Source organism: Epinephelus fuscoguttatus, linkage group LG17, assembly GCF_011397635.1.
Source record: "Epinephelus fuscoguttatus linkage group LG17, E.fuscoguttatus.final_Chr_v1".
NCBI classification, from domain to species: Eukaryota; Metazoa; Chordata; class Actinopteri; order Perciformes; family Serranidae; genus Epinephelus; species Epinephelus fuscoguttatus.
Genome location: NC_064768.1, coordinates 29,572,092 through 29,716,270, shown reverse-complemented (window position 1 = coordinate 29,716,270; position 144,179 = coordinate 29,572,092). Strand labels below are relative to the sequence as shown.

The following is a 144,179-nucleotide window of genomic DNA, read 5'->3' as shown; positions in this document are numbered from 1 at the left end:
TACGCCCAATATAACATGTCCTAAGATGTCACTCTTCTATTGAATCTGTTAAATATGCACTTCTGTTACATCATGTCAACAAACCATGTACCTATCAGCTGTGCCCGCGAGATCAGGCTGGTGACATAACCACTTAGAAGACTGGTGAGTACTTGTTTGTACACTGAAACAGAAAACCCACATTTTATTCCTGATATTTACTGGAAATGACAATAAAGCTAACACGAAGGAGGTTGCTCTACGCAATGGTTATTTACCAGAAACTTTCAGCTCCCTGGTGATTAGGGCACAGTATTGGTACTTGATACTTCTAAGGTATCAACGGAAATGACCCAGTAGTATCAAAACATCTTCAGTCAAACAATGATTAATTCTAGGGATCAGAGCATGTGAGCGGAGCGGAGCGGGTGAAAATTTCCGCTCCTCGTTCGCAGACCTGTCACTTTGCGCCACTCGTCCGCTCCGCTTGGTTCTGCGCATTCTTCGCTCCGCTCCATCATAAATTTTATCCCGCTCCACTCGCTCACCACTCCGCTCAAAAAAACTGTGTCGTACTACCCTAACCTATAATCTTCTATTCACAAATAAAACAGGGTCTGCCCATTTTTCCGACAGCCCATTGGTCCGACATCCCATTGTTCTGACCATGTTAAACCCATTGTTCTGAAGTCCCGTTGTTCCGAAATCATCATGATGCCCTGTGGTTAAGGTCTGGTTAGGTTTAGGCACAAAAACCACTTGGTTAGCTTCAGGAAAAGATCATGGTGTGGGTTAAAATGAAAAAGAAAGTGGCCAACACATAAGCCGTGAGCCTGCTTCGCCTCAAGCCTTTCCCAGCTGACCCAGAGCCGGTCGCGGCGCACCATCAAGGCAAAAATACGCCCGCCGGGAGCCATTCAGCACCGCGGAAAGCTCCCCACACAACCCCAACCCCAGAGTTAATAACAGGAGGTTATGGTGTTTCATTCTCTCCTCTCTATGACACTTGTATCTCGACCAGTAGCCTACTTTTGTTGTGTTGATGATCCTGTATGGTACACAAATACAGTAATAATCATATATCGGAACAACGGGACGTCGGACTAATGAGAGGTCGGAACAATGAGAGGTCGGAACAATGAGAGGTCGGAACAATGCTACGGCACCAATAAAACATGAGCTTGGTAGATTCTCTGGGGAAGCCCTCTCCCCGCAGTTAGGGACCGTTCTACACGGTACCGCTGGCAGGGTGGAAATAAGTCAAACTGTAGAGGAGACGGACCAGGTTAAGCACCCGACCTCCAAAGCCCTTTCGCCTCTCCCCGCAGTTAGGGACCGTTCTCCAAGGTACCGCTGCTTCTCTTCTCAGTTTCTTTTCTGAATTACACAGTAAACTCCATAGTTTTGAAAGAAAATAGCGTGGGTGTGCACAGGTGCAAAGATGCATTCTGGGTGGGGCATGAGCGACCGGAACGAAATTGGAGCGAGAGATAAGGCTCTGCTCCACCTTTTAAAAAAATAGCCGCTCCTCGCTCAACACAAAATCCTCCCGCTCCCCACTCTGCTCCCGCTCCGCTCCACTCACATGCTCTGCTAGATGCACCGAAATGAAAATTTGTGGCTGAAGCTGAATAATATTAAATGCTTGGCCGAATACCGAGTACCGAATGCCGTTTTTTAGTTTTTGCAGATGAACCCCCTCCAGATTAGTGTTGTCACGGTACCAAAATTGGGACCCACGGTATGATACCAGTGAAAGTATCATGGTTCTGAGTAGTATCACGATACCACAGCAAAAATCAGGAAGATGTGCCTTTTGTCATCTATAAAAAGATAAATCACTTTTCTATAATACATCAATGATATTTCAATGGAATAAATTACTTATTGACTTATTCATACTTCAAAAACAGCATCAATAAGTGATGAACATAGAGGGGATCAAAATAAAATAAATAAATGAAATAAAAATCAACCAGCCCCCCCCCTCCTCCCCTGACAAGTCCCTTCATAAGTAAAGAACAGTCCCTAAAGTGCGGTGAGGTTTGTGGACACAAAGAGAGAAATGTGAACGGCTCATTTTTCCTCTGATACGCCACATACTGTGTGCCGCCACAGCTCAGCTGTTCAGGTACTTTTGGGCAGTCATGACATTGAGTTATTCACCTGGACCTGGACTTCTCTGTCGCCGGTAAGCCGTTATCATGCGCCGCCGTATTTGACAGGAATAGCCTACGTATTCCTGTCTGTGTCTGTGACCCCCGTTCAACCTACAACCGACGGGATTTTCCTTTCGTTTCTGCTGCTGGTTGAAATCTGTACTCACACAGCGTGCTGAATGATTTATTTTGCCCGCACAAAACTATTTTTAGTTGCAAATGCGGGTGCGTTGACGGACGGAGTAAAATATCGCCACACTGCCGACATTTTAATCCGTCCGTCACCGCACGCTGTTTGATTGCGTTATCAAAACACGCCGCTATTATTCAGCCTTGCTTTTCACTTACTCCACCGAATACTGAATATGTGTTTTTTTGCAATATTCGGCCGAAAATATTCGGTTACCGAATATTCGGTGCATCCCTAATTAATTAATTCATTCATTAATTATCCATGACCACTTATCCTGTTAGGGGTCATGCAGGGGCTGGAGCCTATCCCAGCTGACACTGGGTGAGAGGCAGGGTACACCCTGGACAGGTCACCAGACTATCACAGGGCTGACACATAGAAACAGACAACCATTCACACTCACATTCACACCTACGGACAATTTAGAGTCACCAGTTAACCTGCATGTCTTTGTACTGTGGGAGGAAGCTGGAGTACCTGGAGAGAGAGAACTCTTTCCCTACTGTAGAGCTCACAATCCCACAGCAGCAGCTACCACTCATACAGATTGTGGTGTGGTGAAGTCAAGCACAGTGTAGTTCATGGAATAGGCAGCTCAGTGTGCCAAGGTGCCACCACAGCAATTGAAAGTTTGGCTATACTGTACACCACTCCATTTACATTATGGGTATTGTCTTTAGGTACTCTAATGGTATTGGTATTACTCTAAGGTTACAGGTATTGGAACTGGTATTGTAATTTTAGTAACAACCTCAAGCCCTACTGGTAATCTCTGTCCATCCAGCTGCCACCTTGTTTTGGAGAAGGCATCGTATAGATCAGTGGTTCCCAACTGGTAGGTCGTGGTCCAAAAGTGGGTAGCAAATCCATTCTGAATGGACAGCAAGTGACTCACAATTGTGTCAAGTTTGTAAAAAACACACATTATTTTAAACTGCAGTGAATTTCGGGCACAGAGCTTTCATTCTGAAGTGCGGTTTCCTGCTGTAAAGTGAGTGACTAACGGACAGTTACTCCGCAAACTAACTTGACGACATGGCCAACTGAGAGTATGACGCTGAAAGGATTAAACTGTGGACCTCAAACTAATGACTGCTGTAATTATGCACTTGAGTCTATTCAATAAACAAAGATAATATTTGACTGGAATTTCTCCTGTCTCCTCGTATCGCCCAGGACCCTGACTTATGGGCAAGTGGGGTCAGGTTTGTGCACAGATGCAGAGGAATAGTGGGTGGGGTTGCAGGGAGAGGTGCAAACACTGGAAAGGCTTTACAGAAGATACGGTTTACGTAAGTCAGCATCAAACTATGTCGATACAAACAGTATTCACTCATGCTATATTTCGTTTAAAAATATATCAATACTCCTTAAATGGTTGATAGCCCATCCAGCCTGACTGTGAGTAATTGTTCACACAAGGAACTGCTTTGCCTCATCATCCGGAACAATTCAGTCAACAGCATGCCCACAGCATATACATCGATTAAACGTCAAGGAATCACAGATATTAAACTATTTCCTGCAAAGACTGAAAAGGTTGTCTCTCTTGTCTGAAGCATCCTTCAAATGTTTTTCACAGTTATGGGTGCATGTCTAAGTTTGGGTGCGTGTGCATTACTGTGAACGTTGCCATAAGGCCTGGTCCTTTCCACTAATCATTGCAGCGGGGATCTATTACCTCAAAGCCTGCTGGGAAAAACATTCAGCTCAAGACGCACTGCTCATCTGCCAGCATATTTTACTCCTTCCCTCTAGAGATGTTTCATAAGATGAAAATGAAATATGAGAGTAATCAATATCAAAGTGTTTTTTTTTTTTTTTAGTCTCATGAAGAGTAATTACCATCGGCACATCTAGAGGACAGTATGATTCTTTATTACAGGGGAAACATGCTGTAGTCGTTAATGATTCTATTTACTGTCAAACTTACCTATAAAACGTGTTTTTATGTGTCAATAGTGGAGCAAATAAAAGGATGCTCACATGTGTATTTGATCCAACTTGTTGATGTGAACGCGTGTGTGTTTTTACATTCTCCTAAAGGCTGTGTATTTAAGTATTAAACTGTACATACATGCAGCATCTCTGTGCTCCCGAGTCTTAAAACAAGATTAGCATTTCCTTTCTGCCATCTTCCTCCATTTAAAGCTGTAATCACTTTTTTAAAATTCAGTACTTACAACCACAGTCTTTACCCAGATGTGCAAAATAATTTAAACATTTAAATGCATAGCTTTAGTGCAGAAAAACCCAGTCAGCCTGAAGACAATTTATCTACAACTTAAATAATTAAATGAGAATCATTTCTGAGCTGAAACAATTAGTCTATTAGCTGATTGCTTGAATATTAATCTGCAGCTATTTTTGATAATTAATTAGTCTCTTTTTTCCCCCATCCATCCATCCATCCATCCATCCATCCATCACTTTCGTCATCCATTTTTCAAGCAAAATGCAATGTTCCCTGGTTCCACCTTTCCAGTTCAGAGGACCTGCTTGCTTGGATCTTGCACTCAATTTATGTGATAGTGTACTGTGTATCTTTAGGTTAGAAACTGTCAGTCAGACAAAATAAGCAATTCAAAGACATCACCTTGGACTTGACAAAATTGTGATGGGCTTTAATTTTTCGTAGTTTTTTGCCACCTTGTTTTTTAGCCAAATGACTGATTAATTAATCAAGAAAATAAGCAGCAGATTTTTCAGTAATGAAAAAAAAACATAAACCATTAGTTGCAGCCCTAAATCATTAAAGGGTTAGTTTGACAGTTTGGGAAACACTCTAAGAGTAAGACAAGATGCTCGAGACCACCCTCATGTCTGTACAGTAAATAAAGCAACAGAGAGCAGGTGGTTAGCTTAGCGTGGCAAAAAGACTGGGAACAGTGGGAAACAGCTAGCTCTGTCTGAAGGTAACAAAAGATTGGTTAATAATGAATCATGACCATTAGTTGCAGTTAGGGATGTCAGTTTCATTTAATTTTATTTTAGATATCCTGAAATTCATTTGCAGGTAGTGTTTTAGGGAAAAAAAATTGACGTGAAAATACAACAGACCTTTCCTTTTTGTCAGGCGCTTCATTTTCACAGTGAGCTTTCATGCTGTATTACAAAGCACTATGCATTTAGCAATGGTGAAATGTTTTGTGACGTAAATGTATTTTAAATATTTTATTTCCTGTTGACTTTGCTGACACGCAGCCAGCTAGCTGCCCTGACATGCGGAAACATGATCCTCTAGTCTCCACTGGTTAGCCTCGGCCACTTTGCTCTACACACCACCCAGTTAGAGTGGGAGCTGGTGATAACATAGTGTTACGACAGCTTTATTGTTAGTTTAATGAATGTCTTGTGGGTGTGGTTTGGGCAGGTGGTAGGAAGCAGGGTCAGCACTGACATCACAGTCGGGGGTTGGCGGTATTGACTCATTAGCCACTATTGGCTGCATCTGGAGGCAGAGCTGGAGAGGCCTTTGAGCTGGAGGCAAGACATTCTGAAGACAAAAGAGACTGTGAAAGCGTTAGACAAGCCGCCATGAATTATCCATGTAAATACACACTCGCTCTGAACAACCACGAAGAAGAGCAAGCTGGCCGATTGATCACGACAGAAAGGCACCTGAAGGGTCACACTCACCCAGGGAAGTCCAGGCACATTTCTCACATCTAAAACAACACGTAGGGAGAGGCACTAAGTTATTGGCTTGCTGGCCTTATGATGAGGTTTCACGAGCCAGGTTTAGCATAGCAGCGTAACATTAGTTAACAAAGCTAAAGGGGGTTTGTGGCTTAAAATTGAGCTTATTCAGCGGAGTGACGGGAGGACATAACAGTGCAGTAAACGTAAGAGTTAATTTATTCACCTATAGACCGTCATGTGTAACTGGTCAAAATTATTCTTGGCAGTGGAGCTCTATATATCTAGTTTATAAGCAAGCACACAAAATGTAAAATAAGCTTCTGATAAATAAAAAAAAGCATGAAAATAAAAACCAGTGACTGGAATATCACCACTTCAGATAAAGTGGCTCTTCTACAAGATCTGAACCATTTACCTTCAGTCCGACTTCAATTTAAAAATCATTTGGAACATTTTCGAGGCCACTGCTTAATAATCCAATCCAATTGCAAAATATCACAAAATATATACATAATACACAGAGCTGGAATCTGTGTTTGTGAACCTGTGAAATGCAAGGTCTTTCTTCAGCAGTGCCTCAGTGTTAGCCATGGCCGCTACATTTCTGTCAGTGAAATGCCCCCAGCTTTTTTCCAATAACATTGTCTTGTAAATCTCTAACAATTCATACACTCTCTTTCATTTGGCTGTCTGGCCGTCTGGTGTCTACAGAAGCAATCCCTTTAAAAGCCCGTACCAGAACTATATACAGCCAGTGTGGCCGGGATGATTAAACAGTCTGTCTGTCTGCGCTTGTGTGGTAATGTGTGTGTCCATGTTTCCCTCAAATTCCTCATCCTGACCGATAAAGTGCTTCCACTCCTCCAAGAGGTGACACCAAGTCTTCAAGCAACCCTAGGAGCTCTCAACATAATCAAAAGTGACAGCACAACACCTGCATTATGGATATTTGGTCTTGGTCAGAGATGCAATATGCACACAATATGCATCTACAGAATCGCCCACCTCAATAAAAAAAAGTAAGGATGGGGAAAAAAGAAAAACTCCAGGCGCATTCGGAAACATTTTGATACACGTTTTTACACAGCGTCAGCAGTATTCAAGCTCCCTCTAATCAAAATGTGTCAAACTTAACTTTTCTCCATGCTCTGCTGCCGAACAAGAAGCCTGCAGTTGTATTCTTCCTCCTGGAAAATAGCACCAAAAAAAAAAAAAATCCTGTGACATTTTCTCCTGCTTGCCATCAAGCTTTTCTCATCCTAAAAATAATGTCTCGGTGTAGAGAATTCACCTGCGGTAAAGCACATTTTCCCCCATCTCTACCACCAAGACAAAAAAATAAATAAAAAATAGGGAAACAGAATTCAATATGGTTGCTTGTGCCAGCATCAGATCAGAGCAGGTAGGTAATACCAGCAATACATCATCATTATAGAATCCCTGGGTAAAAAAAAAAGTTAGAATAATGAAATTTCTTTTTTGCACTTTTGCACTGGAGCACCTCATTATAAATCACACCTAACTCATCACAGGATCACTCATTTCTCTCCCTACTCTAATTCTCTGTGTCTCTCTGGAGAGTGAAGAAAGAGTAATATATATGAAATCCAATAGATGCCAAAGGTGTTGTTCTGACAGTGTGAGAGAGCGGGAGAGAACAGGGGGGGAGAGAAAAAACTCCTGACATGGGATGATAAATATATGGCAGAGGTGGAAATGGTTTCCACCTGATTTGATATGGAACACTCTGCCTGTCCCTCTTAATCTCACAGACTTGGTAACATATTCATTGGCACTGTCAGACACACTGCTTTATGGGCTAAAGGTGGGGAGTGTTGCCACATGCTCTTATCTGTGCAGACCCATGTGCAACTTCTGGCATTTCCATACAGCACACACAGAGCGCACTATAGGATGTTCATACAAGGCCTTTCAGGTCACAGAGGCGTAAGTGTATCATTTGTATATTCAAACAATACCGATGCTCTCAAAGGAGACTCAGACACACATTAAAGCTGGAGCGTGGCACTTCTGCCTCCCCCCTCTGGCAGTGAGAGTTATTACACAAAAACTGTTGACACGTACTTGTGACAAATGTCCGCAGGTGAGCTTGCAACATATTCCCCGCCACCAGGAGTGCTCTAATCTAATACTTGACTGACATGGGACGGTTGTTGCTGCGATTAAGTGAGATTTATAGTTGTGTGCAGACCCTACGCACGTCGCCTACGCCATTGTGAGCATTTATACTTGTGTGGTGGTGTGTCTGTGTCACTCTGCAGTTACACCTCCGAAACACTAGTCAGCAGTGGAGGTTTCTGTGAAGTGCTGTAAAGTTTAGTTGATTCAAAACACACATTAAACACACATTTAACATGGCTTAATAGAGACAATTTCAAACACAAGTACACAAATCAGCTTCACTATAACTCGCAGCATTCACAGACAAACACTTGTCTTTATCTGGACACATTTTCCCCACAAATACAACATGCTAATGTTATTAGCACAAGCCTATGGCATTTTACATTGTATAAATTAGCCTAGCAGCTAGCAGAGATTTCCTCTTCTCATATAAAACCAGGGACAACAGCAACATGTAACAAAGGTAACATTACATAATTTGGGTCCATAACAACTCACAATGTTAACCGACAAAACAACTGTCATTTTAAGCATGTTTTCTAAACAAATACAAAATGCTAACATTATTAGCACAAGCCTATGGCATTTTACATTGTATAAATTAGCTTAGCGACGAGCAGAGATTTCTCATATGAAACCTGGATAAATCCCTAAGTATAAATCCCTGAGTAATAAATCACACACTAAACTTAAAATGCTATTTTTGTGGAGGCTTTAGTGACTTCACAATTTATTATTTCTTATCTGTGAAATTAAAGTAAATAAAAGCTTCGTTTCCACTGAGGGAAATGGTGTCAGCTTACAGAAATAGACAGGAGGTCTGCGTCGCCGCTACGTGTAGTTACATATCTGGGGAGGTGCACGTTGCTACAGTGTAGGCTAATCATTGACGTAGAGCCTACGCTGCAGATGTACAGTATAAATTCCCTATAAAAGCTGCCTCATGTGCTCTCTCCCTTCCTGCAGCAGACATCCAACGGGCATCATTGCTTTTGTCACTTGTCACGTTCACTGGGCTAGTTTGTGACAGGGATTTCTAATAGCTTCCTCGGTAACTGGGGAAAGGGAGGGGTGTATCCTGTGGTCTCTGCAATGCTAAATCTTGAGTGAGCTTTGGTTTTCCATCCTTTCTGTTTAATTTAACAACCCTAACTTACATTTTGATCAAAGAATATTGAGGCCAACATGGCATTCTAATATTTAGAAGCTGTTTCTGGTGATCTAAAGGGAGATATGTGAGAAAACTCGCCCTGATCTGACTAGAATCATGTTTTAGGTTGTCTTACATGATACCACGACCTTTGCACTACCTTAAAAAAAGTTTAAAGTAGTACAGGTAAAGAGCTTTAAATTAGGCAAGCCTGGGCCTATAGTAACTGCCAAAATGCAAGACCAAACATGCAGGCTCAGAGTATCACGATCATACCATTACTATATGACATATTAGTATGAGATATGTTTATTATTTTCACCTGGTTAGGGTTAGAGCAGAGCAGACATATGTGGGATCTGACTTGGGGGACATGGACATGTTTTGTTGGACACTCCCTGCAGTGTTTACACAAGCCCTCTTGATGGCTACCTGCCACTCTTTCCTTCGCAATTACAGTAAACTGCAAAAGGAAATATCTTTCCTTGGTGGCGAAAGGATTAATCAGCATTGTCTTTTGGGAAGAGCTTGGATGTAACAGTTTTTATAAAAGTCCCAGACTCCAGTGTTAAGGTTGTTTAAAGTTAACATTATCACTGAATTGACCAAGTGTTGAGGCTAATCTCACTGCAAGCATAAACAGATTCTCATCAGACAATCTCTCTCTGGTTTTATCTGTCTTCTCTGTCTCCACTGGTCTGTATTTTTCGGACACGCACACATACACAAATTCCCTGCCTCTGCATGGAAAGCTGGGCAAGCTGCTGCTGGTGATATAGAGAGGCTGCAGAGGCCCCAGCTGACCTGGGCTCTGCTGCGCTATGAATCTTTTATCACATCACCTCTGCAACCGTTGCTCTCCACTCTGCCCTCCCCAATCCTCCCCCTCTCTGCTTCCTTTTCATCATCATGCTGCAAAAATAACCACATAACACGGTGCAACATTAGAGAGCACTTTAACATTCATAAATCATTACAGTATTAATGATGAGACATTAGTGTTATTTCCATAAACAACTGACGCCATTGCCAAGAAGACTGTCATCCTCTACCAGCCATTTCAGCTCCTGGAGTAACAGTCACGTTGCCAAGATCTGCACAAAATAAATAAAAAAATATAGCCTGCATCACAACGTTCTTTTAATAGTTTCCTTTCAGATTTTATAGTGTCCTATGGCATTTAAAGTCACCTGAGACTGTCAGGGTAGATCTGTTTGAGAGGGAGTACACAAAAATCTAAGCATGAAAAAGGAATTTTTTCTAGTCAACCAGTAGTCGTCATTTAGGGCCATTAGTCAACTAGTCACCCGCATGTTTCCGATATTAATTTAATTATTAAATAATATATTTTGGGCGGGGCAACACAATGGTTTGAGTTGAAGGTGTGAGAAAGAATGAAGATGAGTTTACATATCACCTTGGGTTCGTCCTTCACCTTCTCAAAATGATCCCACACTTTGGATTTCCTGCCCGACATGTTATTAACTAGCCTGTGGAATAACCGCAGGTACCAGCCCTGGAAATTAACCTGACTCCTGTCTGACTGCTGAGCGTGGCCACTTCCTGTGTCTGTCCTTTCAAATTAAATTCCTACATGGTCCAGTCATATAGGTTTTGATTTATTTTGACAAGGCACAGCTCCAAATAGAGTTTTCTGCAACTAAGCAACTAGTGCTGCACGATTTGATAGTCATAGTTATTATTATGGACAGACAGTGTGTAAATGACCATCAACAGACTGAGCACAGTCAAACACGCTGCTCACACAGCAGCACAGCACGTCACTGTACCTACAGCGGCGCGAGCCTGTGTTGCGTTCAGGCGTCGTCACGTAAATGACAAATTCCAGCACACCATAGCACAACACAGCAGCATGTCAAGCGGGCTGAAACCGAGCAAAATTGCTCAGTTTTTCATTTGTTATTATTTAGTTTGTGATGGAGTCCGTGATTTCCCCGTGACACTTACAGATGTTTGCGTAACTGTGCTTGGATGTTGTTTTATGAGGCTCTGGTGGCTTTCAGTTGTCTCTTTGTCTTTAACGTTACACGGCTCGGCTTTCTCTTGCATGCATTCCTCCTACTTTTCCCTGTGCTGTCTCAAGTGCTGATATAGATTGGTCGTGTTGCCGCGGGACGTGGCGACTTTAACTTTTACACAACACGTCTTACTGTTCAACGTCGCTGTACCTGAATCCAAAGTATCGCCATTTAATAGACGTTGCGTTTTTTTTCCCCATCAACTCAGCCTGTTTTGGTCGTGTTCATGCACTTCTTCAACATCTATGTTGGTCACTGCTGAACGCCGGGGTGGCCCGACCGTACGTACTGCCCACACCAGGATAGCTTGTGGGCATAATGTCACCAAACTCCACACACTACAGGAGAGGTAGTCACGTTGACAGGCAGACACGTTAACATTTATTTACATTAAATCGCAAATCGGAGCCTTTAATGCGGTTATGTAATCGCACAGCCTGACATCGCGATTGTGATTAGATTAATCGTGCAGCACTATAAGCAACTAATGAAATCTTGTCGACTAATGATCTTCCTGGTCGACTAACGTTTGGTTGACTATAGGGGCAGCCCTAGTATCAATATTGGAATTTCTTTATTCCCTAATATCAAAAAACGTCATTGTCCCCTACTGTCAGGCTCTACTCTTTATATTGCCCTCAGTGATTCCAATAATAGAACAAATGTGTAGCGTCCAGAGCCTGTACACTACTTATGCTACGGATTCCACAAAGCAAGTCAAAGCCCCTCACTCACTGTGTAATCCAGTGTTGTGCACTGCGTACCTGTCAGAGTAGCAGAGAGACTCATTTTAATAACAGTAACCAAAATTGCCATCTCCAAACCAAATCTGATCTGTAAACAGCATCACTGTTTGCACTGTTGTACAATTTGATTTTCCAGCATCCGGTCTGTATTTGTTGCCATGAGAAACGACACACTATCTGAAAAATAGGGGCATGTTCTGTAACATTTTCAATATATTTTAGTTCCCACAGCCTGAAGCTGCAGCATTTTCTGTCCCCCTACTTATTCTGTACATCTTTACCTCAAAACAAACCCTGAGCTCAATATGAATTCCTGTAGAGCCTATAAATGTAATATGATTTCTTTATTGAAATATTTGTGCACTGGTTGTGTTATAGAAAACCCTAATGATGGTTAATGACATTTTCATGAGCGCGGACTTCAATAAAACATGCCTATTTAAAACTAAAAACTATTAATGAATGGCTTGAAGGTATGGTACGTCATTTCAGAAGATGAAATACAAATATGCCTTAATGATTTCATTTTTCTTCACATGGCCTTTTCCTGCAGCAGTTTATTGCTCAGGTGTGGATCTATGTTGAATGTCAAGCAGGTACATTTTACAGGACAATACAGACGGTATTTTTACCTCTTGTGTTCATTTTTAGGTGGAGGAGATGAATTTTTAAAAAAAGTAGCCGTGACCTCATAGAGATATGTTGTCGGATCAATACCACACAGCATTTCAGTGAAACAAAGCTTGAAGAAAACAACCAAGGAAAATGTATGCAGCTCCTGTGACAGGTGACGCAACTGTGTGTCATGGACATTTGATACTGCTTCAAAATGATGTCTCAAAAAATAGGAATATGTTGCATTTATTTGGCGCTGTCCTTTCTTTGTTCAGGGCCAAAGGTAGATCAAAAGAGGAATTGGCCGGAAGAGATGAGACACACATAAGGAATTTTCCTCCATGTGCATTGGTAAATTCTCTGTAAAAGTTTAAGAGGGCTCAGAATCCCCCGCTTGTTTTGTTTTTCACCCTGTTGGCACAGCTGGAGGAAAAGAGAAGGAAGATGAGGGACTGAAAGAGACAGAGTTAGAGAAAATGACAAGCAGGATAAAGAGTCACCCCAAACCCACGCACAACTGTGTAAACACTCCAGCAACACCAACACTTCTCACAAGCTGTATTCAAATTCAAATGCCTCTCTTCTTAACCTCCAGTCATTCTTGACACCGCTGTCACTCCATCCTCCGGCAGTCCGGAGAGAAGGTGTTGTTCAATTATCCCTCTCTTTACAGGACGAGTGCGGTGACCTTGGCCACCCGGGCTTAACTTTAAATGAATAACAGAGGGGGCTTTTATGTGAAATGTGAAACAGTGCGGCACATGACAGGCAATTACTCTTGGTGATGTCACTCTGTCAAGGGGTCACTCCCGCCGCCATTGTTGGTATGCGCTACTCCTCCCGCTCGCCTGACTTTTGATAGACATTTCTTTAGAGTTTAGGCCAAGCGTTGCTGGCAGTTTGTGGCTGCGCCTGGACAGAAACTCAATATGGGCCAGTGCTTGTATGAATGAACTTGGAGAAAGAGATGGAGGGAGGAGGAAAGAACGCAACGGAGGGCAAGTGAGACAACAGCTTTGGAAGTGACACAGAGGGAGAGACACATTTTAAAAATGAGAAATAATCTTTGTTCTGGGGTTGTAGTGAAATTTCACCATGGTTTATTCATGCAACCAATCTCTTTTAATTTCTATTTACATGCATAACATATTATTCCACATTTAGCCCCGTCCAAGTCCTCCGAGACATCTCAAGCTGCATGATGAAATTTTGAGTGACAGTGGAACACCACAGCTGATTTCAAAAGCGCTGCATCATTTAGGGAGAGAAAGAAAGCCCTGCTGTTTTATAAATACAAACACAAGCAGGCGTCTTGTGAACGTGCGCAGCGGCATCCTTTTTTGAATTTTTGTGAACGTAACTGCATCCCATTTCCCTATTGGGCGTCGGATTGCTGCTCATCTCTTCCATAAAGAGCAGAGAGAGTTTGCAAAAAAACGGGAGGAGGCTCTTTTCCCTTGGGCCCCAATTAAAACTTCCTTTGGCAAACTGGCAGCTTTATCCCTTGCTTTCTCAATGTTTTTTGCCACATCTCTTAACAAACTGCAGGAAAGAAGCAGTGAAAGCAGGCTATTAGAAACTAAGAGCCAAGTGAGGGAGGAAGGAGGGGACCAGATAGGCTAGAAGACGGAAAGAGCAAGAAAGCTATTAGTCACGCATTAGTCAGAAATTATGGAATAATTTCAAATGTTAAAACTCCATATCTGGTATTCAGAGTCATTATTATACGGTTTGCTTGAACTTTAGGGAATGAGTGGACTGCTTATGTAGAAGAAGAACGACAACCAGTGAATGGAGGAGTTTAGAATGCCAAGAAACCAAGAAGCGGCAGTGAGAGGTCTTTCAATTTGAGCCATGATGGAGTGTTATTATGAGTGTACAGCGGCTGTGTGAAGTGATTTCCAGCTCAACATACACACTGACATCTTGTCATATTCCAAACACTGTAAAGATTCATATCCAGTTGAGAGCTTACTCCTGATTCTGACGGATAGTACATGCCCATACGCTTGCATTCACAGCATGACGCTCCAGCTCAGGCGGGAACTGAAGTTTTAGCTGATCGATTTAGCGTGGGTATACGCAGCGCCGGTCTCTATTCACAGCGATGCTGCTTGCACATCTCACAGAGTTACACTTCAAGTACAGTGAACTTAAAAATCCCTACATGCTTCTGCTGCTTTGATGAGAGGCAGTAAGCTGTTCGATGATTAGTTATGCTTGTGGGGTTGGGATGGCTGGCTAGATGGCTGTGCTTTCTTTTCGCTATCTCCGTAAGCCAACAGCTCAGCTTGTTGTCCCTCAGAATACAAAGTTTCCATCTGGACCAGACCATCAGATTCAATTACTGAGCACAAAGCCCACAGCAGCACAAAACCCGTAGCATTCAATAACAGATGGAAATAAATAATATGCTTTATTAAAAAAAAGAAAGAAAAGGGAGCTCCAAGATAGCGGAATTGGCCCATGAGGTATTTTGATTAGAAAATATCCACTGATTGCTTTCTGTCTATCTTTCTATCCTATTCTGCTTTTGTGTAATTTCACCAGTCTAAAGACCTGAAAGAATAGAGACAGGCTCTTACTCACTGATGGAGCCAAAAATAATTTTGTCCCTGTGCACTTGTTTCAATTGGACGTAACTTTAATCAAGGAAATCACAAATTGCGTTGAAAAGGCTGAAAAAGTTGTCACCAGACATATTTAGGGCCGTTCGGTATCTGTGGGTTTCACTGCGAGAAGTCAAGCTTTTTGTAAGTTTGTAAAACATTGGAAAATCTTTTAATAAAATTTATGTATGCAAAATTTATTCCGCTGAAACCTGAGAGACGACTGACGATGGCTAACTTTCTACACGACCGCACCAATATCAAAGCAAAAACTAAATTTTGTGTAGTTCAGGAATCAAGCCTTTGCGTCCATCCATCCATTTTCATTCGCTTATCCGGGGCCGGGTACCGAGGGCAGCGGGCCAAGCAAAGCACCCCAGACGTCCTACTCCCCAGCAATGCTTTCCAGCTCCTCCTGGGGGACCCGAAGCGTTGCCAGGCCAGATGAGATATGTAATCCCTCCAGTGTGTTCTGGGTCTGCCCCGGGGCCTCCTACCAGTGGGACGTGCCCCAAACACCTCCAGCGGGAGGCGCCCAGGAGGCATCCTGATCAGATGCCCGAACCACCTCAACTGACCCCTTTCAACACAAAGGAGCAGCGGCTCTACTCCGAGCTCCCTCTGGATGTCCAAGCTTCTTACCCTATCCCTAAGGCTGCGCCAAGCCACCCAACGAATGAAACTCATTTTGACCGCTTGTATCCGCGATCTCGAAGGTTGGGACGTAGAAGTAAATCGAAAACTTCCCCTTCCGGCTCCAAACTGCCAATCTATCTCACGCTTCATTATACCCTTACTCGTGAACAAGTCCCCAAGATACTTGAACTCCCCCGCTCGAGGCAGTGACTCTCCCCTGCCTCCAAGCATCGATTTTATCACACATTTGGAAACACATTCATCAGTCAACACACTGCAAAACGTAACTGGTCAAGGATGGAGTGAATGGATATCAGTAGGTAATGTTGGCCTATGTGAAAATCAATCACTGATTACTCTCACAATCTTAGTATTGGCACCAGGAAATTAAACACAGAAGTCCTCACTTCACACTGAATGAACAACTACAGTCAAAATACAAATTCAGAGCTAACTTTGGCACGTAAAACTCCAAATGCTCCACTGTAGCTCTCCATCGCATGTAAACTCTCCATCAGTTTGAGACTGACATATTAACGACGTTGATTCACAGCTATTTCACCCAAGCACAGATAAGAGAGCCACCATTGCTCCACATAAATGAAATCACACCATATCTCACACTGGTACATGACGCATTATGAAATATAGAGCCAGCCATGCAAGATGGGTATGTACTGTGTTGTTGGTGAAATGTGTGTATGTGTGTGTGATTGTGTGCGTGTTGCAGGGAATGTGACAGCCGGGATCAGATAGCAGTGAATGCATCCCAGACTGGATTTAGAGTCAGCCTGATATAAGGGCGGAAGGGGGAAGATTGTCTACGATATTTATTGACTGCAGCGCTCATGGAAGCAGAAGTGGTGTTGGAAGCAGCAAAGGGAACTTTTATGCTTTGTGTTTCTGCGATTCCAAACTTGTATTAGATTGGACTCCTTTCACACAGCTTGATTTAACACAGATAACCCTCGTGTGATGCCCTCCAACACAATACCCTCTGCAGAACTGAATTCTGTTGCAAAACATGTAATCATATCCCAAGCTTGAATCGAACATGCTCCTCAAAAGCTTGTCCCTTAAGGCCACTGATTTGCAACTTGTCAGCAGATAATTACCATTGTCAGAGCCCCACTCTATCAAGTTCACGTCCACACTATGCCAACCCCTTGTGAGTGTCCTGCAAAGGGTATCTCAGGACGTAAGGCTTCTGAATCCTGTCACTTAAGATTAATCCATGCCACTACAGCTTCACTAGTGATGGGGCAGGAGGATAGACTGCATGCCTCAGGGAGAAAGATGGGTAAAGAGAATGGGAAATTAAGTCTTTGCAGCCAGAGTTAGGAACGCTATAAAGGTAGGTAAGCACAAAAAGCACACTGATTATACTGTTGCCTTTCTGCATGACTGAGTGCACTGCGTGCAGACTATGCAAAACCCTCCATGTGCGCTTGCCTAGGGTGACGACACAGTTTGTCACCAGGAGTTTATGTTCTAACAAGTCTTTGTCTGTAGTCAGATTGAGGCAAAGGCCTCGAATGGACAAGCAGCCTGGAAAGAAAGCCTGATTAGCTACAAGAGGCCAAGCCCTCGGCAGACCTTTCCCAAGACCTTTTCCTGTCTTCCTCCTCTCACTACTGGAGACAGCTGAAGAGAAAGCCTTAGGTGCCTGGCCCTGAATGTAGAATAGTCGTCTAACAGTAAACACTGTGGCACTACTGAGCTTCATTTAGCAAAGACAGCACATCACATTCCTCCATATATATGTATGCAAACAAACAGACCCAAAGGCATGAATCTCCTGATTTGCCCTCCCTCTTTAGTTTATTTCTACGCCCTGCCTTCTGTTTGCTTGGAAGATTGCCTCCAAGTCTTACGATGGCCTGTACACATTACCATCAAGGTGGTGCTCCACAAACACATTTGAGGAAGCATGCGCTGAATAGCTTAGAGCATTTGCATGAAGACAAGTTCATCAGTTCATCAACCTCTTGTCACCCTCTGATTTCCTCCCCTGCCACTCCTATTACCTCCACCAACAGGAAACCTGTTATACATCTTGACAGTGGTGGGTATTTGCCTGTGTGCCGGCACAGTAAATGGATGGAATACTAAATAGGTTTATAGGTTGTTTCTATATGGGCTCGAGCAGGGTTGAATTATACATGTATTTGGAGATCACTGTGAGTAAATGCGTGAAGAGGGAGAGAGGGAGAGAAAAACAAAGCAGCAAAGGTCGAAGGTCCGCTATGTAAAATCATCTGTCAATTACACTGGCCTCATATTCACCCACTCCTCTCCCTGTCTCTGATGCCCTCTGTCAACTGCATTTGTTGAATTTGGATGTATTATTGTTTGTTCCCCTCCCTCCACCTCACTCGCTCAGTCCCCTTGATTGCAATCGGAGTTCCAGCCTTCCGGCATTAAGTATGCAAGCCCTGCTGCATGGGGTGCATTCGCTATCAGCAATCAGCAAATGCCACCGTCTCTTGCCTTTTTTTACTACAGACATGATGAAAAAAAAAACCTAACACACGCAAACAGGCAGAAAACTGCACACTGATATGGGCCAAAACAGAAAGCAATGAATGTGGACAAAAGAGGACACTGTGGCATGCAATTACACCCACACACACCTGTCACTGTGGAACTCAGGTGTTTAAAATCAAGAACCCCCCAGTTACCTCATTATCTCAACACACAGCCCTGAATCTGTTTCTCAGCAACGTGGGAGTCTCATCTTTACACTTGACTTTTACATGACCTTTATAAATCTTACATTTTCTACTGCTAATACTACAGGTGGTCTGCACTAACGAACGCTTGACTTCCTGGCTTCTAAAAATGTGTTTAATTCCTGAAATTTAAAAGCCTCTTGGACGTTTTCTCAACAAATCCTGCAAAATTACAGGAAGGCAAAAGGTGTTTCTTGACAGGTTCACAAGGTTGCTGTCTGAACCTCTTTTCAGGAAGCGTAATGCTACCAAGAGAGAGATTCTGGTGGTTTGTGCAGATTAAAGGCAGATGCATGTTGTCTGTCATCTAATGAAAACATCAGCGCCTGCGCTTTTATCTTCTGAACAGGCAGACGTCACTGATGATCACAGCTACCACGAGAAGCTTGAGCACCTACAGATGCCTCAATCTCACATGCTGATGAGCTCAACTTGTACCTCCAACCGTGGCAGCTACAGTCGAGCCTGCATTTAAATAACTTTGCTTCAAAGTTGCACAGTTGAGAAGGTTACAGTGAGCTTTGTTCTTTAAGTGTCTCGTTCACTGCATGCGTTTCTCTTAGAAAGCATAGTACAAGATGAAAAGTATGAGAGCATAAGCAGTGACTTAATTCCTTGGCTGACAACTTAATACCTTTACAGGTGGATCCTCTACATGTTAGATTTACTGAAAAAAGAAAATTCTGGCAATGCATATTTGTTTTAAATCAAAAGGTGTAAGTACAGCAGGGTCTTAAGGGCATAACAAGACACTTTGTGAGATAAGTATATTTTCTTCCTTGCAGAGATTTGAGAAGAATAATGCCACCCTCATGTCTGCGTGGTAAAAACTGAAAAACAGCCAGCAGCCGGATACCTGGGGCTGAGTATCTTTTTTAAAGAGTGACGATAACAGTATGAACACCAGTACCCTTAAAGTGATGCCAATACCAATAGAGTACGCCATTTCATACCTTTATTCCTACATCATTCGATACTCATCACATGAATTACTTTTGAATGTTTTGGTGGTATCTTGTGACACTGAACTGATCAAATGCAGGTACATTTGAGTGAAGAGGTTTTGATACTACTTGGTACTGGGTTACATCAGTCGATACTTTGAGAGTACTGACACCCAGGCCTACGGTCCCCTTAGCTTAGCTTAGCATAATCAGAATCACAACTCGGTTTATTACCAAGTAGGTTTGAAAGTACAGGGAATTTGCTTTAGTGTTTTGGTGCATAGAAAAAAATATAAACACAGAATAGAAAAACTAACAATAAAATACTTAAAAAGAAATCATATTTAAAATATATAAAAGTAGCTGTCTAACATGAAAGAGCTAGGCAGGATGGGATGGTGCAAAAATATATTCTCAGGGATGTGCAAAGGTTCCAAGTCTTAAAAATAAAAAGAATACAACATATGTGATAGTAGTCGGAAAAAAAATGTGTTAATAAGATGCATTTGGATAGATGTGAATATGATAAAGTAATATGCAGTGTCCAGGGAGGAAGACAGAATAACAGCAAATAACAGCAATGGAAATAGCTTACACTGCTTTGTGCAAACACAATGAAATCTGCCCGTTAGCACCTTATAGCATCACTAATTAACATGTTATATCTCATTTGTTTAAAGGGCCAGTGTGTAAAATGGGTTGAAAACAGTGACATCAGTGGTCAAATTCTAGATTGCAGGGCTCACTCGCTCACCCCTCCCGTCAGGTAAATGACGGTGGCCTCGTAGGGACAAAAAGCCTTGCGCAGACACGAATTTTTCTGGAGTAGGTCTATCTAGCGACGAGGTGAATATTTATTTAGAAATCTAAACCATGTTATGATATTGTCATGAATCCCTCACGAGCAGGAGACCAGAGGAGCGTTCGGGAAAAAGGCCAGTTTATTTAAGCACTCCAAAAACTCCAGTAACACTCCAGGGCGTAAAAGACTCCGTCCCAAACTCTGACTCTTCTGGCGTAACACACACACTTCATGCACACATACTCGTTTACAATACCTAGCGGGGACCCCCTCTCCTCTCTGCTCCACCAATCTCCAGCCCACACACTGACTGACAGCGTAGCATGTAAACAGAGCTCAGCTGTTTATTTAGCCTAGCGATATCTCCGGACTATAGTAGCTGCAATGGACGACTTTGAACGCGATTTTGAAGAGTTTCTTGTAGCGGACACAGACCCAGAGCCATACCTGTTTGAGCCGGAGCATACAGATGAGGAAAGCCATGTGTTGGATGCTGAGCAGGCGAGAAGAGAGGCTGAATCCTCCGCTCCCATTTTGCTGCACAGAATGGGATTCGGTGCTACTGCTGCCATCGTTGGGGAGATATATTATCAGGAGGAAAAGCCGCACAGAGAGTGCATCACAAGGAGTTAAGTTGCGTCTTCTTTTCCTCGCAGATGACGGTTCAGGTTCATTCTCTCCTGTTGCGTGGTAAGTGTGGTCCATTCGCAAACTTTATAACTAAAAAAACTTTTCACTACTCTCTATCAACGAACTACTAACACTCTCTGCTGTTTCCTCCTCCTTATTCCTTCCTCCCGCTGTCTTCGTTGGTTTATTTATACACGCGAAACGCTTTCTCTGACTGGCTGGATTGTCCGCTCAGGCTGCCTTACATACATGGTGGCACAAGATGGCGACCTCTCTAAAGCAAGGCCCTTGCTATATATATATATATATATATATAAGCATAATTATAAGGCTACGAAAACCAAACAAATTTTATTTTATAGCGATTATACATTTATATAAACATATTAATGGGTAGAATATTCAGATTCAGATTTGACAATAAACCATGCCAAATATTACACACTGGCCCTTTAAGCCATACAAAAGAAAGAGTCAGATTAAAATTTTAAAATTCTATTGGAGTCAATTGGCAGGCACGGTAAATCACACTGTAACCCATCATAGCTATGTTGTTTCATCTTTTACTGGAAAATCCTTCCACTGTAATAAAAAACGCACATTACCTGATGTTAATCAACATGTTTATCTCAATGTGTGCATTGGTTTCCCTTGTTCTTGATCTCCAAACAGATTGTGGCTCTGTCCATCAGCTGCATATACTGTTTGCTCCAAGATACAAAAATTATGATACACATACAAACGGTGCAGATCAGCCCTGTTGTCACTGACAGATAAGATCAGATCATAAGACTCTGATTATTATTCTTGCTGGACTCAAAAGTTAGGTAAATATCCGCCAAACTAAAATTTGACCGTATGCTATGGTGTCTTGCAATTTTCCTCAATGATTTACATTTGTCCAAACATTAGCCTATATTATTAGCTAGCACACACATAAGACATACCAGCAATTAAATTAGAGAGATGGTAGCATTTGCTATCACTGACAAACACTGCAGCTCTGTTTCTTTTACACCTTCATGAGGATTATTTCGTTCGGACCTTTACAGTGTTATCTCCAAATTAATGTAGGTCCTCTGCTGGCTAATTTAGCTAAACGAAGTGCAAATGCTAACTTAGCTCACTGACAAACAAAGTCACAAGTAACGGTAAGTGATAAAAGTCCAGACCTATAATTTGCTGTTTCGCACCACCTGGTAATTATATTAGGAAACATTACAGAGCTGGCTTACATTAGCCCTCTTGAAGGTTATTAAATATCATTAACTGTTTGAAGGTTGGTTAGTTACTGACTATCAAATACATGTAGCCTACAACAACACCTGCTAACATCAGGTAGGTTAGCTATCTTCGACCCAGCAGGGGCTTGAGTTGAGCTATATGCAGCTGACAGACACAGCCATAATCTGTTTGGAGACCAATAACAACAACAAGGAAACAAACGCCGACACCAGTCGACATCACATAATGTGTGTGTTTTTTTTTTTAATTTAATGGAAAAATTTTTCAGTGAAAGGTGAAACAGCAAAAATATGATGGTTATAGTGCGTTTTGCTGTGCTGGCTCATTGATTCCAATAGAACTGACACCAAAGTCTGACTCGAACGCTGACACTGATATCATGTCCTTTCCTTCTTTTATAGTTTCCTTGCTAAGAAATAGTCCAGCACATAGCCCTCATGACATGATATATAATTTGTGAGTTTTAGAGGTGCCGGAAGTCCGATTTTGTTACCTTTGAGAGACAGTGCGACAAGCTGTTCTACTGAGTTTCCAGTCTCTATGCTAAGCTAAGCTAACTGGCTACTAGCTGCAAGAACATATTTACCACACAGGCCTAAGGGTGGTATTAACTTTCACACAGCAATTAAGTAAATAAGCTTATTTCCCAAAATGTCAAACTATTCCTTTAAAATACAGCAGCCTTATACACATTGCTGATACTCCCCAATAACACAATTTCACTGGATTGCTCTGAGCCTGATTAGCCCTTTTGAACTTCCATCTGATGATTTGGGCCAACAACCTTTCATCCATTAATGGAGAGGCTTTCATACTACATTCGAGTATACTTCTTCACAGCAACATAGCATGCACATATCCAGAGGCCTGGCATAAATACCACTTTGATCTACCAACAATAGAAGAGTAGCTTAGGGATAATGGTGAGATCACCTCTCCAGCCCCCTCTCATCCACTCCCTGGAATATCACTCTGGCAGCAGGCATTGAGCAAAGCTTTGTACCAAGAGTCAATAGTGGAAAAGGGCAGCGCTGAAAAGAAAGCATTATTGAGTCAATGATTTGACCATTACTGTGAGATTAGCATTACTTGAATTACGTGGCTCAATGTTGATCTTAAACAAGGACTATCGCAGAGACACGCTCTTGTGAAGCAAGGTTGTAAATCAGCGGGTGCTGTATGCTGCAAAGGAATGGCTAATGCCTTTGTTTTGATTAGCAGTTTGACCTCAGAGATGGACTTGGCGCTCTCGCTGTCAGTGAGAGACTAGAGGCGAGCGTTGGCATTCAAACCAGATTCCTTGGCAGCCGTTTCACTCAGCGGGGATCAGCTGTCTGCCAAAACAGATTACACCTGGGATACTGACGCCATCTCCGGAGAGTGTTTTGACAGCTGACCCCGAAAAAAAGTGATCTCTCATGGAAACACAAGTGTACCTTGGAGGAGCAGACTTAATACATGTTAGGTTTAACATTGGTTGAAGTGTGTGGACTGCATACAGATCCATCCCACGAGACTTAAGCCTGGAACCCATCCTTGAATATTACTAAGCACTGATATTAAATCCTGGAGATGCCTCAAAACAAACCTTCTGTTAATACATTCTCAAACATCAGAATTATTTACGTGTTTCATGAATCTTACATGCCTGACAACAGATTTGATGCACAGTATTAGGGATATGGATTGTTTCAGCTGATACACAGTTAAAATACAGTTAAATACACAGTTGTATTTATCAATGAAGCCAGAAGAAAGTAATCAATTAACTAAACTCCATAACGGCCTTAAAGACATAAAAATTTGGATGAGCACCAATTTCCTGATGTTAAATTCAGACAAAACTGAAATTATTGTTCTTGGCCCCAAACAACTCAGAGAGTCTTTATCTGATGACATAGTTTCTCTAGATGGCATTGCTCTGGCCTCTACCTCGGAGTAACATTTGATCAAGATTTGTCTTTTAATTCTCATTTAAAACAAACCTCACGGACTGCATTTTTTCATCTGCGTAATATTGCGAAAATTAGGCCTATCCTGACCCGAAAAGATGCAGAAAAATTGGTCCACGCTTTTGTTACTTCTAGGCTGGATTACTGTAACTCTCTATTATCAGGTAGCTCTAGTAAGTCCTTAAAAACTCTCCAGCTAATTCAGAATGCAGCAGCACGTGTACTAACAGGAACTAATAAACGCGATCATATCTCTCCTGTTTTAGCTTCTCTGCACTGGCTCCCTGTAAAATCCAGAATTGAATTTAAAATCCTACTGTTAACTTATAAAGCTCTAAATGGTCAAGCTCCATCATATCTTAGAGAGCTCATAGTGCCATATTATCCCACCAGAACACTGCGCTCTGAGAACGCAGGGTTACTCGTGGTCCCTAAAGTCTCCAAAAGTAGATCAGGAGCCAGAGCCTTTAGCTATCAGGCCTCTCCTGTGGAATCATCTTCCTGTTACGGTCCGGGAGGCAGACACCATCTCCACATTTAAGACTAGACTTAAGACTTTCCTCTTTGATAAAGCTTATAGTTAGGGCTGGCTCAGGCTTGTCCTGTACCAGCTTAGTTAGGCTGACTTAGGCCTAGTCTGCCGGAGGACTCATAATACACCGGGCCCCTTCCTTCCTCTCTCTCTCTCGTATCCTATTACTGCATCTAGCTAACCCGCCATTCTGGATGTCACTAACCTTCTTCTCCGAGCCTTTGTGCTCCACTGTCTCTCAGATTAACTCATATCACAGCGGTGCCTGGACAGCGTGACGTGTGTGGTTGTGCTGCTGCCGTGGTCCCGCCAGATGCCTCCTGCTGCTGCCATCATTAGTCATTAGTCATACTTCTTCTGTTATTATACACATATGATTATTGTCACACATGTATACTGCCAGGTATTAATACATACTTTCAACATATTGTACCACAGTAACCAGAACTATAACTATAATATTATTACTTCCATTAATGTTGTTGTAAGATACTGTCATTACCTGCATATCTATCTCTCTCTCTCTCTCTCTCTCCCTGTGTCATATGGATTACTGTTAATTTATCATGCTGATCTGTTCTGTACGACATCTATTGCACGTCTGTCCGTCCTGGAAGAGGGATCCCTCCTCAGTTGCTCTTCCTGAGGTTTCTACCGTTTTTTTTTCCCCGTTAAAGGGTTTTTTTTGGGGAGTTTTTCCTTATCCGCTGTGAGGGTCTTAAGGACAGAGGGATGTCGTATGCTGTAAAGCCCTGTGAGGCAAATTGTGATTTGTGATATTGGGCTTTATAAATAAAATTGATTGATTGATTGATTGACTAAGAAACGAGATCATATTTCTCCTGTTTTAGCTTCTCTGCACTGGCTCCCTGTAAAATCCAGAATTGAATTTAAAATCCTACTGTTAACTTATAAAGCTCTAAATGGTCAAGCTCCGTCATATCTTAGAGAGCTCATAGTGCCATATTATCCCACCAGAACACCGCGCTCTGAGAACGCAGGGTTACTCGTGGTCCCTAAAGTCTCCAAAAGTAGATCAGGAGCCAGAGCCTTTAGCTATCAGGCTCCTCTCCTGTGGAATCATCTTCCTGTTACGGTCCGGGAGGCAGACACCATCTTCACATTTAAGACTAGACTTAAGACTTTCCTCTTTGATAAAGCTTATAGTTAGGGCTGGCTCAGGCTTGCCCTGTACCAGCCCCTAGTTAGGCTGACTTAGGCCTAGTCTGCCGGCGGACCCCCCTATAATACACCGGGCACCTTCTCTCCTTCTCTCTCTCTCTGCATCTTGTTAACTCGGCCATTCTGGATGTCACTAACTCGGCTTCTTCTCCGGAGCCTTTGTGCTCCACTGGCCAGATGCCTCCTGCTGCTGCTGCCGCCATCATTAGTCATTAGTCATACTTCTACTGTTATTATACACATATGATTATTGTCACACATGTATACTGCCAGATATTAATACATACTTTCAACATATTGTACCACAGTAGCCAGAACTATAACTATAATATTATTACTTTCATTAATGTTGTTGTAAGCTACTGTCATTACCTGCATCTCTCTCTCTCTCTCTCTCTCTCTCTCTCTCTCTCTCTCTCTTACTGTCTCATTGTGTCCCTCCTCAGTTGCTCTTCCTGAGGTTTCTACCGTTTTTTTTTTTTCCCCCGTTAAAAGGTTTTTTTGGGGGAGTTTTTCCTTATCCGCTGTGAGGGTCTAAAGGACAGAGGGATGTCATATGCTGTAAAGCCCTGTGAGACAAACTGTGATTTGTGATATTGGGCTTTATAAATAAAATTGATTGATTGATTGATACCAGTAACTAAGGATGACCTGCTTCCCATGGCCGACACTGATAAGATTCACTTGTTTGTATTTTGATAAGAAGTTTATAACCTGTAATTTATGCACACCTGTATAAACCAGTAATACAGGCTAAGATGGAGGAAGAAACTACAGATGGTTTAATATCCACAGCTCTGATCTAACTTAAGACAACAAAAACAAAGAACAGCTCTGACTCCTCACATGTTCATTTATTTTTTCTACTAAAGTATATCAAAAAACTTCCCAAACACACTTTGTTTTTTTATGGAGCACTTTGACTAAGAATTGAAATTAAATGCTTCGACATAATCTGTCAAAACTTGTTATAATAAGTACAAGTGTTATACACAAGTAACTGAAACAGGAAGTAAAATCCTTTCGCCTCCCCGTGGAGACGCTAAGAGACTACTGCTGCGGGAACAGTTGGTGGGAGTCCATCCACACACACACAGTGACAGGACCAACTGTGGCATCACATGGCGAGCGTTAATAAGCGGGTATTAATAGGTTGAGAGTTGAGCCTTTTTGGTGTGAGTTTGTTGGGACCATTTAAAGGCTCAGTGTTGGGCATGAGCCGCTGCTGCTGTGTTAGGTCATGCTAACTTGGCAGACGCCAGACACCTGACCATTTGCCGTTAAGAACAGCAGTTCTGGCGATGGTCCTTCAGTGTTGTGTCGATCCTGTTTGACAGCAGCAGGAAGTTTGCTATTGTGGTGGGGAGTTGGGCAGTTGGGGATCAGACCCTAGACCCTGCACTTTCTTCTTCCCCTTCTTTGTATTTACTGGTGGCTCGCAAACCAACTTTAAAGGTGTACCGCCGCCTACTGTGTTAGGGTGTGTAGATGCTGCCCTTGTTAAGTCAAAGAAAGCAGTCTGGCTTTGTATTATCAGCTATACATTCATTATCAGAATAATATATAAAAATATAAATTTCCTACAATCAGACAATAATTTATCGGACCAATTTATATCGTGCATCCCCATAAAGCGTGTGAATAAATAACCTCGTAAAGCCTCACAAGTAAAAAAATAAATAAATAAAAAGGGTCTTCTGAGCAAATAAAATGATGGGTAAAAACGTTGCAGATAGATTTACATCCCAGTAAATAATCTCCACTAGACACATACTTTAATTTACAACTCTTGCTTGAATTATGTTTCACTCTGTTAGCATACTGTCTGCCTGAATATGTGCATACTTCTTTCAAGAGGTCAGACTTGCTCTGCCCCTATCTTATTTCTTCACAGGTGGGAGAGGAACAATGACAGCTTTTGCACATGGTTTCCTGCAAATCACAGAGAGCCACAGAGCTAAAGTTCAACAGGCATAAAGAGACAGGAGAGAAATATCACAAAGATTAAAACCAAAGGAATGCACACACCTGCCTACTGGAATGGCTTGACCCAGACTGCTAATGAATAGAGAGCTCATACACAGCCAATTAGTCGAGGTGCTTGTTAAACCGGCCACTTAACGCATGCTGTGTCAGGATAGATTGGCCGTTCATGGCTGCTTTGGGGCTATTGATATGGCTGCTGACGAGTGCATTAAGAGAAAAAGAAATGCTTCTGCTCTGGATTTCATCGTCGGTGAACAAATAAGTGAAGATCAGCCTGCTAAACAGCAACCACAAACCACTCATCTGCTGCTTCAGTTTCTATCTTTTACCAGCTTTGAGAGGAAGGGGAAGAACGGAGAATGGATGGGAGGTAGGCAGGGTTAGAGGGTGAAGCTGCGGAGTACTGCAGAGCTGCAAATCCACAAAAAAAGGAGGAGACAAAAAGGAGCAGCTGGGGCTGAAGATGAGAGCTGGGCAGATAAGCAAACAGGTGAATAAAGATGTGAAGAAGAAGAAGAGTAGAGAAAAGAAGAGAAGAGAAGACACTTCCATAGAGATAAGCCAGAGGGGATGAATAGTGTAGACAAACTAGCACGGAGAAGCAGTGGAGGGCGGGGAGGACTTGGCACAGTGGAGGGAGGATGGAGGCAGCGCCGTGGTGAGATGCCTCATGGGAGGATGACACATATCTCATCCCCTAGAGAGTGAAGGAGAACGGCCAGACAACCCCGCTGATTGACTGGCAGTGTCTTGGCCTGTCATTCACCATAAACTCACACTCATCAACACTGGCTGGGCTCCCTGCGACGGAGCCAAGGGCAGAAAAGCAGTACTGCACAATAAGATTCACCAACATAAAGCTGCTCTATGCCAAACAACCGCGCTGCATAAAAGGAGCTTTTGAAATATGCGATTCCCCTGTCCTCAGCTCTTTTTTCAATAAGCATCCATGTTATTCTGGCAAGACATCTGAGAGCTGTGTCAAGCATTTCTGATATAAACAAACAGCATTAAATCTGCCGTCATCCCAGGGAAAGAATTTGAAAGAAATAGGCTACAAACTGTTTTTATAACTTGTAAAAAAAAAAAAAAAAAAAGCTTCACATGCCAAGATGAAATCAGCATCTGTTGGTACATTTAGAAACACCTTCTCCTTGTTGCAGTCTCCCTTCACTGAGTTAGGTGGGGATGAGTTACAGAGAAGTTAAACAACCTCCATTTTCCACCCCTTTCCCCGCTCCACAAACAGTAAATATGTGGTTATTAATTACTGCACAGCCTCTGCTGCTGAATGCAAACATCCTGAATACAGTGGCAGTATGACTCACCAGATTGGCGCTGTCCAAGGTGCTGCCAGGGAGAATACATCACACTTCTCAACACTGCAGCCCACCAGTAGCATCTGAGGGGATTGGTGTATTCATACTGCTCTCTAGTGGTCATTACATGGATTACTGCACTGTTCATATAGGTCTCTATCACCATCTGGTGGGCAGGAGAGACATTACACCTCTTCTTTTTTAATCTTTCAGCCCTTGAGTGCTTGACTGTCTCCACACCCACTAACATTATACTTAAGATTTTGACAATGAAGGATGAGAGCAGCCTCTTCAGTGATGAGAAAACCCCCAGAAGTGTACATCAGCTGATGTTGAGGATTGACTGTCTTTAATATGCGATATGAAACATAACTGTCTGTTGAGTTAACTGGCAGTGTGTTTCTTACCCAACAATAAAACAGCAAGCAACTGCCCTCGAGGAAAATATCACTTCTCAGTTGTCACAGTCGCTATCCACGATGCCACATTTGTAATTTCTACATTCCTATTCATTCATCATTCAAGCAACACATTGTAGTGTCACAAACATCCATTTTACAAATGTGCCTCAACGCTGAGTGAAAACTGCTAATTTCTTTGGGTGTGCATAGTCTTTAAAGATGCTAAATCCCACTTTGAAAATTAAATGGTTTTGCTCTGAAGCACCAGAGAATGATATGCACCAGTGTAGCCTGTGGGGAGTTACTGTGCGGAAATACTCGCTCTGCATTAGACAGAGACAATTGATCAAAACAGACTAATTAATGTATGTGTTTTACATATATTCATTTCCGTATCAAATATTAATGAAAATAAACGTATTTGTTTTTCAAATGAGCACAAGGCTATCAAATATTTCAGACACACCTCATTAAAGATACAGAGCCAAGAGCGAGCATGCATTTTTAAAGGGCCACGATTCACAATGTTGTAGCGCAGAGTTGGCTGCTCAGTAGTGTGGCCTAGATCAACTGTGCAGAGGGCTGAGTGTTGCATGAGATCAAGGTCTTTGTGTAGGAGAATCGAAACCTCTTGGTCTTTTTTTTTACCCTATGACGCTTACAGCAAACAGAAGAGTAGCTCCTGGGGTCTTGATTTACACTTAAAAACAATTCACAGAGTTAAGAGAAGCTCTGGGCCAATGAATTTACAGGGCACAGGAAAAAAGTATTCAACGCACCAACTGAGATGGATTTAACACTTTGTGGAGAAGCTTTGTTTGCAACACCAGCTTTTAAGATGCTTCCTGTACAAGGAAATCAATCTCTCATAGTGTTCAGATGAGATTTTGGTCCATACGTCCACACAGTCTTGAAATCTTGAAGACTCTGAGGACCTGCTGGTGTATTTTGATCTTTAGCTTCATCCACAAATGTTCTATTATTTTCAAGTCTCGTGATTGACTGCGCCATTCAAATTCATGTTCTTCCTCTGGAACCAGTGTAGAGTCTTCTTTGTGGTACGTTGTGGATCCAAAACATCCTCACCGTCCTGGAGGATGGCAACAGATTCTTCTCAAGAAATTCCTGGTGCATGGCTTTATTCATTTTCCCTTTGATAATTTGGATTCTGCCATGAGAAGAGAAACAGCCTCATACCATGATGCTTCCACCTTCAAATTAAGTATGGTATTTTTAGGGTCAGGTGTGGAGCCATTTCTCCTCCAAACATCATGACTCAATGCATTATTTGCAGAAAAGTTAGATTTTTTTCCATCTGATCACACTATTTTCTCCAAGTAACCTCGTGGCTTCTCCAAATGTTGTGCAGCAAACTTAAAACAAACTTTTGGACAACAAAACGATGTGTCATGTTTGGAAGAGATATGGCTCCCCATCTGACCTTACAAATACCATATGTACAGTGTAGTTTGGAGGTGGAAGCATCATGATGTGGGGCTGTTTCTCTTCTCATGGCACAGCAGAACCCAGATTTTTTATTAATTAAAATGTTATGATTTTTTTTATCTGTATAGTTTTATTGAGTGTATATCGATGTCTGGTAAACTTCATGTGAACAGCTGCATAAGAAAAATGTTTTAATACACTACTACAATTGCAATGTTGTTTGTAGTGAATCTTCTATAGTGAATTTTCCTAGTGAGGGAGTGTGCCATATTTCTCAAACATATTTCTTCACATTGGCATTGGGAGGGAGCACTGATGCCATAATGATGTGGGGAAAAGCTTGTTAGACGGTGGGTCTGCTCTTAGCTGACAGTTCCAGCTAAAACAGTACATTCAGTTCTTCTCTAAAAGCATGTCTAATATTGTCGGCTATTGACACCTGTCACTACATTTCACAACAAATCAACAGCAGTGCAAACTACAGCCTTCAACACACGCCTTAAGGCACGGACCGTGAGGCATGACCACCAGCAAATCACGAGGTGGTGGTGTATGTTTGTATATCAATGAACACTGGTGAAGGAATATCTTAGTCAGAGAGAGTATATGCACTAAGGATATTGAACTGCTCTCGGTTTCTCTGCGCCCTCCCTACTTGGCTCGGGAATTCCCACAAATATTCATAATTGTCGTGTACATTCATCCAAAAGCCTCAGAGAGCTCTGCGTCAGATCTGATCCTGCAAACCGTGCAGAAGCTGCAATCACTGTGTCCTGAAGCTCCTAACTTAATTATGGGCGACTTTAACCATTGCTTGCTGAACAAAACTATCAGGAACTTCTACAAATATGTTACCAGTCCCACCAGAAAGGGAAAGATATTGGATTAAAGCTATGACCAGATTAAAGGAGCCTACAAATCCATACCACTTCCCCCTCTAAGCACAGGGGATCACAACTGCATTCATCTGATTCCCACATATCGCACTTGCCTGCAGACAGGGAAGGTGACCACCAGAAAGGTGAAAGTGTCCAAACTGGCACTGCAAGGCTATCTGGACTGCACAGTGTGGGAGGTAGGGCCATAACGGTACATGTATTTGTGTCGAACCGTTCGGTGCGCGACTTTTGGTTCGGCACGACCCTGTACCGAATTATTGGGCGCAGGATATTATTTTATTTTATTTTGTTTTATTTTAATTACGTTTTTGCGAGCCGAACCATTTAAAATATCTAGTTCCCCGACAGACATAATTGAGTGACAGACCGAGTCCGACCGTAAATCTCCGCTTTCACTTTGTGCAGCGCATTCTCGCATTTTGACAACATGGCAAGTGAGCCTGACGAACCTGAAGACCCACCCGCAAACCTTAAGTCCTCCGTTTGGGAACACTTTGGTTTCAGGGTAAAATATAGCCTGTCTGTCCAAACGACAGACAGACCAATGAACGCCGGGGGTTGGGGGCGGGTCTAACGATTAGCCAATCAGCGCCACGCTGATGTCAAGCTGTACGCCGGTGGGTAACTGATGAGGATAGCAACAATGGCGACCGCTACAGATCCTACAGACCACATCAATGATGCTATCGAGGTATTTCGCCACTACTCGCGTTAATGGAGGACCAAATTAAGGAAGCTGCTAAACTGGATTTAACGGTGATGCAGCTGGGCGTGCATGACGACGGAGACATTTTAAACGGGCAATGCTCGCTTGTTTTCGGCACCCCCGAGGCATGGATACTAATGACGTCAGACTGTGGGTGAGTCGTTGATCTCTATTGATTGGTTAGGGAAAAATCAAATTCCCTCGCCCTTGTAAATCGCCTTCAATGGAAGCCATGTCAGACTGAAGGTTCTGGGAGCTTCAGTCTAACACTGAGGCTAGGTAAAATACGAAGATGGAAATAAACAAGTTGACAAGACAAAAGCAGTGTGCCGACACTGCAGAACAGCGGTCGGGTATGTACTTAGAAACACGTCTAACATGCTAACGCATCTAAAGTGACACCACCCGAGTTTGAACGTTAACCGACGTGACTAGAAAAAGCAATCCGGTGCGAACTACGATATTGTTGTCGTTTCAAAAGAAAGAGCGTTCCCCTGACCATCGTGCTAAAGAAATAATCAACGCCACTGGAGTTGAGTAAAATTGTTTAAGCTGTTTAAACAAGCATCTTTTGTTTACTGCACTTTAACAAAGTGGGAAAGCTAAGTAAGTTCCTAGTAAAACTGAATCTGAGCAGGCTTTAAAGCTGACCAGCTGCACTATACTTTTTATTTTAATTGAGTAAAACTGTTAAAGCAGAAATGTATATTTATATTTTTCATTCAAAAAATGTGTTAAAAAAACAGCAGGATTTTTCACTTTTATATTTCTATTTTTATTTAAACAAAAAAAAAGCAGGATTTTATATATATTTGTTTCATTCAAAAATTGTGTAAAAAGAGTTAACTGTTGTGGTGGTATGTTTTAATAAGGTTACCTATAAGTAAAAGATATTTAATAGTTGTCTATTTTTTTCATTACTGTACCGAAAAAAAACCGAACCGTGACTTGTGTACTGAGGTACGTACCGAACCAAGATTTTTGTGTACCGTTACACCCCTAGTGGGAGGAGTTTACTGAATCATCTCAGGACTTAGATGAACTCAGATGTTGTGAGTTCATGGTTCTCATACTGTGAGGATATTGTAATCCCCCAAAAGGAAGTGAAGATCTATCCTAACAGTAAACCGTGGGTGAGCAAACATCTCAAACTGGCTTTTAAACTGGGCAATCTTTCTAAACTAACATACAAATTCTCCTTCATACCCTCTGCCATTTCACTGCTTAACTCTGTACAGCACAGGTAGCATCATCTTTAGCTCACATTTTATTCATGTATGCATTTTTATTTACTTAGTTATGTCTGATTTTATGTGACTGTTGTCTTGTGTGTGTCAGCCTTGTTGTTGTCATTGTTGTTTGTTGTGGTTGTTTTTATTGCTACTGCGGCAGAATCAATTGCCCCTCGGGGACAAATAAAGGTCTTGAATCTTGAACATGATACTAAAGTTAACCTCTAATCAACAGTTTCGATATTCAATATATAAACGTAGTAATATTTTAAATAAAAATGCACAATTCACAGATTCTAGCATTTAATCATTCATATTTGTCAGTTTTGTATGTCAACTTGTAGGGGTGGGGGAAAAGATCTATACAGCATAGCATCGGGATTGTTTTGTGTGGCAATATAATATCGCCACACAGCGCCAAGTATTGATTTTTTTTAATATATATATAAATTATTCATAATACAAATACAAATTAAACTTAAGGCAGTCTACTTGAATACTAAAATCAATTGCCTTTTCAGTCCACCAGATACATTTACCTGAAAATAAAAAGTGAGATGAACTGACTAAACACTTCATACACACATCGTGAAAATATCATATTGTGGAGCCTCTGGTGACTCCCATTAAAATGGGTATTTTCCTCTATTGCTACACATACTACAGATGTTTATGACAAGAGAGAGGTTGGGGAATAACCTTCATGTAGGTAGAAAGTAAGTCTGTTGTATTAAACTGCGTAAGATTTAGCAAGATGTATAATATACTGCCAACTGAGTGTGGATTAATTTTAGGTTGGGAGATTGCTTGTTTTCTGTGACACAACTCTTCCATAACAAGCTTATTGGATAGAAGGATTGATTTCACAGTATTATAACTGCCTCTGTTAAAACCAAGTCCAGCAGTCAGATAGACAGAATGACAGAAAATGCCTCCAGGCCTAACATATCCCACAAATATGAACCAAAACCAGCCAAAGTCCAGATGTTTACATGCATACAAGCTCATTCAGCCAACAAGCTCAACAGCACAACCTCTGCAGCACAGAAGGACAGGCAGACAACCCAGCTACAAGACAAAGGTTCAAATCAGGCTCTGGCTGGCACAGCGACCACCACAATGCACTGAAAACATGACACTGCCAGCCAATAAAAATAATTTGCACTTACTGTTACTGATTTATTTTCACTCGAAAGTAAATGCCTTGATGTCTGCACATGTCCAATCTCTGTGGCAGCAGGCTCTCGTCCCCTGACCTCTGCAACACGTCAAGGAGAAGTTAAGGTAAAAGTTGCATGGCCTTTGCTCCTGTATCCACGCGTTTGCACGTTGAAAATGTCCACTCCTCTGTGTCTGTGTCCACAGTGTCCCACTTGCAGTTTAATGCTGCTGCTGCTGCTGCTGCTGCTGATGTCAAACTGTTAAAGTCAGCTTGCAATGAGTCAGGTGAGGCGACAGGTCCGACAGAGTTGTGGGTCCTCCCGTGATTTAAAACGCCAATTTCTTCTTGATAATATTAATACAAAATAAATAAAATTTATTTATCCTTTAGCTGGTTTTATTTCTCTTTAGCGGCACAGCACAGCTAGCTAACGTTAACCTACCTGCTAAGAGGGCGGTGTTGCTCTTCTTCCTTTAATTTGTAACAAAGGAGTGGAAATAAAAACACGACGTAGTTGGTTGAAGTCCAAATAAAGTTCCGGTACATGTATACCTATCGTGTAAAATTATTTTTCATTTACAAATATGTTTTAAGATCAATTTAAACCGAACTTACTAAAATTCCTGACCTTTCTATCCAGCTCACATTAAAGCACCTGCACCAATTCATATTGTTCCAAAATGGCGGCCGGAAGTGACACGTTCGGAGCTGGTATGGATATCTTTTATTTATTTATTTATTTATTTATTTATTTATTATTTATTTTGCAAGCTCTCTTTAGTGGTACATGAAGGAATCTCCGAAATATTAAAAAAAATAATGATTATAATTTAAATGTGCTCTCACCAGCCACTTTATTAGGTACACTTGTTTAACTGCTTGTTAATGCAAAAAGCTAATTAGTCAATCACATGGCAGCAACTTAATGCATTTAGACATGTAGACATGGTCAAGACGATCTGCTGAAGTTCAAACCGAGCATCAGAATGAGGAAGAAAGGTGATTTAAGTGACTTTAAACGTGGCATGGTTGTTGGTGCCAGAATGGAATATTTCAGTTAAACTGCTGATCTACTGGGATTTTCACACACGACCATCTCTAGGGTTTACAGAGGATGGTCCCAAAAAGAGAAAATATCCAGTGAGCGGCAGTTCTTTGGGTGGAAATGCCTTGTTGATGCCAGAGGTCAGAGGAGAATGGCCAGACTGGTTCAAGATGACAGAAAGGCAACAGTAACTCAAATAACCACTGGTTACAACCAAGGTCTGCAGAAGACCATCTCTGAAGCAACAACACGTCCAACCTTGAAGCAGATGGGCTACAGCAGCAGAAGACCACACCAGGTGCCACTCCTGTCAGCTAACAACAGGAAACTGAGGCTACAGTTCACACAGGCTCACCAAAACTGGACAATAGAAGATTGGAGAAACGTTGCCTGGTCTGATGAGTCTGGATTTCTGCTGCCACATTCAGATGGTAGGGTCAGAATTTGGCGTCATGGATCCATCCTGCCTTGTATCAACGGTTCAGGCTGGTGGTGGTGGTGTAATGGTGTGGGGGAGATTTTCTTGGCACACTTTGGGCCCCTTAGTACCAACTGAGCATGGTTTAAACACCACAGCCTACCTGACTATTGTTGCTGACCGTGTCCATCCCTTTATGACCACAGTGTACCCATCTTCTGATGGCTACTTCCAGCAGGATAACGCACCATGTCACAAAGCTCAGATCATCTCAAACTGGTTTCTTGAACATGACAATGAGTTCACTGTACTCCAATGGCCTCCACAGTGACCAGATCTCAGTCCAATAGAGCACCTTTGGGATGTGGTGCAACGGGAGATTCACATCATGGATGTGCAGCCGACAAATCTGCAGCAACTGTGTGATGCTATCAAGTCAGTATTGACCAAAATCTCTGAGGAATGTTTCCAGCACCTTGTTGAATCTATACCAAGAATTAAGGCAGTTCTAAAGGCAAAAGGGGTCCAACCCAGTACTAGCAAGGTGTACCTAATATAGTGGCCAGTGAGTGTATATAATCCTCATACTCAAAATAGGCCCAACCTAGGAGAAACTGTAATAGTAATGTTTCATAGTTTTTATTGGTTCTAATACCCTCCTGCATCATGTATTACAGTATAACTTCATGGATTTAGTGGAACATTATTTTTTCAAGGTCAAAGGCAGAGCTTAATATTTTCATGAGGCGCTATGGGGTGTATAAACTTTGAGAACCACTGCTGTGGTGAATTGTGGCATTTCATCTGAATTGCTGCATTCTTGAGATTTATTCAGCTAGAATCATTTCAGGGTGAATTTACTGGAACTGGAAAATAAAACAATAATGATAATAATAACCTTTCCTCCTGTTTTGTTTGCTATGTATTTTTAATTTCTCCTGGCTATTTGGGATCAGTAGGACCTGAAGAGTTTAAAAAACTAAACAGTGTCAACGATACAAAGCCCCAGTGTCCTAAAATGAGCTGATGATAAATTCCCAATATCTTCATATGAGTATTTCCTAATTAACAGTGTCTTAGCTTGTTACTGTTGCTAAAATTGGTCAAATTTGTTGCCATAACAAAGTACAAATATTTTTAATCATAAATAAACAAGTTTCAACCATAAAATGTGATCAGGTTTTGGACCTTGTCCACTTTTGTGTCAGGTTCAGCTGCAGACTGACTTGGCAGAGATGGCTGCCATCTGGTTTTAACATGGATTAGTGTATTGTGCTCTTACTACCACTAGATGGCACAAAAGAGTGCACACGAAGGAGGACGACAGGTCTAAGTTAAGGAGAATGAAGTATAAGGTGCAGTAAACCCAAAATATGATGTCCTCATAGGCCGCAGGGTCTCAGGATGTTACAAAGTGCATTACATGTTAACAAGTGAAACAGACAAGGCATGAAAACTTTTAAAAGAACTGTTAAAAAACAGTGGTATATAAATATTGAGGAATTAAACGACTGTTTAAATGAACTTAAACTCAAGTAAAATCAGGAAATAGTGATCTCTGTATTCATATTAAGTTGTACGTCAAAGCTTTGATGTGTATTTATATATGATGGGATTTGTGGGGAGACTTCAGATTGTTTTGAAAGAAAAACAAGTCCTCCTTTAAAGTAAAAATGTAAAGTTAGACTCTTGGGGCAAGACGCCCCCTTCGAAGGGGTCACAAGCCCAGGGGCATGCTGCCTCCAAATATTATTTAGTTAGATTATCTGGTCATAGTATGTGACTCTATATATCATAAAACGTCAATTAAAAGCCCAGTCCCCATTAAACGCTTAGTTCCTTTTACTAGCCTGGTGTGACTACACATTCTGACAAATAAAGGCCTGTCTCAGTTAGAGGCCTCGTCTGTTTGCCAAGTGTTCATTTTTATAGCAGTTCTTCTAATGTATAAAACCGGGTTATTGGTTAACCCACATTACGTTTCCATTCCTTGATTACCCTGTACGTTATTCATATTCCTTTAGTCCGTAAGGGTCCTCAGATCAAGAGAATGAAAAGGGTTTTAATCCAAGTTGTGAGAATTGTTTGAACAGGATGAAGTGGTGTTGTGTTGGTATTCTGGGTTCCATAGTACTCGAGTACGGAAACTCTCTCTCTGATGCTGAGCTGGATCAAATGATGATGATGATTCATAATTTACACATTATCTGAAAGCCTTATTTTTTAAACAAGTAATATTCATATTGGTTTAAACAAACAATTTATTTGTATTTCCAATATTTGCTGAGCAACAGTTTTGTGTAAAAAGACTTAAAGGCCTGCCCCAAATAAGCCTGTTGATTTCAATGATTTAAGCAAATGATAGCCTGGGATATTAATTGAAGTTTTACAGTAGTTCATATCTACATATAGTAATAGAGCAGCATTGTAGCTTCACCAGCTTGCTAGCATTTTTAGCTATCTATCTAGAATTAGCCAGCATTTTTGGCGAGCTTGCTGGAGGAATATATCCTGAAATAAAAACAATACGCCTGATGGAAAGGATAAAAGGCTTCTTGATAATCCATTGATGGTTTGGGATTTGAGCTTGTTTTGATTTTCATTTTCTGTGCTTTAACAAAAAAAAAAATAAAATAATTGGCCACTCCACCTATTGATTCCTCCCAACAGTGTGTTGGTTTATGTATCATCGCCCTGCACTTACTAAAATCATATCCAAATGTTAAATTGACTATGCTCTTGAGGGGGGCATCTTAATCTTATTTTCCAGTCACACAGCCTTCATTATTTTGACTTGTCACAGCAGTGAAAGCACGTTAGTAATAGTGATGGTGGTTTAGTTATATTTACCCACTAAGCTGTGATAGTGGGCCAGCATGCAGAACACCAGGACCCTGACGCTGTCGCAGCTAAATGAAATGCAGCCGTCATTATTGCTATTAATTACACTTCTGTGTTTCTTACTGTGATATGTCAAAATGTCTGCGGTGGGAAAAAAAGCTGCTGTCACCGTTTTAAATTAAATGTCATGTAACAAATAAGTGTACCATACGCCTTTGCATGGCAATTATACAAAACAGATTATGTGGTGTATTAATTCACCTTTATTGTATTGCATTATGTTATGTGATGATATTGACAGTGATGTTTGGCAGTGTTGAGTTTGTGCACCCCGTGTCTTTGTGTGTGTCCCTCAGTCCAAGCTGTGAGCATCAAAGAGACGTGACCTGCTTCAAATCGGAGAAACATGATATTGTGCACAGCTGTGTTGGTTATGGTGCTTTATGGTGTCCATAGCAACCATTACCAATCAGCCATGCAATTTCAGTGTTGGAAAATGTGACAGCATGGTTCCTGTAACTAATCTTTATACTTATATCTGCAAAATCAATCAGAGTATTTTATCTAAGAAACTAAGACAGGAATTACTCTCAGCCTCCAGGATGAGGTTATTCCCAGTCCAGTGGCCAAGTATTTGACAATCTGGGGAGACAATAATAGGGTGAGAGTCTTCTTAACCTGTTCAGGGAAGAGACGCAGCTGCTTACAACCCATTGCACAACAGGTTTATGGCTTTGATCAGCGTCTAACCCAGCAATGATAACACACTGAGTCATCCATCTCCTGGGCTGGCATTGGTTACAGAACCACAAACATCCTGTTAGCTCTTGGTGACACCTGTTGGTGGGAAGCAAGGCACACAGTGACAGTCTACATCTACATCTCCTTGATTACCCAAAGACATGTTCGTGTCTCAGACTTAACTAGCTCTATTCTGTAACATATCGTCGCTAGTTATGCAATCTGTTTCTCAGGAAGTCAAAAGATTGCAATCATAAACCAAAAGAAGTCAAGTGGAAAATTTAAGGTCAGTTGTATTCATTGTGGTTCGCTAGACTGCATAATACTGTAAGGTGGTGTCAGTACAAGGAAAACAGCCTCTCAAGTGGAACAATGAATACAAAGTTAGATTTAAATGAGGCTTTGCTTGTCAAACATTTCACTGTCGATGACATTCATATTATTCAAAGGAGGCTATGCAGCGCTGAAGTGGTAAAACACAAGCTCATTTGTTTGTGGTTCTGCTGCATCAGCAATGATAACAATTGAGCCAAAAGGCCAGAGTGTGTCATGTCACATCATGAATTTAGTTAATCAGACAGTCCAAATGGGTGGATTGGTGACGTCATAAATGAGCTAAATAGCAGAACTCATTAGGTTTGACAGTGTGTTGTAAATGCACTTGCTATCTGGGGCCATGACAGGATGTGAGCAGCAGAGGGGGCCCTTTGTATTGGTTCAGGTATTGGCTGGTGTCGTGATTACCAGTTGTGCTTGTGAGTCATTTCTCAGTACCACGGTGTCCTGTGCCTTCCACGTGGTGCTGACTCACTCTGCTGGGGAAAGGACATGTCGGGGAGGCTTTGACTGACGTGCCTCATGAGCACACACTGTCTGGGACACACCAGGAGTGTTAATCACCAAGTGCAAGGTGGCAGCTCGTTTTCAAAACAGGACAAAAAAAGAAAGAGGGCTGGTACAGACACTTCTTGCAATTTGAAATGTATGAAATTGGAACATTGATTTCTGAATAGGGAGACTGATATAAATATTGCTACTGGAATACAACAGAGCAGCTGGTGGCGTAGACAGAAGGTTTACAGCCATACATCCAGCAACTAATGATGTTTTGTCAATGCAGACTCATGAGGAAGAGACTCCATCCACACCCACCACCCACCTCTTCATAAACTACAGAACTTAAGGGACAGTTCAGCTATTTTCCTTCTTACCTGTAGTGCCATTTATCTAGCTTGTTTTGGTGTGAGTTGCAGAGTGTTGGAGATATCGTCCATAGAGATGTTTGCCTTCTCTTAAATATAATGGAACTAGATGGCACTTGGCTCATAAAGTATACAATCACACATTATTTAAAAAAAGAGAGAGAAAGAAATACAACGGGGTGCAGAAATGATACGTTTACTGACACGTTGTCTAGATTTAAGAAAAAGAAAATGCTTTTAATATACAGTAACATTTACAATCTACAAAACTCTTACGACAAACTAAGGTCCTGGTTATACGACAACGATTTCATCCGAAAACATAAAACTTAAGATGAGTTTTGGCTGATAGTTTACACGACAGCAGCGTTTGGGTGCCTGAAAATGCAACGTCTGTGCAAGTTTTTGGAAACAGCACCGTCTCCGTTGTCATGTAAACTTGCATGGGTGCAGATCCCGGGGGGGATGGGGGGGACATGTCCCCCCCTAAATTCTGAAAAACACAAATTGTCCCCCCCAATTCTAAATAGCTTAAATGATTGAAATTGAACAAATGTATACAGTAGTCCTATATACTGGGAGAAAGGGAAGATGATGAGGAGAAATGGGAATCCGTGAGTGGACATAACATGCCTGAGACCCTGAAATTAGAAGTAGCATTAACTAACAGCGAAGCAGTGAAAAGGAGGGTGATGGCTAGTTCCATGTACTACTGGCTATTTAAGAGAAATAAACAGTAAAGGTAAGCATATGATTCTCTTTGTAGTGCTTTTTGAATGACTTGGTGATAGTGATGAGCCTCTATGAAATCGTGAAATATGCTGGCAATCTCAAGCGCTGTGTGAGCATGATTTGCACGTGTGCAATTAAAAAAAAAAATCACAACTGATTGTGTCCCCCCCCAAAACTTGTCATCAGATCTGCACCTATGTAAACTTGCGATATGCATTACCTCGGAAAATGGAGACTTTTCACGCATGTGCATTACGGTTCCAGTCACTCGGCATGCGCAAGAAAGTCGACCATCACAACAACAATGGTGGACTCCCGAGCTCTGTTTGTCCTAATCTCCCTTCGCAGCCAAGTGTAGATTTACTGTAGCAACTCCACCTCGTCGTCCGTCCAGACAAAAGTTCGTGCGGTCGCCATTTTGTTTGTTTACACCTCACCGTTCTATAGAAGGAGGCGCATGTTGCTTCATTACAAAGTCACACCGCCAACTACTGGCCTGGCATGTGTACTACAGCGTTTTTGGTAATTTTTGCAGATACGTGTGCATGGCGATTGTTCTCAAAAGGTTGTCGTCTGAACGTGGAACTTTTTTCAAAGCAAAAATAAGGAACAATTCCGTTTTCAGCGGATCATTTTCGTGTAAACATAGCCTAAAAAACCCTAAAAACTATACTGCCCTGATGCCAACTAGTAAATTGCCCCAAGATACTTGTTCCAACGGTCTAAACATTGGCTTCATAGGTAAGATACCATAAATAGAAGCATATGGCAAGTGCACATTTTAAAAACTCAACAGTGATGTCTCTTTCCAGAAATCATGACCTGGTTCCTCAAGATAATCCACAGACCTTGTGGTGAGCAGTTTCCAGTAGGAACTATTTTCTTCATACCAAACTAAACCTGCCAACCATATCATAGTGCAGAAGGAAGTGTGCATCTACTCATGCTCATGACACACTTTGAGCACCACAAGCTGAGTGCCATCTTGTTCCACTGTATTCGAGAGAAGGCAGAAATCTCTACAGCCAATATCTCCAACACTCAGCAACTCACACCAAAACAATCTAGACTGATAAATGGCGCTACATGTAAAAAGGAAAACATGCATTTTTGATTTGGGGGTGAACTGTCACTGTAAAAGCCAACATTCAAAGGTAGAAAAAATGACACATATATGCTTTTTATTTCAATTTATTTATCTTTAAAGAACCAATACGAATTGGGGATGTTTTCAAAATGGGTACAATGATAAAAAACTGACCATTTCATTCTTCTCCACCTTGTCTTTCAGATTGAATCTTAGGCTCTGTGTGTGTGTTTAAATATATATATTTAGGGAAAGTCCTATTGCAGCCCCGTTAAGGAGAATGAATGAAAGCAGGAGAAGTACCTGTTGTAGCAGTTGTTGAGTTTATTTTCCTGTTAAACTGTCTAGACGAGGTGGTTTGAAGTGTAAGTGTGCGTGTGTGTCTGATGCTCAGCAGGGTTTGGTGGGCTTATCTGAGGTGGACTGATTATTGCACTCCAACGAGATTAAAAAAAAAAAAGAAAAGAAAAAAAAAAAGACATGGCTCTCAAAGGATAAAAAAAAAAACATCAACAAAACTATTGGATAACAAAGTGTCCTTGCCCCTGCCAAACTCATAACTGCCACACATATCATATCTTGTGAATAAATATTGCAGACATATTCAAACTGAGTGAACCCCTAAACTGAAAGTGACTTTAAGAAAGTGAAGGGAAAACATTACTGCATTTTCAGGTGAACCTTTTGAGTTTTTGTGCAAAAAAAAAAACAAGGGGAAAAAAAAACACCCCAATACCAAAATGGACAGTCACAATATGTGTTCAAAGTTTAAAAATGTTTTTTAAAAAGGTACATTATTCTGGCCTAATCTTAATATCAATAGGTAGTGGAAATAAAAATCAGAATATCATTTTAACTTTTCATCACCATTGTTTGTGTAAAAATAAAAATTCACAAAATGGAAAATGTTATCCCATGATTACAACTGAAATGAAACAAAAAAAAAAAGAGAGAGAGAAAAGAAACAGGATGGACTCAAGTTGAAAAAATTCTGGCCCGTGGTTGAACAGTATAACCGGGAGGCGGGCCTATCTGTGTGCTTTGACCTTCCATTCATTGGTTCGGCTGGTGGATCCCCAGATCTGGTTTCATTCATTCGATTCACTCGCTAGCTCTCTGATCAATTAACCATGACTCAGTGTTAACAAATCATCACAATATTTACTGATAGCACTCTCTTCATTTTTTTTTTTTTAAAATCTCCCCTTGTTGGAAGATTCCCCGCTAGATGCACATAAGAAAGATGCACTGACAGGCAGCCTACTGCACACAGCAGTTGTGGCTGTTGGTATCCTTGAACCGCAGGCGCATTTTGGGTCTGTATTTCTCGAGGTAAAGAAGCTGTTTGGAGTTGAAGGCTCCACGTCTCTTCCTGTGAAAAGTAGTGGAAAAAGCAGATTAAAACACTGCGATCATTACTGTAGTGATCACAGAAACAGTTTCACATTTTGGGAAACACTTTGTGGCAGAGTATCAGATGAGCACATCAATCCCACTCTTATATCTGCCTTTTCAAAACAAGGCTACAGTGGGCAGCCTGTTAGCCTAGCTTAAAATAAAGACTGGCAACAGAGGGAAGCAGCTAGCCAGGCTCTGCATAAAGGCGACAAAATCCACCTGCCAGCAACACTAAAGAGCAATAATTAACACGTTATATCTTGTTTGTGTCAATCTGCTATTTTCAGAGAGTTCATGTGCCAGGCTGTTTCTTGGCTTGGAGCAGGAACTTCTTGGAGTCTAAAGCCCCGATCACACATGCACTGCAAACCTGATATTATCAAGACATTACATGGAGGAGCTCTAGGTGAGAACACAAATGTCCGAATCAGTTGGATCAGACATTAAATGGATTTTACCCTGCTAGCTCCCTAGTGCAATGTCTGTGTAATGTCCGATTGAGCACGTGTGAATAAAGCAGGTCATTTTCTGGAGATTTCATGGCAAGCAAGTCAACGTGTTGATGACGTTTCTGTCATGCAGAAAAAAAACATCTGACGGTGAAGAAGAAGGGTCATTTACACTAAGACCGCAGCAAAAACGTCGAAGGCAGAATTTATACTTCTACGTCAAATCGACACTGTAACCTACGACGTAGCCTGACATGCACCTCCCCAGAAATCTAACACTGCATTGTGATGACGCAGACCTGTCTATTTTTGTAAGCTGACATCATTTCCCTCAGGACAACTTTACACATCATCTGGACACATTTCCCCCACAAATACAACATGCTAATGTTTTTAGCACAAGCCTATGGCATTTTACATTGCATAAATTAGCCTAGCAGCTAGCGATCTTTTTCTCTTCTCATATGAAACCAGGGACAAAGGTAACAGCACATAATTTGGCTCCATTACAACTCACAAGGTTCACCGACAAAACAACTGTCTTATACTAAATTTCCAAACAAATACAACATGCTAACGTTATTAGCATGAATTAGCCTAGCAACGAGCAGAGATTTCCTCTGCTCATATGAAGCCAGGAGGAACCACACACAAGACTTAAAATACTATTTTTGTGGAGGCTTTATTGTCTTCACAATTTATTGTTTCTTATCTGTGAAATTAAAGTTAAAAAAAGTTTTGTTTCCACTGAGGAAAATGGTTTCAGCTTACAGAAATAGACAGGAGGTCTGCGTCCCCGCCATGTGTAGCCACAATTCTGTGGAGGTGCACATCAAGCTACCGCATAGGCTCTACATCGACACAGAGGCTACAGCGCAGGAACGGCATCCATTCAACGCAGAAGTAGAAATTACGCCAAAGTCTATTTCCCAAAAATGTTGAACTATTCCTTTAACACCAGACATCTTGCAGGGTCCAGATTTGTTTTTAATGATAATACCAGACACTAGAATTGTGGTTACCAATTTGCATTTGTACATTAAGTTTTTAACATCAACAAATAAAAGAAACAAACAAAAAATGTATTATTAATTTACCTCATTGACAAAAGTCTTTATTTAAATCTTAAGTACAAAAATATGGAGGGTACTTACAGCCTTATGAACTGCACAGCATCCTCATACTTCATCCCACACTCAATGAGGGCTAAGGCCACCAAGACTGGAGCTCTGAGAGGTAAAGAAATCCAGTGGAGCAGTTCAAGGAGACAGTGAGAGAAGCAGAGGAGGAGAGAAGGAGAACAGGAGATTAAATGCCATGGTTCACATGGTTCCATAGTAATATGGTGGAGGGGGGGGGGGTTAAACCTGGGAAACAGGCCTGGGAAATCAACAGGGGTGCACAAGTTCACTGCTGCCCTGCTGGGGCACAGTGCTCACACCCTGAGCCTCTCACACACACACACACACACACACACACACACACACACACACACACACACACACACACACGACTATGATAAGTTACAGTAAGACAACCTTCTCCTTTCTCACCAGATGAGACAAAAATAAATAAATACAAAAACTTGGTCAGCCACTTGGCTGGTCAGATCTCAGTGCTGACAGAGCATTTCGTCGAGTGGCCTTTCTCTCACACAAAATTCACAAGGGACAGTGTGTGAGCGAGGGACTGAAAGAAAATGAGAGGGAATTCAACAATGTGTGGAATGGATAGTGTGGAAGGAGGGATGCAAATATTGTTAAAGAAAGGACAAACAACAACAAGGCACAAAGCTGTAGCCTCCCACACTAAGGACCTTAAGAGAATTTTGGCTGGCGTGAAGCGGCTCAGACCGTAAGGCTGTGGAAAACCCAGATGACTGCAGTAAACACAGGACAGAGAAGAAGAGGAGATGAATTCAGAAAATGCCAGTCTGACCAAAACTGGTAATTATACAACCTCTGGAATGCCGAGGCAATGAAAAATGCTGGAAGCCATTGAGAACTGATTGGCTTGTTGTGAGTTTGTGGTCAGGAAAGACATTTTCACACTCGCTCGCCCACGTCATGCGCTTCTGCCTTCTTTGTTTTCACACTTGTGTTGTTACTCGGCAGAAATTGTCTGTAATTCGCTGTGACATTGGTGTGTGACTAAGATATCTGCACATCGCCTGTGCAACCTCATGACCAAGACAGATCACATGCAAATGTAATTGCCTTTTCTTTTTCAGGTCCGCACAGGCAACAGGCTGTTGATGTTGATGACAGATAACTTAACCAGCTGATTGTCTATTTACAGAGCACTACCAGGAGCAGGAAGAGAGCACAACCATCATTCAGGAAACTGAATAATCTCTAGTGTATTTTCAACATGAGACACACAAGTAAATGCAGACACACAGGTCTCGTGCAGCACATTCAGTTTCACACCCAGCCAAGCCAGCCTAGGGCTTTGTGAACAGTACTGAAGATGCAACAAGTGTTAAAGGCAAGAGGGGGGTTGAAAAACAGACTTATTTGAACATGTTACATCTAAATAAATAATGCTTTCTGTGGCGCTGTGCATGTGCGGACTCTTACAGGTGGCCAAAATCAATCTGGAGCCCTCTGATGCAGGGAAAATGAACTGATCTAAGCACAGCCTGTACAAAGAAGTGGGCGTAGCTACTGTGATGTCACCCATTTCTTTGTGGACGACCATTCTGAAGCCTTGAATTTGGCATTGCGGCCATCGCCATCTTGGTTTACTGGAGCCAGAGGTGACCATATTTGGCAAGAGGATGCAGCTGACTGGCACACAGTCAATGACACATTGCTTGACCTCCTCTATCCAGCTCGACGGGTCACTGTGATAACGTAGGCAGCCACGCCCTAAAGCATACCCTGCTTTATCATGTATTTTACTCTAACTGGGACCATAATGTAATAAATGAACGTCACGCTGTGTTGAAGAAGGTTGGAAACTAATGACTGAGACAATAAACTCAGAACAAAAGTGTTTACTGAGGCAATAAATCAAGTGGGAAGTGGAGCCACTTTATCTTCTATACAGTCAGTTTTTACAATAGCCATTACAAAGAATACAGGTTTAACACACTTCCTCACTGGCTTCACTTTTCAGACCAACAGGCTACATCCACTTATATGTACAGTCAACACCCAAACAGTAGCATAATACTAAACTGAAAATATTAACAGGAAGGGGAAACACATTAGGTCAAATGGGTGGCATTACACCAGGGATTTGTTTAAAACCAACACACCAACTCCCATTACCCTCACAGCTCTGATCCTTGCTCCAGTGTATCCCGACTGTACATGTTTTCAGCCATTTTAACATTTACACCAGCCGGTAGAGGGAAGCAATTCACTGCAGCAACCCGAAGTGGGGCTGCCCCCTAATAGTCGACCAATCGTTAGTTGACCAGAAAGATAATTAGTCGCCAAGATTTCATGAACATGAAACTCTATTAGGAGCTGCGCCTTGTCAAAATAAATCAAAACCTGTATGACTGGACCATGTGGGAATTTAATTTGACAGGACAGACACAGGAAGTGGCCACGCTCAGCAGTCAGACAGGAGTCACGTTACAAACCAATCACAGCCGACAGACATCTTTCCCTTCTTCTGTAAATATTCAGTCTGATAAATATGGAAAAGTTGATCATGTTAGTGCAGGGCTACCCAGAGCTTTACATCTGTCCCACGGACGATAGGCCTACAACACTTATAAACAGCTCCTGGAAGAAGATCAGCTCTGCACTCAGGACTTCAGGTTAATAGGCTACAAGATGCTTGTTAAGGTTGCTCAGACCTCAGATGCTACCTGCTGCTGTGCTCTTGAAAGCTAGCACAAAAAAGGCACAAGAGTAGCACCCAGCACCTAACCTTGTGTTTCCCAGGCGGTTAAAGACGCGGCACGTGTACGTCCCCTAATTTCCAGGGCTGGTACCTGCGGTTATTCCACAGGCTAGTTAATAACATGTCGGGCAGGAAATCCAAAGTGTGGGATCATTTTGAGAAGGTGAAGGACGAACCCAAGGTGATATGTAAACTCATCTTCATTGGTCGACTACAAAATGACGTATCATCTGAAACATGGCAGTAGCTACATGCCCATTAGCCCACAGCGTCATTAACAGGCGGCTCGCTCAGTGTGTGACGTGCACTTGTAGATAAAATATAGGCCTATATTAATGAAGGTTCATTAGTACGGTTTTGTATTTCTCTGTAATGTAGCACAGTGTTAACAATGTTACTGATACTATTCTTCCTCACACCTTCAACTCAAACCATTGTGTTGCCCCGCCCAAAATATATCATTTCAGGGTTCAATGTTAAGGTTTTTTTTTCACTTGTCCAGTCGGACAAGTTGGTCAGAGATCTACTTGCCCGAAGTCAGTTTTTACTTGCCCTATAAAAACTGTTTAATTTAAGCGGCTATCAAATAACAAAGACTGCAGTTATTTTTATGTTATGTAATCTTTATTCACACTGTATTTATTAATTAAAACAACATACGTCATGTATTGTAGCTTAATTCCTACACAAAAATGAGTGTCAGGGCTTAAAGTGAAAAATGTGTCAATCGTTCTCCGTCTATAATTTTGCGCCCTACTTGAGCCATGCCCACCTCTATTTATTTTTCACCCCTCTCTCCAGTTCTGCTGTATTAACACCAGGTTTAATATATTTTGCTTCCATCTCTCTGCCCTGCTCTACTCTACTTCAACGCTACTTAGCTCTCTCTCTACTCTACCAGTAGACTACCACATCCACCTGTTGCACAAAACGCACACAGCAGTGTTTCCCCTAGGATGGAGTTGTAGCAGCGGAGGTGAAGCACACGCATGAAAAATAATTTTCACATGCGTGAAACTTTTTTGTATGCTTGCAAAGCACAGCCTGCTGGGATGTTTCTATGTATCTACTGGCACCAGAAGGGCTCTTTAGGACTAAGTACATACAGTACATGTGTGCACAGTAATGAGCAGGTGAAATGTCTGTCTAGCTTACATATGAGGTGTCTCAAGATTTAGGAACGTACAATTTTATTGAATATAATAAATAGTGCTGCACGATTTGATAAAAATGTGCGATTGCGATTATGGTGGACAATATTGCGATTTGCGATTGCGATTACAATATAATTACAATAAAATGTAATAAATAAATGGTATCATGAGTCTTTTTTTGCTTGATTCAATGTTTCCCCTACATTATATTAGGGGAGCACTGACCTGACATAGTTATTATTATGGACAGACAGTGTGTCAATGACCATTAACAGACTGAGCACAGTCAAACACGCTGCTCACACAGCAGCGCAGCACATCTGCAGATGAAAATTAGCCTGTATGGCTAAATTTGGCACATTTACGTGACTTAAGTGATTATGTTAATTAATGTGCACTGTCCCTTCTTAAATAAAATAAACATAAACACAAACTGTACACACAGCGGAGCGAGCCTGTGTTGTGTTCAGGCATTGTCACGTAAATGACAAATTCCAGCACGCCATAGCACAACACAGCAGCATGTCAAGTGGGCCGAAACAGAGCAAAATTGCTCAATTTTTCATTTGTTATGGAGTCCATGATTTCCCTGTGACACTTACAAATGTTTGCATAACTGTGCTTGGATGTTGTTTTATGAGGCTCTGGCGGCTTTCAGTTGTCTCTTTGTCTTTAACGTTACACGGCTCGGCTTTCTCTCGCATGCACTCTTCCTACTTTTCTCTGTGCTGTGCTATCTCAAGTGCTGATATAGATTGGTCATGTTGCCGCGGGACGTGGTGACTTTAGCTTTTAAACTTTTACACAGCACGTCTTTCAGGTACAGCGACGTTGGACAGAAAGACGTGCTGTGTAAAAGTTTAAATGTTAAAGTCGCCACGTCCCATTTCAAGTGCTGATATAGATTGGTCGTGTTGCCGCGGGACGTGGCGACTTTAACTTTTACACTTACACAGCACGTCTTTCTGTTCAACGTCGCCGTACCTGAATCCAAAGTGTCGCCATGTAACAGACGTTTTTTTCCCCACCAACTCAGCCTGTTCATGGTCGAGCTCATGCTCTTCTTCAGCGTCTGTGTTGGTCACTGCTGCACACCGGCTGCACGCACAAGGATAGCTTGTGGGCGTGATGTCAACAAACTCCACACACTACAGGAGAGGCAGTCACGTTCACAGGCACACACGTTAACATTTATTTAGCCTACAATAAATCGCAAATCGCAGCCTTTTATGCGGTTATGTAATTGCACAGCCTGACATCGCGATTGTGATTAGATTAATCGTGCAGCACTAATAATAAAGTAAAAAGTCACTTGACATGCTGCTGTTTTGTGCTATGACCTATTTAAGTGTTGGAAGTTGTTATTTACGTGACAACGCCTAAACGCAACACAAGCTCATCATGAGTGTCGTACTGAGCTGCTGTGCGAGCAGCGTGTTTGTCTGTGCGTTACAGCAGTCTGGTGGTTATTTACACAGTGTCCATTTCAATAACTTTGTCAGCTGACAAACTGCACCGGGCTCGGGGTCAGGTTTGGTCAGGAAAATGCGGCCCGAGCTGCTCTAGCATGCTCACCTGTGTGTGTGGCAGAACTCCGCCGTGCGCCTGCATCAGAGCAGAAGAGCACGTTTTAAAATACATTTATTTTATCAATTAGTTATTAACTTTTACTATTTTTAGCAACTTGCCCGTCGGGCAAGTGAGGTTGTTAGTTTACATGCCCGACCGCGAGTTTTACTTGCCCCGGGCAATCGGGCAATCGTTACTGTTGAGCCCTGCATTTAATAATTACATTAATATCATAAACATGCAGATGGCTAGTGTAAATAGGTTCACTTTGTCTACTCAAATTAGATCCAGTGTAGAAAGTTTCTTTTTTTCAGACAATGAGTTTTTAAGGAGATGTAGTTTACCTTGACATGTTTCGACTGTCACTTCAGTCTTGACTGAATACAGATGGCTAGTCGACTAATGGCCCTAAATGACGACTACTTGTCTACTTGGAAATCTTTTAGTCTGGGGCCGCCCAAACCTGAAGCAAAGTGATTTTTACTAACCTACATGGAAAGCAGCAACACAGACATGTCACGCTGCCCCATAGTTTGGGGGAAGGGTGTATCATCACAGTGTGATGTTATCAGTACTTTTACTGCGGTAAAGGATCTAAATACTTCCTCCACCACTGTTCCCTTATCCAAGAAGCCTCACTCCTCAGTACATGTACTTTTACTGCACTGATCTAATTCAGCAATGTGCCACCTCAGACCGTCTTTGCAGCAAGCGTGAAATTTTCCTCTGTGGTACCGTACCAGTGCCACTAATAATCGAGCCGAGCCACAAGCTAGAAAGAGCAAGCGTAACCCTAGCAACAGTGGACAGCAAGAATTGCGATACAATTATTGTCTGTCATACATTGCACACTGCCATAAAGCACGCATTTGATGCAAAACAAAATTTGATTAATATATTTATGTGTTGTAGTGAAGAGAGTTAGGCTTATTTTGGCAGCCTGACCTGACCATGATTTTGTCCTGGCAGACCCCTACCCCTCTCCATTTCAGAAATCATTACATCTACACAAATCACACAAATTACCTATTTGGATTCATAATGGCGGTTTTCGCTGACAAGTTTGCACCTCTGTATCGACCACACAACACAAACAGCCACTCACCGGCCAAGTCCTGCCACACAGTGCACAGCGATGCAGCAGCCAGGTTGCTCTCGAAACTTGGTGTTGAGCAGCTTGAGCCAGTCGTCCACAATCTGGGTGGGGGGAGGGGCACCATCATCGAAGGGCCAGTCCTAGAGGAGACAAAAGAGGAGAATGTGTGTGGGTTAAAAAGGATTAACGTATAACAAGACAGGGTGCAACGTGTGTGTGTGTGTGTGTGTGTGTCAACTCTTACCAGGACCTGTATCCCCTCCTTTTCTACTGGAGTTTTATCGTAGGTGGCATCACAAACTCTCACCAGTGTGTTCACACCACACTTTTTCAGGTCCTGGCAGACATCAAGGACAAGAGGATTTTAGACACAGGACTCTCAAACAAATGGACACAGATACAAATAGAGAGAGAAGCAGACGTACCTCTGTGAACTTGTTGAGCGTGGCATTGGTGGGGTTGTGGGTGATGAGGAACCTCATGCATTCGTAGGCAATCTCTACTGCAGCGGGGCGGTTCATGTTGGCGAGACGGCTTAAAAAACAATTACAATACAATACTCTTACAAAACAAAAGCGACTTTTGGCTCAGAAGTCAGCAAAAACTGCTAGGAGACTTATGTATTCAAAGGAGGGTAGAATAAATAAAAATGACAACACGTGGTGAAGGATGGGTCAGGAGGACAACAGGTGTTCAACTATGGGATGATGTACACAGAAAAGGGGAACGAAAAAGGATAAACTAGTCCACAGTACTCCGGGATGTAAAAAATGAATTAATACAAAACAAAAAAAAATTAAAAAGAATTTAAAAAAAAAAAAAAAAAAAAAAAAAAAAAAAAGAAAAAGATGGAGAAACTATCCGGGAGTCATCCAATCAGTTTACCCCATTCAGGAGAGCTGTTTGTGATTGGCTGTTCGAGGAGAAAGTGGCGAGCAAAGATTTGTCGTATCGGTTGGCGCAGGGCAGTCGGGCCAAGGACTACGCAGTATCCCAGGGGGCCTTTAGATGACACAGCAGTTCCTAGTGTGCTGACAGTCAGGGGGGTTTCTGGGTAGCGTAGTCCCTCGGGGGGCGGCCGATTCACTTCTTCACAGAGGTGAGGTGCTGTGCCTGGCAAAATTCTCCGCTCACACACGCCATATAGGTACGGCCCAAGTCAACACAGAAACCCTGTCAAGAGAGGACAAAGACAGGAGTGAGGTTACATGATAATAATGACAGCACACACTCCTATGGGGGGACTGAGCTGTGTCTTTTTGAATGTAAGTGTTTCGTAAGAGTTTCAATAGGTGGCTTCGAGGCTGAGTTAATGACAGCTGGTGAGCAGAGCTGTATATCCTTGTTAAAAACATTTAAACCCATCATTAGCGTCAGTTTAATCAGTACAGTCTGAAGCATTCAACAGTAGTGTTTAGGTTCATCGGTCTGGTACCAGTAATGTTACTTGATACATATCCTGTGTCCCTGAGCCATTAAAATCTGGGGGGATAAACTATCTCCTCCTGTAATGCTACATTGAAAACTGTGGCACCAGGTGTCTCTTATTTTGAAAGTATTTCTTATGTCACAGAAACCACTGAGAGTAAAACTTGTTTTGGCTGTTATATCACACTGTCAGTGATGTGTCTGTGTTTTTGGTCCAGTGCTCTGCACAGATTGGACACCTGCACACTGGCCCGCTCGTCCCTGGCTCTCTGAAGCTCAGTGCCCCACCGTTTCCTTGCAATGTCAGCGGGGCAGCACAGAAATCCTCAGGGATCACTGATGGACAATAACCTTACATTTTTAGGCACATAAAATGTACCAGAATTTACATATATGTATGATATTACTACAGACATTCCTGTAATCTTACAATGATGACCTGATGAAGTTTTACTGTCCTGCTAATGCACTCAGGGATGTATAAAGAGACCTGGATACAGAATTAAAAGGTTGCTCAGTGGCGCATGAAACCAAAACAACTCTTTTTTTCGTTATATAAAATTACCCAGATCTTCCTCATTATGAGGCCCATAGATCAAACGTGCTAGAGACTTGCAGCGGCCAAGCGCAGCCTAGCAACTAGCTTCTACTGGCTGAACAGCTAACTTATGGTTTAGCGCTCTGCTAACTCCACTGGGGATGAAATAATTTTATCTTGTAGCTCCTCCAGACTTTCAAAATGTTACTGTCAAATCCTGACAGTGAAACGAGTCATGACACTGACAATAACTTCTCCACTGATTTACAGATGTCTCTTTCACAATGTAAGTCTATAGGGAAAGTCTTTCTGGACCCCATGTTTGGGCCTGTTGGCATCATGTGACGGCCCCAGACAGTGTAATTCCCCTATTGGTCACTATTTAAAATTGGCCTCAAAGCGCAGCACTGTTCCTGGGGGCTCGGATGTGACATGTTAAAAAATATTTTCACCGATGGCTGCCATTTTCATAACGTATATATCATATATATCGTGCAAAGACAAGATCCTGCATAGCCTCAAAAAGTGAAAGTAAAACATTGAAACGCTTCTCAGAAGGAGTATAAGCACCTTAAGCACCCTAAGCACATTCCTGGGAACAGCACAGATGAGACCGGGACTGTGTACAAAGGTAGCGAACAGGTGCCAAACCACAAGTAGCTCGCATCCATCCACATGTAACCAACAATTCCCGCATAGCACACCTTTAATTAGACCATCTCCTTCTGTATTTCTAAAATATCAGTTTTCTGCTCGTGTTATTTTTAAGTCCAAAAAGTCACAGAAGGTAACATCATGACCTTATTTACCTTCCAGCCTCAGTTTATGCATCTCCTGTGAACTGACTACACCTTTGGATTACATCGCCTTGTCGATTCGCCACCTGTCACTGAAATGGAAACTAATAATGTGCTCAGTATGTAACGAACACACACAGACACAGACACAGACACAGACACACACACACAGTGTCTTCCAGAACAGGTAATGTCTGGTTTGTAACTAGCCTGGGAGCAGTAAGTCAAACTGTGCCAAGTCCTTGACAGTCTAAACCCAACCGCCACAAACTGGCTGGAACCGTCTCAGAGCAACATACGAGGGAGGTAGGAAAGGGGGGGGGGGGGCTGAGGGAAAGTGGATGACGAGAGTTGGCTATCACTACGCTGACTACGTACACACACAAGTGGTGGGCGGGAAGCAGAGAGAAAGGGCTTGGACTTCAGCACCGTGTCACAGGCGGTAGTCACAAGGTGAGGATTGCAGGGTGGGCAAAGCTTCAAACAGCTCCGGCATTTCAGTCTCACGCTCCCTCTTTTCACCTCCTCAAGACTGACACAAGACTCCCTGTGCTCTTTCTGACTCTTTCTCCATTCTTATTACACTCAGTCACAAGTCATTCAGGTATTACACTAAGCCATAAGACGCTACGTACCATTTAATACTGCATCTCTTAACACCACCGGTTTTTAAAAAAAAATCCTTTTAGAGACATCGGTTTTTGCAACCCAAGGCCACTCTTCAGAACCACACTCCTCTTTTTCTCTTGCTCCCACCACCCCAGTGTCACTTATCCTCTCCGTTAACTGCCAACCACAGAGCCACTGTCAAGGGGACGCATCAACCCACTCTCCTCCATAAATGTCTTTCCTCCCCACCGTCTTTTATACTTGGCAACAGCCACAAGGGCACTCAAAAACAGCCTTGATTTTTTTTTTTTTTTTGCATGATGGCCGAGAGCCTTTGTGACGCCTTTAATTACCGCCTCTGAGCAGTACTGAACACAATGTGGCACGGCTGCATGCAGACGCCTGAATGTTGGAAAAAAAAGGTAACCGGACTTTAAAGGCTTTCTGGCTTCTAATCCTCCAGGAATGAAAAAGATGGACAAGGAAAGAGAGGACAGTGTAAACAGGTGTGTGCTTTTCACCTGTAAAACCTGACTGTGGAAAGGAGAGCAGGCAGTTGAGTGAGACTGAAACAAGGAGGAATCACTGAAGTACAAAAGAGCCAGCAGACACACCAAGTACACCACAATGACAGCTTATGCTAAAAGATGAAAAGCAGCTGGTTTGTGCATGGCTGCCCAGATGCACAAAGTGACTTCATACAGTCTGCGTTTTAAATGCAGTCAATAGTAGGGTCACTAAGAGCAAAAAGACAGACCAGAAGACCATCTGAAAGTTCACACTGGTATACATGAAGCTAGATAGAAAGCAGGCATCAAGAAACTATCATAACACTGCAGGCAATGCAGATAGAACCAACAACACTATCTGCACAAGTTGCCATTTCCTCACCATGATTATCATGATTAAGTCCAACATACTTATCCTGTACTGATCTGATGAGACAGTGGAAACAATGCTGCCGAAAGGCATGTCTACCTTACTGGAAGTACGTAAGTTGCCCCCCTCCTCTTCTCCTACTGTTGCATCATGAATCTCACTTGAAAGATTACGTCTCAATGCAGGCACCCAGTTCTTGAAATTATGACCCCCTGCAACAATTTTGATGGTGAAACGAAACAGGTGTGAACTTGTGCATTGTGTTTACATTCTGAGCCAGGGCTACATCTGAGTTTTGGTGAGGACGGTGAGTGTGAGCACCCGCAGATGGATAAAATCCAACCAGCACCACCTGACTTAAAAGCTACATAAGAGATAATGGGAGTAATTTCCATGTTTCTTTTAACAATATATCTTACAAATATGCTCTGTTTAAACAGTTGGAAGTTGTCACAATGAGAAAAAAATAAATCATGTATAGAAATCAAAAGGTCTGATGCCATCAATGATCATTTTACAACCGCATAAATGGGAATCCAATGGAATTGTGAGGTCCCTAAATAGTCCCACCCTGGGCCAAAGTCGCACACACGTAACAAACACCAGTGCGAGGGTAATTGGTCTCCCCACACCCAACCTTGCAGAGACTAAACAATCAGGCCATTGCACGCATTGCAACCTAAACAGCACAGGACATCACTCACCCACTCAGTCACCACCTTACCCCAGGGGCAGGTGCTGAACACTGAGGTTGGTTGCTTTACGAAAAGCCTAACTCCCACAGCCACAGCTCAGTATGCTACTGAGTGCTGTTGTCTTATGTGTGCAGTGCAGAATAAAGGAATTCCCTCTGGGGAAAATACAGTTTAAAGTCCAAAGATTTTCAGTATTGTAATTTAGAAATGCATTGTAGACAAATGGACCCCGGGCCTCAGTCTTGAATGAGCTTGTCAATAGAGAAGTGAGTAAACTGTGGTAATATTTGGCCCGTGCTGCCGGGAACACATGCAAATCACTCTGAAATATGCAAACTGGTTCTGCAGTTACACACTGCACAGATGCAGGAAGAACAAAACAAACACACACACACATAGACACTCTATCTGTTTGTAGAAGCAAAGACATGATAAACCACACAGGAAACAAGACGCAGTGTTAACAGAAAAAAACTTAAACTGGAGACTAAACTACATTCAGCTGGGTCAAAGGATGAATGGGTGATATGCCATTATTGCACTGTTTTAACCTAACACCATCAATATCTATGTGAAATACTGTCATTAGCAGATGCAGATGAGGATTATTTTCTTAACAGATTAATCTGACAGTTATTTTAACGCCTGATCAGCTGGTGTTAAATGACTAAAACAGTGAGAATGCTGCACGGTTTCCCATTCAAGCTTGCTTGTTTTGTACAAACCACCTGTCCATTACCTGGTTTATTACAACAAAATACTCAGAAACCCAAGAGATTCACATTTGAGAAGCAGTAACCACAAAACGTGTCACCAAAACTGTCATTAATCAACAAATCATTTCAGCTCTTCAGGCAATGTATTGATTATCTTGGCAAAGCTGCAGAGCATCTCAAAATTCAATGACCAATGCCGCTCCCAGTAATCTCATACAGTGACTAAGGAGAAAGAGCAGAAGGAGAGAGGGAAAGATGGGAGGTGTGAGAGAGCAGGGAGTTGCAGTACTTGCTGATAAGGCCCGCAGTATGTCAGAACAGAAAAGGACACACAAACCTAAACTGGTGATAAAGTCGCAGAAGAATGGGAATCAGGGCATGGGTATCCTGCAACTGCTCACTCATCATTTCAGGATGACTCATCAGTGTGTCAGGAAAAGTAGAAAGCCCTGTCAGATTTATTAGCGAACTGAATAATAAATGTTAAGAACGAGGCAGCTATTTGTTATCATGGTTATACAGTAGCAGGTTAGATGATAGAACATTTTCCATTGACGAAGCTCATAATATCAGCACAGACTGGAACACTGCCCGCGGAAGTTGTAAAGTTATCACAGCTAAAGTGCATGGAGACAACTGCTACAGTGGGAGTCCTAATTGAAAGCCTTCCACATTGTTAAGGCTTTTATTGCCATGAGACTCCATAATTGTAGAGCTAAAGCCGTGGGCAGCTCTTGCTGACACCTGATAGCTGTCAGGTGGCCAACCCTCATCACTCGCACACCACCATAGCTATATACATACTCTGTGTACACCATGTACACAGTGTAGATAGTCACAAGCTTGCTGAGGAAATACATTTGCCACAAGTGCGAGAGGGATGATCTAAAATTAGCAGGAAAAACACACGCATGAATGTCTGGACATGGAATATACAGACTGGACAGGCACGGTGGCACGACGTCAGATTTTTACACAAAATGTGGAATGTCTGAGTCCATCTTCTTCCCCCCTTGTGAAAGGTGTTAGCATTACATGCAACCCTGTCTGGTGGTCTGAGGTTGTGCCTGAGTCTCGCTGCTGTTTTGTCTGGAGCCAGACTGGGCACGACCAGACTGTACTGCCTTGAAGCAGCTGGAGGGCTACTTTGCTGTGTGGAAGCAGAGTCAAGAGGCAGGGGGGAGCGCCTGTCATCCATGGCAGGACGGACAGTGAGGGGAGGAGGGGGAAAGCCCCGCTCTCCTTGGGGTGACAGCAGCAAGGATGGCACGGGAAAGATACAAGCACTGGCACCCTCGCCTCACATACCCACCTGCTTGCTCCTCTCAATGCACCCACTCCTCCTTTTAGTGTCTTATTTTTATCATTTCTACAGAGTACACTCTTTCATAAACACAACACTGCATTCTCAGTTCAACTGTCCGATTTAGCTGAACTGAAACGCCGAAATGATAGCCGCTTAAACTCACACAAACCATCAATCAGTGGGAATAGAAATGGGGCCGAATGTCACAAGGGGCATGTCTTCATTCCTGTGGCATCTGCAAGTGCCAAATAAAAGATAACAGATATGCCTGGAAATGTCAAGGAGGACAGGGACAAAGGACTAGGAACATGAAAAAAGCTTATAAGATGTGAAGAAAAATCATCAGGAGGACACAACAATGGATAAGCTATATTAAACAAATAAGAAAGAAAGCCAAAAAAGTCAAGTCAGGAGCTTGGCAGTGACTACTGAGAGATAAAACAGAGGATCACACCTGCCCAATGGTCCAGCTGGTTCCTCGCAGTGACGACAATACTCATGATAGGCTGGGTGGGCGGATCTCACCTCAAATTGGAGCTGTTCTCAACCGAACTGTGCACTCACACCAACCCCGCCAAACAGAGATGGAGAAACCACTATTCATTCATTTCAAATGAGCAATGGGACACGAGGAGAAAAAGCAACAGCTGGCTGGGAGATCTCTGTGACTTGGTGACAGGGAAAAGTTGGGCAGGGGCCAGCTTAATAAAAACAGCCCCACTGACAGACATATGCCCACTTTAAGGGCCTTTTTCACACTTGGAGAGGAATTTCTGGACCCGAAGGCATTTTCACAGACCTTGGTACATTTGGTTAAGTGTGAAAGTTGGTGTCAAACTTGGGTGTGAGCCAGACAAGCAGTCTCTGATCCATCTTAAACCAGTAGTGGTGGTGGTGGGTGGGAGGGCACCATCTTTAAACATCAAGGACAACCACTGCACACTGAAAGCTAATTAACATGACTGGTTGAGAGTGTCATACTACAGTCATCTGTCCTACAGTATAGATACAGCATCAAACTATAAGGAAAACCAATATTCTGAATTTGATACAGGTCATATAAACAGCATAGTTTAGGTCTATTTCCAATCGTAGCATTTTCTGATAAAGGGATGTATCCGTATTTTTTGGTTTGAGGAGCTTCCTTTGAACATTTATACAGTGCACTCTATATGTCTCAATTAGGTGTTTTAACTGCAGTTTCTGACACACACAGCCTTCTGCCTGCATAAGGTCAGCTCTGTGCACTGTAAATAAACCAACAAGCCAACAGGCTGTAGGGTAGAGATGCAGCCCAAAATAAAAGCCCACATTTCTGATCAGAAGGAGAAACTCATCTACTTTCTGACATTATCAAAGACTTGGATATCAATAGGTTTTTGGATATGCAACAATACTACAACTAGGGATGTTCCTGGCGGCTAATTCCCCTGTCGACTAAACGAAAATTTCAATTAAGACTAGTTAACTAGTCTAAAAAAGGAAGGTTATCATTTTGCGTCACGGTGTATTGAGGTTCAACATATTCCATGAACTTGCTGAAGCCTTTACCTTCAACAAAGTTAAGTGGAAGCATATCTTGCAAGGTCACTGCCGTGATGAGCTGCGTCATCTTCTCAGACCAGGCGGGATCACAGCGTCTCCGGGTGAACAATGTCAAATTGGTTTGAGTGTGACTAGCACCGCTAGCTGCAGCAGCCGTCGTTCCATGCATGTTAACATCCAAATGCTTGAGTTGAGTGTGGTTGCGCATTGCTCCAGTCTACTTGAGCATTACCGCAAGGAGGGGGACTGCTGTCTGACGGCTCTGTGGCACCCACTAGTGGCGGGCGGCTGCATGACAGTTAAGGGGCCTTGTACATGAATAAAACACTAACTGTTTAACCAACTAATGTTTCTGGTGCCGACAAGCGAGGGGGCGGACGTTTGATTGTTTAGACGGCTAATCGCACTCATCCCTAATTACAATGCTGACCTTTTCAAGATGGCAGTTGAAGGAATGAAACAGGTAGGCTGTGTTCACAAGGTCGATTAAGTCCGCAACTGGTGAAAAAACTGCCGTTACTTTGAGTATGCATGGCTGCATGTGAACAGTTTACTATTGTCTCTTTCGAAGTAGAAGCAAAACCGGAATATTTACTGCATGTAAACGTAGTCCATGAGATTACTGTCAGTTTGATACAATGCCTCAAGACCAAAGCACAAACAGCTTGAAATTAGTCTAGTGTGAAGGTGCAGCTGCATCATGACATGCTACACACATGCAAGCCTGACTGGTTTTCATCTCTTTTTTTGTAAGGAGGAACCAAGTAGAAGTATTAAAGGAGGGGCGTTGGTAGCTTGGTGGTGGAGCAGGCGCCCCATGTACAGGGCTGTTGCCGCAGCGGCCCGGGTTCGAGTCTGGCCTGTGGCCCTTTGCTGCATGTCACTCGCTCTCGCTCTCTCTCCCCTTTTCACGTTTGTCTGTCCTATCCATTAAAGGCTAAAAATGCCCCAAAAAATATCTTAAAAAAAAAAAAGAAGTATTAAAAGGAAAACCATCTTAAGTCTGACATGGTTGGCACACTTTTTTGCGATGAAAGATTGCTGCACAATCAATCCACAGGCCAGGACTCTCATGGATGAAAGCAAACCGTCAGTAACATCTCCCAAACAAATTTTGGTATAACCTCAATTATTTGGGTCTGAGAAGTCTGGAAACACTATTAATGTAAAATCAAAGCCGTTAATGGGTCACAAGATAAGATAATTCACTTCATGCTCAATAAAGACAAAAGCACGCCATGGACTCTCAGGACACAGTCCAAGGGTGATGGGGCCCGTCAGTGTGGGGTATGGTGACAGGTCACCACACCATTGAGCAAACAGTACACACATAAAGGAAGTAGTGTGCGCTACCACCCCTTGCCATCAGTCATGCTCGAAAACACAGAAAGACAAACAGACAGGCAAGCAAAAAAGCAAACACACACACACACCACGACAATAAACTACACTAGTTAGGGTTCTAATCTGTCTTTTTGAGCCTCACCAGTTTATCTAGTGTAACAAGCAAGACTGAAATCTCCAGGCATGCCGGGACAAGACGGCATTGAGAGATGGACTCCAACAGAGATCCTAAACTGTTGCTGTGCACACCCCTTGGGTTTGCAAACAGGAGTCTCAGGCTGAGAGTGATACTCCAAGTCTGTAGATTTGGTGTGGCCTCATGCTTTGTTGACTGAATTCTGATAACGTGCCCGCCCGTCGGTTTCCGAGAATGTAGTCGAGGAACTGGTACAAGTCCATTCAAAACTGAGAACAGCACCTTTACTTCACCTACCATGAGCTCAGGGAAGGGAAGGGTTGGCATGACGAAGGTTAACAATAGCTGTATGAAAAACACTGTCACCACTACCAGCACGGTAACCACACCAGGCTACCGTCTGTCTAGTGACAAACAGCTGGACTTTACAACACACAACTTTTTTGTTTGTTTTTTGGCACTTCTTAAAGCTGCAACCTAGAGCTACAAATATGTATCACTTAGTTGTCAACTATTAAATTAATCACCAACTAATGTGATAATCGACTAATCAGTTTGAATGACTTTTTCTGGCTTCTTTCCTGCACTGACAGTAAACTGAATATCTTTGGGTTGTGGACGAAACAAGACATTTGGGGACATCATGCCAATATTTCACTATCTGTTGAGATTTTATAGACCAAACAACTTATAGGTCAATGGATTAAATCATGGGCAAATTGTTTGACACTGAAAACAATCATTAGTTGCAGCCCTGTTGCGAACCTGATGTAATGGACATTTATCTGTATCCCATCGCAAATTTGTTTTTACTACAAACGCCCTACAGTGTATTCTCATTATTTTACAAAACAAAATTGCTGTATTATAAGTTTTATAATAGGTCAAGTGTGTAGGATTTAGGAGCACCCATTGGCAGAAATGGTATGCAAGATTCATAACCATGTTTTAATTAGTTTATAATCACATGAAAATAAGAAGTGTGTACTATGTTTTTGTTACCTTAGAATGAACCGTTAATATCTATTTACGTAGTGGGCCCTCTTCCACTGAGTCAGCCATGTTTTTCTACAGTAGCCCAGAACGGACAACCCAAACACTGGACGCTACGTCAAGTGGGCCACTTCAAAAAATGACTGAACCCAAATGAAAGGAGGCTGGAGCACTTGATAAAATTGCAGAGCTTTTAATAAGGTGCAAACAGACTGACGTTTCGAAGAAGACGCAGTAGCGTCAGTCATTTTTTGAAGTGGCCCACTTGATGTAGCGTCTACTACTTTGTCCTGTGCTGTGAGCACCAATCCAGTTTTTTTTTTTTTTTTGGCTGAAGCGCAAGAGTCTCTTTCTTTGATAAAACCAAACACTGGCTGTACATAGGGCCATTTGTGTTTTCACATCAGCCTCTGTGATTCTCCTACACGCCTGGCACATGGGAAAAGGTTCAATTCTGCAACCTTACAGCGAGATGCCATTTAGGGCACATTCACACAAGGACAGTCCGGGGGACTCGGTCTGATTTGGTGTTTGGGGGCGATACTGCCCGAAACGACCACTGACCAGGAAGAATAAAAGCATGAGGAAGAAGAAAAACTCGGCTGATCGATTGGCCAGGACCGAAAACGGAAATCCATCCCCTTCAGCCGGCTTGGTCACCACAAAAACAATGGAGCAACACCAAATTTGTATCAATAAGCACCTGCACCTCCTCACTACTCCACATCTGCCCATGAGACAGTTTCCAATTTTTTCTTTTTTTTTTTTAACTCTCCCGGTTCGCGCTGTTGGCTTTACCACTGTAAGTGAACCGCACCAGGATTCCTTTGCAAGTGAACCAAGACCCCAGTTTTCAAGCGGACCAGGGTTTGCTCATTTAGCGCCGGTGTGAATGCGTGCTAAATCCTACACAGTGGACCTTTAAAATTTAGACAGCTATTTGGGCTGTGATTGGACAATGAGTAAAATCTAAAGCTTTTTAAATAAAGACTAATTAAAAATAAAAGGATGACATTTACTATGTCATGTCTAGAAAAGGTCCTCTGTCTCTTACATTAAGTAATTTCTACCTTAAAGGCTTAGTAGAGCAGTTACACAGAGCCTTTTTGTATATATGGTAGTGGATTAATTAATGAATTACAGAGCCAAATTCAGCAACATCTTGTCAAGGTATAAACATGATGTGCAACACACAACTGTAAATGTGTGTATTATCATGGGAAAGCAGTTTTAGTATGTTTGTACATGTATAAATGGATGGACAGGCAAAAAGCAGCACAGCAAAAAACAATCAGTGGATATGTGCAAAAATAATAGGCTACCTGCCTTCGGACCCCTGTCACCTAATCAGAGCCTTATAATTGGGACATGAGTCATAGTTGGTCACGTCTGTGTTTACCTGTGTCAAAGCGGAACCATGCACAGACGGTCTGACTCAGGCTTGCGGTCGTCTCGGTTAGAATTATAATAAACCCGTGTTTTTCACAGGGTGATTACCACAGACCCCGAAGATATACAGGCCTTCCACTCTGGGTAGCAGTACTTGAAAATGGACTCAAAAGAAAACCACAGGGTAAGAAGTCTCTGCGGTGTAAGACAGGATAGTACTCTCGGTCCAACATTCAGATGTGGTAACAGAGTCACACAAACATTTGACAGTGCGCTTGGGAAATATCTTTAAGCCAAAAGGTTTGATGTCACATTACCACAATTAATAACACAGATGCCTTGCATTGTTGACTAAATAAAAACCAAGATGCCAACACTAAGAGTATATATATATATATATATATATATATATATATATATATATATATATATATATGAAAACTCCATTTAGACTTTCCTTTTGCACTTGCCTGTATAGAAAAAAACACCCCTCCTGTTATAGCCTGTCTGTGGGTGGACTGTGTTTAATCAAGCCTAGAAATAGGTTTGGGACACAGAATGACTTTTCATGAATGCAACACTTCAACCCAACAGATGCACAAAAAACCTCTAGGCTGCCTCCAAGTTAGATTCTTCCAGCCTGGGTTAATAGATTCACCACACCGTCTCACCTACCCTTGCTAACACACCTTTAATCTGTTCAAAACAATAGTGAAAGTCTGAGGAGCAGACATGCAATTAAGGAAACAGGAATCAAAGGTAGCTGTACTGACAAACTGCTTAGGACCAGTGAGCCCACTCACACAACAGGAGTGATTTACTGCAGTGTGAATGAATCTTAAATAAGAATACTGTTGTGGGGCAAAACTGATGGTTTATTTTCCACGTTTGTTAGCGCTCCCATATCAATTTATAAGTATTTCTTTTAACAGACAAAACTCCAAGGTAAGCAGAAGAAAATTAAAAAGCTAAATTAAAGCCAACTTAAAATGAAAGGTTAAAAGTAAACAAATGGCTGTAAATAAAGATAGCACAAGTTTTGATATAAAAGAACACCCTGACGAGAATAACTCTGAGGTCCTGATGCAGAGCTTTTACCCTGACAAGCTTAAAATATTGATAGGCTTTAAAGTTTACCAGCAGTTTAAATGCCAGATTGCTTTCCCAACAATGACACATGACTTTTTTGGTCTGTGTGAACAATAAAAAGACTGTCTACCACAGATGATGGGGGGTTCTTTCTCTAGAAACCATTTGGTCAAGCATAGATCAGTACAGGCCTGCTTTACAGACAGCACAGTCACTAGACACAAGTCAAGACTTCTTTCTGTCAATTTATGGAATTAATTTTCAATATCCTGCAGCAGATTACATTTGCAAGCAACTCCTTTAATCTCAATCAGAGAGACAACTGCCGATTAAAAATGACAACCCTGCATCTCTTTAACAACTTTAAGTTTTTGGGATATAGCAGACAAAAGCGCACTGGTCACACAGTTTACGTTTAGCGCCATCACTGTTGGTATTACGTTGGTGACATCTTTGCAGCATTTCTTCTATGTTTAAAAACATGGCATCTGCATGTTACACAAAGTCTTGTTCTGTGGTTTGTTAGAACAGAGACGGCAAAACTATCAAGATGCACCCTGTGGAACAATGCTATGATGTACACTTCTTCTTGATTAGAGCCACTTATCGCTGACGGCATTCTTCATCTACAGTAGCTCAGTACGTTATGTTTTTATAGATGGGTGTGCAACCTAACACCGCATATTATGTTTGCTCTGTTATTAAATTTAAATGCTACTGATGCTGTGCCAAGCCTCGAGAAAAACAAACTGAAAATGTCACAAATTTAGATTGATTAAAAAAATCATGATGAGTTGTTTTGCTGCCTGTCTAGCCTAAATGTTGGGAAATGGACTTTCTCATTCTGTCCCTTATTCAGCACAACAGGTTACCTCTCTGTGTTCCCAAAGGACAGGAGCTAATCTTCCCGCAAGAGTACTTGCTGTTCTGGCTTCTTGTGTCCGTGTAAACGGGGCTGGAGACGGGAGGTGAGAGGATATGTTACCCCCCTATTTCCATGAACAGACGAACGCACCATACGCACGTACTCGCACATGGCAAAGCCCACTTATCACACTGCTTTGCAGCCTCTGAGTGAGTACAGATAAACAGTGTGACGATCAAAGGCCTCTGATAGCGCTCAGGGGGAGGGCGAGGGGGGGCAAGGACTGATCCGTCTCTGGAAAGGACTGAAAGAGACCAGGGCTCAGTACCTTAGAAATGGGAATGAAAAGAGGAAAACATATCCAAACAAAGGCCCGTTCTGTCCTCGCTGTGGCCTAGTTGCACTTTTAATCACACTTTTCACAATATTAAACACCTGCATGATAGACGCTCAGGACAATAAGCCAACAACTTCAAGAGACGGAGGAGAACAGAACAAAACATTTGCACTGTTACATGGGCAACGCCATCTACTTTAATTTTCTGCCTACAGAGTTAATCTAGTGTGAAACTATTTGCTTCCGTTCAGGATTTCATATTTAAAAGCACTCATCATTGGGAGATCCCTAGTTAGGGCCCAAAATGATTGAAACATTAACCAGTTTGAGGCTCAGTCGTTTGAACATTTTCCTAATGTTTTAATGGATCACTAAATGACTGTTAAAACTCATCCGTTCAGAAAAACCATGGATATTATGTCGCAATGAAGTGTACGGTAAGTCAGAAGACGGGGGAAGGTACTGCTCGTAAAGTATCACTCAAAGAACAACTTGTGCAAAAGTATAACTGTCCGTACTTTTACCAATGTGTTTTAATGTGCTACTAACACATTAATATGTATCACAATAACAGATTATTTTCCAATGCTGCTGCATTCTCCCCAGACAGGACAGTTTGGTTTTCTATTCTGCACTATGGAAGTTTTCATCTGGAATATGGGTCGAGGGACTATATCCAACCATGTCTGAGCTCCTTTGATAAATCATAATCTCATGTCACAATCCTCAAATCGGCTCCAGGATGACATCTCCCAGCCAAGACAGACATTCATCACAGCAGTGAGCCACACCTCTACCTGTTTGCCAAGACATCAACGCATGGACCGTTAACCTTAACTGACATATCAAGAAATTAGCGGGTAGAGAAAAGACCTGCACAGCTAAAGGGCAGATCAGAATACAAGGTGCTTTTCCATCCCAGTTCACATCTTGACAATTAACTGACAGCCACTTCCTGTGGAGCTGAACTAGTTTCACAGAGACAAAAGGTTCTTCTGTGTGTGCGTTTCTGGATTGTGGGTTCATCTAAGCATTTGGATGTCAGAAATATAGACTCGAGTTAATGTAGGGCACAATTACTATGACTGAAATCATAGTAATTAGTAATTACTTTGACCGAAATGACAGTAATTTTCTAATCTGAAATAGAAATGCGTTTCAGGACAGGACGACACTCAGCAACAGACGGACCCAGACAGGAGAACGCCTGCTCACATTTTTGCCGAGAGGTGCAGAGTCCCAGTGAGACATCAATTCTTCTGACATTTGGAAACTAAGTTGGCCTTCTGACAGCAGCATCAGGGGATGCCTGTTGCCATACCAACGATTATCTCAGCAGTAGCAACAAGTGCCCCTGTAGGGAATTTTGGTGTCCCTTGTGAAGAGATCAGAGAAGAGCAATGGTGCTCCCTTTAAACATTCACAGAGCAAAGCAAAGGACGCAGTAGGGGGTGCAGCATTGAAGAGGGTTGGGGGGGCTCAGAGTAGATACATGTCTACATACACTAATCTAGGAACTTTTTAATCTATGGTATCCAACTTCCCTACCAGAGGCATCAAACACGCACTGTAATCGGCTCCAAGAAGCAAATCCATCTTTTTCAGATTATGGCCACAATGAACACATTAGTTTGAGCCACGTTGAGAGAGGTAGTCCCACTTTTCATGCGTGTAATAAGCTGCTTAAGGAAATGAAGAATAAGCCAAGCTCCAGTGAGAAGCAAAACAGCACCCAGGCAAGAGGAAAACACAGCAAGCTTGTTTATGTGCAATAACCCAGCATTTTCTAGACTACAGTTGCTTCAAAACTCTTTGTGGATCAGTAAAGGTGAGCAGCTACATATGCCTACAAACAACAGCTCTAATAACAATAACAACACCCTTTACTATAGCATGTTTGGCAAAGGATAGTGTTTTCCCCCTGCTAACAGCAGCTCTGGCAGCTGTAGCTAGACAAGGTAGCTGTAAACACAAATAACAAAGAAAGATCCTATTCCTACCTGTTGCTATAGTTTCAGTAGGCAGCCTTGCAGCAGCAGCATCTACAAGAGGTGTCAATCTGTCAGACACTGCCAGTGCTACAGAGCCAGTGCCTTCGCTTTATCCCAGCGCTGTGGCAACAACAGTAAACGAATGCCGTACTGAGGAGGGCATGATTCATTAACCAACATCACAGCGCAAAAAACACACAAGGTGCCCATGGCTACTATTGCATAATTATATATGGCGTTTCTCTAAACAACTGGAAATGAGGAGAAAAAAAGTATGGGCATCTAATCCTAGCTTTCCACTCTGGGCTGATTTCAACACAATAAAACTGCTCTGGAGCCAAGGATCTTAGAAGGCTAACACATAGTAAAACCAAAGCTTGTGTTGCATTCTCACAACAATCCCGACACCCAGGGGCATAACTAGATTTTAAATTGTCCAAATCTGTTAAGCCAGTGACTGGAACAGACCTCTTCAACCGTACCTCTCAACACTCACAGCCACCCTTTGGCTCGATGGGCTGCATGCCAGTGGGCTACAACATAGGTGTTCTTCTCCCCGAGTAACCTCCTTGCTAAGTCGGTGTCGTGTTACTGTACACTGAGCTCGCCTTTCCCGGTTACGGTAACCAAGGCTGAGAACTTCCCTTCTTGTCACATTGCCTTTTTTAATGCTGCCTGACACAGGAACCACCCTACTGTTGGTGTGAAATGTCATGCATGCAACAAGCTAGATTTAGGCCTCCTACAACACACTTCAGTCTTAACATATATGACATTTGTGAGCACTACAAGGCAATGCAAAATAAAGACACATTTCACCCAAGCAGAACGAAGGCTTGCAGTTTCATAGTTTACATATATGCGCAAAAACAAGGTTGTTTGACTTGAAGTGTGGTGTCTCATGAATGAGGACTTCCTACTGTTAAGGTCTGCCTTTAGCTGCAGGCTGTGCTCTAAGTGGACTGAGAGGAGCGAAGCTATTTCAAGACTGGGCTGTGCATTATGTGTCAATTAGCTATAACATAAAGCAGGTCACCAATACAAGTGGCCTAGTTCTGTGGAAAAATGTGAATAGGGCAGAGGCTCATAACACAAAGAGTTGTGAAATCCCAGTCTTTTTATGAAACAAGTGTGTCGTTGTTGCTGATATAACCCATGGGGGTACAATTATGAGATGTGCAAACAAAGTTAAGAATAATAACAGGAACATCTGGTTACTTCTACTATACATTACCATGCCCTCCATTTGTTTTGATAACGGATGGCACTGAACACATCTCATCTTCTACGCTCTCTGCAGACAAATTAGGTCACCTTGCAGTGACTCATAAGCAGGAATGTAATTAGCTTACCTGTTACACCAGTTACTCATTGACTCATCCACCCATGTTTGCAGGAGCATTCAGAGCTATTCGTTTGTATTAGCCACCCACTAGAATTTATTACAGAGAGGAGACTGAAACCATAGGAAGGTCATAAATTGAAAACTGAGAGGCATGGGAATGTGCTGCGGCCTTTAGTGTCACAGCTGCTCTAGTCAACTTCCTCCCCAAGAGCATTTCCTCATTTCACTTCATCCAACATGGCTTAATGGCTGGGTGCTTTCTGCTTTAAGAAACCAGACAAGACTAAATTATAGACCCGTGTAACCTCAGCGCAAGCTACATTTTTTACATGAAAGGCTGACGATATGAGTCAAACTGGCTGGTTAACAATAAAGTGAGCAGTTTGACGATACACACGAGCAGTCGAGACAACACGGTAACAACAGGCAGGAAATATCGCATTGGCAGCCACTTGGTTTTGTTATTACAACGTTAGCTTCGCATGTGGCTTCAAATAAATGGGTCAACCATACTTTGGGTCAAGATTTGCCACAAAGGGCGGAAGGCAGCTAGCTCAGTCGCCATGTATACCTCTAGCCAAGCTCCTACCTTCTACAACTACCGACGTACAATAGAAAAAAGAAGCTGGGAACACTGGAAATCACAACCACTGGTTATATTTTAAACATTTAAATGGTGCTGCTGACGTGAACACCAAGACAACAGATAAAACATTAACAATAGCATCGTTAACGTTAGGCTAACGTTAGATATTGTCCAACAGAAATGCTACCTTTACTGACACACTGTACAGCTAACATTAGCCCTTATTTTATGAAATTGCGGACGACGTCCTGTTTGGGTAGTATCATGGCATTTACAATATTTAATGTGCCGTATTTCATAATAAAAAATAAAACCCAGCGACAGCATACTGATACGTTCAAGGTTTTTCATTACTATACAAGGAAATACCCTTAGCCCCAATAGCAAGCTAACGTAGCTACATTAGCTAGCAAGCTAGCTCAGCTCCGTCACTTTGCCTTTCCCAGCAATGGTTGGCAACCGCTCCAGAGATACGCCAAGACTAGCTGTATCAGAGTTAGCTTAACTAACTTGAGGGCGGGTAATTCACAAAACTATGACGGTTGATACTAATACACGTTAGCATAATTTGGAGCAAATACGTAACCTATTTTGTAACCGTCCGAGCTAACGTTAACGTGGCTACACACTGCTTCGCCTGCCTCTCATGTTAACTTACTTTAGCTACCTTGTGTTGTGCTAATCATCTAACAATATGTAGCCCAACTTTTAATCAGGCTCTTGCGGATCCGCGTCGCTGCAATCGCGAGCGATCATGTCAGAGACAAGTTCAAAGGGGTCGGCTGCGATTAGTTGGGTTTTTAGGTACTTACAAAGAGCAGGCTGAACATTGAAATCCCGTGACTACCCCGGAGAAAGTGGAGGGAGTGTAGAAACCGCTGCCAGGTCGCCTTTTTGTTCCTCTTCAATGTGGCAGCTTGAATTCTCGTCGGAGGTCGGCAACTGTTGTTGGGGAGGAGCCTCCTCGGTCTGTGCGCACCTTCAAGGACCGTCGGAAATATGAGCTAAGCCCAGGCAGCACAAGTTGACCACGAGATAACGCAGAGGGGTAAAATGGGCAACATGTCAATTTCCATGGAAGTCCACTGTAAATGTGCTTTGTAATTTTGATATGAGAGGTGCAGATTAGTAAACTGAAAATAAATGTAAAGATAAATATGTTTGATGCAATGATATATAGTAGTAACGACTGGAAATAACGTATATAGATAGATGACATGAGAATATAGAAATATAAAATATAGATAAAATTAAAATATACAAGAGAAATATACAGGAATAGAATAAAAATATAAAAATTGCAGCAATAATATATATATTTTTTTATTTTGTTGGAAAATTCTATATCTATAAGAAAAAGCGGTCAATAACCAAATGAGTATAATATGATGCATATCTCTGGCACTGTAATATGTAAATGCAATTTATTTATTTTATTTTTTGTAAGCTTTTGTCTGCTTATTTTGTGTTTTATTTTCTATTATCTATGCATTTGTATTTCTGTAAATTAATTTCTGCACAATGTGCGCATATAAAAATTGCAGGAATAAAATAAAAATAAAAATAAAAGATATACATCTCTTTAGTATTTTTTGGAAATGTCCACACCCATAATAACAAGTGGTCAAAAACCAAACCGATTTTCCTGCATTTCATCAATGACTTTCAACAGTATAGCCCCATGTTATTTAATGTTAAGAACGATATAGCTAGTAAGACATTTAAGTTATTAAATTAGTATGATATGATGCATATCCCTGGCACTGTAAAATGTAAATGCAATTATTATTATTTTTTTTTTGTTAGCTTTTGTCTTCTTATTTTGTGTTTTATTTTCTGTTATCAATGCATTTGTATTTCTGTAAATTAATTTGTGCACAATAATAAGATAATAATAGAACTTGTGTGATCTTTCATTCGTCTGAACTGGAATCATTTTTAAGTGACACACACCCGCAAACATTTGCACCAAATTTGTTTTTGTGATTGTCCATTGCTTTCCTGCTGCATCACGTGCCACTTCATATATTCGCCAAAACATCCAGTAAATCAAACCAGCGGCTTTCACTTATATCTACAGCAGCACGTGTGTAGGTCGACTCATAGTGCGAAGTACTCCGGCTGGATGTACGCGTTTACCGGTATCACATGAATGCAGCATGGCGGTCTGGCGTCAGTGCTACGTAAGAAGAATCCGGGTGCACGATGACAGCTCACCATGGTGACGACAGTTCCAGAAAATAACCGCACAATATGATATGCCAGGGCTCACGAGTTGTTTAGAAACATACATTTTATTTAATGCCTTTAACCAATCACATCTTGAGTGACTGTAACTGCCACTTGAGTCATGCTGTGGTTTATAGAGCCCACAGCAGGGTGGGTCCACCGTGGGCTACTTGTATTGATCATATTTGTATATATATTTACAGAAATATATGTGTTTAGATCTATTGATTTGCCATTTCAAGTGTCTCTCTCAGGCATCTAAACACAAGGCAAACTAACGCAAAGATTGATATTGATCATATATTTTCAGTTTAATCAGACTTTCTTGTGTGTTATCTGCAGTAAATGGGCATTTCAAGGTACTGACCAGCATGCACTTGTTATCTAAGTGATCCAAACTAACAAGTAAAAGCCAATCGATGCAGCTCTGAGCTTACTGGCGGCTCAGACAAGGATCTTTCACATGTGGAGGCCTAGAATGCTGCTTTTAGTATAATTTTATATCTCCCTCTAGTGTTCATTCCTTTACCTTCAGCTGATTCCTATATACACCAAATGAACCGCAACAAAAATAACTTCTGTTACCTTCAGATAAGAGATTATGTTTGGAAGTTCAAACCATCTTGTAAGACAATAACTGACTCCACACTTTGATCCAATGTCAAGCTCCTACCATATACTCCCCACTTAATGTCTGTCCTTTATGCAGCCCTGCAGGATGAAAAGGTGGACACTTCTCATATAAGAGAGAATAAGTATCCATTGCAGAGGAACAATGGAAACATAGCTTAAACCAGATTAATGGATGTTCTATTAATGTCAGACATTGTCTCGTGCAATCTAAAACAGCACATAGGTTGCATATTTCTAAGATAAATAAAAGGTTCCCCTCTGTTTCTTCTCTGTCCATCTAACGAAGCCACTCCAATACACTATTATATAATGTGTCATAAGATTCAGAAGTCCAAGTGCAACATTTTCCATACTATTTCAGATTGATTCAAGAATTGAGCCTGAACCACAAACTATCTACTAACTATCCCTGATGTGAACATGTGGCTTGATGATGTTGTCAGTGCTCTTGAGTTGGAGCGGATCAGCTATGTAAGAAATGAGCAGGTGTATATATCAGAATGTTTTCACTTCATTGTCTTGTATAACTGAACAGAATTATAAATGTATGCATATGACGATATATCCTAACTCGTCCTTTAAATGTCACGTACAGGATCAGTCATTCATGTTTTCTAGCAGCGCAGAAAACTAGAACATCTTTGGAAAGAGGTTTTCATGATCTGACTCTGAAGGTCTCGAGGATTCCATCTGACGTTTTGCCAGTACGGTACCTTTTTGGTTTGGAACTGAACAGAACGCTTGACCCCATGTCTGCAAAGAGGATCGGAATTATATCATATATAGCAAAGAAGTTGCTCAACTGGAACCAGGAAAGCCTCCCAACATTTAACTCGTTCAAACAGATATTGAACGATACACTACAACTGGAACAACGCACTTACATATTTAAAAGTAAGGGGGAAGTCTTCCTGAGAACATGGGAACCTCTTATGGAACTCTGACCATCGACCTAGCTAGGAATGAACCATTTCCGCTGACCATTATCCTTTATATTTCTTGATATTATTTTTTTCTTAAATTTAACGTACGATCCTTCGACTTTGTTTTGGGTGTCTAGGTTGGGGGCTTTATCTTTTTCTTTTTTACCATTTTTTCTATTGTTTTTTCCTTATTTTTACATATTCTAAAAGAGGGCGGTGCCCGAATCAGTTTTGTAAATGCACTAATCATCTTTATACTGCATGTGTATATTTACCACTAATTTCTTTATTTGTATATATTTACTTATGATCGTTGCAAACTGACACCACTCTTACTAAAGTGCTTTAACTAAAGAAAATAACTCTGCAAATTCCACACAGAGTAGTGCGGTGCTTGCATGTTCTCCCTAAGTCAGCATTGGTTTACTCCGGTTACTCCGGTTTCCTCCCACAGTCCAAAGACATGCAGGTTAACTGTTGACTCTAAATTGTCCGTAGGTGTGAACCCCACCTCTTGCCTTATGTCAGCTGGCATAGGCGACCCCTAACAGGATAAGCAGTTACGGAAAATGAATGAATGAATAAAGAAAAAAACGTACTACACCCAGTCCAGGGCTGCTAATACTACAATTAATGATCCTGTGTGTTGCTGTGACTTAACATCTTCTCCATAACGTCCACATACAGACACAGAACACAGAAGAAAGGACCTGACACCGATATACAAGAAGGTTTTTATTGATGTGGTATCAATACAATCAAGTACTGTAGATTTTGTATAAGCAGACAAACATTTTCAATCAAAAAGAGTGCATTTTATACCCAAATTCTATTGCATAGAGTGCACGCAATAGCCTTGTATGACAAAAATCCTATAGGTTGATACATTGTACATTACGCAAATAGAAAATAAAAGTCCACAAATAATCCTTCACAAACAACTCTAGAATGCTAACTACATGTTGTAAATGCTCTTAACTCATCAATGCTGTTAAATACCATTTATACGTTCTAGGCTTCGGTGGTCGGTTTTGGCATCCCTATTAAATTATCATAAATGTATAAATACATCTTCATTAATTCCATGTGCAAATGGGAATGGCCGTTTGTATTTATTGAAACTAAAACAAACAAATATCCCTTAAGAACCGAAGCGAGCTTTTTTAAAAACAAAAAAATCTTTTTGTTATTTTTTTTTTTTCCTTTAAAAGAAAACAGTTGAAAGCGATTTGTGATCGAGGCGGTACATGGATCTTACTTGTTAAATGATTTGCACGCAGGGCAAACATAACAACATAAGGACAGAGAGTTATAGCCACGTGTAACTCTCACATCACCATTTCATATGTCCAAAAATAGAAGGCGACAAAACAAAAAAAACAAGGCAACATACAGTACATAACGAGCCTCGGACTGCCTTGTAGACTCACATCACAATAATGATACATAGCAGTTGTAGTTGTGTTCGTGTTATGAGGCGGCGAGGGCAGGAGCAAGTGCATTGTTTGCATTACATAGACGTAAAATACTGATTAGGCACTGCTTTTCCAGAAGAGTTACTGTTGATGCGTAGGTTATATATAGAAACTAGTGAAAATCAGTCAGACGGTTTACATTCATTCTGATTGCAAAGCTCAATATTTGGCACAATCTTCCTGTACATTGACAGTCCTATATCACGGTGTAAGGTAGTCCTCAATTCAGTGTAATGAAAGCATTTTGGCGGCATATTTTGGATCCTGTCTGAGCTGACTGAGGCGTGTAGAGGCACAGCGTTGGTAAGATAAGATTGCCCAAACCTCTGCAACCACTGATAAAAGATCTTCACCAGAATGTCTTCTGTTCATGACTTCTCAAAGGTTATTGCACACCATTATGCCACTTGTTGGACCAATATGCAACATATCAAAAGTTTTCAGTGTTAACCAGTAATTTATGTGTACTAAATGTTGTCCTCTTATCTCGTTATTCAATTTCTCTGTTTCTCATCTGTCCATCACAATCACCTATTCATAACTCATTCCCTTACTTTGCAAAGGCACTATCACGGCGTGGTCTTTAAAACCCCAAAGCAGGCCAAAGCCAAACTTTCGTGGAACATTAACAGGACTGTAAGCCATTCCTAAAGTTTTGTAACTTCGTTCAAGTTTGTTATTATCCTCGCTGAAGTGTTCACGACCTGAACGCCAGGGGAACAATGTGACACAACCACACGCACACATACACACACATACACTCACACACATGTTGACACAGTGACAGACAGAAGGGTACGCCTACCAGAGCACACGAGCGCATGCATACACACGCGGCATGTATCTTTAATGCCTCATCCAACAGAAATGAGTAAATATACCGCTCTCACCTCTGGCCCACCACCTCTCCCAGAAATCTGGCAGGGGTTTGTTAAATGTTACACAACCTGTATTTCATAACCGGTGGGTCTCAGTCAGTCCCTTTACTTATTCATGGAGTAAATGCAGATTGATTCTCATTTCCGGCTTTGACATCCTTTGCTTTTGAAACGTCTCGGATGTTCCATTACGTTAAACAATAAATCAGCTGTTTTAGACACATTGGCTCGGGGATTAATAGAAACTGTTTTCACTCACAAATGACTCAGAATTGCTCTCATTTGCCCGGCAACAAGTCACACACAAAATGGCACTAAAGGCAGAAATGGATGTACTATCCCTATTTTCCTTAACAGCCACAGCACATTCACAGATGTTGCAATATGTGGTACGTATGAGGCTTTCACTTGGAATATTGATGTGATACTGATTTATTAATAGGTAGTACACCATTAGAAAGCAGTGATGTCATGGTCAGAGCATCTGAAGAGGATTCCTGTGACACAGCGATGGGATTTGCAGTGCAAATGGGGGAAAAGAAAATCAGATCGATACAAGGAAACGGGCCATTGATCCAGCTGGAGTTGTGTCCTTACTGTCCATTTCGCAGTAGCTCTCAGTATCTATTCTATGACATGTAAACATTGACTGTATGCATACATAATGTCCTTGTTAATATTGTCCTGAAAATTAAAAGAAAAGAAGGCATTGTCCTTGCATTAGCCTCTTTATAAGGGCAGTTAAACTTTACAATTCTAATACTGTGAGGTCGTATTTACTATTGGATTGCATTTCTGGACAGTTCAATAAATTATAAGAAAGATAAAGATCATTTTTAAATGGTCGCCTACTAAATTCAGAAAGAAGCAGAGAAATAAGCACCCTACAGATGCCAACTAATTGTCAAAATATATATCTCACTCTAAAAACAAAGATTTAATCCCATTAATAATTTTAACATAGCGACTGTTTAGAGTACCAAAAGGGTCGGACAGAAGAGACTTGAAAGGTAATGGTACTACAACACCAAATGCCTTGTTTTGCTGTTGTTTGTCTATATTTTCTATGTTGTGTCGTTGCTGTTTAGGTCAGTATTGCCATTCACTGTTTAAATAAGAACACAAGGGGGACGTGACTGCAACCGGAGGAGCCGATCACCCCCCAGGGTCTGGTGAAGTCAGAGCATGTGGGCAGGATGTGCAGTCACACGGGAAGGTCTGTTACTAGCACATTACAAAGTAAGGCACTTAATAGTCTGAATCCGATAAACAACAACAACAATGATGACAAGGACCAAATAATAACAATAAAATTATGACAATATAATAATTAAAATAATATAAGCTAAAAAAAAAAAAAAAACACCAACATAAAATACAACCCAAAACACACATTTGAAGGACATCGAAACAAAGAACACAGTATGAAATTCCTTCCCCTGTCTTTTAAAACTTTCCATATTTCATTCACAAAGTTTTTTTTCTTTCGGTGACGTTGCTGAGGGTGAGACGGATAAAAGTGATGGCAATAATACGGAGGATTCTATGGGTTTTGTGTTTCTGTTGTGGCTGCAGGTATTTTGGGTTTAGGGCTGCTCCGAGGTGCCAATACAGGAACATGTTTGAGTGAGGGGACAGGGTTATGTGGGACAGAGCAGGAATCCTGAAAAGGAGGAGTGGATGTACTCGGTAGAATAGAGGCCATTTGCTTGATCCGAGGGCATCTGGACCCAGACCTGGTCACCCTCCTTCAGCTCTAGGACAGCACTACCAGATGCCTGGTCCATGTAGCCTTTCTTGTATTCATCATAGGTGTAAGTGGCTGGTACATTGTTCTTGTACAGTGCCACCCACAGGCTAGTTCCCTTTACATGCATGTGGTACGCAAAGTAGTAGACACCAGATAAAGGAGCAGTGAATATGCCGGTAGCAGAGCTGTAGGCATTTTGCCCGTTGTACAGGGTCCTGTCAAATTTGATTGGCATGGCAGAGGGAGGGAAAGGTGTGGTGAGGATGGCTGTGAAGGCTGGGGCCACAGAGGCAGAGAGTGGGACTTGACTGTATGCAGGCCCCTTCCTATCCCCTGGTACTTCGTCTCCTTCCAACTCTGAATCTGTCGGCCCTGCAACAACTGTTTGGCCATTTCCTGGAGGACCAGGAGGCCCTGGAGGGCCAGGAGGGCCAGTGTTACCATTAAGCCCAGAGGGGCCTGGTTTCCCTGGAGGACCCTGGGGGCCAATAGCTCCCTTCTCTCCAAACTTACCCAGTCCTGGAGGCCCTGGAAGTCCAATATCACCCTTTGGGCCAGGAACACCCTGTGGCCCCATGGGACCCATGGGTCCCTGTAGACCAGGAATTCCTGACTGACCCCTGGGGCCTGGAGTCCCTATAAACCCTGATTCACCTTTAGGCCCTGGAGCACCTGTCAGTCCTGGATTGCCAGGCAGACCAATATGCCCTGCCTCACCTTTGGGTCCAGGTTTTCCAATAGGACCACTGGGCCCAGGGATGCCTTTCTCCCCAGGGATGCCAGGCTTTCCAGATGGTCCATTGGGGCCTTGGTCACCTCTGAGGCCAGGCAGTCCTGGAGGGCCCTGGGGCCCCCCCTCTCCCTTTTGTCCTGGCATTCCATGCTTTCCAGGAAGTCCCATTGGGCCTTGAAGTCCTGGTGGTCCTGATTGTCCATCAAGGCCTGGTTCACCAATTGGGCCCACCATTCCTTGCTCTCCTTTGTCCCCTGGGAGACCAGGCAACCCAGCATGGCCCTTATCTCCTTTTGGCCCACTCAGACCAGGTTTTCCATAGCCAGGAGTCCCAGGAAATCCAGGAGAACCCCTAGGCCCTGGCTCACCTTTCGCACCCAATGGACCTGGTCCTCCGGGCAGTCCATCTAGCCCAGGCTTCCCCACCCCAACTGGCCCTGGCAGACCTTGCAGACCTGGAGCCCCATGCTCTCCTGGTTCTCCTCGATCCCCTGTGAGTCCTTGGTCACCTTTAAGACCAGGCAGTCCAGGCAAACCTTTTAAACCTGGTTTGCCGATGCCTGGAAGACCAGGTGGTCCTGGACTGCCTTTCAGCCCAGGAGGACCCCTTATACCTGTAGGCCCTGGCTTCCCATTTCCATTCTCGCCCTTAAGTCCACGTTCACCTGGTGGGCCAGAAAGACCCTTTAATCCTGGTTCACCCCGAGCCCCAGGGGGGCCTCTGATGCCTGGAAGTCCTGGTTTCCCATTCAGAGACAGGCCAGCTGGGCCAGGGAGGCCGGGCTGTCCTGGAGCGCCTCTGGGGCCAGGTTCACCACGTGGGCCAACCTCGCCATTTAGCCCTGGCATCCCCTTTGGCCCAAGCTTTCCTGGGAGACCTGGAAGTCCAGGTTTACCAATTCCTGGAAAACCAGAAGGCCCCTGGGGGCCTGGCTGACCATTGAGACCTGGCTTGCCCAGTCCAGGTTTTCCTGGAAGTCCTGGTGGCCCAGGGGGGCCTCTTGGTCCAGGTTTCCCTTGGGGGCCTGGTTCCCCCTTCACTTCCATCATGGGTGGCATATCTAGAAAAAGAGAGGATCATGTTGTTAATATTACTGTATTTAAAAAAGAAACCAAATCAACAAATTATAACATATAAATGTTTGTGTGTCGTGTACTGAAAACATTTTGAGCAAAACCAAAACAAATCAACTTCCTCTGGGTCAAAGAGATTTAAAAAAAAACTGGAGGATGTCGTTCTTACACACTGCAGCCAACTGCATCCCACAGCTGCTGCACCAATAGAGGTTTAGTCCTGTAACCATCTGTTTGTCAGAAGGCAGCACTGCTTCTTGATTTCATCATCATGTAAGAATTAAAGAGGGTTGGAACACTGGACTTAACACATTACTGCCACCTAGTGGTGAGGATGTCAATCTGCACTAAATACAGCTATAATGTGATGGATGGACTGAAAGATTAGATACTGAATATTACATTTTAGTGTCATTTTTAATGAGCTACAGAAGTTTTGAAATGTCATTGTCAATATAAAGACAGCAAATGTATCAGCCACCAAGGCACTAAAGAGAGAAGATACAAAAATACACCAGGGGGGATTTTGAGTACATGTCCACTGTCAAGGAAAACAACAGTGCAGCACAGAAGGATGAATTAAGTATTTACATAGAAGAATCATCTAACGTTACAACATCGATAACTGGGAAATGAAAATTAAAACTTGTTGGAGAGAGTCTTCTGAATTCACTTTTACATTTTTTGCGATCTAATGAACTTTTCCATCCACCTAAGGCACAGTAATTGTTCTGACTATTCTGGTTATTAATCAGTTCTTTTTGTAAAGTTACTTGTTCAGTGTTAAGAAGGTCTAAAGCCAATCCAAACTCAGACTGAGCAGAAGCCAGGGAACATCCTGGACAGGTCTCTAATCCATAGGCTCCTGAATTGTTACGTAATAGTACGCTCGGACAGGAATTCACTTTTATGTCTTCCAGCTGACTGACTTAAGGGTTTAATTGGGTTTGAGAGTGTCTGTAAAATGCTAATTTTTTGATTGTGTAACAAAGAGGAAACTAGACTAAAAAAGTGTGCCACATGTCATAAACTGTCTCGTTATTCTTTCCCAGCAGAGTAAAGCAGAACACAGCCAGGACACGAGGAGCAGAATCACAAGCTCGGTCTACAGAACACAATTACCCTTAGCCAATTTTAGCTGGTTTGTTGCCTCATTTCAGCAGCCCCTTGCCTGTGTGTTACTTGTCTTGGTAGGTCAGGCGGCCAGTGGGCAGTTCACCTGTGTTGTTTTTATAATAAAGCATAAAAAGCATATTTTTAAATGCATAGTGTCTGTCTAGATCCTGCAGTGTCTCAAGGAAACAACATGTGCTTCAGCCAGTGTACCCTCCTGAAAGTTAAGATTCAGTTGTAAAGATAATCCAAGCCAGTTTATTTCTTAAAATGTATGAATAATTTCTCCTCATTTATGAAGAAAGCCTTATGCATGGCCTTCCAATCCTGGGATCTGTCAGTACACCTGCAGCTAAACAGCAATGAATGAGGTGGGTAAAAATCATTCATTTGTTCATTTTCTGACACATAGAGACCGACGACCATCCACACTCACATTCACACCTACGGACAATTAAAGTGACCAATTAACCTGCATGTCTTTGGACTGTGGGAGGAAGCTGGAGTACCTGGAGAAAACCCACGCTCACATGGGGAGAACATGCAAACGTCACACAAAGGGGCCCCCCCACCCTAGGTTCAAACCAGGAACTCTTTCCAAATTCTTGTAACAAGCACATAAGTAAATTTAAGTTGGAACGGACCCCCAGCAGAGGTCTAGGCTAATCCCTGAACGTCCCCTAATCCTAGCAACGCCCCTGTGTACACCTGACCTGTGTGGGACTGCTGCAAGTGGCTGTGCAGGGCTGCTGTGACTAGATCTGCCTCTTAGCAAATGTGAGAGAGGAAAGCAAATGTTGAAAGCAGGTAGTTAATTTATTATATTGATAAATATTATTGATAGTATTAAAACTACTAGTGACAGCGCTTTCTGTTTTTATGACTTATCTTTTTAATCTAGCTTTTAATGTAGACATTACAGTCTTGATTTTTAAGATTGAACCATTGGTTTTTACATTTATTTTTTTTTTAAAAAAATCTCTCCTGATCAATTGTATTCTATTTTATTTATTTATTTACTCGCTTTTTAGTCTATTGAGTTTTAATCATCTTTTTGTTAGTTTGTTCTGTTTAGGTTGGTTTGCTTTTTTAATATTTTATTGCTTTGTGTCTGTGTCATTCTAATTTTGCCACGTGAAGAACTTTGGGCTGCATGTTTGTATGAAAGGTGCTATATAAATAAAGTTGAGTTGAGTTAATGTTTGTCATTTATTAACTGGCCCATGGCCTCCTGTCAATTTTTAAAAGTGGCCCATAGGCAAAACAAGTCGAGTAGCTCTGCCTTAATGTAACTACAGACCACTACCTCCCCCTGCTGGCAGTAAGTGAGAATGCAGCCATGTGAACCTCTGGATTTAAAAATCAAACACAGTGATGAGAAAAGGCTCAGTTATGCAGGTTACAGTAATGATGATCCCAGTTATGTGTGTATAATAACAGTCAGGTATGTGGTGGATGTGTCTATGTAAAGCATAAATGCAACAGGCCTGCATCATGTTGTTTAAAGCCTGAAAAATAGCACTAAAGTTCAAGAGGACAGACACATTTTATATGAGGTGATCCATGGCCCCCAAAATCATTACATCTGCAGTGGTTTAAATATTAATACATTTAGGACCATTACATTTAGACTGAGGAAGAAATGGCTGCAACACTGCAATCAATATAAAGTGAAATGCCAGTTTTAACAATGAAGGTGTTTTTTTTGTGTGGCTGTGGCCATTTTATCCTGCTGTTTCTGCTGACATTGAAACTTTAAAAGGTAGTTAACAATGACTTTTAATGAGTGTTACAATTTCTAAAAAATAACACCCAGTCTGTGCATTCTAAATATGATGATTTTGGCTGCTTCCAGGTTTAACTTTGACCTATTTACCACACTGTGCAGGTTTTGTACATCACTGAGATTTTGGCTGTGCTCACTTCAGGTTTCACCCCTGAATAAAATGTCTAGCTAATAAATCTCAACTGGAGGTTTGTCAGTATCAGTGAGGGTGCCACGCGGAACATTGTGCTCAGGTGTGTAATGAGCATTACAGCCTCAGCTTTGTTTGTTCAGCTCCGACGTAGACCGCCTTAATACATCACCCAGAGAGAGGAAATAAGGTGCGTCACACTTCAGAGGATATAATGGCTTCTTCATTACTCGTCGCAAAGCTCTCCAGGAGTTAAAGACTTAAATTGTGCTTTCGAATACATTTGAACTGACAGAGTCAAGAGATTTATTGAACTCTGCTCTTGTAAGAGGAAAAAACTTACAAGAGTACCCAAGCGAGCTCGAGGGCAGTGTTGACTCCTGTCCAGCTGAGATTGATTCATCACCCACAGCTCATGAAGGCACCAGAAAATCTAGATACACAACTGACAGCCTTTCTGCATATAAATGTCTTGCATTGAAACATTTTAGAAGTTTGTTAATTATATAGTCATTAACCTTTGTTTTTAACTGAACATCAATTATTAATCAAATGAGCACAGACTCTTCAAGGGGAGATGCTCTTGGTGAATAAGGTAAAAATTTTTAATATATAGCTATCACTGTTAAATTTCCCCAGTTGAGCACTTATGTTTTGCATTACGAGTTTTCTTAAATTTTATGTGTAAATATGCAAATGAGGTATTATCTGATTAAATATCTGCTGTTTTACACACATTTCCAGAACAGAAATCTGAACACTGGATAAAGCCAGGTTCAAAATTCTTGTTTCATTTTGTTGACACATTAGAGTCAAAGGTTTTTACAGAGGGAATCTTGGACATATATATTCATTTTATTTTATCTTTGATTTTATTTTATTTTTTCAATTTCTATTTTTATTATTTCATTATCATTATTTTTTTTTTTTTAATTTACTCAGTAATTCAGAAAACACTGGCAACAGCATAGATAATATATTTCTGCCATGTTTTTAGGAATAAAATGTGGCATTGATCAGGTTATATGAACAAACCCCTCTGTAAAAACCTTCTGAATATAGTTAGGAAGAAAACTGGAAATTTTAGTGTATGTGAGTGCTACTGAAGCAGATTTTTTTTTTGCTTAGTGTATGAGAAAGCACACTAAGAAAAGGGCTTCTAAAGATACATATTGTCAAATGCCATACATATTCAGACAAAAAATAAGGCAATACAGGTGCATGGGGTAGACTAATAGATCACCATGAAACTTTCCCAGTTGCTTACTTTAATTATTTTTTAATTTTATTTTTTGTATTGCAAGTTTTCTGAAATGATTTCTGAAAATTCCAGAACAGAAATCTGAACTAAAATAAAGCTAAACGTGTAATTTGGATGTTTTTATTTCCGTTAGTCTGAAAGGAGACGTGTTATGGAAGCAAAACAGGCCAAAATCTCAAAATTGACTGGTGCATGAAAAGTTGCTCAGTTGTAAGATTTTGTAGCCATGGTCTGTTTGTTTGGCATGCGTTACACCTTTGTGTAACAGCATGGAAATTATTCTCTACAGTTGTTGGAAGTTGGCTGTAATTGCAAATTCTAACACAACAAATGTTACAGTAGATCTAATGATGATTACAATACATGGTTAATTAGGAATAGCTAGAATGTTCCAGTGGTGATGCAATGTGGAGACACGGCCACTAAGTGGCAGTAGAGGCATTGCACTCACACCAGCCACAGGGCGCATTAGTCTCACTCCTCCAAAATCTAAATCTTGTTTCTACCACATTTTGAAATCCCATTTATAGAAAGCATAACTTCTTTGAGCAAATCTTTGATGTTACTGTGAAGGATTTAAACGCAACATTTCAACACTTAATGTTCCCTGAATGCAGCTTCTGGACTCTGTCTTTGTCGAACATCACATTATGGCACTGAAATGAAAATGTGCCCCTCATTTGCTTTGAAATTTGCTTTGAAGAAGGGGCCTCTGTGAACGCCAGGCACGTCTCACATGATCCAGAACGTGTATTGGTAGTTTGAGTCAAATTTGATAATGAAAGCAATGACAGCATGTGCATTTTTTCAGGATGATTATCACCCCCCTCCCTTTCCCAGTTCCCCTTGCCTGAGCCTTTTATATAATCTATTTTTATTTCCTTCACACTCTCTCCTCATCCCACAGCTGAGGAATATGTGATAAACACTGGGGTAACAGCATCCAGATGGCAGGAGGAACAACTGGCCCACTGGAGCTCAGCAAACAGTGGGCAATCAGGCCTCCATTAGGCCCTAACTGAGGACCTGCCAAATGCTGCAGGACCCACAGGGCAACGACACACACAGTTCAGTGAGCCCTTTAACTGCCTGAAGACAGACACTAAACCAGTGGCTTTGGTGTACAAGCCTGTCCTGAGAGGGGTGGCACCTTACGTCCTGCTTCACACACAGTTTTCAGTGCCTGATGTGCAGTCTCATCAGCTTGTGTTGGGTCATCTTGTCATTTTTTTATCAACTTAATCTTTGCATAATGTGTGCAGTAATTATGGTTACACCTTCATACTTGACATGCATCAAACAAACTTAGCTAATGTTGTATGTGTATTATTCAGTCTAGTTTGCAGAATTTTCCAAGTTTTAGACATTAGAAAAGCTTTGCCTCTCAGTCCAACTTTTCATTTTCATCGAATCAAGATAATTCAGGATTTTTGCTCTGCATTCTTACAAAGGTGCACGCAGGTTATCATATTAATGAACATGCCCTGAGGGGCTGAGACGGTCATGTAGCTCGCTGAAGCCCATACTCCTGTCCATCCAGGTAAATTACCAACCGGGGCAATACATTCTCGTGTTCAATATGTTCTGTCATGGACCTTCCACGTCCAGATACAACGTGAAAGTACCCTGGGTGTGTTGGTTGTTGACGTTCTGGGACGCTGTGTCAAGTTCTGCCTGTTACGTGCATTGTCTTCTTTCAAAATACTCTTCTGTTTTCACAGGAAATTTACCATTTACATACAGTCTCTTTCAAAATAAAAGCACTACATCAGTTCGACAATGCAAATTGACGTTTTTTTCCCTCTCTAACAACCAATGCGTGTGGCTGGGTTTAGGCAACAAAAACATGTAGTTAGGTTTAGGAAAAATTAAATAAAGTTTGGCTTTATGATCTTACGGGACGCAAGCACTGATCTTGGTGGTTGTCGGACCTATCTGCCTTACACAGACTTTCGCCACCGAAACTTGTGTTCTTGTCCCGCCGTGTTTCCGCCTGACCAACCGGCCGCAAATCATGCCTAAGTTAATGGCCCTTTTTTTCGTCAGTAGGTGACGCTGCAAGTCACTGCCCAAGCACCGTATAAGTTTCTGCCAAGAAGACTGACTTCTGTTGCTACTTTGCAGTTTCTCGTATTTTAAATGGACTGACTGAGGAGTGTATCTCTGTAATATGAGGTTGAATCATATCGAATCAGCTCACATTGACCCAGTGGACTGTAAAGTGTGAGTGGACCTTTAGGGCTGCAGAGTTGGTAACATTTTATGCAGGGCAGAGTGAGACATAAAAGTAAAGAAGACACACAGAGTATGTACTTCACCTATGGGGATTACTCACCAACATAATGTCCCTTGCCCTCTCTGAATGGGGGTCCAATAGGCCCTTTCATCATGGGCTGCATGTACTTCATGTGGGGCATGGGGGGATAGCCTCCAGCGAGAGCACGCGCCCCCAGCGTCAGTAGCACACAGACAGGAGCCAACAGCATGGTCACCAGCATCCCCGGCTTCAGATGTCACACACAAAGAACTGGAAACAGAGGAAGAGAGAGAACAGAGTTCACAAATATTCCAGGAGAGACAGCAGTGTAATCATTTTTAAAGTCAACGACAAGCATCATCACAACAGTGTGATGGAATACAGCAAGTTGCAGGGTGATAATGAGTTAAGGAACCATACTGGTGTAAGTTTCCATCGTGCTTTCGTGCATCTCTGCCTGATTTGCACAACACCACACATCTGTGGAAAAACACCTCAATTAAAATGCTGGAAAGTTGCAATGCACGTGGTCATTTACCCGTGTGAAACATGCATTTACTGTTAATTGGCTGGAATCTGTGAGTTCATCTACTACGAGCAATTTGAAGTAATGCACCAACATTAAATCTGAGGATTAGTTTTAAGTTTTATTAGTTTGTCTGTCTACAAGCGTGGTGTGTCCTCGCCAAGCCAGCCACAGACATTTTGGCCCAAAGAAACCAAGGAAACATGTTTCTTGCTTAGAAGTAGGGAAAGCAGATGACATTAATGCCAAAATGTAATGGCTGACATCTACTAAAGCACACATTACTTTATATGCAGCTATATATTAAAGACAGGCACTACCTCCAGCACTGGTAGAAGATTAGTTATACTGGTCCCAAACACTGTATAAGTCCAAACATGAGGCGTAAACACGTGCACATATAACCTGTGAGCATATCTCTGATGCACGCCCCTGCTCTCAGCTGCTACACTGTATGTGGTAAGTACTTGGCTGGGTTAATGTTTGGCCTCGATGGTCCTCAGAACCTGTGACAGACAGATCTGTTGACTTTAATTTACTTCAGGAAGAAATGACCACATCGCCCTCTGCCAAATATTTTCACAACCGTGGTCAGGTGCGAACAGGAAACCACCAGAGGATGGTTAGTGTGTTTGTATATCGTAAGTGAGCAACCGGAGGCGTCCAGGACCGGATTTAACTGGTGAAACGATGTGTGAAAATGGCATAAATTTCCACTCCAGCTCTCCCCTGAGCTGTTTTCTGTCTGTGGACTGATGACTGTCAGGAGTCATTTTGTGATAATGTGGGATGCGAAATGTGATCTCAGGTTCAGCCTGCTCCTGTTTGGATGCCAAAAATGTCACGCTTATATTAGGCATAGCAATTGTGAGAGGATGACAAGTAATGTTGCATAGCTGTGAAGAACAACACACTGCAAGTTTCTCTCCATTAACTAAACCTTACGAATCAGCCTAACATGTCCTCAACCAGCTCCTGAACAATGATTACAGACTGTTACCATCAAATCAGAGATCCCACCTTTTAATAAGGTCAGACTGAAGCACTTTTTTGTGCCAGTCAATCCTTACATTAAATGTACATTGAAGAGTCTTGAATATATTATGTTCAGTTATTGTATATTCATTCATTCATTTTCTGTAACCGCTTATCCTGTTATAGGTCGTGGTCGGGCTGGAGCCTATCCCAGCTGACATTGGGCAAGAGGTGTGGTACACCCTGGACAGGTCGCCAGACTATCACAGGGCTGACACATAGACATCCACACTCACATTCACACCTATGGACAATTTAGATTCACCAATTAACCTGCATGTCTTTGGACTGTGGGAGGAAGCTGGAATACCTGGAGAAAACACACGCTGACACAGGGAGAACATGCAAACTCCATAATTTCAGAATTGATTTTAAGATTCTTTCAATACCCTTTAAACCTCAACATGGTTTAGCGCTGAGTTATATAGCTGAGTTTCTGACTATCTATGCTTCAAGTCGTGACTGAGATCCTCAAGCCCACCCTCACTAGTCGTCCCTAGATCAAGGCAGGTAGATAAAGGTGACTAGGCTTTTGCCATCAAGGCCCTGAAGCTCTGGATTCATTGTCTGAGGAGATTAGGCTTTAAATCATTGCTTGAAACATATTTTTATAGGAGATCTTAATGTTACTATCATTTATTATTATATTACATCGTCTTTGTTGACCTTGCAAATGGAGCTGCTATGATGGAAGAAAAAAATCAGACTTGATCTGATATAAAAGCATCATCATCATCATCAACTGACATGTATTTCCTGATTTACTGACATACAGTTTAATACACTCACAGGACTGTCCAGCAAAGTCACACCATTAACAGTCAGAAGTGACATTTGGCAAACCAGATGAGGCACAAGAGAGGTACACTTCATCATTCTGGAAAATTCAATTTCTAATTATCACCTTGGACTTATTTTAGGTCATAAATACAATGAAGTTAAAAGTGTCACTCTGCAGTGCCAAAGCAGCAGAGAAGGCTGCTGTAGTATAGTCACCAGCTCCTCATCCCTCTCCTACTTCATTTATATGCTCAGGGATGCACAATCAGGAGACAAACCAGGGCTGTATTCAGCAACAAATACAAAATGTAACAATTCTTTTATTTGAAGAGAAATGGTGTTGAACAGCTTGCTGTGTTACGAGGTGCACGTCCTTTTAAGATGGCTGGGTTTAATTCAGTTAAAAGGGGCTTTGTTGAGATGGGAAACATGCGTTTAAACTGCTAAAGCAATCCATCCATCCATCCATCCATCCATTTTTATCCACCTATCCGGGGCCAGGCCGTGGGGGCAGCAGACCAAGCAAAGCACCTCAGACGTCCCTCTCCCCAGCCAGCTCCTCCTGGGGGACCCCAAGGCGTTCCCAGGCCAGATGAGATATGTAATCCCTCCAGCGTGTTCTGGGTCTGCCCCGGGGCCTCCTACCAGTGGGACATGCCTGAAACACCTCCAGAGGAGGCGCCCAGGAGGCATCCTGATCAGATGCCCGAACCACCTCAACTGAGCCCTTTTGATGGGAAGGAGCAGCGGCTCCCTTCGGATGTCCGAGCTCCTCACCCTATCTCTGAGGCTGAGCCCAGCCAACCCATGGAGGAAACTCATTTTGGCCACTTGTATCCATGATTTCATTCTTTCGGCCACTACCCAGAACTCATGACCATAGGTGAGGGTTGGGACGTAGACCAGTAAATTGAAAGCTTCGCCTTCCGACTCAGCTCCCTCTTCACCATGACGGTCCGGCGCAGCGCCAAAATCACTGCAGAAGCCGCACCAAACTGCCGATCCATCTCACACTCCATTCTACCCTCACTCGTGAACAAGACCCCGAGATACTTGAACTCCCTCGCTTGAGGCAGTGACTCTCTCCCAACCCAGATGTACAAAGCAAGTGTGAAGTAAAAACAAAATATGTATGTACAATAAGTAAAGATCTACCAGAATTTAATTTATATACATGGTGCTGCTGATTGGGTCACACCTCTGACACGCCAACCTGATGAGAGAAAATGTGCCTCTGAGCAGCTGAACATTGTTTCACACCAAGGAAACAAGTCATTCAACTTGGAAACTGTAACAAAATGGTGCATAAAATTTTCAGATTGAACATGCCAGAGGCCAGTGTTCAAGGGAAAAGGGTCCCTGATGGCCATTCATATTGGCACATTTTGTAATGACTACTATAAACCCCCTTAAACCTCATATAAAGGCAGCATACAGCGAACATCCACTGCCCCTAAAAAACCTTCTGTCAGGCGCCTTCTAGCTACAGTATGACAGCTGGATACTGTTAGTGAGGACAATCAGCTGGCTACCTGTAACTGTCATACATACAGTGTTATGTATGACAGGCACAGATAGCTATAGGGCCCCCAGGCTTCTTTGCTTGGACCCCCCAAGAGTCTCGGATCACCACTGCTCATGCTTCATATAATACGGCAGATATGGACTCAGTCAAATTGCGACAGCCAAGATGAAAGTTCACTCTCAAAGTTTACAATGAGGCACATCCGTTCCCGAAACATGAGTTGACATTTTCTAATTTGAAAATGATCTGACATTTTCTAATTTGAAAATTACATCAAATTATACACTGCAGCTAATTGGAAGCAGGGACTCGGGAGTAATCTGGGAGTTCACCGCAGACTTCAACTCACACGTACTTAGAAAAAAGGTGTGTTCATTGCCACCATGTGTGTGCAGAGATGAGGTCTGTTTTACGGCTTTGCTTTCACCGGCGTCTGTGATTGTTTAGCAACCACATAGCTAGGTAGTCAAATTCCTGTTTTACAGTCATTTACCAAAGTGTTTCTTTGGGTTTTTGAGGGAGTTTTGTGTCATTAGTCACAAGTGTGTGTGAGTGTCTGCGGCGTCTGTTTATGCTTGTTTATGTCTTTGCCGGGAAGAATCAAAGATCACCTCTGAAATGTTCACACCAAAGCTTAATCTATGAGAAATGAAGAAAGCAAAGACGTTAAAAGAAACAAACAGGAGGAAAGGAGAGCAGTATTGGTAGGGCAGTGTTTGGTCGTTGGCTGACTTGCTGGCTGGCTGGCAGGGAAGCGTGTCTGGTATGGGGGTCTGTGGTTTTGGTGCAATGTAATTTAACAGGCGGCTCTGGATGCCCAAAGTTCTGCAGGCGTCAAACTCTCTCAAGAACCGGAGGGACACACACTCAAACCCAGGAGCCGTGCACGAGCAGGGATCAGACGCAGACAGGCGGCTTGCAGACCTCCACAATCTGTTTATCAAATGTTTTTGTTCAAAAAGCTCTGCAGACGTTAAAAAATCTCACGCAATCCTCCCTGGCTGGCCACCACCGAGCCACTGCTGGACCGAGACTCGTACATGCTTTCGCACACAAGAACACCCACGTAACAAAACACACACTCTCGGTATGCATGGGAACACAATATAGCTCTGGTAAGGTGGTTACGCGGGGTGTCTTAAAAATGCTCATACTCGTTAACTTTCCCCCATTTTCACGTAAAATCAGTCCACAGAAAACAAACCATAACAAAACGCCGGGACTGAGAGGAGAGGGGAGCTAATGGCGAATCAAAGCCTCCCTCAGTCATTAAACATGAGCAGTATCCAGAGTTACAGTGAAAAAAGCCTCGTCTGGCAGGCTGAGTGACACTTTATATAAAACAGATTTAGCTGAAAAGAGAAATTGCCACACACATTATGGTATCAGATCCAAAAATACACAAAGAGAGAAGGAAAGAGCAGAACAGAGAAGTAGCATTAACGAGGAAATAAGGGAGAGTCTCAACCTCGGGTGTAAAAGGGCACCGCCAACTCCATCATGACACAATAGTCACCACTCTGCTGTTCCCACGTCCAGACAGCTGTTAAATAACTGCTTTGTCTGACATTTACATCCATGCACAGATCATGAGGAAGTGGAGCCCTGGACAAAGACACGTGACAGGCCCCACGAGACGGCCAGACTGAAAGCGAGGCTCTTTTTGGTTGTTTTGCATCTCTGTAGTTGTTTTGTAGCTCATCATAATCATTTTGCATCTCTATGTTGTAGTTTTGCATCTCTCTGTGGTCATTCTGCACGTTGTTGGAATTCTTTGCTTCTCTTTTTGATCGTTTTGTGCAACTTGTGGCCATTTGATGTCTCCTGTTTTGTGTCTTTTTCAGGCAATTTTGTCTTTTTGAAGTTGTTTTGCATCTTTTTTGATCATCTTCTGTCTCTTTGTAGTTGTTTTGTATTTCTTTTTGGTTGTTTTGCGTCTCTTTTTGGTTGTTTTCCATCTCCTAGTTGTTTTACGTACCCTTTTGGTTGTTTTGCATCTTGTTGTAGTTGTTTGCATCTCTGTAGTCGTTTTGTTTCTCATTGTAATCATTTTGCATCTCGATGTTGTAGTTTTGCGTCTCACTGTGGCCATTTTGCACGTCTTTGTAGCTTTTTGCTTCTCTTTTTGGTTGTTTTGTGCCACTTGTGGCCATTTGATGTCTCTTGTTTTGTGTCTTTTTTCTGCAATTTCATCTTTTTGAAGTTGTTTTGCATCTTTTGTTTTATCATTTTCTTTCTATCTGTAGTTGTTTTGTATTTGTTTGGATGTTTTCTGTCTCTTTGTAGTTGTTTCACATCTCTTTTTGGTTATTTTGTGTCTCTTTTTCATTGTTATCCATCTCTGTAATTGTTTTGTGTCATTTTTTGCTATTCTTTGTCTTTGTATTTGCTTTAAATCTCTTTGTGGTTGTTTTCTCTTTTTGGTTGCTTTGTTGTTTTTTGCATCTCACTGTAATCATTTTGAATCTTTTAGTGGTCACTTTGTGTCTCACCGTGGTCATTTTTCTGTGTAGTTGTTTTGCATTTTTTTTGATCATTTTCTGTCTTTTTGTAGTTGTTTTGTATTTCTTTTTGGTTGTTTTCCATCTCTTTGTAGTTGTTCCACATCTCTGTATTCATTTTGTATCTCATTGTGATCATTTTGCATCTCTATGTTGTAGTTTTTTTGCTCGCTTTTTGGTTGTTTTGTGCCACTTGTAGCCTTTTGATGTCTCTTTTTTGTGTCTGTTTTAGGCAATTTCATCTCTTTGGAGCTGTTCTGTTTTTCTTTTTGGTTGTTATTTGTCTCTTTGTAGTTGTTTTGTGTGCCTTTTTGAATGTTTTCCATAATTTTGTAGTTTCTTTGCATCTCTTATTGGTTGTTGTGTCTCTTTTTGCTTGTTTTCTTTCTCTTCGTAGTTGTCTTACGACTCTTTTTGGTCATTTGTGTCTCTTTGTAGTTGTTTTGTGTCAGCTTCTCTCTGTAGTTGCTTTCCATCTCTCTGGTTGTTTTGTGTCTCCTCTTGGTCATTTTCTGTCTCTTAGTAGTTGTTTTGCATCTCTATGCTCATTTTGCATGTCACTGTAATCATTCTGAATCTTTTTATAGTTACTTTGTGTCTTACTGCGGTCATTTTGCATTCTTTGTCTCTGGTGTTTTTGGTGTTTCCTTCCTGCAGGTGAACTATACTCTCATGAGCTGTTGGCTCAAAAACTGAACATGAACATCAGTATTTTAATTTTCACACAGACTTCTGTTCAAAGAGTCCTGCCAAAGCAGATTCACAATGGCATTTCTCTACACAGATATGATACAAAACTCTCCAGCACTCTAAACAAAATATTATAGGAAACCTATAGAGAGACCTATAGAGCTGTTCATCTGTCAAACTGATTAAAATTACTTTACCAGTGACACTGTATTTAGTGGGATGTTACTGTGGACTCATGAATGCTGTGCAGCTTTAATATAAAGGGAAAAAAACAAATATTGGATTGTACGTGGTTTGCAGATACTCTGACTATGATAAAGATCAGGAGCAAAAAGGCCTACTGGGTCTGTTCAGAACTCTGTCCATATCCACATCAAAAACAAAGACACATGTTGGCAAGTGCACATCATGAACATAGACAGACATCCCACATACAGTACACCTCACAGATCTGTCTCCAAACCACCTGGTAATTTGAGTCAGGGACACAAACCATACCCGAAGCTTGCTGTCTTTCTTGAACATGTGTTGGATGCCATTTCAATGGAGCCGAAATGCTAATCTGCAAAGGCTTCAGGGCGCCAAAGCAGACTCAACAGCCTCCAAACCCAAACTCAGCGGCATCTCAAGTGGCCCGCTCAGACAGGCAGAAGAGACACAGACACCGCGGCTGAGTGCGAGCCAAGCACACACTTCCCTAACTGCTCCGTCTACCCGCTAATGAAATCAACAGCGCCGGGGAGGTGAGGCTGAAGGTGCTCTGCCTCCACTTCCCTTGAGCGGTACATGTGTGGACCCAGACTGCCAGGCATTTCCTAAACCACGTGCCACAGAGAGATTATAGGTATACCAAGTTTGAGGATTCAGTGTCATGGAGGGGAAGAGGAGGCGGTTGTTTTTGCGGTGAACATTTGAGCCGCTCCTTGAGTGGAGGAATCATCACCTGAACATCATGTACCAGCTTTTAAAAAAAAAGCACCAAATGGTTCAACAATAAGGCTCATAGTCGTTAGATAGTTTGGTTACAACCACAGGTCTCACAGAGAACTGCACTTAAAACCCTGACCACACATTTTAGCTGATTCATCCAATTCTGACAAACCTTGGCCACAACCATGACCATAACCATTCCTGATGGTTACCATGAACCCACATGGGTGGCCAGCTGCTATTAAACCACAGCCATCTTTCTTTACCAAACTCTCTTCTTGTAAATTCAGCGAGTAAATGTTGGAAACTTCCCTTTTACAGCAAGAATGGATTTCCAGAACTAGAGAGGGATACTAAAAATAAACTAAATTTATACATCTGTGGTTTATTATTCAATCTGAAGTCTAGACATTTGAGTATTAACGGATTTTACAGATCTGCAGTAAAAACACGTGCACCTGCAAACATTAGGCAAACTCTTAAAACATACACAAACAGGCCAAAACATTGCTAAGGTATCACTTCCAGACAACACAGAGCTCCATTGACCACTGACCAGTGTGAACGCCTTGTTCTAGACCTACAGAAGAGATGGCGGGAAAGACAGAGGAGGGAGAGAGTGAACACAGCAGTTATACTGAGGGTGTGTGTGTGTGTTTGTGTGTGAGGGGCAGAGGAAATTGAGCATGTGGGGCTTTATTTTGAGAATCACCTTCTTTTGAATGAGGTAATCCCCCCTTCAGCCTGAGTGGCACTTGGACCATTACGCCTTTCCGGTGTCAGCTCACTGTGTAATATTTGAGCCGTGGTCACGGTTTAAGGTGGCTTTGAACGCACCCTGTATTACTCAGCACCAGGGAAACAGTATGGCTGTTCATATGTGTGTATGTAAAAAAAGTGGCCACAAATCTAATGCATATATGATGAGACATTAACATCTGTTGCCACAAGCTGGAAAGTGTGAGGTGAAGGTTTTGTTTGGTTGCTTCTCAGGAAAATATTGCCACAATAAAAGCTCCTATGTTCCCTCAGTAGTGTTTACACTGAATCATTAGTCAATTACAGTCATTAGGAACGCTGTAAGTTATTACGCCGAGTGCCGAGACATGATGCACACTGTTTACACTGCTACTGTGCCATGCTGATGCACACATGTTTGTGAAATTCACTCACATACAAATACACTACAGAAGAGTATAATAACTCACTATGTTTCCATCCTTTATTCAACCTCAAATGGACTCTTACACATTACGACCAAAAGCATGTGGACTCCTTTGGGAAATCCCAAGACTAGAGCTTGTGCTGCAACTCATTATTTTCATTATCCATTATAAGACTTAATTGTTGGGTCTATGAAATGACAGAAATAATGACAGAGTGTCAGCAGCTTCTAAAGCCGAGGGTGACATGTTAAAAATAGAAACGTTTCATTTGACTAACACACAAAAACCCAAAGATATTTCGTTTATTATTACATAAGATGAAAAAAAGCAGCAAATTCTCACAATTCAGAAGCTGAATCTAAGAAATTAACTGCATTTTTTAGATGAATTACTTAAGCAATTAATCAATTATCAGAATAATCGTGATGAATTTTCTGTTGATCAACTAGCTGATCAATCGTTTCAGCTCCAACTGTAGCGTAAAATGATATTTCACCCCGTTTGACTGTTATCACTCTATAAACTAGGCATTAGTAGTGGTTATCAGCATTACAGATGTAGGTTAGAAGACTCCTTCTACACTGGGGTGTAGGGTTTCCATCCAAATGTATCGCAAATTTTGTGAAAATGCGAATTTATGCACATTTCCATTCATTATTGTTTTGCGAGTACTGGGAGTCAACAGGTCGAGTAGTAGGTGACGCTTCTCGTGAAAAATAAAGATAACAATGCAAAAGAACACCCGTAGAAGAAGAGGGCGCCGTGAGATGACGTCACTGAGAGCGTCTCATGTCCACAACTGATGTAAACATCTACCGGCACATCCATGACTACAACGAGATGGACAGATTCCTTGGGAACTTCTTGGCTATTGCAAGAGCTCTCATCACACTCATATCAGCGTACGTAAGTGTCCTGAAAAAGAAACGAGAAAGACTACACTCACTGACCAGAGTACTACTGTTAGAAATTGGGAGAAGGGGACCACCATGTCATTGTCCGTGTGTATGGGAACGTAGGCGCATAAAGGACTAGGTAGGTAGCCTACGTCATCGTTTATTCACTAAATCTGTTTCCATTGCCAAAAGTCGCATTTTCCTAATATCGATACGCTGACATTTCCAACCCCTCCAAGCATAAAAACTTTATTTCGATAATTCAGTGTTTTTCCGAATTTCTGGCATTTGCATTCATGTTTTTTTCCCGCAATTGTTGAAAATACAAATAAAAATAGGTGGATGGAAACCTAACTACTGACTAGTATGTTTAGGATGCTGTTATCAGCTATTAAATGGCTTTATCATTGGAAAGTGGAGGGGAAGGTGGATGTTGTGACATCTCCACAAGACAGCTGTCATTAGTGAGACATCAAGGTGTTTCTACTGGACCTTCCAACTTGAGTGTTTTACAGTGACACATTGCCACTTTTCTAGTCGTGTTTGAGCCATCAAATGTGGGTGTTTTTAGCTGCACTTCCAGTAGCTTTGATGCCCCCCAACATTGGGTGTTTTAAGCCAAAACATGATCTTTTCCCAACCAAAACTAAGTGTTTTTTGTGCCTAAACATAACAACACATTAACCACAACATTGTTGAAACTAAACAAATGGAAATTTTTTGCCGACAGCTGTTAAATAAGGTGATAACGGCACTCTGAACGTACTAGTCACTGTGGCAGGAGCCCTCAAACCTGTATCTATGATGCCGCTACAAACACCTATTAAATAGTGATAACATTTGAAATGGATGGATATTTCAAACAACAGGAAGATCTGTTGTCATCATGACGAAAGCCAGGTCAGTGTTTCAGAGTATGAAAGAACTTGGCTGGCCTTAAACGGAGCCCTGACCTCAACTCCATCCACCACGTTTGGGATAAAACGAATCAGCAGACCTTAGCACCTTGCATCAGTGCCTGACCTCACTAATGTTCTTGTGGCTTTAGAGGTCATTTTAGCAGCGTATGTGACATGTTCATCAATTATAAATTTGTGCAGTGTGTCCACATACTACTGGCCACACAGTTTATTTTATTGTGAGGTGTAGGTCTGTATGTGGCCAGACAGTTAACCAGGGAGAACTGCTGAAATTGATCAGACTAGAGACAAAAGATGATGGAGAATCAACGAGTCTTCATCCGGTCCAGCGCACAGACACATAGACTCATCCATCTTTCCCTCTCTGGGTAGCTGTAATGATGATATATATCTGCACTGCAGGTGACACAAAGAGTACTCTTTATTTTACACACGCAATGCTCGCCTGCTCAAGTGCAGGTGCTCGCAATCACGTCCTAGTTTTTTTGTGAATCTGTCAAACCCGCTGATGTCTGTCATCTGCCTTGCTTGTTGTCAACCTGAGGATTCCCTTATAACGGAGTGACTTTTCAAATGTATCTGTCTCAGTGTTTATGGGAGGAAGCAATATGGAAAATTTACCACAGGTGAAGTACAGATAGAACTGAAAAAGGCCTCGCTTCGCTTCAGGAGAGACAAGGAAGCCTCATAAAACACTGAGGAGATGAAGTGAAAGAGTCTCATCAATCCAGGAAATGGCTCCCGTGGAGCAGGGCTGTGTTTTCCTAACATCCCTGACGGTTAAACAGGGCGAGAAAAGGCCCGCGGGACGGTCGGAGAGGGATGAGTTTATGCTGATGGAGTGCCTTAAGAGTGAGAGTACAAAAGGAAATGGAGGGTGTAGGTGGTGTAAAGTGTGTGTTGGGGGAGTGAGACAGGTTGGGAAGAAAACATGGGGAGGGGAAATGAGTGAGGAGGTCAGATGGAGAGTTTCCGTTTCTTGATGACTTCATTCAGAAGAACACGTCTAATACCCCAGGGCACTTATCTGAGTGCAGAAGCAGACGTGCTAATCATAAGATGGGGGGTGATGTATAGTGCATATGAACGCATATGTGTGTGTGTGTGTAGGGACAAAGGGTAAAGCAGCCAAAGTGAGGTTAATTAGTCGCAGGATTATTAACCTGTAGGATCTCACACATGTACAGTTGCGTGCAAGTTTCAAAAGGGGACCCTAACTTGGTCCTGAGCCCCTCGCAGAAACAGTTTCAGGCCAGTGAAAAGGCATTGATTACAATATATTAACCAGTCTGGCTCCTCTGCTGCTTTACAGATTCGTGCTCTATCACCTCATCTCTCTGGGAAGGATATAGCCGAGGGAGATGGATTGAAAATCTGCAAAACATCCAGACTCACTCCCGACCTGCCAAGACGCTAGTTACAGCGTGTGGGGGGGGGGGAGCGGACAAAGCAGTAGTCTGTAGGCAGACAGACGCAGCTATACCTTTCCAGCTGACCTGTCGGTGCACCTCAACTCAATATGAGTGGCTGATTAGGTCATCGAAAAAAGAAATCTCATAAAGGGCGATCTGCTTCCACATTTCTAAAGCCATAAATGTTCAGGACAGATCATTGAAGGCCACATCACCCCTTTAACAAACTGACGTTACTTGCATCATCATGTAAAAACGGAGAACTTAATATAAAAATGTAGATTAGTGTATTGGAGTATATACCCATAAAGGGAACTGTGTGTTAGAGGGCACTGCGGAGATGACCTCACCTCAGAAGGAAAACTTCGAGGACACCCAGTAATACAATCTCCTGCGAATCAGAACAATCGCTCTGTCTCTCCTCACCTCGTAGATCTCAACTGGCAACCTCAGCTCATCTCTCTCCCTCTCCTCTTCCTCTTCTTCTCTTCTCCTTAAGCCTCCCGCTCTCCACGCCGCACCGCTCATTGCTGGTGTGAATACTTTTATTGTGTGCTGCCAAGGCCTGACCAAGCAAGGCGTTTCTTTTTTCCCTTGTAAGTCCACTGGTACTGACATATACTCAAGTCTCTGTTATTCTTAATTAACATAACAGCAAATGTCTAGGGAGGAGAGCAGAGAGGACAAAATGGGAGAAAGAGGGAGTGAGCGGGGACGGCAAAGGCAACGGGAGGTAGAACTCACTCTTCGGTTTCCACTCTTGCACAGCGCATGTGCAGTTTACGGTTATAACGTGATTTACAGTAACATTTATAACAATTAGATTTTGATTTTAAACAGAAATAAGCAAAAGCAGCCTCGTATTTCTAGATGGCGACTGGCGACTCCTCCTCCTGCAACTCCACCTCCCTCCAAAGGCCTACTCCCCCCTCCTCCATTACGTCCTCATTACGTCTATGATAGACGTAGGCGTTGGCAAGGTAACGTCAGAAGAGGAGAGCGAGCGTAACGTTATAAACGCAACCCCGGAGTTTTAAAACTCAACCGAAGTCCGTGATGACTGATGAGTTTCAGAATAAGGTTACAGTTTTAACGTCAGATAGTAGCGTTAACGTTACTAGTAAGTGGAAACGCACAAGGAAGATAACATTAATGTTTCAGAGGCTACGCTACAGTAGGCTAACGTTAGCCATTAGCAACTGGATGCTATGTTGTCATATAACGTTATATGTTATATTAGAAGCAAACTAAACATAACATTACCTGTCCTGCACAGTCAAACGTAACCCCGGAGTTTTGAAACTTATCCAGGGTCAGTGATGACTGATGAGTTTTATAATTTAATGGAAACGCTAACGTTAGATAATACTGGTGACTGGAAACAAACATGACAGTAGGCTAACTGTTAGCAACTGGATGCTGTGTTGTCATACATAACGTTATAGCCTATGTTACATTAGAGGCAAACTAAAAATACCTGTCCAGCGGAAACTCTGCGACCATCTCGTCCCTTTTTAGGTCAGGATGAAGCTGTTACGCGAGCGGTTACGTCAGTCAGAGGCCTCCACATGGGGAAGACAGACAGGACGCTCGGCCAATCATTGCATTCGGTCGGAGTTTTCTTAGATCCACATGAGAATGGTATAATTATGAGTTTTGATGTCTGGTGGAATTCACTTACATTTTAGTGTGCCATTATTAATAGCATTTTAACCTAAACAAAGAAAAGCGTAAAATTTCCAGAAAGCTAAGTGTTGCTTTAAAGTATGGACTGTTACAGATTTTATCAGTGAGCTGGATAGTATACTGTAGGCTCATGTTGAGGTGTTTTGAAAAAGTATGACTTTTGCAAAAGGAAGAATGACGAATCATAACGTAAATGAAGCATAGCCACATCTTTAACAAGTTTGGCTGGGATTACTTAAGTAGAGTGTTATGCATGTTCACACGAGCTCACTCTTCTAGTTCAGTTCACACACATTAATGCTGCATTTGTGTGGTATCTGAATAATCAGAAATATTAGTTCCCAACTGGGAAAACCAATGTCAACACCCCATTAAGTCAGAGCAAGAGGTCAGACAGTTGCCAAAATGTGGAACATGACTTGCTGAGTTGATGTCATATTATGCAGAAAGATAAAGGACAAAACTTTTCATTAATTAACATATTGAATATCAAATTTTTGCCCACATGTAGTTTGTAATATGGTGTTAAGTTGTAATCATTAGTTGCTGTCCATATAAAGTGACCAAGATTAGTTAGAAAACGTATTCATTAGCATTAACCCTGATGACAAGTCAGGTAAAGCAATGTTTCAGTGGTTTTGGGAAATGCACTGGTGCAGAAACAAGTCTGGGACAAAATCAACAATATAAAGTTTCAAGCTGTTATCAATGTGTTGTTTTTGTTTTAAAATGCCTTGAGCAATAAAATACAACACAGCATCCATGCTGTTTCCGCATTATGACTGACAAGCTCACAAACACACTGAAGTTGGAAGAGCAACATCCGTGCTTGGAAAATGGGACGATCCGAGGAATGAAAGCATCATAACTTCAACTAGTTCACATTCATAGTTCATCATCATTCACATGCAGATATTCCCCAAGAATGGTTGGATGCTTCCGCTCGATGTGATTCAAATTCATTGTCAATGTAACTGGACTTGTTTTCTCAGACCCAGTGGGCACAAGTTCCATAAAAATGTGAGATTTTTTTCCTAGGGATCTGAGCTGCTTTGTTCATAAAGCTCCATCAAATACCCATATGAACTGGCTTCAGCAGGAGCGGTACCTGCGTTTTCTAATATGCCAGGTGTACTATAGCCATGCAGGTGTTGTGTTGAAGTCTGTTCGCCCTTCAAATAGTGTTTCCCTAGTGTTAAAATGCATAGCACCAACCTCCTTGGATAGGTAAAGGAATGGGTTTGATTCAGATTTAAGCAGGGGAGATGCATATCGAAAGTAAACAATTTTCAACACAATTCCTCAGGTGCTACAAAACGCACTGAGCGAGCATCGTTCACTGTTACATGAGTGAATGACACGCACATTTACAAGCATTAGCTGCAAATGGATATGTTCAGTCCACCAACAACACGCGCATGTTCAATGGATGTGCTCTGTTACTGCTTTCATACATAACACTGCTTAAGTGTGTACTTCCGTAAACCAAAGAAGACGTTATATCTAAAACTCTTGTCTTAGATTAGAGTCCATGCATTTCAGCATCTGGACATATCCAAAGCTTGACAGGCCTGATGTGCCTGGATACAGAGTTACGAATGGTCAGTTGTTCAGTAGCTGGACAGGATGGTGTTGTGCCGGATCAGGGATTGGACTCAGGTCTCCGTAGGGCTCTAATGTACTGGGTTGGGCTTGGTCTGTGTAATGTCTTGTGTTTCTGTGCCATGTCTCCAAGTAGCTGTTACCTTTCTCCCTTCACTGGGTGGGTGGCTTTGCTTCTGCCAGAACGGGGCCTCAGAAATGTGCAGTAGCCATACAGGCCAGGGATCACACAGAAAACTGACAAAAAGCAAGACAAAGGAAAAGAGCTCAAAACAAGCCACCGCGCGAATGAATCAGGATTTTCCTCATAACGAGTTTCACAGCGAGCTTTATCGCAACATAGCTTAGTTATTTCCTGAGTGTGTGTCAAAATATTCATGGTGGCAGTTCATCCAAAGGCAAAGCTGGCTGTGGCGAGGAGTCAAGCCCATGTGGAGAGTATGTGCACGGGTCTATTTACGACTCAGTGCTCTGAAGGTGAGAAATGTTCCGGGGCGCTTAAATAAGGACTAAACCCAGAACAATCGCACACCATCAATTGTTCCATTCTTTTTTGCCAGGACTGGAAAAAATCCCAAGCTGCACGTAGCTGGGGCGAACTTCCAGGAGGGAAAAGCCCAGAAAAGTCCTCTTGTAGTCTGTTTCTATCAAAGGATTCCACAGTTTGACACTCCATGAAAACAGCTAATACAGATCACATTGTCAAAGGCTGCCACTGGTGGAGAAGGAGGGAGATGGAAACTTGTGTCAAGGGACAACGGAGAAGAGGAAGAAAAAGAGGAAAGCGCCTTATTGACCGTAAACGAAATTGAAGCAACAGAAGGGGAAGAGAAAGCAAGAAGCCATGAAGGAGATGTGAAGTCATTACGACAGGCAAAAAAGAAAAGACGGGGAGATGGAGGAGAAAAAATGAAAGGGGAGCAGAAAGTAAAAGCTTTAGCTCTTGATCTCCCTGTTGACCCACTTCAGATGCGTGCCCCGCCAATCATCTCACACACTCCTTCCGCTGGCAGCCGAAATGGCTTCACACGTACATGCACACGTTGCGCACGCACAAACACACACATCAGCTGGCAGCGAAACAGAGAGGGAGGCCTATTTTTCTGTCCGAAATGGAGAGAAGGGGAGAAAGAAAGAGAGGTAGAAGGGAGATTATAATTTAATAAGGGGCAGGAAATCTTGGTCAAATCCCCCTGAAGGAGCTGAAATGCCTCCGTGCTGCAGGCTACTGGACTATAGACTGACTGGGCTCCATCTGAATGGGCTTCTCTGGCACAGGCAGCAGGGCAGACAACCAAGAAAGCAGACAATAGACCAGGAAGAAAGAAATCCCACGATGCTACAGTGTGGAATCATATTCCAAGATAAAATATTGAACCAACAATTTAAAAATCCATCGTATCAGCTGCGTGACTTCTGCTGGATCCACACTGATGAGTTTTGTGGTGAGCATGTAAGTGAATAAGATTCAACGGCCAAACAAGATAAAAAATCAAGGAATACTCCTCCAGATATTTATATATCAGTTTGGTTTCTCTCTATAGCCATTTATGTAACACAGTTTATTTTATGTCTTGTCTAGGGTTGCGTTTTGTTTAAATATTCTGATACTGGTGTCAAATGTATTTAAGCAGCCAATAAGCTTGCCAACATTATGACTTTAACTGAGAAATATGTGCATGATGCTAACTCGCAGATTTTACAAGTGAAGTTCTGAAAGCCCTAACCTTATACATGAAAACTTTCCCCATCAGGAAAGACCTTTTAAAAAACAGGAGGTGACACTTTTGAGAGTTTTTTTTTTGTTATATATAAACTGTAGTTATCATTAGGAAGCATTTAACATCATAACTAAAGACAGCAGCACACAAAAGAGAAATGACGTCACAACAATGGCCCAATGTTAGCTTGACAGAACTGTAGTAACCACTTAAAGGGGACCGACTATGCTCTTTCATATTTGCGTCTTACATTAAAGGGAAATTTCGGTTTATTTCAATCTGTCTCCTATCGTCCTAAATTTGGTTCAAGTGACTAGTGACATACAGATAATAGTTAGCATGTTAGCCGTTAGCCTAGATACAGCCGTAGTGTCAGACCTGTTAAAACGTAAGTGAACGGGCATCCCTTCAAGTGCAAAGTTAGTCCACTAAACAAGCTTTTTTCCACAAAGACCGCCTCATATCGTTAGGATAAATGTCAGAGAACATATAGAAAACGACATGTAAACGTGTTGTCTTACCTTACCAGTGTGGTGCCATGTTTGTTTATCATCTAGCTCTGCTTTCCAAAGCGCGGCCGAAATATATCTCGCCAGCTCTAGATAAAGCCCAGCTGGATATTAACGTTACTCCAGGTGGAGGTGTCTCGTCCTTGGTCACATCCAGACCTTGAAAATTACGCTGCAACCGGTCCCATTCCTTGCAACAGAGGCATTCCTCTTCTGTGGGCACTGGGGCACAGCATTCACAGGTACACCACCAGTCTCCAGAGCTACGCAGCCTTGCAGCAGCCATTCCTCCTCTCTCGTCCTCTAACGTTACCTGTTGCACCTCTCTCTCTCTCTATCCTCCTCCTCCTCCGTTCAGGCGACCGTCCGGTTCTGCCTTCCAGCTGTTGTTGCTTGTTCAGGCACGCTATGAGATCGCTGCTTGTTCTTGCAATATTTCGGCTGCGCTTTGGAAAGCAGAGCTACATTGTAAACAAACATGGCAGCACACCAGTAAGGTAAGACAACACGTTTACATGTCGTTTTCTATATGTTCTCTGACATTTATCCTAACGATATGAGGCAGTCTTTGTGGAAAAAAGCTTGTTTAGTGGACTAACTTTGCACTTGAAGGGATGCCCGTTCACTTACGTTTTAACAGGTCTGACGCTACGGCTGTATCTAGGCTAACGGCTAACATGCTAACTATTATCTGTATGTCACTAGTTACTTGAACCAAATTTAGGACGATAGGAGACAGGTTGAAATAAACCGAAATTTCCCTTTAAGTGTTACAGTAAAGGATGTTCATATCAAACATTTCTAGTTTTAAAGGTTTCCCGTATACTGTTCTGAGTACTCTGTTTTTCGACTCTGACTACAGTATGATGTCATAGTGTGCTGCATTTCTTTATATGGCAATTTCCTCCAGGGACGTTACTGCAAGTGTTTACATTATGTAGCCTACATTGCTAAATGACACAGACATGCTGACATCCAAAAACTCATAATCTTGGTTGCTGGTGTTGTTCATTTCTCCCTGATTTTGGATCATCTTCCTGCTGGAACACTTCCGGTTGTGTTTACAAAATTTTATTGGTGATTTTTCAAGGTAAAATGTGCCACTGTTCTTTGTTGTAGTCATTCCTCTGGCTACAATGATGGTGCAGAGATGCTGACATATGGTAGACGCGAAAATGTTGACTTATTAGAGCAGAGTGAGCTTTTTCAGGAGGGGGCTGAAGACACAGGCACTAGTGATTTAGACAGAGGGTGACAACAGTATTTTTGACAATCAAAGCATGTAACCATGTTCTTGTATAAACCTTAAATACAAGTGTGAACCTGAAAATGATCATAAGACATGATCATTTTCCTCTTTAACATGAAGGATGCGCCATCCATCCATCCATCCATCCATCCATCCATCCATCTACTTATCCTTGGCCAGGTCACAAGGGCAGCAGGCCGAGCAAAGCACCCCAGACGTCCCTCTCCCCAGCAATGCTTTCCAGCTCCTCCTGGGGGACCCCAAGGTGTTCACAGTCCAGATGAGATGTAATCCCTCCAGCGTGTTCTGGGTCTGCCCTGGGGCCTCCTACCAGTGGGATGTGCCTGGAAGACCTCTGGCGGGATGCGCCCAGGAGGCATCCTGATCAGACGCCCGAACCACCTCAACTGACCCCTTTCGACGCAAAGGAGCAGCGGCTCTACTCTGAGCTCCCTCCGGATGTCCGAACTCCTTACTGTATCTCTAAGGCTGAGCCCAGACACCCCACTCCTCCGAGAATCACCACCTTATCGTGGTGGAGGGGTATGTCCCTGTGAACCTGTTTGCTGTGTTGTGTTGCTAATAACGTCTGGTAGGGACTCCTAAGGCAAAATGGTACCGGTATCGATTCAAGAAGACCTTGACGAAACAGTGTATATTTGAGGACCTTGCCTGGTATGGGGTCAATGGGGCCTTACAGCCTTTTGAATGTATCCATATGACAAAGCGTGCATCCTCTTATACGTCTGACATTTTTAGGAAAATTGTGTTTTTCATCTTTCAAATGTTACATAACACAAGCAGAACAGAAATAAATAAATAAATACACAACAGGGAAATTACTCAGTAAATGACACAAGAAAACCACTAACTGCAATTACACAGACCGATGTGTGGCCTGAAGCTCCCTCTTGACAGTCTACAATAAAAGGGATCGACTGGATGCATCATGGGCTTAAAAAAAAGCAACTTTGAGGAAATGAGCTAGCGAGTGAACTGTTGTTGCTCGAGGACTCAGACAGCGTGACGCAGAGCCATCAGAGGATTAAGATGTGGGATGGGATGACATAAAGAGATATGCAGCGAGCTCTGGGGCAACGTCGCAATTATGTTGCTGTCTTTCCAATAGTGTGTGAAGGCCGGGGTTAGTGCAGAGTGTGTATGTGCACTTGGGAGTCTTTATATAACACCTAACATAGTTGAGGATATCAGGTCACACAGGCAGTGCACGCTCCTCCATCACTCTTCCACCTCTCTTTTCTCTGCTCTTGAGGGCTGAAGGAAATTTGCAGAATCCCTCTCTGCTCAGAAATCACTTGCCCCCCTCCTCTTCAACCTCACACTATGTCTTAAATGGAAATTCATTGGATGGATTGAATCCCATCGAGGACCATTAACTGCTCACTGGACCTTGTTTGATTGATCACTCACTTAAAATGCCGCTGACCCCAGAAGGGTGTTTCAGTCTCCAGACCCAGCCAGCTGAAAGGAGCCCACAAAGCACCTCAAACACACAAACACACACATGCATATTAACCAGACCACCAGCATACAGTGCATAGCCCCCTCTGACTGTGGTCCTCGCTGAAGCCCACCCCACCCATCAGGATCAATGCAAGTCTTTATTAGCTGCTGGTTAAGAGAGCTGGCTGTGTAAGAGGACCCTGCCAGTTCTGGCCTCACACCTCCCAAAATCCACCGCTGGGCTGTATAAACATGGCTCTGTGAGTGCGTGTGTATGTGTGTGTGTAAAATGTATATAGTTGTAAAGATGGTGTTAAGCTGTATGAGTCAGAGAAACAAGAAAGAGATACACTTAAAAGTAAAGCGTAAAAATTCAGAGTAACTTCTCGCACGGTTGTTGAAACAACGGTGTGGTGTCAGCGGAGCAAGCATGTGATAAGTGGGACTTTTACGGGTGCTACATCTGCGCAGTCATAATCAGTCTGCTTTTCTTGTATGAAACACATAAAAGAAGCTATTTGGCTGCTGACGCGCACCCATGGGGCCATGTAAAAGCTGTGAGAAAACCAAGTGAATATGTCCCGTTGGAGTAGTGTGCAGTGGGCCCACGCCAGGCCTTATGAAGGCTATAAGAGCCACCAGAGAGCAGCACCGGTCAGACCAGACAGAAGCTCTGGGAAGTGTCAGATAGTCGGAAGGGGAGGATGACAAGTGGAGGGCTGGGATCATGCCCAGTCCTTTTTCACATTACTGCATGTTTTGGGATGTCGGTTTTAGTATGATACAATCTAAACTAAATGTGCGCCCTGCAAGTCATGCTCACATACTGTACTGAACACTGACAACACATGAAAGCAGACATTGCTTATATATAAAATCATATGAAGACACATACTGTCAGTAGTAGTGTATACAGTAGTGCTGTAATTGCCATGATGCATTAAAATATTAATTCTACTGCTTTAATCTGCTAAAGTAAAAATCTAATTTTAATCATACTGCCTTACTCATGTATCAAAAGCTTATGCCCTTTTCCCACCCAAATTAGAGGGTGTATGCAGGTTTTTTAGACATGGGAAACCCATCACCAGTTACAGAGCTCTGTAGTAGATGGGTATGCCTTACTGTTTTTTATTTGTATTATTTTTTTTCTAGTGTGTCATGTTCAATGTCACAGGCAGGCCCGAAAACAGCTTAGTAAAGAGTAGAAAGCAGCATGGAGGCCAGTGAAAATGTTATAGTGGTTATTGCTTTTTATATCCCTTACTTATTCAGTCTCTGTGTGAAACTCAGTGCTGAATTTCAAACAATATTCCAGCTTGGACGGAGTATTGGATGGTATTTTGTAGCGGGCCGACAAATACCCGTGATTACTGCAGAGTCATTTGTCCCTGGAGTGATTGCTGATTGTAACTTTTGCCATTAAATACAAAAGCCAGATGATGGTTGGTGTAATGCCTCATTTACACAGCAAGCGATGCATTTGACGCGTTGTGCAGCGGCCGCTGCTGTTCCATCAATACTATAAACCACACCTGAACAGTTGGTGGTGGTAGTGCACCGTGTTTGCAAATCTCAAATAAACCCCAAACATGAAGAAGTGAGTTTGGACCCAAAGCCCAGGTTGGACAGGTTTGCATGCCAATGAGAAATAATATGTAGCACAACAAATGGGTAAGTAGTCTTTGTCTGCTTTGTATTACTACTTAACACGAGTTTGCATGTGTTGTGACCTCTCTCGGCCACCGTGAGGAATACGTAGATGTTAATTTTTTGTTGAATACAACGACCTTTCGCTCGCGACTTGTGCAAAAAAACTCTTCTATTTTCGAGCTTGCTTGCAAAAGCAGCGCAACTCGAGCAGCGAGTAGAACGGATGCAGTGTAAATGCTCTAACATGCTCGCCGAAATGAAAACGTGAGTAAACAGCAACCGTTTGCAAGCACTACACCAACCCATCTCTTGCGGTGTAAATGAGGCCTATTTTGTCCAATGGAAAGGGGAACACAGTCTCATTCCGAAGTTGTCAAAATCCAACGCTTGGGCAGTGACTTGCGACGTCAGAAACCAACGAAAAAAGGCATCATTTAATTTCAGCATGACACGTGGCTGGTTGCCAATATAGTAATGGTGCCTGGCAAACAAACATCGACTTTAACCCGAGAGAGCAGTGTTTGACTCTAAAGCCAAACCCTGTTCTTTTTTCCTAACCACTTCCTTTTCTTGCCTAAACCTAACTGTGTTTTTGTTGCCTAAACAAACCATTTGTTGCTGAAGGAAAAAAAAAACTTAAATTTCCTGTGGAAATGGAAATGTATCTTGAAAGAAGAGAACTTGACATGGCGTCCCAAAACGTCAACAGCCGACTCGCCCAGGGTACCTTGCATGTCGTATGTGGACGTGGAAAGTCCATGACTAAATGTTGGCATGTGACGAGGTCGAATTGAGAATGTGTTGGAAAAGGGGCTTCACTGACACTGTGTTAGACTAATTAAACCATATAATGCCAAAGATTTACTTTTAACACCCACCCACTTTTAGTTGTTGTTCACTTAGTCATTAGGCTCCCGTGATGAATTTGAATGTAAAATTTTCCAGACACTGTTAGACTGCCAGATTGCTTTGAAGGCAAGGAGACACAATACACTGCAGATTGTATTATTCTTAACAACAGGGTGTTGTGCTTGAAAATGTCCACAATGACCAAAAACATGACGATCTTATCAATCAATACATATATTACATGGTCATATTATTCACTTTACTTTTTCTAGTACTAACAATCCATTAGTGTTGGCATTTGTTCTTGAAGAAATCTTTAAAAACAGGTCACAAATAAGTACTTTCATTTTTAAAAAGGCTAAAAATGTAATAAAAAGGTGATTGCTGTAGTTTTCACCAAATGTCACTCAAACTGGAGTAAACTATGCATTTGTGAGGAACTATTTTCTGGTGTGGATTAACACACGTTTGGCGCACTAGGGTGGTGTATGTGGTACTGACTCAAAATAAACATGTTACCCAGAGCAACAGTTCAATGATAAGTACAATTAGAAAAATGCAATCTAAAAAAAAGGATAAATAATAACCACACAAAGGCTCTTGATGTTTTTGGCTTATTCAAGAACCCATGAACATTAAAAATGGCACCAGTAGCTACTTCACAGAAATTACTGAGACATTTCCTTGTGGAAGTACACTGTGTTCTGCAGGTCAGTCAATTAGAAACAGGCCAACACGTTAACTTGGCAATATCCTGACAATAAAAAGAAAAAACGCTAGCAACAGCCAACACAATCATTAAAGTATCTGAAATCATATTTGGATTATTTATAATCATTAGCTGAGATACTCTTGATTTTAGACAGAAGACAAATTGGGCGTGCTGTTTGCTCATTTGCTTGTGATCCAGTGCGGCTCTACAGGCGCGTTTGTTAAATATCAAGGAAGGAAAGAGGAGACAGAAACATGTTGGTTTGCCAGAAGCGCTGCGTCTTGTTTCAATAATCACACTTTGTACACGGAAGAGGAGGAAACAAAAAAAGTGGCTGAATGAGACGCTGCAGATCTGCAGCCGGGCCAAGACGACTGGAAGGCCGTCGGCAATATAATGAACTCACTGTTTTGGAAATAAAGGCAGCGATACAATTCACATCAAACACAGGATGTAATAATAAAAATTGCCTGCTCGTTTTTTACCACAGAATATATGTTATATCAATCGCACAATGGCGTTAAGTAACTAACTGCAGCAACTGTCTTGGCCGTCCCTCTAACCTGTCATGTCTCGTGCACTATCTGGTTTGTTAAACCAAACCCAGGTGAATGAGACAGTGAATTGTGGGAGCTGAGACGGAGAAAGAGAGGAGGAATAAATCAGTCGGGGCTTGGAGCAGGACAGGGGAAGCGTGCCTCACAGATACAGCGATTAACTCTATATTTCCTCCCTAAAAACTTATCTCTCTCGCGCTCCCTCTCTGACACCGTATCTCCCTCTGACCTTCCCTCCCGTCCTGTCAACAACCCCTGCACTCTCTTGACACTAATCGCGTTCGGGGTGACTCCCTGTTCAGTTCCCTTGTGTGTGATTGATTTCATCGGGGCTCCTTTTCATATTAAAACCAGATCTCCTCGTTCCCTGCCTCTTATCTCCATAGCGCAGTCATCAGGAGGTGATCAGAGACACACGATGGAATGTTCCAGTTGCTACGAGACAAGATATAACGGCAATGATAAAAGGCGGCAAGAGTCGATATTGTCAGTCTGGGATAGTTTAGGGGGACCAAAAGCCGGCTGCATGACGATAACAGCACACTTATATAATCTGGATATGACTTTTAAAGTTCTCCGAAATGCCTGCATGCTATACGAGCAACTGTATATCCCACGTATGATTCAATTTAGTGAAAAGGAGTTATTTGCACATCTGCTGCTGCTGTAAACACCAAAAAATCAGGACAAATTTATGGTTAATGGGCTGTAAAAGTGTCTGGTCTGCTCCCCAGAATGTTGGGTTTGAGCGCTGTTCATCAGGAAAGAGGGAAAAAAAGAGAGAGAGCTTTTAATGACAACAAACATTCAGATAATTGTGTAGTGTTGAATGAACTCCATTTCCTTGTTCACCTGCCTCATGGAATTCTTGCAGCGCTGCCAAGAGCCAATAAAACAGCACATTCAGCCTTTGCGAGGCTAGACGCAATAATAACCTCCTCATTATGCATTATGTGGCCAGTGGTTGAAATTAAATGGAAATAAAAAGCTTTTTTTCCTGTTTTTGAATGGTGGGATCTGTGCTCAGCGCTTTACCCATATCATATCGGTCTATCTAGCATGACGGAGCGGCAGTTTGGGAGGTTATGATATGGCTGACGGAGGCTACATCAGTCTGCAAGCATCTAATGGTTCATTAAGGGCTGATTCTCAAGATCTGATATGTGTTTATCTCAAACCTGGCAGCCAGAAGAAGAGAACATTCTTGAGAGTCTGGAGTTAGTTTAGATTGATGGGCCCTCGCTTAGATAATCACCAGACCAAAGGAGGGCTGAAGCAACTTCTTTGTCTCCGCTTGGCAGCTGCAGGGGACGGGAGGATCGGTGGGAGGAATATGAGAGTTAGAGAGGAATAAAACTTACACCACAGACATGAGAATAAGACACATCCTTGGACAGTGGAGGAGCTGCGGGGGAGGATTGGAGCAGCGCTGAGAGGCGGCGGAGGCCAGGCTTCTTTAACTAGAGACCTATTCAGAGCAAATAAATCAAAACAGACGCAGAGACTGGTGCTGTTGTCTTTACTGGCACAAGGTGCACGAGTTCTTCGAAAACAGCGAGGACCTCAGAAACATGTGGATGACGGAGCTGTTGTTCTAACTTGAAAATATTTTTATATCAATGATAGATCACATCACTCGAAAGGGGTTGTTCATAGTGATGCACCCAAAGAGAATCATCACCCAATACTGGAGTTTTTTTAATGTCTTTCAGCTAATTGTTTGGGTTTTCCAGCCCATAGCAGGCGGCTAAAAACACTACCTGTACACTACCTGCTCAGCAGCAAACAGCAGACACACACAGTTAGCAACTTGCTGGTGATCATAGTGGAGCATTTAACAGCTTAGGAGACAGAAATGTCCCTCGGCAGTTGGTGGAGACCAAATACAAAGCTAAAAGGATAACAACATGCCATGTGCAGCATACAATCAGATCACAGTTGCTCACAGAATGACTGGCTAATAGAGTGGTGCCAGAAGTTAGCATCGCCCTGGTTCTCCTGACAAAAAAACAAAAGGGAATTCTCCATTGGATTTTGGAGCACCGCAGAAAATAAGCTCTGTGGCTGAGGTTTCTGAGACTTACAAATTTTGCCCAGCATGATCATCTTTACAAATGAACACCACTTTTATGATTTTTTAAGTGCAAATGAAATAACCAGAAGTTAAAAAAACTAATGTTAGGCTATAAATGAACCACACCACAGTTGGATAACCACAACGATATTTGGCGTAATGAGACTGTTTAGTCTCATTACGCCACTTGTTAGCAACCGAATTTTTTTAAGACACTTAAAAGCTTCAGAATTCATGAGTGGGTTATTTACTTGCATATTTTATGTCATTAAACAAAAGCATTTGTTAACCACAGACTTTATTTCAGGCCCCTAAACAAAACCTCATTGAAAAAACCCATTGACTTTGAATCAGGGAAGTGGAATTGCAAAAAAAGCCAGCCTTCCTGCACCACTCCATTACTGCCTTACTTCTTTTGTTTGTTTTGTTGCCCCCAAAACTCTCTAGATCTTTAGTATTAACCTGCATTTGCTTTTACCACCAGTAACGTCAGGTGTCACCAAATCAACCAGAGCAAAAATCTTCAATACTGCCACTTTCAACGTAAAGTAATATGTCAGTCTTGTGTTAACAGCTTTTTTCCGCTGCCCCCAAGTGGCCAAAAAAATCCGTCACACGCTCAAGACATTCCTTAAAGCTTAATTACCATACATTCATTCCAACACAAGAAAACTTCTGTGCAGTGTGACACATAAAGGGTCCAATACGGGACGTTAATAAAGAGTGAAAGGTATACCTCCATGAAGTCATATTCAGTCCTTCCAGTGAACTAAACCTCTCCAGGGCTGGGAGTCTCTGCTGTGTTATTACTCCAAACAAACCTAAATGACCGACACGCCAAAATAAGGAATGACAGGGATGAAGAGGGGATTTGAGGGAGAAGTGGGTGTTGAACGACCTCTTTCATCGAGTTTGTTTACAAGTTGTCAGCTGGCAAATGAGCGCAAAGTGAAGCGAGGGGGCATCAGGCCAAGTGCGGTCAGGACACTGCCGGTCGGGAACGCTGACTCAGATCAGGTTGACCGTGTAATGTTGCCCGGCCCAGGCAGATGCCTCCGATCTAAGTGCAAATGTGCGAGTGAGATCATCGATGAGAAAATGTGTCATTTCCTCTGGGATACACCCTTGTTAATGATCTGTCAAATTTTACACACAGCAGACTTTATGTTCTGTTAAACACCTGATGCTTTAACAGCCACAGAATACGACTCAGTCCTTCAGTGATTTATGTGAAGCCTCCTCCTGGCACTCTATTTATTTTACTCTGAAATATAAGGTACAGACCTACATGGCGGAGAGGTTTAACAGTCTGCCGTTTTAACTGTCACAGCACCAGATATCATCTGCAGACTGATTAAGGGACTTGAACAGTTTCCACTGAACCAAAGTGAAGTCCAGACCGACTTCCATCAACGTACGCAGCAGCTTGACGGCAAGAACAGGAGAGACAGTCGAGAGAAAGAGGCAAACAGAGGCAGACAGAGAGAGGGAAAGCTGTGCGAGTTCCTCGGGTGACACAGAGCAGGCCGCTGCGGGAAACCTCAGCTCCTTCATTCACTGTGGTCTGAGAACATAAAAAGCACCACACTGTTTGATCTCCAGACTTGAATATGTCTCTCAGCTTCATAAAAAAAATAACACAGCTTTGGAAACCATATTCCCCAATTATTCCCCCGTTACCCCACACCCCCCTCTCTCTACCTCTCTACCCTCCTCCCTCCCATTCCTCCCACATTAGCGATTCTGTCTTTGATATCAAAGTGGGATGAAGATTAAAGTCTGGGTGAGGGGAAGAGTTGCGTGGTATGGGGCAGCTCGGCACTTTGCCACAGCTTTAGACGGGGCTTGATCCACAGAGTTATTCGCCCTCTGTCTGCCCACCGTCAGCTCTGTTCCAGTGACCGAAGATGGCTGGGAAATGAAGGAGAGCTTTTGTTTGCTCTCATCCGAGCTGACATACTCGACACCTACGCGACATACTCCGTTATCCAGTCACACCTCGCGCTCTAACATCTCCAGAAGGATTTAGAAGTCTGTGTCTGAGAGGAATGTGACTTTATAGCACTGTAGAAGGAATGCAAAGGCTAAGCTTCCCTTTGAGCCTCCAGTCTGCTCTCCAGTTTTACATTTATCAACCAGCATCAGCCCAGCAGCTAAGCACCTGTACGTCAAATCCCACCAGATACATCATCACCTTCTCGCCTCCGCCTGAGCACGCAATGTGACCCCCCCCCATGACCTGGGAAATGTCACCAATTATGAAGCAGTTGGAGAGGTCAGAGGTCAAACTCCATGTCAGTCACTTTTAAGAATCATGTTTGTTATCTTTGTCACTCAGTTGGTCTATGCAGGGTCTTCACCACATGCCAAGACAGCAGTATGCATTAAGATCTGTCGGCTACTACGTACTTAGTTTTGTGTAACTGTGAGGGAGACTGTGGTGCTTTCATGTCTTAGTTTTTAAGTGTATTTCAAAATACAAATGAAGTAACAATGAATAAATCATCATCATCCTTGTTGAGTCTCTTCAGGTCACAAGATTGCCAGATTGAAACATCACGCTTTTGTTTTTTGGACTGAAGGTTGCATGTTTGGTGAGTGATGCAGCTTTTTCTTTGCCATGTGGTTTTAAGGATTTCTGTCACGAAAAACTGACACAGCATTCTCATTTCCATGTATGGTATGTTTTCAGTGGTCTTACCCTAATTGGGGACAAGAATTTGGAGGCATTTTAACTAACATACCACCACTCCTTAAAGCTGACAACTAGAAAGTACACTGACAAACCCTCAAGGTTGATCATTATGGTAGGCAATCTGTTAATGTTTTATTTCTTCACACAGTAAGCAAATTCTTCCCTTTCCAGGAACAGGATGCAAAAGAAGTTCCAAAAGATCCATTTAAACTGAGAAAAGCTCCAGAACTGCAACAAAGTTTCAGCCTTTATATTCTCATGCATAACTATAGAGACTAATTTTCAACATGTAACAAAAATCACAAGTTGGTGTGATGATTCTACTGAATGCAGCTTCATGATTTGGTGAGAAAAGCATGAAATGTTCATACATATAACCACGAAAAGTAATGCATCAGAATTCATATATGACCCGAGTAATTGTGTCAGTAATATGTGAATAACCCATGTAGATAGGAGGGCTGCAATTACGTGACCAATACGCTGACAGGATTAAAGATGGAAGTAGTATAAAGAGCAAAAGTCTGCATAAAGCACCAAGCAGTATGGTACAGTTCATTTCGGTACGCTTTTTTTTCAGTTTCCACTATGAAAAGTTGTGGATGGTACCAATGGAAACGTTCCATACTGTCCCCATTTTTGGTCCCCCCTCTGCTGGGGTACCTAGCACACAGATCTGGTACTAGAAGGTGGAGCTGTGAACACTGTAGTCTGTTGACTGGTCAATAGAGGACGGTCACTCTGCTCAGGGCTGAGTTGTGACTGGTTTTGAGGCTCATGTAACCACTGTTCATACTGTGGAGAGCTTTATTAGTAAACTAACTATAAAATGAAAAGATGTTTTGCTGCTTCTTGTCAGAGAAAAGATAACTTAATTAACTGGGCCGACTGCCCATTCTGTGGACAATAAACAAGGTGCAGACTTCCATCTGTGTCACCAGTAATGAGGAAATATAGTGAGTGCTGGACAGAGCAGTGAGTGACCCCGCCCACATGAAAGAATACTGTTTGCGGTGGAAACGCTAGGGTCTAGGTACCATGTCTGAAGGGTTACTTTTGGCTCCAAAGGTACCATACTGAAAGTGTTTGGTGGAAACAGGCTTAAGAAAGCAGATTAAGGGTGATGGATGGGTCAAATAACACAGGACTTTCCCCAAGGAGACGGTGTTCAGAAACGTGTGAAACCAAGTGAACTTTGAGTTATTTTAAGGTACGTCACAATGTTTCTTTACCTAAACCTAACCAAAGTAACTTTACATGCCAAAACTTAACCTACGTTCAGTATGTAACTTTACATTCAATAAGTAACATTGCTTGTGAGGCGCTAATTCGTTACATATCGTACAAACCGTTGTCTGAGGATATGTTGGAAAAAAGACAGAATTTCTAACACCACTGGCTTCACTTGAAAAAGACTATAAGCGTCTACAGCCAGATGAGGGTTGACAGATCCCTACAATTTATCCTGAGGGGGACATGAATGTGTGTCAAGACATTTCACAAATGTCACAACCCCCATACTGAATCTTATTATGGTGCTAGAGGAAAAGGTCAGCAGAGCACCAAAGTCATTAGGATACATCGTCTAGATAACGTGGATATCTGTATCCAATAGTTGTTGATTTATTATAGTCTGGACCAAAGTGGTGGACTGACGCACCACCAGACACTGTCGTCCTCGAGCCAGTGTCACCAGCATGGCTTTAAAAGCAGATTATCCAACTCCACTGGCTTCAATAAGACGACATGTGATCAAAGAATTTTCTTCAAAACAAGAGGAACTGCACATGAAACAATATCTCATCCCTTTGGCAGATACTTGGAAAAAATCAATAATAGAACACATACTTTGCACTGTGAAAGACCCAGCCCCGGGGTAACCACTAAAACTCGTTCCCCACTTGCAAAAGAGACTTGGGAACATCATCACTTGTGATAACTACTGCCATCGCCGACTTCAAAGAAAGAACAAGGCAGCAACAGAGGGAGTGTATGCATCAGTGGAAACCCTCAACCAATCCTCTAATGCTACCAGGACCATTTCCATACCGCATTCTGGCTTCCTATCCTCACTGACCTCATAAAACCTTTGCAAGCACATCACAGTTGTCGGGTGAAAACAAAAAGAAGAAAAAAAATGTGTTTTTAGCTTGAGAGGCATGCATTTTTATAAGAAATTTAACTGGCTATAAAAAGTGTCCACGCAGCCCGGGGTCAAATGTTGCTCAATCAAGTGCTTTGAACTTCAAATATGCAAATGTTCATTGGAATATTGACAATATTGTCCAACAGTGGCATCTAAACGACTAGTGGCATGGTTTCCACAAACACGCATATATTGTAGCAGGACGATATCCGAAGATTTTGCATTTTCAGAACATCAACAGCATGCATACACACTGTGTTTTCTCTATGATATTCTGCAGCACATGGGCTAGAGAGTGTCTATGAGAAACAGGGATAGAGGAGGCGATGGAGTTCAGGCTGGAGACTCTGCTAGAGCAATTATCTTGTTCCTCAAACCTGCCGTTTAATGGAAATCCTAGGCGAAAGCCAAACTACACGCCTGCCTTTAGGTATGAGCCTTCCAACTGATCCACGCCCCCTTCTCCCCCTTCTCTCATTCCACCAAATATTTTCATAGGACATCTGACTTCAGTGGCTCGCTATTAGTTCCACAGGTGTGGAGAGACAAACTCCATTAAAACACCCCAGGACATTCCACCACTGCACTTGCCATGGGCCCGATACATGTCATACTTTCTCCCCCTCTGTCTCATCATACACTTCATAATTTTAACGTCTTTCCAGTACCTGTCCATTCTGACATTCCCCTGAATGTAATCAGTCACCGCGTTTCAGAATTATATCAATTTAATAGTTACTCACTTGGGTTTCTCTGCGCATGAACGTGTGTGAGTGTGTTTATTGCTACAGTAGCTGGAAATATGCAACCAGCCTTCTCGACTGCGAGCTGTTGTTGTTTTAAGCCCCTTGGAGGTCTCTGTGTAACTCCCACTCAAACTGGCACAGGATACAAACTGCAACCAGATGGAGGACTTCTGCCATTGTTTTCCAGTTGAGCAACACCATGCTAGCGGGCAACACAAAGGAGGAGGGAGGTGGGTGAGGGGATCATCGACCAAATCTGAAATCTGTGCTCAGAGGGCATGAAGTGAATCATGGAAAAGGATTGTTCGTCTAGCCTTTCCATCTCTCTCTTTGAATCTCCTTTTCTCTCCCACTGGAAATGCAACCACCTTTCTCTCATTCACCCTCTTGAAGTGTGAAACTATGCTAGAAAGTTACGAAAAGAACATGTGCGAACAAAGGTCATCAAACAGAGATATGATGGTCAGTCTAGAGCAGAAGGCTCGGCTGCCCACAGCCCACAAACGACCCCAAAACGACACAAAGTCCAGCGTACGTAAATTGCCCACAAAACCTCTCCTTCCTTTCAAATCACTCATCTGCTGCTGAGAAAGCATAACCCCTGGCCCCGTCTGACGCGTCTCTTCAGCGCGACGCTGTATAGTTTGGAAGCCGTCGTGTTGACTTAGGTTTTGAGAGGTAGGAGTGAAAACCCCAACACTTCTTTTTTTCTATGCAAAACAAAATGAGATGGGGACAGGAGACATCAACTCATGCTCAAACCATGGGTTTATAAAAACTTCACGTGTGCTGGAGGTGGAGGTGGTGCGTGTTGAGAGTGGGGTTTGTGGTAGGCGGGTATAAAGGAGAACAAGCTAAACGTGTCCTGTAAATCAGAGGTAATGGCTTTTGAATGGTCTGTAAAAATGTTCTGAGGTCTGAGCTGCGGTGGGAGGGTGAGGGTGGGTGTGCATACGGGCATGTAGGCATATGTCTATGCACATGTGTGTGTGGGTGGGTATGTGTTTCCGCAAACCACAAATATGCTACATTTGTACATTTCATACATATCATATAATTTTTAAATTTTTACTTACATGTGCATAAGCTGAATTTGTCATCTGAAGGTGGAGGGAATGGTGGATGTCGTGACACCTAGACGAGACAGCTGCCAAACTGCAGACCACTTTTCAAGCCCAACAAAAAACAAAACAGGTTTTTTCCTCAATACATTGGCAGCATTTCCAGCAGCAAATGGTATTTTGAGCCAAAATAGTATCTTTCACCGATCATAACAAAGAGTTTTTGGTGCCTTAACATAACCACACATTGACCACAGCATTGTTAAATTGTAAAGAAACCTAATGTCTCAATATATGTGTGACATAATAATGTACAAATGTTACATATCTATGGTTTGCATAAACGTACAATCCAACAGTTATTCTGGCGATTGGTCTGTGAGATGCGCAGATATCTATGAGAATAAATCTAGGTAATGTGCACAATTGTTGCTCCAGGGTGCATAGAGCAAGGGGAAGTCCAACACATTCTCACTCCCAACTCGTCAAATACTGAAGCTTGCTCTGGTCCTACACGACAAAATATGGAGCTCTAGCTACCCCTCCTGTGAAAGTTTTGGACGCTCAGGGACAGCATGTCAATTTAGGCTCATTACATGCATTGTGTCCTGCCAAAATAAACTTCCATTTTCATGGGAAATGTAAAGTGTCTGCTTGTTAAATGCATAGTCTGTTTTTAACATATACCAAGAACATGGGTTCTTCAGGTTTAGGCAACAAAAGTACGTGGCTAGGGTTAGAAGAAAACATCATGGTTTGGTCAAAAATAAGTATCTTTCCCACCCAGCCCTGTGTGGACTATCTTGCTTCTTATACCAAGGCAGTTGCCCTGAGCGTCAAAAAATGCTGCTGTCTGTTGCGTCTCATACTGCAGCTAAAGGGTGTCGTTATCTGACGGTTAGGGCCACTGGCCAAGTGTAGGTATTTGCTGGGTTGGGAATGAGACATGGTTGGTTGGGTAGTCCATTGTAAAAAAGTACAGTATCATGGTCATAGGGCATGGTTGTTTGAAGGGTAAGTTCACCTGTGGATTTTAGCTATGTAGATACTTTTGTGCGGTGGATTGTTGCTGTGAACACCACAAATAATAGAGAGGAGGCAAAAATGTCAGAAATGGACGTCTCAAAACTTGGACAAGTAAAACCAAAACTCTCTGCAGGGTTTGATAGCACCAGAGGTAAGTAAGAAAATGTAATTTGGATGAAGAGGTATGAGGATTTACGTGCTTCAGAGGCTGACTAAGACACTTAAAAAAAAGAAAGAAGAGGAACACACGCCATGGAGTGAAGGAGCAGCGATTATCCGACATCCCCATCGTCCTGCTCCATATTTGCACTCGCTCGGCTTTGCTAACACTGGGCAGGATCGCGTGGTATGAGAGAGCTGTGTTTAGACGGCTTTTCACAGCCCTTCAGTTGAGAACAGAGCAAATAGACATAATGCCGAAATAACAGTCGTCGGAATGCAATGCTGCATATGTGGTTGTTGGCCTTGGATGGAGATTTAAGGTCGCGAGGCAGACAGATAAAGTCTACCCCCCCTTTCTTGTTAGATGTCGGTCTGGGCTGTCACGTTTTCAGAGGAGGTTGTTGTCTGAGGGTCTGGTGGGAAGGGTCGCGGAGTGAGTGAGTCAAACAACAGTGGCATATAGGTGATGGGTGACACATGAGGTTGGTACCAGTGCTAGGAAAAGGTGGCATGGTGCATCACAGGGGTCAAACATATAAAATGTGTCATGGCGACAAGCTGCCAACATGTGGTCAGTATCAGTCACAATCACTGCCCTCAAGCCTGCAGAGGGAGGGTGGGAAATATCACACGTTCAGCTGCAGGGATGAGCTGATTATTGATCAGACTGGCAGGATTGTAAACCCTTTGCACCCTTCTGCTGTCATTAAACCATTTTCCCAGACTGGGGAACTGGCCTCCCTCTCACAGAGAAAAGCAAAGAGGGAGAATGACATGAAAAAGATTGCAGACTTAAAAACAAACATTGTCTGCTTTACTTTCCCTTCACTTTCTTTCTGCTACCCCTTACCCCGAGCTTACCCATGCCATAACTTTCTTTCCCCTCCGTCTACCCCTGGACAGCGTATTATAACGGCTGCAGTTTTTATTGGAATGACTTAAATGGCTCTTAAAATGCCGTTTGAATGATGGTTGCTGGTGTCTGTCCTCTGCGTGTGTGTATGTATGTGTTTATGCGCAAAGTGTGTGCCGGCTCCAGACCCCGTTTCCATCAGCGATGCCAAATTTCTTTCACCCACCCAACCAACCCCTCCTTTCCCAACCCTCCATCTCCACCCCCACTTCTTGATGTTCACCACATCTCCCACAGTGGTCACACTCATTTTTGCTTGTGTGCGTCCCCCCCACCTCCCCCTCCCTGCCTCCTTCATCCACACTGTGGGGAAAAAAACACAATTGCCCTCTCACACTCATAAGGTAATAGCTACAATTTGCTTATCGCAGAAGCACAGATGTGAAAATAAATAAAGTCTAGACTGACAGTGGAGACAAAACCCTTCCATCTGGGTTTAAATGTGGCTTTCCCAAAGCATTGTACGTCAACAGAACAAAGATGTTTTTTGTTCTAAGACACTTTTGAGAAAGCGGGCCAGTCCTGGCCAGTCTTGATTTCTCTATCTGTAGATCAGATGATTTTCTCAGCCAACAAACATCACCATCCATTACTTTGTCTGCCTGTCTGCATCTCTGCATATACTCCCTCCCACTGTAGACACTCTGCGTTACTGTCTGAGCTCCGCTCTTGTTGCAGAAAAATGCAGTGAAAGTGATTACAGACACATTCCAGACGCCCTCTATGGAGCGAATGATGGACCACTGGTGAAACGTAGAGAGGAGATGCAGGGAGGACATAGGATGAAGTGCATCTGAGGTTACAGATGAGGCATTACAACACTCCTTGCTCCCTGGAGCTTGGGATATGCAGAGGAGAGAGGAGACGTAACATTTCAGCTCCTGCACACAGAAAGCAGCGCTTCTATGTGTTTTGCAAATGACGGACGAGGACAACAGCGCTGTCATGCCGTCACTATATCGACAATAGACAGAAAAGACATGTAGGCCGTATCTTAGCAAAATGCCAGAGCTGCTAAAGGACACAACAGAAGACGGGATCAAAATGAATTGAATCCACAGACAGGCCGAGACTGTGAATGTGCTGTTGTGTCTGGCAGGGCTGAGAACTATTTGGACAATTTTGGACCCTGGCAGCATTACAACTAATGCTTTTCTTTTCCCCTGTCGTCTCTGTATAATCGTATTGAGAGCAGTGTAATGGGCAGGGAGGAGGCAGGAGGAGCGTCACATGGAGGAGATTTGCAGATTAATCGATGCACACTCCATGCAGGGCCTTCTTAATGTTGCTCTACCATTTGTTTGAATTTGTATCACTGATCAAGATGGAAAACAGCAGAGAGAAACCCCACAGCTCAGAGTTTAGGTCCCCATAATTCTTTAATACATGTATACATTTGTATGTGTGTGTGTGTGTGTGTGTTCTAACGAATCTGCCACTCAGATTTTTTCAGTATAATTCCCATTGTCTTTCCAACCCTATCACCACACAAGATCGTTGATATTCAGGCTGTTTCTGTTCACTGCTTGTACTCATACCAATGAATAGTAGTGCTTTATAATTCATATATGACCCATGTGATCACGAGCCAGAAGGCTGTGATCATGTGACCTATGTGCTGCAGGCATAATTATGGATCCCCAGCCTATTCTCGTTCCCAAGTCGTCAAATAACATGGTTTTGTCAGTGATTCTGGCGTCAGACACCAATGCAAAAAGGCACCTACGCCAACAGGGGGTGTCAGTGTATAATGCCACCGGACAGCACCAGTTAGAAATGCTGACGGTAACAACGTCAGTGTGACATCCGCCGGGCCACGTCAGCTTGTAACGCTGCCGGAATCAAGGTAATATAAGGGGCTGAGGGGTCCCTGAGGGGTGGATGGATCCAACAAACCCTGGACATTCACCATGGAGCCCACCGTTTGCTTCCTGTATGAATGTTGAGCCGAACCATGATGTTTTTTTTTCTAAAACTAACCACATGCTTTTGTTGCAGAAGTAAATAAACGTAAATACAATGTGTTTTACTAATGTTATAAGTTTATTTTAAGAAAGACTGTATACATCTAATGAGCAGCAACTGCCCATGTCCTTTATTTTGAAAAGACACAATGCATGAAACAAGTATAAATTAACATGGTGTCCTGGAACGTCAAAAACAGATGCAGGAGGGTACCTTGCAAGTCATATACAGATGTGAAAGTCCACTGAGAAAACAGCGATATTTGACGAGTTGGGATGAGAACGCATTTGGATACTACTTCTTTTCATGGCAAATTCTGCCCATCTGTCCTGTGATTGGCCAATACCAGCCCTAACCATGATCTCTCTCCCTAGCCCGAACTGTCTTTAACCTTGACACATGGATGTGGAGACTACCAGCCAATCACAGCACATTAGAGGGGGATTTGCCAGGAAAAGCAGTGGATCCATTATAGCACGCTGCAGGGCGTTGTCTGTCACATGACGGGATCAAAGGAGAGATCAGGTCACATTAGAGCGACAAAGTCCACTAATGGAGGAGGTCAGGGTGTCTTCCATGTGAAACCAAAAGACAATGCAAACAAAGTTATTTCAAGGCACGTCACTATGATTCTTTCCTAAGCCTAACCCAACCGATATGTGGCGCTAATTCATAAGGTATCATACGAACCATTGTATGAAGATACCTCCCGATATTGGATGATTGAGCAAAAACCATGCACCCTTGACCTCACTGCATAAAGAGCACACTGCCTCCTACTTCAGCAATATATGAAGTATGAAGTATAATGGATGTAAATTGTGAGGTATGGCATTGTCCGATATGGACGTAATTCCTGGGGATATTGGGCTGTTTCTTTCTCAACATTGTTGCTATGATCCTACGAGAACCTTTAAAAAGTATTCTGGCAAATGACAATACCAATCTAAATTGGCAGGTCTGATGTTAGGCAATGAAAAATATAATGCATTTCTCTCATTTTAGACTCTTTACTATGGACCACCTTCTGTTGGGGTTTACAAAATCTCTGCAGGTATTTAGACTTCAGATTGTTTCTGTGGTCCTGATCTTAAGATACTTTAGATGCTACTGCTATTTGAATGGTAAAAATCAGGTCAGTGACTTTTCTACCTTACTATCAGGAGCATCTGGATCACAGTCGTACCGTGTTGTGCAACAGGAGCATTATCTGTCTTTTGGAAGAGTTCTGCATTGAGGCGATCTGACTATCATCACTCTCAGCTTGCTGGGAGATACCTTTCGACAAGCAAAACTCAAGAGGAAACAGCAAGACATTTGTGATCAACAGAATTATGCATGGGAACAGAAAGAGACATAAGACAGAGAGAAATGTCAGCGAACCTGGTTTTCGGATCACACACGTATACAGCCCACCAGGGATAGGCCCTCAATTCATTAGGGCGCTGTTAGCGTGTACTGTGCTGGCTTGGAGGGGGTCTCCGTACATTCCCCACAAGTGTTGATGGGGTCTGGATTTGTCATTGTCTCCACGTGAGAGTGGATGGCTGCTTGCGTGTTTCCCTGCTGCGTTACGCCTGGCTTGTCTGAGCCGGCCTTCCCCATCATCCTTCAAGATGAAATGTCCTGGCTGATCCACTCCCAGAGAGGGATTAAGTATACAGATCTACGATTCTCCTTAGGTTTCTGATATTCTGACCATTTCCATTCAGCGCAGATGTCTATTTTTATACTGCAAATGAAGACAAGGCTCAAATTTTCTGCATGGCTGCAGTATTAAAGAGGTCTTCAAGTTTGGGGATTTGCAAAAGTCCAACTAAAAAAAGAAAAGTCAAAATCAGTGCAGTAGAATAAAGACAAAGCGGCATCCTCCAGGGCTGAAAAATAAAGCCAATGTGGAAGTGCCAAAAACAGCAGTTACTCAAATGGCCACTTGAGGCTGGCTTCAGGTGCGAGCCAATCCCCATGAACATCTATGTTGAAATGCACAACTTAACTGCAGAAATAAATATGTTTACAGCCTGGCACAAAAAAATCAACTGTAAGGGGGGTGAATTTTTAATATAAGTCACCCTTTTACATTTTATCATGGCTTAAAGTTACATATATACAAGGTCGCAGCTGTTTGAGTGACAGGATGTCTGTGAGGTGTCACTATGACCTGTGGGTCAGCTCTAACCTCTTGTCAAAATATGGTCACTTCTGGCTCCAAAAAACCAAGATGGTGACAACTGAAGTGCTAAACTAGAGGCTTCAGAGTGGCAGTCTACAAACCAGTGAGTAACATCATGATAGCTACGTCTATTACCATACAGTCTATGGTAAAAACTGTCTTTTAGTTCCTGACTCAAGCTGTAAAAAAAGGAATGGCTAACAGCAGGGCTTGGTGATAACTCTATGAATGACCCCTTTCTCATTACTCTGAGTCATTTGACCCATTGTTCATGTTAATATCGATAATGCCAATGCCAACACATTCTCTCTCGGACCTTGCTACATATTGACGTTTGGTCATGACTTTCAGTGTCCATGTACGATGTGAAAGGTACCCTGGACGCATTGGTTGTTGACGTTCTGGGATGCCATGCCAAGTTACGCCTGTGTTATTTTAAAAAAAAGTTCCATTTTCACAGGAAATGTACCGTTTACATACAGTCTCTTTCCAAATAAACGTGCTACGTCAGTACAACAACACAAATTGACATGGTTAGGTTCAGGAAAAAAGAACAGGGTTTGGCTTTAGAATCTTACAGGATGCAAACACCGCTCTCTCAGATGAAAGTCCGTATTTGTTGGACCCATCCACCACCCCTCCTGCTCACTCCAGGTGGATTTTCAACGCCTTAACATTCGTCCTTGTCCCACCACGTTTCCCCCTGACGCTGCCGATTGCCATTAACCTATAAAGGCAACCAGCTGCACATCATGCCAATGTTAAAGGGCACCTTTTTTCATTGGTTTCTGACGCCTAAAGTCACTGCCCAAGCACTGACTTCTGATCGAGACCGGGCTTCCAATGCTGGCTGAAAGGCTGTTTCTCGAACTATAGATTGTACTTCCATTTTGGTATGACTGCCACCACAGACACAAAGAGTATAAAGCAGATCAAGAGAAAAACTGCTGATAAAATATGAGTCAAAATTCTGTTACTGTGCCTAATTATTGCCTAAAATTTCTTCAGAAATATGTTTTAACCATTGTATTGTTTCCTGTGTCAAAACAGACTAGCTTGCATTAAGTCCCCCACCAGCAGGAGTGTTAATTGGACCAGTGTGGCGCAGTGCATTCTGGTAGGTGTAGGTTTCACACCTCTTGAGCAAACGCAAATGCCACAGCCCTTTTTATCAGTATCTGTGGTCATGTAGCACCAATGTCAAAAGAATTTGCACCTTTCACAGCATAGACACCCCAATTTTATTAAAAGACCATCTTTCTAGCTGTGAAATACTTATTCAAGATTAGCCATCTTGATGCTACTGAAGCTCTTTTGAGGATGGACGTTATTTCCAGTCTAACCATGAACGAGCCTCTAACTCCACTGTCTTTTTACTGTCTCTCTACTCCCAACATGAGGTTTGAATAAGCAAGCTGTCATATGGCAGGGGCCACAGCATTCAGGACACATCCTCTCACTGTAACGATCTGGCGGACATGTCTGCATCCTCGTCTTCCTCCTCCGCCTCCTTGTTATCCCTCCCTCTTCCTTCCAGACTACGAGGGATACAGAACATGCCTCGGCCCTGTGGTGGCAGACAGCGACTGGAGTAGAATGAATGGATTATAGGACTAAATGAGAAATGACTCTGTTACTGAATAAACTGCAGAATATAAAGGCAGCACTGTTTGACTCAAATGTATCTTTTAAATCTTCAAAACTACCCAGATTTCTGCTTCCCTCTAGAGATTAACGGCATAGAAAGTTTAGCTGATTGCAGGAGTTCTGGGGTATTACTGAGCTTGTTGCTCAACTTGAGGAATGGGCCGGGTGTTCCCGACAGGGTAAACAAACATTGGAGTAGTAAAGAGGTTGCGGCGAACTGAGGCAGAGTAATTCATGGAGGAATGATCTGTGTCTGGGAGCAAACAGACGGCCCCTGCATGTTTCTGTTGACGCTGGTTCAAGTCCTCGGCCAGATCAAAGACGCCACATGGTTGCTACAAACTGAGTGCTCCTCAGACCAAGCTTATTTTCTCTTTTCTGCTTCTTCTACCTTCAAATCTTTTCCTGTGCTTTCACCTCTCCTTGCCTCTTTCCCGCAAATACCGCCCCCTCCACTTTCTCCTATCCCCATTTTCATCATGTCCCACTTCGATCTTTCTTTCCCTTCGAAACAGAGCCGTCGCCATCCCTCTTTCCTAACCCTCCCCGATGTTTCCCATATCCCTATCACACTTTCACCACATGTCAGGAAGACTTGGGTTTGTGTGGTTTCTGCCCTGCTTTGGGAGCGGTCCAGCTCAGGCTCCATTGGGCTGGTTGTCGGTTCGGCTTGCAGAGCAGGCCGGGGCCCACTGTTAGGAAATGACCACTTCTCTGGTTCAAATTAGCAATGAGGCAACGCAGCAGGCCTTTTTTGCTGGCGGTTCGCAGAAGAAAGAGCAGGAGAGAGAGAGAGAGAGAGAGCGTGTAGCCATCTGCAAACCACATGAAAGTGAGTGGTAATTGATTCAAAGCCCTGCCTAATTAAGTATTTTGTTAGTTGGCCAAAGAACATCCTCCCAGAAATGGTTTGTACTCCTGTAGCTTTCGCTGTCCAAACAATCACAGACTTGCATGGTTAGCGTCAGGTAGAAGATGTTTTATTTCCGTCAGCTCATTCTGCAATCTATCATCTATCCAGGTTTTAACTCAGGTCATGTAAGTCTTCAGACCTCTTAGCAAGACAGTTCACTACTGTGTTGCTTTATGCAGCTACAGCTGTGTTCCTGCAGCCAGCAGCAGCTTCCTAATCTCTCTGATCTTGTTCTCAAACATGGGAAAAGGTGACAACATTGCATCCATATATTGTGTTTGAGCTGCAGAAATACACTTCATATCACCACTGTACAGAAAATGTCTCATGATGGGGCACACTAACTGAAATGCCAGATTTTATAATGAAAATCTTTCCGTACTCGCTTGCATGCTTACTTATGTTACCCACTTAAATTCATGTTGACAGACAAAACCGAGCAAATGTGTGATGAAGAGGCAAACAGCGAGGCTGTCATCCAATTAGTCTTGTGTTTGTTTATCTTAGTCTTCACTGTACAGCATCTCAGATGTTCTCCATGAAACTCTACTCCGCTTGTATCCCTCCTAAATAGTTCGGCAAAGCTGCAACCCTTCCTGTCTTGTGAGCATGAAATAATTCTTCTTCAACAGCTTCTTTAAGCACTTAGGAATGCTGCCAAACTGCATTGCCTCTCCTGTCTAACTCCAGGAAGTATTACATATATTGTACGGATAAACAGAAACAAGAGAACTGTAGTTAAGACCGTGTACACACACACACACACACACACACACACACACACTGAATGTAGAACGCACTGGTAAGGCAACACTCGCACAGTGTTCACCTCAAACGAGCTGGAATGAGCACAAAGTCGCTTTTTCTTTTATCGTTTCACTGCTTTGCTGCTGATTACAAAAATGAAAAGCTTTGAAGGGCTGGTTGTGTTGTACGCTGCCTAATGCCTCTGAGTGTTGCATTATGAAACACATGTTGCTCAATGGGCTCAAAGTCTGTACAGAAAGGATTAGGTCTGTAAGCCACGGCCATTTAAACATAAAGTGTGAGAGAACCAGCACCCTGCTTCAAACAATCATGGGATACTGTCACAGCTCAAGTAAAATGTGTTTTGTCTGATTAGGTTTATTTATTTGTTGTCTTCACATGGAAACGGAGGCATCAGTGTACACAAACATTGTGTGAACCACTGGAGGCGTAATTTGTGCTCTTGAGATGCACAATATGGTGTGACATAGAAACATTTTGGTCCACTGCAGGGGATAAGTCCTCTTAAATCCATCTCTTTGAGGAACACTGAGCGCCGAGCTAAATTTGAGGTGTTTATCTGGGCAGAAAGAGGCAACCTGTGCCAGTTGGTTTAAGGCTGGAAGAAAGAGGACTCACATTTGTGGGAACCAGTGTTCACCAGTGGTCACCAGCTAAAGACAGACTGCAGAGTGATTTATATATGAAAGGAAAGCAGAAACACTGACAGTGCTGTGAGATGACATTTCATATGATGCTCAGCAACATTTACATTATCATGTCCTTAAATGTCAAAACTCTCTGGTGGTATGAAAATAATTATCATTTTCTGAGCTGTTTCATAACCTTCTGTCGAATCGACGTATCCTCATACAACACCTTGTATCTCACAAAAATGAACATACAAGGATTTGTATGACATCTTACAAATTAGCAACCCTTTGTCATGTTACGTACCTAACGTAAAGTTACGTACTTAGCGTAAAGTAACATAGGTTAGGTTTAAGGGAAAAAATGGTTGGGCATCGTCACGTTACGTACCTAACATAAAGTTACCTATTTACCATAAAGTCACTAAGATTAGGTTTAAGAATCTAAAGTTACGTAGGTTAGGTTTAGGGGAAAATTAATGGTTGGGCATCGTCACATTACATACCTAACAAAGTCACCCACTAACCATAAAGTTACGTAAATTACGTTTAGGGGAAAAATGGTTAGGCATTGTTATGTTACATACTTAACAAAGTTACCTACTTACCATAAAGTCACTAAGATTAGGTTTAAGAATCTAAAGTTTTGTAGGTTAGGTTTAGGAGAAAAAATGGTTGGGCATCATAACGTTACCTACCTAACAAAGTTACGTACTAACCATAAAGTTACGCAGGTTAGGTTTTGGAAAAGAAACATGGTTGAGTGTTGTCACATTACGTACTTAACGTAAAGTTACGTACTTAATGTAATGTGAAGAAGTGATGATGTACCTTAAAATAACTCAAAGTTTACTTGGTTTCATACAGCATGCAAACACTAGTCTCCTGGGGGAAAGTTGTCTGTTTGCTCAACCCATCCATCACCCCAACCTGCTTCCTTCTGCAGACTTTCGCTCTTTATGACTTCCTCCTTTGCTCCGGTAATTGCATTCAGGGCGTGATTGCAGCCTTCATGATTACATGTTGGGGGGTTCAGTGCCTTGCTCAAGGGCACCCCGGCAGTGCCCAGGAGGTGAACTGGCACCTCTCCAGCCACCAGTCCATGCTTTGCATTTGGTCCGGACGGGTACTTGAACCGGCGACCCTCTGGTTCCCAACCTAAGTCCCTATGGACTGAGCTACTGCCACCCGAACGAAGGCAGATACGAACGAATGAATGCACGCGTTGTTCTGTGTTTACTGGATGTGTGAATAAGCAACTGTTGTACATGTGTGCCACATCAACTAAGGTGATAATATGTCAATATTGAGCTTGTAGCTTATCTGCTGCCCCCAAGTGGCCAAAAAATAATAATTTAATACTGCTTTAGAATATGCCATAAATCAAATATGGTTGAAGTTCACTTTTTATAATGACCGACTTTTGTTTCCTGCAATAATATTATTAGCATCAAAAATCATTGACAAGAGGCTCCTGCTTGTGACAGCGCAAGATGTAAACATAAATGGCGTCTTCCTTATCTGAGCTGTGATATTAGCTTGCTCAGTGGTGCTAGTTGAGCTAGCAGTAGATCCACACTTTGTTCTGCGCAGTGGTATGGGATGTAGTTCAGTTGAAAGAAAATAGTTTCTACATGAAACTGCTCACAACAAGGTCTGTGGATTATCTTGAGTAACCAGGTCATGATTCCTGGAAGGAGACATTGCTGTTGACCGATTGCCATCTAGTTCCATTACACTGGAGAGAAGTCAGACATCTCCTCAGCCAATATTTCCAACACTCCACAACTCACACCAAAAGATTCTAGACTGATAAATAACTACACGTAGGAGGAAAAATATGTATTGATTCTGGGTTGAACTGTCCCTTTAACTATGAGGTAACTGGTGGAACAAAACTTGTTGAGATGGAAGATATCAGGCTGCTGTCTGCTACTGAAGACTTGGGTGGGGGGTGGGGGTGGGGGGGGGGACTGTGTGTGCGAGCATACAGCACAATACATGTGTCACTTAGTAAGCATCCATTTCCTACTCCAGAAAATCTGGCCCCTTGAAATAAAATGCTTTTTATTATCCTGCTCCGAGGGAACCATAACGCCACAATAACCCCAGTCTCTTTTTCTCTTTTCACGAACACCTACGCACACGTCTAAATCAAGCTCAGACTGAACAATAACAAAGTCTGGAGCTTTTCAAATGGTCTCAGAAGAGCTGTTTCCAATCTCTTACTCAATATTGACCCATCAGAGAAAGATATATCCATCCTGCATCTGAAGCGAAATAATAAAAAATAAACAGTTGGCTCAGGAAGCATGTCTGTAACTAGATGAAAAGAGGGATAATGTGAGTTTTATACTGAGGAGTTGACCCTTGTTAGGAGTTGGCCCAAACGTCCTGCTTTTGGAAGCCCCAAACAAAAGTCTTGCCAGACGGTGAACTGAGGGGCAATGAGTGAGAGGAAGCAGAGAAAAAACCCAAAAGGCAAATAAACCCACATGTACTGTGCACTCACGCTCATTTGTACAGCTACCTGAACCAACCAAACATCAAACAACCTTTATTTGGCTTTGCTCAGTGTTTTGGATTCAACTTTTTTTTCTTCCCAACACTGAGGTCACACACATCCTCAGGAGACAGGGGAAACTCTCGCTTCCTCGTATCCAGGGAAAACTCAGCCTCAGTGGCAGAGAACGAGATGTCACATCCCATTAACTGGGAACAGCACTGTTGCTGGATGAGCACTGAGGCTCTGATTCCTGTTTGTTCCTGTTGGATACTCCTTGAAAACACGAGCTCCGGCACACCATTGGAAAAATATAGATTTGACTCCAGGAAGCATTGCTCAATACGTGTTTTGTCCGTGGCTTGGTTGCTGGGCCTTGTTCAGGCCTCACTGACTGAAAGACTGAAAGCAATGGCTGACGATGGAGGTTGCTTTACCACAGTGATTGAATGTAACCAAGTACATTAACTCGAGTACTCTATTTTACTTAAGTATTGCCATTTTACACAACCTTATTCTTCGACTCCATTACATCTCAGAGAGAAATATTGGACTTTTTACTCCACCACATTGTCTGACTGATTTAGTTAGTTACTTTTCAGATTCCTTCTCTTCCTGTCCAGTGAAAACCACGTATCTCTTAATTAGGAGATTTGATTTTTTTCTGATAAACTGAGGGGTGAAGTGTTTCTTTATGTGTTGGAAAAATTCTCCTACTTTTGTGTAAAAGTGAAAATGTACCCTTGCAAAGTGGAAAAACAGGGTTGTTTTTCTGACACCATGAAAAGTTGACTTTTTTAGAGATTCGTGGTTCTCACAGGCAAGGGCGTAGGTTTTGTTTCAACTTTGTGGGGGGTGGGGTTCAGCGGTCTTAAACTTATTTTAGTGTACTGTTTAGCTGTATAAAGAGAACATTTGTGATCCACGTTGAAAATAGTGTGACGAAACAAAGCACCACCCACTGACCACAACGAACTTTCTCATTTTACAGCTAAACAGTACACTGATGTTTCTGAAAACATTAAAGGTAAGAAAAGGGCAATGCAGTAACAAAATCTGTATTCATATTTGATCAGTGCTGCCTGCTTTGACTGCAATTCACAAGCAGTGACTGCTATGATTGACAGCTTTTATTAAGAGCACAGTCTCACTCCAAGGTCGTCGAAATCCTGTGTTTGGGCAGTGACTTGCGACGTCAGAAACCATCGAAAAAAGGCACCCTTGATGAGTGGCTAGTTGCCGTTATAGTTTAACGGCACCCAGTGGCGTCAAAGGGAAACGCGGTAGGACAAGGACAAAGTGCGAGTAGGGCAGGCAGGACTTTCACCTGAGAGAGCAGTTTTCATGTCTCGTAAGATTCTAAAGCCAACCCCTGTTCTTTTTTCCTTAACCTAATTACATGCGCGTCATGTTGTTGAAGGGAAAGAAACGTCAATTTGCGGTGTTGGACTGACGTAGTACGTTTATTTTGAAAGAGACTGTATGTAAACGTTAAATTTCCTGTGAAAACGGAAGTGTATCCTGAAAGAAGAGAACTTGACTTGAACGTGTCCCAGAACGTCAACAGCTAACATACTCAGCTAACGTACCCTGCACGTCGTATGTAGACGTGGAAAGTCAATATGTGACGAGGTCAGAGTGAGAATGTGTTGGTGATACGGATTCATCAACTCTGATTGCTACTTCCTGTGATTCTTGCAAATGCCAAAACTACAATGCAGATGCCATACTTTAGTCAAGGATCTTAGTAGTTCTTCCACCACTGGTGAGGCCAGTGAAGAGAGTTAGGGTATGGTTCAAAAGGGCTTGTAGTCTGTAACAGTATTAAATAAATGATGGATAGAAGGGGACAAACTGGGACAACTGAAACAAAGTCAAGAAGAAAGTGGCACGTTAAAAGGGGAAAAAGTGGCAATGATGAAAGTGCTCCTGTCTCCAAAGCGTGCCTGTGATAAGTTCCCTCTGATAGCTGAAGAGGGCATGCTGTCAAGCCCCCTGGGCTCAGAGGCCCTGCTAAGACTGAGCCACTGCTGACAGAGTCAATAGGAGGCGGAGGAAAAATAACAAGGGTCGTCTGCCAAGCCTCCCCACTGCCTTCTCCCCCATGTCTCCCTTTCTCTGTCCCCCCTGTCGCTGCCAGCCCAGTGGAAAAACTCCCTCTGGTCCAGACACAGTTTTCAGACAATGGCAAAGCAAGTGGGAGCCAGATAAAGGGAGACAGACAAATGAATTAGACAAAGGGAACAAAATAAAAACATTTGGTTGCAAAAATGTGAAAACAGAATTAGAATAATTGACAGCTTTCTACTGTTTGTTGTTTTCCTCCTCTCCCTTCTGTCCTCTGATCTGCTCATACACAGCGGGGAGCCAAAACAATGTCCTTCAATACAAGAGCCTGATTAATAACGTGCTGCTCCATCCACTCTGGAGGGCTGTATGTTTGTGCAGATTCACTATCTGCCATATAGCTGACTGGCCTCCACATATATCAGCTGCATGTCCAGGCCAAGGTGGCTACTGGTGATGTGCGGACAAGCTTTGAGAGTATACACACACATGAGACAAAGAGGAAATAAAGGGAGACAAGATGCAAACCTCCGTGCATCTGAACACAGCAATATATTCCTGTGTTTTACTGTCTCTGTCTCTTATCCCCCTTTTAGCTGAAAAACAAATCCAGCCTATTCATCTTGAATGTTATAGTCCAGGCTCTGATTAAGACCAGGGCCTGTATTCTGTTTCCACTGCCCTTCACTGCAATTCTTCATTCAGTATATCAGCGGCACCCGTTAGCATGCCTTATAATGCAGGCTGAAGAGTGTGTGTGCAAGTACAGTATGTGTGTGTGTGTGTGTGTGTGTGTGTGTGTGTGTGTGTGTGGCTGGAAATACAGACACAGGCTTCCGGCTGAAACGAAAACACGCTCTTTGTTGGTGAAGTCATTAAAGTGGTGCCCTGTTTTTTTTTTTTTTACAGGGTTTCCTTTTAATACTAAAGTACCTATGAAACAAAAGGGTAGAGTTTTGTGTGTGTATGTGTATGTGTGTGTGTGTGTGTGTGTGTGTGTGTGTGTTCTGAAGGTGTTTGGGTTCCAGGGAAGTAAAGGAATAAGTGGGCGTTTACTTTCCTTGAGAATGAGTGGCATTTTCCTTCATTTCCTGCTCGCACGGGCATAAGACTGAGGGTAATAGAAGCACATGTGCACTCTAATACACACACACACCACACACACACATGCAAAGGCATATACAAACAAGCATTAAAAGACTATTAGGGAGCACAATTGAGGGAAGTATGACACACATGCGAGTGAGGGATGAATGTTTTGAGAGAAAGTATTTTTGCTTTATTAAAGAAGACTACAGACTCAGATCTTTGGCGAAGTTTACTAAATCTCTAAATCATGATGTTCGAGGAGTAAAAGAGAAATCAGGGACTACCTTGAATATAATCTGTGTTATTAGATAATTTGCCATACAGTTAAGATTTGTGAGATGTAATAAGACTCAGAATGATTTACTGAAGCGGTCAGATATACAGGAACAGGTTTTCTCTTCACTACAAGATGCCATGTGTTTGTGTCTGTGTGTGCGACCGTGAACTGCCTGGTATTCTGCCCCCTTGTGGCAGCAAAGTGTCGACTGTTTTACAAGCCAAAGAGGGGTGAGAAACAGAGGAAGCAGCTCCTAAAACTTCAGTTAAATTCCATTCACTTCTTAAAATCTCTCTCCTTAGAAAAAACTCCCCCAAATCTCTGGTGAGATGATGAATCCACTCTACCTGCGCCTCTCTGATGAAGCCAGAGAGAGAGATTTTAAGCAGAGACTGATCTAAGAATCAGATTTCACTCTGTCTCTCTGTTGTGCTGCTCTAATGAGGATGAAATCTCACCAAAAAAGCGTCACAGATCCACAAAGAAGACCTTGTTTTTTCCAGCTTACATCAGAACTCAAGTCACCCCCAAGGAGTTTCAGAAAAGGAAGGAGCTGATGTTGAGTTTAGAGTCTTAAAAGTCCCAACTTCAACATGTTCTGGCCTATAAAGTAACTGCAGTGGGGTGCGAGAGTCTCAGTGCTATACGAGCAGGCGGTTTGGCACAGGATGATGTGAGCGTGTTCATCTGTTCAGAATGTGTGTGTGTTAAATCCATGTAGGTGTTTGTCTTGCACAGGGCATAAAGTGTGCTGTGTGTGCTGCTGTGCATTCAGCGTGACTGTTGTTTGTGTACGCTCGGTCGCGCTTCGGCACTTTGCAGCAAAAGCCTGAATGGGCAGTGGGTTGGATGCTGTTAGTTGTGGTCAAATAATGTACCGCACATACGAAAACACACTTGTAACCACCGGTGACAAAGTAAGTGACCAGTTGCCACCCACTGGAGAACAAGAGAGTCCCAGTCAGTGGCATGGGGTTGTTGTGGTTACGGCACAGTGTTGCCATCGTGCATGTGCCAGGCATGGAAATACATGCCAAAAAAAAGGCAAGTGATGCAGAGAGGGACATAAATCTCCTGACCTATGGGTACCTTAATAGAAACGAGGAGAGGGGAGGAAAGCTGACTGGAAACCACTAAATCTCCATGAGAGGCCCCGAACTTTATGAGCAAATACGACTTTGAACAGTAAAGCAGAAGCTGCTGCTGCTGCTGCTGCTGTGCACCAGCAGCTTTGCAGACCTGTTGTACCTCACTGCCAGAGGGGAGAGTTCACGCTTTAGTGTGTATCCATTCACCCGCTCCTCCTTGAGGGATTGTGTAACACACTTTGATACTCACACACATTCAGTCACCTAGGAGCACGCATATGTGGCTGCACGTGCACCAACACACACGCAGGTACATATCCAGTTGACTTTTCTTGCCGTAAGCCAGCGAAATAGACGGATGCTGCCAAATGTTTTTGGATTTCAGAGCTGTCTTTTCCAGACTTGCTCCCCCCCTCCTCTTTCTCTTACTCTCACTCTCTATACCCTTCTTTCTCTCTCTCTCTCTCTCTCTCTCTCTCTCTCTCTCTCGCTGTGTCTCCCTCCTTCCTTTGCTAAGAAAGTCTGCTGTTGGTGCACTGAAACACATGTGATTGAAAAATGTATCTCCTCGGGAAAGCATGCGTTTTGGAACCTTCACTTTATTTCTGCTCATGTTCACCAGTGTGCTCCTCTCTTCTTGGTCTTTTTTTTTCCTTCTTCACTTCTCTCCTCTCTTTCTGTCTCTGTTAGTTTGTCATGTGGGATACCTGGGGACTCAGAGTCACAGCTATCTGTCCTCTTTCTGTTTGCAACGGAGGGATGTCGTTACACTGGAATGCAGCGTGGCCTGCCAGAGGCGTCACAGTGGATGGACAGAGTGAAGCAACAGGGGGACGAGGAGAAGAGAGGAGGAAAAATGATAGGACCATGTGTCCATTTGCACCACTCCTTCACCTTAATACATTCCACTCACAATATGAACTTTAATAAACTCTCAGATCAACAAGTCTGTCCCAAAATCATCAAAGAAGCTGCAGTCCATGCCAACAGAATGTGGGATATGAGTAGCAGTTACGTTCCCATACACAAGATCTGTCCACATGGAGGACACTCCTCTTAAGACGATAATCAGAATGTCTGTTATTGAGCCAAACCCACTGTGCATATCCCACTACCACACTGCCCCACCCCTATACACACTCTGAATACACACCACGCCCACTCCAACATCATCAGCAGAAGATGTATGTAGGTATGGGTGCATCAACAATGTCTTAGCTCTACACTTGAATCAGTCATCACCGTCACTAATCAGTGCAAAAACACACAGTAAATTAACACAGTGACTAAAGAAAAGGTCAGGATATTCAAAGTAGAGTGATTTTAATATCACAATCAGTGCCCATTCACTTGTATGTCTGCAGCTTGGTGAACAAACTGCACTCTCTTTAATCTGAAAGCTGTTACTCTGCGCACTAGCTTAGGACTGAGAAGAATTATGTAAGTCCCATGACTAAGATATTGCACCGTCTGTTTTTTATTTTTATTTTTTCCCCTTTCCTGTTCTCTCCTCCTGTTTCTTTTGGCCTCGGCCAGTGCAGCCACATGTAATAAAAGTGAAAAGGCAAAAGACAGCAGGACACCAGGATGCTTATGGAGCCCGCACAGAAACGTGAGGGCAGGTAGGGCTTACCTTTCTCTCCTCAGAGCGTTGAGGAGCAGGGGGGGAGGGGGAGCACTGGGTAAGGGCAGTGGTAGGTGTCAGCTTCAGGTGGGTCTCTCTTCTACCTCCCTCCTTTGCCTCAGCCACGCGTGTCTCCCATGGGATGCGATGGCATCAGATTTTCAGTGAAGCCAAAAAAGAGGAATGGTGTCCTCCTGGGCAAAGAGCTTGCACCCTGAATTGGTCCAGTGCTGCTCACAAGTGCAGGGTAAAAAAAAAACAACCACAAAAAGTTAGAAGTTGGATATTTTCAGCTGCAGGTGGAACAAAATGTTTAACTTTTATTTTTCTGCCTCCGGCATGAAACAAAAAAGTCCATCCATGTGCTTTTTGGCAGCAATGGTGAAATCGAGGATTAAAGAGCAAGTGAGAGAAGAGTGAAAAATCCTCTCTGTGCCGTCTTCAAGCTGTCCAGACGCAGGTCTGAGGAGCACCTTCCCCAATCTGTGCGCTCTCGCTCTCCAGGGTGGAAAGTAGGAGGGAATGAGCGAGGGAGCAGGACAGAAGAGGGAGAGAGAGTGAGTAACAGTGGAGTGAGACTCCAGTCAGTCAGTCAAGTCAGTCAGTCAGGCAGGCCAGGCAGCCAGGCAGGGTATATTGAGCTAAAGGCTGTGCGTCCAAGCAGCACTCCCAGGACTTATAACCAGGGGCAGTGCACCTCGCTGCTCCAATCTCCCTGGCTTATTCTGCGATCCCTCTCCCACTGGCTTATTTTGGGAAAGACAGACAGGATTGTTCATTGGGTTAAACCCCTTCATACAAAAAGCAAGTGTCTGTGGCTGGCTGCACTGAGGAAGGAGGGGAGTGAGCAGGATGGGGTGGGGTGGTGGCCACAGTCGAGAGGGGTGGGGTAGGATGAAGAGGAGGGAAGGGAACGAAAAGGAGACGAGAAGAGGGGGAATTCGGAGGCGTCTCTTGCTCATGTTCTGCCTCCCTCCACTCTCCACCCAAACTTACCTTCCAAGAAATCACCCTGCCCTTTATCCTTCTGCTATTAAACCAAATCACTCTCAACATGTATATATTGGCATTAAACACCCCAGAGATTTTTATCCTGAATTCCCCCCACAAAAACATCTCTCTTTACATACCTTGTAGCTCCAACGTCCGATTAATAATCTCCATGCAGGACATAACACTGGATAATACATAAAGGGGCATTGTGCCGTCGCCTAAAACCTGCTGCCATTCATGTACAATCGTTACGTGATAGCACTCTCTTGGGGTTAATCACCAAAGCACAGCAGTAAATGACATCGGTTCACATTTCGGGACTACAGCCCCGGCTATTCATGGCTACAAGAAGTATTACAAGTATCAAATAGACCCTTACATTTAAGACATGCCAAGCATCTGCAGGCATAAATTCTCATCAACATGGGTAATTGGAAATCATGCTTTTGGATGTTAGCTAACAACCTGGATGAACTACAGTGGTTCCTTATCGTTCACCAGGTGACTTCCAACAGGGGTTTAGTAAGGCCAGTACAGGCTTAGCATTCAGTGTTTAATTGGCACCGTGTTTGCTGGCCCTGTGCTTTGGTAGCGGACCTTGAAGAGAAGGAGCTGCTCCGTGCCTGTGATTGGACGAGCCAGAGGAAAGCTGGCCTAGCCTTTTCCTGAAAGACCTACTGGGACTAAGCCATTGGCTGAGTTAGAGATCAGATAGAGGCCACAATTCCAAGTCGATCTTGAAACGCTGCAGCGAGAGGTAGAGAGGTAGAGAGTTTCCAACATTTGTCCAAGCTTTTTTTTTTTTTTTTTTGGTGGTTTTCTTCATCATCATTGTGCCAGTTGGGACTGATTTATTAAAAGGCCTGTCATTTCAGCAGCATCCCCTCATTCATTACTTCAATCAGTGTTTAAATTCCACCTATTTACCAAAGGCTGGCAGTCCAGCTGCACTTTTCTCATTCATGTTTTGCTCATGAAGAGTAATAAACGTCCCCAGACTGTGTAATCTCCCAGCCATTAGAACCAGAGGCAGCCTTTCCTTGCATGAGAACTATAGGCAACGTCTCAACAAGGGCATATTTGGATAAAGTCTATTACATTAAATTGGGCCCACCATTTAAAGAGTGTTATTATGGCAAAAATTTACGATGCAGATGGAGTTTTATGTGTTTCTTTCGCCCTCTTTTGGCAAATTCCACCAATATCAAGATAGGAAAGTGATTAAACATGCATTGGAGAAATTGATATAAATTCTTTCTATTCAGAGACGTCTGCGCTGATTGAGGGGCATAAACCAGCCAATTGTTGATTGAGCCATCAGAAAAGTATTTTGCTCATGATGGAGCCGGCTAAATTGAATAATCACTAGAAAATAAGCAATAGGCGTCATGTCTGTGAAAGAGCCATGGTGCAGTTGAAGCCGTCTGAATGGCTCTCTGAAACATGGAGAGGGTGGAGTGACCAGATGCCCAGCAATGATGTCATCAATAGGAGCCCTGTGTGGTAGTCAGGGCCTGCCATTCATTCATCACCCAGGTGTGTGTTCAGCGTGAGCATGCCTGTTTGTGTGTGTGTGTGTGTGTGTGTGTGTGTTGTTGTTGATCACACCCTACCACAAAAGCTACAGCTTTCTGTAGCTCAATGAGGCAAAAAATTGCTCGGTGGAGGCTCACACACAAACACGGGAGAGCCCCCGCCTCTTCCAGTCATGGCTATGCTACAGTTCCACTGAAGAATTCTGCCTCCGGCTCCCCAGAAAATCTCAGCTCACCCTCTGATACTCTCACACAACACACATTCATTCTCACTCGTACGCTTTGGTCAGCACACACCCCTTGAAAAATCCCCCAAACCATTCACTTCGGCGGCGGTACACAAGTCCCCTCCCACTCGCTTGCTTTTACAAGGTGAAACATTCCCAAGAAGAGGGAAAAAACACCTGGTCATCATAAGTTTCTCTTTTTTCCGCTCCACTTTTCCCCTTCGCTCCGTTCCATTAGTAAGAGTAAAAACAAACAGTGGCCGTTAAGTGACTGGAAAACCGTTGCATTGCATCACACAGACCCACTTTGCCCTTGACGTTCGTCAGAAGCCCAAAAATAAGCCACGAAGGGCAGGTTGGCGTCACCGATACACTCCACCCTACACCACACCCAGCATCACCAAACATAAACCCACTATGTGTTAAACGTATGGGGGTCTGTTCTCCTCAAAGGTGGTGTGTTTGGGGTGGGGTGAGTTCATTCAGCATGTGTGTTTCTTGAGTGGGTCGTGTGAATGGTCAGAGTGTGTCGAAAGGGTGGAGTTGTTTGTGTTTGTGAGCTTGATTGGAATTAACTTTTGGGCCGTGATATGACCTTGTTTATTCCAGTCAGTGGTCACTCTCTGAGTCGCGTATTGTATGGAGGTAACTGAGTCGATAGCATGAGCTAATATGGTTTTGACAGTGTTTAATCCCATTACTCTGAGGCACAAAAACCCTTTAAAAGCTCACACTCTTCAGGTTTGCACCAACGCCTAATGCACTTTCCCTCAGCTAAGCCCCTTTTATTCAAACAAGGCATCCCTATCAAGTAACAAAGGTCAGAGTTGAAGGTTCACGCAAGGACAGCGAGGGACAGGTGTTCCTCTCTTCCATCTCCTCCGCTTTTATGCTCCCTCTTTTCTTCGCTATCAGCCTCTCTTTCCCTCGGGCGACGATTCAAAAGGGCCGTTTTCTCTTCAGGTGATGTGGTCCACCTTTGTGTGTTCTAACCTTACAAAGGAATGCCTGGCATTCACCAGGCTGTGCCTACACAAGGCCGTTAAGGAGAGCGAAAAAAAGGTGGTGAGGGAAGAAGGTGAAGGAGAGGGGACGGGGCAAAAAGGAAAGTGAATTTAAAGAGATAAATAATAGAGGGGAAGGTTGTGGAGAGGACAGTCAGAGAGAGGGGAAGAAAGAAGCATTTAAAGAAGAAGAGGAAGGAATGGAAAGTGAACTCTAGAGGGAGAGGGGAGTTTCAGAGTTTTCACACGCTGCGGATAAAACTTCAGGCCTCTGAAATTGATATAAATTTCAACAGGGAAATTCCTCCGAGATGGTCTTGGGGCTCTGCCACCGCCCTCGGCTGGCACTGGGGTGGAGAGTGTGGGTGGGGTGATGCGAGGGCATGAGAGGGGAGGGGAGCTAGATGGACGGATGGATGGATGGAGCAGGTAGAGGAGGAGATGTTTTTGGCCGGACTCCCCCTGGCTAACCTGACGCATATTGTTGCCGAGCTCAGTTTCCCCTCGGGTAATCATTTGACACTGATAAAAGGGGGAAGGGGGTTGGGGGGGGCGACAGTGGAGAGAAAAAGGATGGCAGTGTTTCCACCCTGGGAAAAAAGCTCTCCGGAGAGATTAGAGGACAGCCGGGGTAATTCTTCCGTCTGTTGGACCGGGGTAGGAGAAGATTGGGGAAAAGAGAAAGGAAGAAAATGAAGAAGAGCTGCAGGAAAGAATAACAGGAGGGCGGTTGTACATTTTTAAAAGGTGTTAGCACAGTAATTCCCTCCGCTTTCTTCACACACACACGCACAAATGATTGAAGACAGGAGGAGGGGGGGTGCGCACATTTTTTAAGTGTTTCCACAGTAACTCGTCCACCTTTTCTTGCTCTGGCACATACACACACACCTTCGTGCACATACACACACCGCAGCATGTGTAAATAGAAGAGTGGCGACTGAATGGTATTTTACTGCTTCTGT

The 144,179-nt window shown here is 42.6% G+C and overlaps 2 protein-coding genes across 5 annotated transcripts; both read right to left on the bottom strand.

Annotated features, from left to right (window-relative positions):
* Positions 1-43,237: 43,237 nt before the first annotated feature.
* On the bottom strand, positions 43,238-72,239 carry ptp4a2b (protein tyrosine phosphatase 4A2b). 3 transcript variants are annotated; one of them, XM_049602683.1, is made up of 7 exons: positions 72,077-72,239; positions 53,562-53,849; positions 53,102-53,210; positions 52,921-53,013; positions 52,686-52,816; positions 46,151-46,225; positions 43,238-44,521 (listed from the first exon to the last, which is right to left on the bottom strand). In XM_049602683.1, the coding sequence occupies exons 2-7, from the start codon at positions 53,564-53,566 to the stop codon at positions 44,410-44,412; spliced, it is 525 nt and encodes a 174-aa protein (XP_049458640.1). In that variant the 5' UTR covers positions 53,567-53,849; positions 72,077-72,239; the 3' UTR covers positions 43,238-44,409. The 3 variants fall into 3 exon arrangements, with proteins under 3 accessions (XP_049458640.1, XP_049458641.1, XP_049458642.1); XM_049602684.1 differs by lacking the exon at positions 72,077-72,239 and adding an exon at positions 69,343-69,467; XM_049602685.1 differs by lacking the exon at positions 72,077-72,239 and adding an exon at positions 67,013-67,149.
* A 3,547-nt stretch (positions 72,240-75,786) lies between these two features.
* col8a2 (collagen, type VIII, alpha 2) lies at positions 75,787-140,264 on the bottom strand. Of its 2 annotated transcripts, XM_049602680.1 has the most exons (4): positions 139,465-140,264; positions 120,627-120,715; positions 87,585-87,776; positions 75,787-80,946 (listed from the first exon to the last, which is right to left on the bottom strand). In XM_049602680.1, the coding sequence occupies exons 3-4, from the start codon at positions 87,745-87,747 to the stop codon at positions 79,043-79,045; spliced, it is 2,067 nt and encodes a 688-aa protein (XP_049458637.1). In that variant the 5' UTR covers positions 87,748-87,776; positions 120,627-120,715; positions 139,465-140,264; the 3' UTR covers positions 75,787-79,042. The 2 variants fall into 2 exon arrangements, with proteins under 2 accessions (XP_049458637.1, XP_049458636.1); XM_049602679.1 differs by lacking the exon at positions 120,627-120,715.
* Positions 140,265-144,179: the final 3,915 nt, after the last annotated feature.

Excerpts from the sequence above, each read along its gene's own strand:
- col8a2 (XM_049602680.1), bottom strand. The coding sequence starts at position 87,747 with ATGCTGGTGACCATGCTGTTGGCTCCTGTCTGTGTGCTACTGACGCTG. Across the intron at positions 80,947-87,584 it reads GGGCAAGGGACATTATGTTG|ATATGCCACCCATGATGGAA; the intron begins GTGAGTAATCCC and ends CTCTTTTTCTAG.
- ptp4a2b (XM_049602683.1), bottom strand. Across the intron at positions 52,817-52,920 it reads AGGAGGGGATACAGGTCCTG|GACTGGCCCTTCGATGATGG; the intron begins GTAAGAGTTGAC and ends TGTCTCCTCTAG. Across the intron at positions 46,226-52,685 it reads TGTGTGGCAGGACTTGGCCG|AGCTCCAGTCTTGGTGGCCT; the intron begins GTGAGTGGCTGT and ends TTTACCTCTCAG.